This window comes from Balaenoptera physalus (assembly GCF_965194825.1).
Source record: "Balaenoptera physalus genome assembly, chromosome: 20".
Taxonomy (NCBI): domain Eukaryota; kingdom Metazoa; phylum Chordata; class Mammalia; order Artiodactyla; family Balaenopteridae; genus Balaenoptera; species Balaenoptera physalus.
The window spans coordinates 65,187,575-65,329,256 of NC_138901.1; the positions used below are offsets into that span (position 1 = coordinate 65,187,575).

Sequence of the window (141,682 nt, forward strand, 5' to 3'; positions counted from 1 at the left end):
CAGGTCTGCAGAGAAAGAGGGCAGGGGGAGGAGCAGAAAGAGAAAGCAAGAGAGGAAAAAGCCAAGCAGAGCACAAGATGAGGAGAGAGATGCTATTAAAGAGGGGGAAACGCTTGTGTCCGAGTGTGCATGCCTGGGGCGCAACGGGAAAGGAGTCCATGGGAATGTACAAGCTGGGACCTGTGTGCACATGTGCCCTCCTGCAGCTATCCCCCTTGCACGTGCATGTATGAGTGTGTATTGCACCTGCAACCATCATGCACGTCACGGCATGCATTTTGCATGTGTGGATCCAGACGCCTGAGCTTGTGTACGCGGCTGTGTGCACACGTGTGTGTGCAAGATTTCCTTTCCTGTGTGTGCGCTCGCCATGCACCTGTGTGGGTCTCTGGGAGGACATGCCTTCCTGTGTGTGTGTGTGTGTGTGTGTGTGTGTGTGTGTGTAGTGTGTGCACGCGCGCGCGCGCTCCAGTGCGCAAGTGGCTGGCCGTGTGTCTGTGTGTGGAGGGGGGCCGGGGCCGGGGACGCCGGGCCAGGCCTGGGCTGGGTGGGCGGGGGCAGCGGCGGCGCGGTGCGGGGCGGGCGTTCTCTCGGCGGAGAGTTAGAGTTGTTGCCGAGCTGGGTTCTGGTGACAGCCGGGCGCGGAGCTGGGTGCGCGCCGAGCCTCAGCTTCCCGCCGCCTCCTCGCCCTCCATTCCGCTCTCCCCGCCTTCTCCGGGCCTTGCCGCTGCCACCGCCTTCCCGGGAACGGCAGCCGAGGGCGAGGGCGACGGGCCGGAGGGGCCGGAGCGGGCGTGGAGACGCGGGGCGCCTGGGCGTGGGGGAGCGCGCCCGGCCCAGCCCGGGATCAGATAACAGCCGGCGGGGGAGGGGGTGGGTCGGCCGCACGCGCCGCGGGACGGAGGGACGGACGCCAGCCGCGCCGACCGGAGCGTGCGCCCCGCGACCGGGGGCGCCGTCCAGGCGCGCGCCCCCGACCCGCGACCGGACCGGGGCGATTGGCGCCCCGCACCGACGCGCCCCTCAGCATGGAGCGCCCCCGGGGGCTGCCCTGAGGCGGCGGCGGCGATGCAGGCAGCGCGGCGGCTGCCGGGGCCAGGAACGGCCGCCCGGAGCTCGGAGGACGCGGAGCGCGCCGCGCCCGGGGCACTGACCGAGGTAAGCGCCGGGGGGCCCGGCTCCAGCTCCTCGCGGGCCCCCTTCCCGGCCGAGCGGGCACGAGGAGGTGCAGCAATTGGGAAGGTGGGGCGGCTGGGTCTGTTCGTCCTCTCGTTTTCTGCTTTTTTTTTTTTTTCCCCCTCCCTGGTGAGCGTTAGGAGGAAATGCTGACTGCGAGCTTTTCTCCTCTGCCATGTCTCCAACCACCGCCGCCAGGGAACTTTGCTCCTTGCTAACCTTCGTCCTGGGGGCGCTCCGGGAAACTTTGAGGCGCCCTCGGCCCCCCTCTGGACGCCTCGCACGAGGGGGCTCGGGAGGGAGCGTGGGGAGGCGCTTCCGCAGGCGGCGTCAGTCTTACGAGTGACCTTCCCCGGAGACCCCCCGACCGGGGCGGGGGTGCCGAGCGGGGCGCGGACTGCGGGCGTCCCGGAGAATGCCCCCAGGCCCAAGGGCTGCGGGTCCTTGGAGTCGTCGGTCTTTCCCACCTCCTGCGCTCTATCGGAGTAAAGATATTCTGGAAACGGTGTGGTCCTCTGGCGAGTGAGCCAGCCGAGGAGTCCAGCCGCACCTTTTTTCGCTTGTAGAAGTCGGCCTTGATCGCTCAGGGGTGGTCGCTTGGCTGAGAGGCCCCGCGGGTTTCAGGGCCGGGGTCCCCTCACAGTGCTGACGTCTGCTCTGGATGTCCTGGGGCGCGGGGAGGGGCGCGGGGCGGGGGAACCAGCGGCAACTGGGTGGGGAGTTCCTGCGGGGCTTCAGATGGGATTTGAGGCCCCAGTGGGTGTCTGTGCTGCCTGTTCCGATGGAGTGTGCACATGTCACGTGAACATTTTAAAACCTGTGTTCAGAACCGGAGGTCACAGGCAAGTGTCTCTTTGGAGGTGGTCTTTGGTTCTGGGAGGTTCTGCTGCCTCCGCGCGGCCTGGATCTGCTGGGACCGGGGCCACCCTGCTCCCCGTTTCCCCAGCAGCTCTTCATCCGGGAGCCCTGCACCTCCTGGGACCTTTGCTCCTTTCTCCTGTGCTCCCCGTGCCCAGGACGGACCCTGGAATAAAGTGCTGGGGACCTCCAGCCCCCCATACCCGCGTCGCGGAGCCCGGGTCCGCAGGCTCCGTCTCCGGGGAGCGCAGAGGCGCCCACACGCCGCTGAAATCAGCAGCCGCCTCCTCGAAGGTGCGAACCCAGAAGGCGGTAGCCTCCAGCCTCCCCCTCGCCCGCTCCCGAGGTGCAGAGGACGGCCAGGCCCCGGCTGCCGCCCCATTCGGACCTCAGCCTCTGCTTGTGCTTCTCTGCAGCCCCTCATCGCAGGTCTCCGCCCTGGACCGCCACCACGTGGCTGGAGAGCGCCAGGGAGGGGAGAACCCGAGGAGCGGTGGGGGCGTGTGGTCTTTTTGCGGCCAGCCCCTCCCCCCGTTGTGAGAAGAGCACTCTCCCCGCTCGCTGGGACCCCCAAAGAAACGCCTCGGCATGATCCGCCCCTCAGCTTTCTGGCGGCCCCTCCCCTCCAGCTAGGGGGCCGGGTGTCAGCAGCTCCAGGAGGGGGCCTCGGAAGGGCTCCAGTCATGTGGGCCCCAGACCCCTGAGGGAGAGCAGGGTGCAAGGGGGCAGGGGCTTGCTTGGGCACCCTTGGGGACAAGAAGGGGGCTCCAGTGTGCTGGACAACAGGGGAGGTCCCTCCTCTCTACGGGTGTACTGCTGAGCGCATATATTGGGCAGTCTATAGATGTTGGGTGTTGGCACACACCTGGCAGACCTGAATTTCCAGTCCCGGACTCTCTTCTTGTGCCCCCCTCTCCAGGTGAGGGCACAGCAGAGCCCCCTCCCAGCCCTGAAGGGGATGGACCTTCCCTCGGGCAAAGGGGCAGAGCCTAAGTTTGTTGGTCTATCCCTGGACCCCCTCCCATGCCCAACTGCCATGTCAGACCCCCATCAGGCTTCAGGTTGCTTAGGAGGAGACCCCTCCTCAAGGTATGTGCCTGGTGGACGGATGTTCAGTGAACTGTGCTGTGCTGTGAGGAAAAGGTGCCCAGAGAGGGGCAGGATCTTGCCCAAAGCCACACAGCAAGTCAGGGGTTTGAGAAGAAACCTCCACCTAGCTCTCGCCAGGCCAGAGGGCTGCCCTGACAGGTTTCCTGCTACAGGGCCATGGTGTCCCTCCTCTCAAGTCTGCCCAGAGCAGGACAAGGTAACCCTGGTGGCCCTGAGGCAGTGCAATAATAGTGACAGCAGTGGTAACAGTAACAACGCTAACAGTGACAGCAGCGCCCTGCAGTTATGCCGCACTGGGACCAGCTCTGCCTGTGGGCAGTTTCCTCTGGCCTGGCGAGGCCTCTGGTGCCCTGGGCCACGGCTGGCAGCACCAAGCCCGGCACCAGGAGGCCCTGGCACAGCGTCTAGGGTGGAAGCAACTGCACTGTCACTCCCAGCAACCTCAGTGGCCCTTGTCTGGCTCCAGGCCGGAGGCTGCTGGAGCCCCCTCGGGGCCCACCTGATGTCTCAGGCTCGCTGCTCCCAGCTCGGGCCGGGCCGTCCCTCCGACAGGTGCAACTGGCGCCTGTTGCTGGGTCCCTGCCGGGGCTTTTGCTGTGAGTGACGCCTGGGCACACCTGCCCCTGCCCTGGGGCTGCAGCTGGAGCCCTGTCTCGGGCTGGCATGGAGGAGAGGCTGGGAGAGAGGCAGCTCGTGGGCAGCAAGAGGGGTGGAGGCTGGCTGGCCACTGGGAAGGTGTGTGGGGTGTGGGCTCGGTCCACGGGATGGCTGCTCCAGGGGAGTTGGCAGTGTGGCAGGGAGACAGCCAGGGGAAGGCCAGAGATGAAAGAAGGCCAGCCTGAAACTGGGCCGCAGGCAGGGCAGGAGGCCCGGAGGCTTCAGAGGAGCCGTGGGGCTGGGGCTGGGGGTGGGGCTGGGCAGGCAGGAGGGTTTTCCAGAGGATCTGGGGCCGAGGGCAGAACTGGAGCCCTCGCTGGGCACTGGCTGAGGGCCCAGCACTCTGCCAGCTGATTTAATTTCCTAATGGTCTGCTAGTGCAGAGGATGGCAGTAGCTCCGCGAGGCCCAGGGAGGCTCTGGGAGAGACGGGAATGCGGCTCGGACCCAGAGCCCACCTTCCTGCATCCCCCAGACAGCCTGCGCAGAGTGCATCCGTCTGCCAGGCTGTCTGTGGGGGCTGCCGCCCCACCAGGGCTGGTCCCCTACAGGCCCTGGTGCCTGCCTGCCATCCCAGCTTCCAGGTTGCTGTGTCCTCGGGACCTGGTTAAGGCCTGGCATGTAGTAGGTGCTCAGTAAATAACTGGTGGGTCTGTGTCTGGGCTGTTTTCTCTGCTGCTGAGGCCTCGCTGGGGGCTGTGGTGGGCTGTGAGCTCCTGGGGTGGAGGCCCTGGTGCCCCGCTGCTCAGCTGTGGCCCCAGTGCCGTGTCTGGCATACAGAAGGTGCTTAATAAGTGGGTGTTGAGTAAATGGAGACCTGGCCCTTGACCTAGCCCCTTCTCGCATTCTTTCGGGGGAGACTTTAGGGCAGACAGCTAGGGTGAGCGAGGCCGGGGGTCTGACTGTGGCCCAGTCACTTCTTCTCTTGGGTCTCAGTTTATCATCTGTGAGGTGGGATCAGAGCGCCAGGTGGGGAGGCTTCTGAGAGCACCTGGGATGGGAGAGTGGAGATGCGAGCCTCTGCGTGTGCCTCTGGGGGAGTCTCAACAGAAATGGGGTGCGGAAAGGAGGGGCTCCATGAAGGAGGGCATGTGAGCCTCTGCGATGCCAGAGCCTTGATATCTGCCATTCAGTCCAGCCTTCCCTTGGACAGGGGGGAAACTGAGGCCCAGAGAGGGTAGGCGAGGGTTCTATGGGAGGAGAGGGCCTCCCCCTCCTAGTGTGTCAGCTCTACCCCCTCCCCAACCCACTTCCTCCTCTCACCCCACCGATGTTCTGCATCTCGAGGCTTCCTGCCCAGCTGCTGAAGTGGCAGCTGCAAAGGCTGCGTGAGGCTGTGGGCGCCCTGGGGACCCTGGTCCAGCCCCTGCTTAGCCTTCAGCCCTGCAGCGCCGGCCATGTTTCCCTTGGCGTGGCCTCTAGGGTCTTGGGGTCTGGACCCTCCTCACCCTGGTCCGCCGAGCCCGCAGTTTGGCCCTGTTGCCGCCTTCACTCCCCACTTCCGCCCAGGCCACCGGCCTCCCTCCCGCGGTGCCTCCGATGCGCCAGGCCTCCTCTGCCTGGGCCTCTGCCCCGTCTGCCCCCAGCTGCCCTCTCCAGAGCTCCGCAGGGCCCTCCCCCATCGCTCTCAGCTCTTGCCCGAACGCCGCCTACTCCCCACGCCTCTCCTGGCTCCCTGGGCAACACGGCAGGCTCCCTTTCCCCACTTCCTTCTCCTGCTTTTCTCTCCGTGGAACTTAACGCCGTCTGCCACGTTATGTTTTCTCTTGTTTGTTGTCGGTCTCCCTTGGGTGCAGGGCAGGCTGTGTCTCCTGAGCTCCCCTCTGGGGCGGAGCCGGGCCCCCTCCAGCTCGCCTGAGGCTGTGGCCCCCACGTTGTGAGGGACGCCCCCGCTGTGGGAGGGGGCAGCCTGCGGCCCAAGAGGGACAGCCCCAGCCAGAGGTGGCAGCAAGGCGGGGGACAGCGGTGGGGACCCTCTGCCCCCGAAGCCTCCTCACAGCTGTTTGCTGGCTTCCCCAGGAGAGCTGGGCCGGTGCGGGGGGTGGGGGTTGGCATGTGGAGACAGCGAGGTACCGAGCTCTGTGTGTGTGTGCACGCACGCGTGTGTGTGTGTGTGCGCGTGTGCGTGAACGGCCGAGGTCACGGAGGGGCTGTGTGCCCCCCACCCTGCCCACCTCCCTCTCCTTCCAGCTGCAGCCCAAGCCCCCTGAGCTGGCGGCTCCAGCCCTGCAATTCTCCGGCACTTAAGGCAAAAATAAATCGCTGCCAGCAGCTGGCGTTCTGGGAGGTAGCAGCCGCGCCACCCCCCTGCCCCCGACCCTGTGCCTGTGGGCTCTTGGTTCCAGGCCAAGCCGGGCCAGGGGGGGCAGAGGAGGACTGGGGGCCCCGCGGGGAGCTGGCTCCATCCGGCCCCTTCGCAGGGCGAGAGGTTGGCCAGGCCCAGAGAGCGCGGGGCCTGGCTGGGTCGCGTGGAGAGCAGAGGTAGATAGACGCCTGCGACTCCCGAGGGGGCCGGGATCCGGGGCAGGTGAGGGGGCTCAAAGGTGGGGCTTCTCAGGGGCCTGGCCCGTGGCCTTGTGGAAGCAGGGTGTGGGCAGGGCCCTGGACCCCCTTGCACAGCGCCCTCGGGACCAGCCCCTGGACATGTCTTTTCTTGCTGGCCTCTCCCTTCCCTTCTCAGAGAGCCCTAGAGGTCTCTGCCTGGTGAATCTTAGTGACACTGGCCCTGAGGAGGTCAGAATTCAGCATTATTCATGCTTTTGACTATTGAGTCTGGAGCAGGTACCTTTGCTTTACCCTGTGCCTGGGGCTGGGGGCTGGGAACTGATGTCTGGATTGGGGGAGGGTAAAGAAACCAGTGAACAGACACTTAAGGAAGCATAGACTTTGTCATATTCTCTTGCTAATTATCACAGTTTTTAATGACAAGAGTGTTACAGGCTCACGGTAAAGCGTCACACGATTGTCAGGACAGAAAATGAATTTCTTTTTCTCAAACCTTGTCTCCCGCTCACCCCCGCCCCAAAGCTTTATGCTTTTGAGGGGACTGTCATTAGAGAACCTTTTAGCTTGTCTGAGTGCTTAACAAACATGTGGATGCGGTTGTGCACACCTGCTAGCAGCTGCAGTGCCCTCTCTGTCTCTCTCCCCCTCCCTGTTTCCGTGTCTTCTCATCTTCCCGTCCCTGCCGTCCCTGCTGGTGCCCCAGGCCCCATACTCAGGGGCTTTGTCCTCTCTCCTTGGATTGACTTGAGGGCTGAGTCAGAGTCTTGGGACCATAGCATCTTAGCTGTGGAGTCTAGGAAAGCACTCAGCCGCCCAAGTTCCTGGGCGATGGGCTCTGAGTCATGGAGTTGTGGCCTCTTTGGGACAGAGAACCTGGATTGCAGAATTGGCGTGTCTTAGTCCCGGGAGAGGTGCTGGATCTTTGCTGGGGCACCTCCTTCCTCAGACCCCTCGGGAAGCAGTTGGAGAATCCAGATCTCCTGGCTCTGTCCCCAGAAATTCTGGTTCCGAGGGCCTGGGGTGGGGCCCGGGGTGGAGCCTGGGAACCTGCACTTTTCAGTCTCCCCGGCAGTGTAGCCACCATGGGGAGCTCACCCTGCTGCAGCCCAGCCCTTGACCCTGGGCTGGCCCCGTCCCCTCTGGCCTCAGGGACCGCCCGGCCCGGCGTGGACACATATGAGGCTGAAGCCAGCGCCGTGCTTGAGCCCCGCAGGGAAGGCACTGGCCAGGCTGCTCGTCCGAGGTCCTCGGCAGGGGCAGGCCTCTGCTGGGGACTCGGTCCCCCCCGACCCACCTCTGAGCTTCCTGTCGGGTGCCAGCACCGCCAGTCCTGTCACCTGGTTTGAGAGGAATCGGAAGGACCGTCCCCTCAGGCTCCACTGAGGGCCCCTGTGGAAAGGGTCTGAGAGGCTAAGTTTGAGAGGGTGTTAGTCACCCCTGTGCTGGTCCCCAGCCTCAGTCTCCGCATGTGTGAATTGGACGTGAACATCATGCCCCGCCAGGGCATCTGTTTTCTCATCCCTTTTCCACTTCAGCTCTGCGGTCAGGGCGGCCAGGGCAGCCTCCGCTCTCCCTGCCCCCGGCCCCTCTGCCACACAGGCCGGAGGCTCACCCGCGCCCGTCACCTCGGCCTGCTGTGCCTCAAGCTGTCGGGAGCACCTGCCCGGCTGGGGCAGCCAAGTTCCCCCCACCCCCACCCCGGGCCCCGGGAACCTTCAGGACCACTGGAGGGGCTGCCTCCAAAAGTCCCCGGACAGCCACAGAACGGCCCAGCCCCTCCCTCGGGGCTTCACAGCAGAGGAGACCCGAGCCACCCTCTTCCTTTCCTCTGCCGACCCTGCCAGCTAGAGCCTTGCGGCACCTGTGGGGTCTGGCCCCAATCCTACAGCAGATGCCCCAGCCCTGAGGCTCCAGAGCCAGGTGACCAGGCTCTGGGTCCTGTCCTGACCCAGCTGCCCTCCTGGTGGGCCTCAGGGGTTCCCCACTCACCCTGCCACGGATCAAGCACTGGTGGGTGGGGGGTAGAGGGGGAGCAGCCCCCCTGGGAGCTGTGACCCGAGCCTCTGGTCTCAGTCTCCTCCTCTGGGAACTGGGAACCCGAGGGGAGGTGGTTGAACAAACCCACACCCCCGACACGTCTGCACTGCCCTGCCAGGGGCAGCCGTCCTATGGGATGGTCCATCAGCCAGGTCCAGAGGAGGAAACAGAAGCGGGGTGACGGGGAGCCGGTGGGGTCTGTACTACTTTCTTTCATACCAAGTCACCACAAACTGGGGGGCTTAAAACAAAACAGATTGTTGTCTCTCAGTTCTGGGGGCCAGAGTCCGAAATCAAGGTGTCGGCAGGGTTGCTTCCTCCGAGAATCCGCCCCGGGCCTCTCTCCCGGCCCCCGTGGCTGCTGTGACCCTTGCGGTTCCTTGGCGTCCGTCCAGTCTGCACCTCTGTCTTCACGTGGCCTTCTCTCCCTGTGTCTTCTCTCCTCTCATGAGGACACTTGTCATTGGATTCAGGGCATCCTTATCCAGGATGGTCTCATCTCCGCATCCTTAGTTATACCTGCAAAGACCCTTTATCTAAATAAACTCACATTCAGAGGTACTGGGTGGACATATATTTTGGGGGAGCCATCACTCAACCCATTACACATGGTCAACCTGGATATGCTGCCCTGTGTCTTGACTTTCTTAAGAAAAAAAAATTTTGTAGCAACATATCTTGGAGACACAAGCATATACGGTATGCTTGGTCTGTGCTACTTACCAGCTGTGTGTCCTTGGGCAGATTGCTTGACTGTTCTGTGTCTCAGTTTGCTCATCTGCAAAATGGAGGCATTAACGGTTCTTCCCCCCATGAGGCTGCTGGGAGCGATCAAAGGAAATGCACAGGAGAGGTGTAGTAGATGACCCCTTTGATTAGTACATCAATCAGCAGAACGGTTTTAAGGTCTGCCCAGTATTCCCTTCACTGGGCTGGATTTCTGTTTCGTGAGCCTGCTTCGTTCCGGGGCACCTCCAGCCCTTGGCTGTTATCGCATGTAACGCTGCTATGATCACCTGGGTACTGAGGTCCTCGTGCCAGCTCTGTCCAAGCAAAGAGTCCAGAAGCGGCCCTGCTGGGTCGGAGGACTTGTGCCTTTGTAGCTTTTTTTTTTTTTTTTTTAAATGGTACCTCCTTATTACTTTAAATTTTATTTATTTATTTATTTATTTTTGGCTGTGTTGGGTCTTCGTTTCTGTGCGAGGGCTTTCTCCAGTTGTGGCAAGCGGGGGCCACTCTTCATCACGGTGCGCGGGCCTCTCATTATCGCGGCCTCTCTTGTTGCGGAGCACAGGCTCCAGACGCGCAGGCTCAGTAGTTGTGGCTCACGGGCCTAGTTGCTCCGCGGCATGTGGGATCTTCCCAGACCACGGCTCGAACCCGTGTCCCCTTCATTGGCAGGCAGATTCTCAACCACTGCGCCACCAGGGAAGCCCGCCTTTGTAGCTTTTAGAGCTGCCACCGCTGTGCCCTCCGGGGGTGGTCCCCGCCCCTTGGATAGTTGAGCGTGCCTGGGTCCCACCGTGGCCTCCACTGCCTCTGTTTTAGAGCCAGTGGAGTTTCTTCCTGCTGAAATACCTTTCTGTCATTCCCTTCCTGGCAGCTGCCAGCTCCTGCAGAGCGGTTATTTCCCTGACCTTTGCCCTCCCCCCGGTTGAGGTCTTTGGGAGTTGGGTGGTGCTCCTGCCATATGCGGGGCCCTTTCTCATCCTGTTGGGCCCTCATGGCTAGCCCCAGGGATGGGGAGCAGCTGCCCTGTTTCCAGATGCCAACACTGAACCTCAGAGAGATCGCATGGCCCCAGCCCATCGCCAGCAGTCCGTCTGCGCCTGGAGCCCGAGGGGCCTCCTCGGGTGTTGTGGTTTCCCTGCAAGCTTCCCTAGTGGCGCAGTGGTTAAGAATCTTCCTGTCAAGGTAGGGGACACGGGTTCGAGCCCTGGTCCGGGAAGATCCCACATGCTGTGGAGCAACTAAGCCCGTGTGCCACAACTACTCAGCCTGCGCTCTAGAGGCTGCGAGCCACAGCAACTGAGCCCGCGTGCCACAACTACTGAAGCCCGCGCGCCTAGAGCCGGTGCTCTGCAACAGGAGAAGCCACTGCAATGAGAAGCCCACGCACCGCAACGAAGAGTAGCCCCTGCTCGCCACAACTAGAGAAAACCTGTGCGCAGGAACGAAGACCCAGTGCAGCCAAAAATAAATAAATAAATAAATTTATTAAAAAAACAAAAAGAAACCCAGCCTTCTCCTCACTGGAGGGAGAGGGCTGGGTTTCACTCCTGCTGGCCCCCCTGCCCTGGCCCCATCCCTGGGCCGCCAGGCAGAGTCCCTCTGGAGATGGCTGGTGTGCTGACAAACCACTGTGATACCCTGGCCTGAGGCCACGTGCCCCGGGGGCGTGGGTGTCCTCGGCCCCCTCCCTTGGCTCCTGGCAACCGTCAGGATATTTTGGGGGCTTCAGCAAAATGCCCGCCTTGGTGGTGAATTCAGCAGCACCGTGGTGTCACTGGGTGCCTTTATTTCTCAGGAAGTGCCACGATGTTTCACTGAGACTTGGCACCCAAAACAATAATGAAAACGACTGTTTACTCGGTGTCTTCTGGTGCCAGGCGCCGCGCTCAGCGCTTTCCCGAACATCATCTCATTTAATTCTCAAAGCGTACTGGCCGGGAGCGGAGCAGGGATTGAGAGATGGGGTCCTGAGGGAGGCAGGCGGCCAGACTGAGGAGCCCCACGGCTGGGCCCCCGGTGCCTCCAAAGGCACGGAGGCCTTTAAGAAGGGCTCTCCCTTGAGGGCAGGCCGAGACCTGGGCTGAGGATCTGGGAGGTGCGGTGTTGGGCATGAGCCAGGTTAGCGTGCATTTAAATGGGGCGCACCCTGTGCCCCCCTGCTGTGTGACTCCAGGCAACCAGCTTCACCTCTCTGAGCCTCACTTCCCTACTCTGAGAAATGGGGCCAAGTCTGTCCCGTTCAAACTGTGATTGTGCGTGCCCGGTGTTAGAACGGTTTCAGAAGAGTCTAGATGATGGAGGAGGGTTCTCAGAGTCCCGTCCACGTTACAGGTGGACAGACTGAGGCCCCAAGGGGGGAGGGACTGAATGACCTGCCACCCTCCATCCCCTGTGACCTCAGCCACAGGACGCGGGGCTGGTCCAGTCTCCCTCGTTTTTACCCTCACAGGACTAGGATAGAAAGACCATTATCTGCGTGCCCACTCTGTACTGGGAGGCTCATGCAAGGGAAAGGTTTAGGCCAAGGCCCTGCTAAAGTTCTCAGCGTGTGGGTCATGCCCCCTCTGTCCATTTCTTAGGCAGTGGTGGGGCTCACATCTGTCCGGGAGCCACCCCTCCCCCCCGTAGCTGCGTAGTGGGCACGCTGGGCTTTCCACAGACCTGCACGCGAACCTTTGCTGCTTGGGGAGACAGCAGGGCGGCCGATTCACTCACCACTCGACTTTGGACGCGGGGGAAGTGCATCCACGTGGCCTGAGCGAAGTCTCTGCAGAAGTGGGGATGCTGGGGCTTGTGGAGCAGAGAAGGTGCCCCAGGGGAGGGGCTCTGGCCTGGCCCCGCAGGAGGCCTCCCAGGGTGAGTGTCCAGCCAGTGGACCTTAGAGAGCCCTTCAGAACCACCCCTGGTGCCCTGGTCCCCCACCACCTGCCTGCTGAGCCCACCCTATCCCTCCTGGACATGCAGGAAACCAGACTTAAAGGACGTGATCTCCTGAGTCCAGTTGCAGCCTGCACTGCCCTGGGGCTTCATGGACCCCTCTCTTGCTTCCAAGCTTGGGGCTCTGGCCCCAGACCTCCCCCCTTTCCACCCAGAACCTGCCCTCTTGGTCCCGGGGCCCTGCCTCCTGAGACTCTCCAGGGTCCTGGAGTCTCAGCCGGCAGTGTGGCCTCCTCATTACTGAGAACGTCAAAGGAGAACCTTGCCGCTCCCACCTCCCGCCACCTGCATCCCCTCACCACGCCTCCATCCCTTTCCTGTGGATGGGTTGCTGACCCCCACGGCCACTTGGCCCCCCTGCCTTCACCTACCCAAGGCCATTGCTGTGGTGTCTCCCTCTCCCTGCTAGCCCCTTCCCTGCACCCTGCACCTGTTCCTTCCAAAGGAGATCACGGAGGGCCTGCCATGGGCTGGCACTTCCTCCAAGCACCAGGACACACCAGGGGACAAAACAAAGCCCTGCCGGCATCCATTTGCAGTAAAAACTCTCAGTAAACTAGGAATAGAGGGAAACTTTCTCAACTTGATAAAGGCACCTACAAAAATCCTGGAGCTGACATCATACTTAATGATGAGAAACTTGGCTTTCCCACTAGGATCAGGAACAAGGCAAAGAAGTCCTCTCTCACCAGTGCTTTTCAACATCGTACTGGAAATCCTGGCTAATGAGATAAGACAAGAAAAGGAAATAAAAGGTATACATATTGGGGAGGAAGACACAAAACTGTCTCTATTCACGAATGACATGATCATCTATGTAGAAAATATGAAAAAATCGACAAGAAAACTCCAGGAACTAATAAGCAGTTATAGCAAGGTTGCAGGATACAAGATTAATGTACAAAAGTCAATCACTTTCCTATATACCAGCAGTAAACAAGTGAAAAGTGAAATCTAAAATTAAAATCACAATACCATTTCTATTAGCACCCTCCCCCAAATAAACCACCGATGTATAAATCCAAGAAAACCCTGATGAATGAAATCAAACAAAAACTAAATAAATGGAGAGATAGTCCATGTACATGGATAGGAGGACTCAATATTGTTAGACATCAGTTATTCCCAACTTGATCTATAGATTCAATGCATTCCCAATCAAAATCCCAGAAAGTTATTTTATGGATATTGACAAACTAATTCTAAAGTTTATATGGAGAGGCAAAGGACCTGAAACAGCCAACACAGTACTGAAGGAGAAGAACAAAGACACTAACTGACTTAAAGACTTACTATAGGGACTTCCCCGGTGGTGCAGTGGTTAAGAATCCGCCTGCCAATACAAGGGACACGGGTTTGAGCCCTGGTCCGGGAAGATCCCACATGCTGCAGAGCAAATAAGCCCATGCGCCACAACTACTGAGCCTGCATGCCACAACTACTGAGCCCGCATGCCACAACTGCTGAAGCTCATGCGCCTAGAGCCTGTGCTCCGCAACAAGAGAAGCCACCACAATGAGAAGCCCGCGCACCGCAACGAAGAGTAGCCCCCACTCACTGCAACTAGAGAAAGCCCGCGCACAGCAACGAAGACCCAGCACAGCCAAAAATAAATAAATTTTAAAAATAATAAATAAATTTATTTTTAAAAAAAGACTTACGATAAAGCTACAGTAATCAAGATGGTGTGGGGTTGGCAACAGAACAGACAGATCAATGGAGCAAAGTAGAGAGCCCAGAAATAGACACGCACAAATATAGTCAACAGATTGCTGACAAAGGAGCAAAGGCAACACAGTGGAGCAAGGATAGTCTTTCAACAAATGGTGCTGGAAGAACTGGACGTCCACACGCAAAGAAGTTAATCTAGGCACAGACCACACACCCTTCACAGGAATTAACTCAAAATGGATCATAAATGTAAATGTAAAACACAAAGCTATGAAATTCCTAGAAGATAGAGTAGGAGAAAACCTCGATGACCTTGGGTATGGTTATGCCTTTTTAGATACAATATCAAAGGCATGATCCATGAGAGAAATAAGTGACAAGCTGGACTTCATTAAAATTAAAAACTTCTGCTCTGGGAAAGACAATGTTGAGAGAATTAGAAGACAAGCTACAGACAGGGAGAAAATATTTGCAAAAGACACATCTGATCAAGGGCTGTTATCCAAAACAAAGAACTCTTGAAACTCAACAATAGAGAACAAATGACAAACAGACAATAGGAAAAAACGGGCCAAAGATGTGAACAGACACCTCAGCAAAGAAGATATACAGATGGCAAGTAAACATATGAAAAGATGTTCTAGGGACTTCCCTGGTGGGCCAGTGGTAAAGAATCCGCCTTCCAGTGCAGGGAACGTGGGTTTGATCCCTGGTCAGGGAACTAAGATCCCACATGCCACAACTACTGAGCTGCTTGTGCCCATCAACGAGAGAGCCCGCGTGCTGCAAACTACAGAGCCTACGTGCTCTGGAGCCCGCGTGCCACAACTAGAGAGAGAAAAACCTGCACGCCACAACTAGAGAGAAGCCCAGGTGCCACAAAGAGAGATCCCGCGTGCCCCAACGAAGATCCCGTGTGCCTCAACTAAGACCCAGTGTGGCCAAATAAATAAATATTAAAAAAAAAAGAAAAGATGCTCCACATCATTTGTCAGCAGGGAAATGTAAGTTAAAACAACAGTAAGATACCACTACATCCCTTTAGAATGGCTCGTGAGGACGTGGAGCCGCAGGAACTCTCATCACAGCTCATGGGAATGCAAAATGGTGCAGTCGCTTTGGAAGACCGTTTGGCAGTTTCTTACAAGGCTAAACATACTTTACTCTATGACCCAGCAACCCTAACTCTAACCCTTGGTATTTACCCAAGGAAGCTGAACACTTATATCCACACCAAACGCTGCACGCAGATGTTTATAGCAGCTTTATTAGTTATTGCCAAAACTTGGAAGCAACCAAGATGTCCTTCAGTAGGTGATGGATAAATAAACCGTGGTCCGTCCTGACAATGCAGTGTCTTTCAGCACTAAAAAGAAATGAGCTGTCAAGCCATGGAAACACATGGAAGAACCCTAAATGCATATGACTAAGTGAAAGAAGCCAGTCCTAAAGGGCTACCTGCTGTGTGATTCCAGCTATATGATATTCTGGAAAAGGCAGAACTATGGAAACAGCAGGCAGATCAGTGGTTGCCAGGGGTGGAGAACGGGAGATGGACAGGCGGAGGGATATTTAGGGCAGTGAGCTGTTCTGTGTGGCACCGCCGTGGTGGATACAAGTCTTTGTACATTTGTCCAAACCCACAGAAAGTGCAGCACCACGAGTGAGCCCTGAGATAAACTGTGGGCTTTGGGTGGTGTTGACCTGTCGACGCAGGTTCACTGATGGCAGCAAAGGTCCCGCTGTATTGACGGATGTTGCCAATGCGGAGGCTGTGCACGTGCGGGGTCGGGGTACGTGGGAACTCTGTGCCCTCCCCTCAGTTTTGTTGTAAACCTAAAACTGCTCTAAAAACCACTCTTGAGAAAAAAAGAGAATCCCTGCCCTCACATGTCCATGGGCAACTGAGCATAGACTCCTGAATTAGTGAGCAGGGAACATGTGAGAGGGTAGGGCCGTCTGAGCAGAGACCCTCACGGGATTGGGGAGGAGCTGGGAGGGGGCCTGGGGGAGAGGCCGGGGTGGACGCGGCTCACTGGGCTCGAGGAACAGCAGCACGAGGGCAGCAGCGTGAGCCCGGAGGAGCTGGCCGGGGTCTGGCAGGCTGCACTTGGGCTCATGTCTCTTTCATGTGTCTCTTCATAAAAGTGGATCGCAGTGAACCAAGGTGATCTGTGTCGAGGGGCTGAGCCCCCCGGGCCCCGGGTCTCTGGGCGTGCCGTGGGAGTCACGCCACCCACTCGGGGTCCCGCAGGCCTGGCACACAGTAGGTGCTCAGTGTGTGCTCAGTGGAGGGGCACAGATGTGGACGTGTGTGTGCCCAGCAGGCATGGGCTCCCCGGGGAAGGGTGGGTCTGCCTGCTGCTGGGAGGACAGAAAGGCCAGCAGGGGACAGGAGCCCCTCCCTCTGCACCCCACAAAGGCTGCAGCTGCTCCGGGTGGGAGGCGGGGGCCCAGCTGATCCCCCACCCCATAATCAGCCTGTCAGCGCCGAGGAGCCTGCAGGAGCTCCCATCAGGGCTGTGCCGGTGGCTGGATTCGGAGGGAGCCCCAGCCACCTGGCTCCCCTTGGTCTGGGGGCTGGTGCTGCAGGAGTGGAGGGTCTCGTGGACCCCCACCCTCCTTTCTGTGCCCCTCCTTACAGCACAGCATGCTCAGGGGGTGGAGCCCAAGCACGTGGGTTCAGAGGGTGGGCCTGGGGCCAGCCGGGTAGGCGGGGTCAGGCCGTCTGAACGGCAGACTGTGTGGAGCGGTGTGGACGGTGCGGGGTGCTGGGCTGTGTGCGCTGCGGCCGTGCAGGACCCTGTCTGTGTGGTGGGCGCGTGTCTGAGTGTGTAAGCGGGCATGAGGAGCGCGTGTGCTGTGACCAGTGAGGCGGGTATGACCGATGGCACAGGTGGGCAGGGCCGTGCCGCCGTGCGTGGGCAGCGCAGGTGGGTTTGGCCCCCACCGCCCCGTGCTCTGTGTTTTGACCCTCGGTAACTTTTAGGTCCCCGTGTCTTTCGTTGTCTCCTGTCCCATCACTCTGCTCCCAGCGTCTCCCCGGCTCGTGGGTTCTATGGCTCCCCTGTCGCACCGCCCTGGCTGGAGGGAGAGTGTGGGCTCCGGGGTCTCAGGAAAGGACGTTCCTGGAAGCTCGTGCTGCTTCGGGCTTTGGTGGGTGTTGACACATTGCTTTCCTGTGGTGACCCCGGAAGGCGCCAGTACTCTCTTTACCCCCGTTTACAGAGGAAGGCATGAGGCTCAGAAAGGTTAAGGGATTTTCTGGGGCCCAAGGTGCTCCTCTGAGCCCCAGTCTAGGAGTCTGGCTGTGGCTGATGGGGCAGCCGTCAGAAGCCCAGCTTCAGGGCCCCATGCGGTCTGCCCCCGCGTCGCTGGCTACTCTCAGGGCTGGCCCTGCTCAGCCCCGCCCCTGTGCCGCCCTTCCTTGTGGGCACAGAGTCTCTGCAACTCCCTGCCTTTGTGCAACGCCTGGGGTGCCTTTTCTTCCTTGCTTATGGGGCCATCACTGTCTGATGGCCATCAATCTGGTGCTGGGACCTTGAATGCCCCTCTGGGGGCCTCAGACCCCTGTCTGGGTTGACCTGCCAGTAGGAGGTGGAGGCCTGAGTGGCGGGAGACTGGTGGACCCTGGGCCATTAGGGCCCCTTCAGCCCTCCCTTCCATAGCTGATGGCTGAGTGCCCACTTGGCCAGGTGCCAGGCTTGTCCCTACCACCCATTATACAGATGAGGCTGCAGAGGCCGGGAGTGCAGCCCCCATGCACCTACTACTCCACCTTCCAGCTGCCACGCCGAGCACTGAGCGCCCTGCGTTTGGGCCAGGACGTGGCTTCCCAAAGCTCGGGGCCGGGGGTGCCACCGAGGGTCAAGGGGACCATCCCCACAGAGTCAAGGGAGCCGTCCCCACTGCAGCATTGCCGGTCACTAGTGCTGGCCTCTCCTGCCACCCCACAGGCGGAACAGAGAAGGGGGTGGGGTCTGGGCTGCAGCCCACATGGTCTCCAGTGTTCAGAGGCCGTCTTCCTGTGCCTTGGTTTCCTCCAATGTCAAAGCAGGATTCTCATGAGGCTTAAATGAGAGCATCTAGGTAAAGTCCCCGGGTTCCAGGTAGGCGTGTGGCAGGTGCCCAGAGAGCATGCGCACTCCTTGCCGACATCTGCCCTTGCTCGTGCCCGGCCCTGTGCCGGGTGACAGTCAGATCTAGGAGCTCAGGACTCCAGGCTGGGGGTGAGGGGATACGTCGTGTGGTCGCTCTTTGGGCCCCCGAGGCCAGGCCCGGGCCGAGGTGTCGCTCAGAGGTGCCAGCTGCCCTGGCCTTGGAGTCGGGTGGGGTGAGGGGCTATTTGGCTCTCAAGTGCTCGCTGAGGCCGGAGCACACCTGGACAGGCCCGTGGGGAAGGCAGGGACACCAGGGCTCAGAGGGGGGCTGCCAGGTGCGTGAGACACACAGCCAAGGAATCAGAGTTGGAATTTGAACTCAGAACTGGCACCCCGCAAAGCCCGTGCAGCTCTGTGGTTCAGCGGGTAGGCTGCTTCGTGCTTTGCCAACGACGTGAAATCCAACGGCCTGACCACTTGCTGAGGGGTTCTTGTGTGAAGGCCTTGTGCTGGGTACCACGTCTCGAATGCCCCCGCCCCAGAGGGCCTGTTAGTGCCTGTCTCACAGATGAGGGCGCTGGGGAGCCGAGAGGTGGCCGCACTGCCCTCCGGAGCTCTAGCTGGCTCGGTTCCCAGGGTCTCAGGAGGAGCCAGGGTCGCGGGATGCCCAGGGGGTGGAGGTCGGCAGCGCGTTTCCAGAGTCCCCTGCTCGAATGCTGATGTGGCCGGGCGAGGGGGCCCCTGCTCTGTGACGGTGATGACCAGAGGTCAGCACTAGGATTCGAGGGCCCTTCACCCTCGTCCCTGTGCTGGTAGCTGGGTCCTTGGAGGTACCAGGACCAGGCAAGCTGCCCTCCACTGGTGTCTGGAAGGAGGGCTGGGCGTTGAGGCAGGGCCACCTCACAACGTGAAGGGGCCCCACGTGGCTTCTGCTTCTGGTAGCCGCGTGGACAGACTGCCCTGAGCCATTCTCATCCCCCTGGGGCTGTTCCCTGCACGCGTCCGGGGGGTCACGCAGGGCGTGGATTGGGGCACGTTATCAGTCAGGGTCTGGCTTCCGTTCCCGGCTGTGTGACCCTGGGCAAGTCACTTCACCTCTCTGAGCCTCAGTTTCCTCTTCTGTAAAACAGGAATCATAATGATGCCCCCCTCATAGGGCTGCTCTGGGACTCAGTTAGGGAGGTCAAATGCTGTGCAGTACAGGCCCAGGCTTTGGGGCGGCTTGGCTGGGTGTAGTCCCCAGCTCTGCATCCTACAGGCTGTGTGGTCTTTGGTAAGTCACTTCAGCTCTCCAAGCCTCAGTTTCCTCATCTGTCAGATGGGGACAACAGCAGACTCTTCCTTACAGGGCTTTCTCAGGACACAGGGAGGCAGGTAGGGCAAAGCCCCTGTAGGTGTGAGCGCAGGTCCGGCCCAGGCTCTTGAGCAAGGGTGTGAGCACCTCGCATTTCTGCCTGATGCAGCCCGTGTCGGGGTTTCAGCTCCTGGCTGCTTGCGGGGTGCGGAGCACCGGCGGTTTCATCCCCGTGCACGCTGTCTGATGAGATATAAATAGCGTGCAATGTTTGCGAGCGAGATAGGGAAGCGTCTGGCCGGGCCCTCCCTCCCCACCCAGCAGAGGCAGCGAGGCTGGTGAGCTGGCCTCGGGGATGGGAAGGGGATAAGAGCTCGTGAATCAATCATCACATGATCTGGGCTAATGCACTGGCCACGAGGCAGCGCATGCAGTTAGTGCGTTCATTGTCCAGAGAGGGTGACTGTGGGCGGCTCGGCCCAGCGTCCCCTGGTTTGCAAAGCGCCTGGTGTCTAGGGTGCCCTCTTCCGGGGCTCGGTGAGTCTGCAGAGTGGGGCCCGCCCAGTCCCTGACTGCTGCCATCCCGGTGGGCTCCCCGGGACTCTGAAGGGACCCCCCACACCAGGGACTGTCCGCCCGCTGCTTCCTGGGACCTGTGTCCTGGCTGTGGCGGCCCTCGCTGGGTCGGGACAGGTGGGTGGGTTGCGGTGGGAGCTGTGAGCGGAGCCTGGGGCTGAGCCTCACCCTCACAACCCTCCAGCTCCTTCTCCTCTTTGTGTTCAGTGGTTTGATTTTTTTTTTTCTTCTGAAGCAAGGCTGCCCCAGCTTAGCCAGTTACCAAGGTGACCAGACCATCTCCACCACCCCATGGCCACGGCCAGGGTTGGGTGAGGGACTTCGGTGCGTGCACACGCACGTAGCCTGAACATGTGTGCATGCCTGTGCCATACCTTGTGCACACGTCTGCGCACACACAGCTCCCACATATGCATACACATGTGCAAGAGCAGGCGCACGGAGACTCACCCCATGTGTCCAGCCTCGGCGTGACGTAGGCACAGATGCATTCCCGTGAGGACACAGCCCACGTGCCTTTGCGTGTGTTCCCGCGGGGGAGCAGGGACGCACAGACGTGCGCTGCCCGGTGTGAGCAGCGGGCCGCCGGCTTCGTACCTCGTGCCCTGGTCCCTGTGTGAGTGCCGCCTGCGGCTGCACAGCTGTGGAATGAAACACAGCATCCAGACTCCAGGCCGCTGCAGCCCCGCCTCCCATGGCGCTCCTTTCCCGCTGCTGCCCTTCCCTGGTCACCTCTCTGGGTCCACCTCCCAAGTAAACTACCTGCCCCCAAATACTAGACTCAGAACCTGTTTTTGGGGAAACAAAGTGAGGCCAGGTGTGTACGTACCACGACGCTCCTGGAATAACACGTACCCACACCCCAGGCCGTGTGTCCATGCAGGATGTGTGCACCCACGAGCATGTTGTGTGGTGGACCTGACCCTGCGCCCTGTGTGTAGACTAACAGCTGTACTAGGCAGGCAGTAGAATTGGGCCCCTTTTACAGATGTGGAAACTGAGGCAGGCATTAGTCATGTAAACACGTGCCTTAGAGGTAGAGGAGGGCAAGCTGGAGCTGGCGGAGGTCGGGACCAGGTGTGGGGGGGTCCCACAGGCCCACAGCCGAGGGTGGTGCTGGCGTGAAGGTGAAGGCGGGAGCAGCCTCACCATTCCCCCGGCTTCTGGCCACGCACCCCGGCCACTGGGTGCACACAACCTCTCCAGGACTCCCTGCCTGAGGACGGCGCAGCCCCAGGCACTGACTGGCCTGTGGCCTTGGGGCACTGCATTCTCTCTCTGACCCTGTTGCTTCCTCTTCGGGCAGTGTCTCATAGGATTGTTGAGAGGCGCACACAGTTGGTGCTAAATAAAAGCTCCAGGTGTGAGGAAGCTTTTCCTGGGGCTCTCAGTGGCCACCCTTCCTGCTCTTGGGGCAGAGACCTGCTGCTCACACCCCTTTCACCAGGAACCGCGCCCGTCCGCCCCCGCCCCGCCGCAAATCTACCTCCTCTTCCTGGGCGCAGGCTCAGAGAGGGCTGGTGGCTCAAGCCAAGGTCACACAGCACAGCAGGGCCTAATAGGATCCAGACACCAGGCCCCTGCCCCACCAGTCTTGGGCTCTCAGCAGCCCCTGCCTTCCCACAGCACCAGTTGGCCATGAGGGGGAGGCAGCCAGGTAGAAGGCTTCCTGTAGGAGGCGGTCTTGAGCCCCTTGGAGAGACTGTGGTTTCTCCTGGAGACACCAGGGCCAGACATGTGTGGTCAGTTCCCGGGTCTCTGTTCCCATGGCCCTGAATCTGGGTTCAGATGATTCCCACCCAGCTCTGGGTGGACCAGCTGTGTGGCCCTGGGCATGGCGCTCACCCTCTCTGAGCCCCGGTCTGTTGCGACTGTCCGAAGGAACCGCAGTGTGAGCTGAGGTAGCACGTGTCACAGTGTTCACGTGTACAGTTCAAGTTGTGGGGTTGGAAAAGCGTGTGTGGCATTGAGGCCACAAGCGTGGGAGGCCGCGGTGGGTCAGAAGGTCGGGCGCCCTCCAGCTAGGTGCTTTCCCACGCTGAGCCTCGGTCTCGTGCAAGGCAGGAGGCGGAAGCGTTTCCTCTGAAAGCCATTTCTGGGATGTGGATTGTAATTGCCGCTGGCAGATGAGAAAGAGGCGGCTCGGCTGCCCCCATCGGCCTGATGGCTGTGTGTCCCAGGCAGGACGGCGCTCCCTCTGAGCGCTCCCTCCCCCGTCACCTTCTCTCCCTTCTGGCACCCTCGGCTCCAGCCCCACTGCCCCCCCTTGAGTCCCTTGAACACGTGGAGCAGCGTTCCAGCCTCAGGGCCTTTGTCCTTGCTGTTCCCACTTCTGGGAACACTGTTCCCACATTCTGTCCTCCTGAGGCCTCGAGTCAAATGTCACCTCCTCGGAAAGGTCTTCCTATGCCCACGCTGCCTCTGGAGTGACGCGGGTTCTTTTCTCCCCAGCGTGTTTTTTGTCTGCCTTGTCCCACTTGGATCTCGGCCCTGAGCACCGTGTGTGCACATAGCGGAGGCTCAGCAGGTGTCTGCTGAGCGAGTGAGTGCCGAGTGCGGGTCTGGTAAGCAGGTGGAGGCCCAGGCCTTGGCAGTGCCCCCGGGGCTGAGCTGTCAAGGGGACCCTGGGTGGAGTGGTGGGTCGTGCTGAAGCCCACCCTGTTTTCCCGGACTTCTGATCTCCGAGCACAGCCTCCAGCCCATGCCAGGGTGAACCCCAGCGCTCAGAGGTCTGTCAGGCCCTCCCAGCGAATCTTCTGTTCCCAAAATAAAGCCAGACTTACACAGTGAGGAGGGGAAGAGGAGGGAAGCTGAGAAAACAGCTGTCCCTGTGCTCCCCCAGCAAGCGGCCGGGGGTCAGGCCGTGTTCTGCCTGCCTTTGCCTGGAAGGCCTCATGCTGGGCCCAGCCTGCTGTGAAGCTAGGCAGCCCCTGGCTGGGAGGGCCCCTTAGGAAGGAGGTGGCTGGACGCAGAGGGACAGAGGCAGGACCCCTGGATGCTGGGCTTGGAGCCGTGGCTCATAGCCTGGTGACTGTGGACACAGTGCTCTTTTCCGTGACTTACTTCCTCCTTGGTCAGAGACGCTTGGGCCATCTCACCTGGAACATTCTCAGATGCAATGCCAGGCACTCGGCAGAAGCTAGGCATTTGGTGCCAGGGGTCCAAGAAAGATGTTGTGGGGACCTGGCAAGGAGCGGGAGGAGCTCCAGGGAAATCTTGGAAGGCTTCGTAGAGGAGGCATGCTTTGAGCTTGAAAGATGGAAGGCAGAGCGGGGCCTTCCATGGTGAGGGGCCAGCTCACGCCGAGGCTCTAGGTGTGGACATTCCTGAGACGTCACCCACTGAGGATCGCGGGATCACACGATCATTCCTACCGTGTCCTTTTTTCTTGTTGATTTATAAGAACCCTTTATATATTAAGTACATCAATCCTTTTTATAACAAACATCTATCATTTACCTTTTATTTTGCTTATAATGGGTTTTGATAAGCAATGTCATAAATATTTTTATGTTGGCAAATTTTCCAGCCTTTTCTTTCATGGTCTTTCTTGTCCCAGGCTGTTTCTTGCCACTATCTCAGGTCCATGCTCTCCTCTGCACACTTAGAAAATGTCTGAGGCTTGAATTAAGTTGAAGCTTGAAAAATTACAGCTGTAAGAAAAATAGACACCATGGTGCCTTTGCTCACTGGGTCCCTCCCATCCTCTCCATCTGGTCTCTCCTTCCTGCTTGGAGGTAAGGTCCAGTCCAGGCCCTCCAGCGACCTGTGGCCCCTCTTCAGAGTGAGTCAGGGGCTCAGAGATGTGATGAGGGGAGGGCGTGGGGGACCAGGACATTTCCAGCTCCTTGTACTAACTTGATGAAACCCCATCATGAACCCATAGACAGATAACATTATTAATCCCATCTCACAGGTGAGAAAACTGGACTCAGAGGGGTTATATGACTTGCCCAGGGTCACCCAGGAAGGGACAGAGACAAGATTTGAACGCAAGCCGTATTACCCCAGAATTTATACTTTCTCTGGCACCCCAGTGCCCTTGGGGTCAAGTCCAAGCTCATTAAAATGACTCACAGGGCCTCTCCGAGCCTCCGTTTCTGCAGGCGTCAGTGCAATGCCTGTGCCCACAGGCACTCAGCACACCTCCGCCCTCACTGGTATTAGGGTGACAAGGGGTGCCCCTGCCTGTCTCTCTATACCCGCCTCAGCCCCAAATCCTTAGGATCCTGAGTGCTGGGACCGGAAGGGCCAGCCCCCTCGTTTGCAGGTAGGAACAGGGAGGCTCGGAGTTGGGTGGGGCTTGCCCGGGGCCCAGTGTGGGAAGAGCAGAGCCGATGTGCACCCTGACCTGTGGGACCCTGAGTGCCCTGCGCCGCGCTGTGGTCGGTCTCAGCCGGGCTCTCTCCAGGGAGGCCCTGCCCCCGACTGGGTCACACACCTCCCCTGGGCTCCAAGGGCTCTGACCGCGGCCCTGATCCTGCCTGTTGTGTCTGCTGCGTAACTCGCTGTCTTCCTGCTCGGTGGGGGCGCCCCTTGCAGGCGGGCACTACTGGTCCATCGCCAAGTCCCTGGTGCCCTCAGGAAAGTTTGCCTGCCAGAGGGAGGCCCAGAGAGGGACAGGGGCCTACCCTAGGTCACACAGTGAGTTTCAGCAGAGCTGGGAGCCCCAAGAAAACCCCAAGACCCTCCAGGTCCCACTTGCTCCTGGGACCCAAGGAAGCCCAGGGATGGGGCAGTGTCTGTAATGGCCACTCTAGCAAAGGGCACCAGGGGTCTATGTCCTCTGCTGCTTCCAGGGGCCTGGGGCCAAGGACACCCTGTCTCTCTCCTGCCCCTACCCCCCAGGGAAGGATGTTCTCAAGATAAAAATACCCTCGGAAACATTCCCTGGTGCCTGGCATGACCTGTCATCCGCCGTGGGGGCCAGAACTTCCTGCCCTGGCTTCACCTCGGGGCTCAGAGAGTGGACACCTGTCCCTCCCGGCTGCTTGGTTCAGCCTATCCTTGTGGTCAGTGCGTGCAGCCTGTCTCCAGGCCATGGAATCTGAGGGGCCTGAGGGGCCGTGGCCACCGTGGTTGCTGTGGCCAGCGTTTACTGGGCACCCCTGCCGGCGATGACACCCGTGGCACAGAGGAGCGGGGCAGCCAGGCCCCTGCACCTGCAGAGCTCAGGCTCTCCTGCTTCGTTGCCCGTTGGACGCGTCCTGAGAGCATCACACCAGGCCGCACGGGGGCGGGGGGGGGGGTCCGGGATGCCCCAGCTTCCCGTCGTGCCGGGCATCCCGATGGTTGTCAGAGCAGGAAGACCCCTCAGAGAACACTGGGAGGGCTGGTGCTTACCGTGTGTCTGCTGCGCACCGGACGCTGGGGCAGGGCCTCGGTCTACCTTCTTCACGGCCTCCCCAAGCAGGTGGGATCTACCCATTTTGCAGATGAGAAGCCTGAGGCCCAGGGAAGTTCCCACTGGGAGCTGTGGAGCGATCAGGCCTCGAATGTAGGGCTGGGAGCTCACTGGACCCTGGGCCCCGCCGCTCCAGAGGAGGCTGTGATGGTGGTGACGGAGCCACGTGGTGCCGGGCCTGTGCTCAGCGCACACCTCCCCCTCCAGTTGAATTTCACAGGCACATCCGTGGGGAGGCCAGGCAGGAAAGGGAAGTGCCTCGCCCCTGGCTGACAGGACGGCCCTGTCGTGAGGCTTACCTGACTTGACGTCCGTGAAGCAACTACCAAGTGTCTGGCATGCAGTGGGCACTCAGTAGCTACCAGCAGTCGTTTTCTCTGGGGTCCCGCCTTGTTCCGCCCTTCTCTGGTTCCGAGGGGTTGTTATGAACAGGCTCACGGGCTGTGAAGCTTTGGGGCATTGGGATGGGCTGGAGGCCCCCTCTACCTCCCCTGGGGTCCTGGGCAAAGCAAGCAGAAATGGGGGTTTGTGTGGAGGTTTGTGACCGATGAGCTCCCCCAAGGAAAGTGGTAATTGTGCTCTGTTAACTTCAGGGTCTTCCAGCCGCTGAGTCCTCTCCAGCTGGTGCCTGGGAAATGGCAGCCGCTGCTCGTGCAGCCTTGAAGACAGTCACTTGCCTGGTGAGCACCGTCACTTAGGAGACAGGATTCCAGAGGTAAGATTAAGGTCGTGGATATGCACCTGTCCACGCAGTCATCCGTCCAGCCGGACGCTCATCTGTGCCCCTCCCACCCACTCATCTCTGTGTCCACCTACCCACCCACCCACCCACCCGCCTGCTTGACCTCTCACTCACCCATTATCCATCCATTAGTTCCACACATCCCCCCATCCATCTAACTATACACCCACCCACCCACCCACCCAACCCAGCCAGCCATCTTTCCATCCATTCATCCCCCCAGCCATGCAGCCACCCACCTACCCATCCATCTATTCATCTGTCCGTCCACCCACCCATCCATCCGTCCACTCAGTCTATCCATCCATCCATCCGTCCACTCATCCGTCCATTCACTCACCCGTCCGTCCGTCTATCCATCCATCCGTCCATCCATCCATCCATCCATCCACTCAATCTATCCATCCATCCATCCATCCGCTCATCCGTCCATTCACTCACCCGTCTGTCTGTCCATCCATCCATCCATCCATCCATCCACTCATCCATCCATCTATTCATCCATTCACTAATCCACTCGCCCAACTCATCTAACCATTTTTCACCCACCTAAACGAACCATGCCTCTAGTCACCCTCTATCCATCCATCCCCGTCCGTCAGCCCTGTTTATCCATCCACACGCTTGACCACCCACCTGTACATGTAACTGTCTCCCCATTCATTGATTCTTCCACCTCCTCATCCATCCCTCTGTTCAGCAGCTTAATCCCTCGTCTTTGTCTGAACAGTGAGCATTTCCTGGGCACCCCCACTGTGCCAGGCCTGCACCAGCCTCTCTGGACCTCTGAGATTGGCCAGAGATGAGGCCCAGGCAAGGCCAACTCTCACACAAGGTGGAAAGTAGCTTCTGGTCCTAACAGGAGAAGCCCAGGGCCAGAGAATGTAAAAGGACTTCATGAAAGCGGTGGGCTTCTGCTGATTCCTGACTGATCGGAGGATTTCCAGCATTCCCATTAGCTGTGACTTGGAGGTTGGCCCGCACGGGGCAAGGCTCACCATGGGAAAACCCTCAGGAGCCTGTTGCTGTGTAGATAGGAGTGGCCTGCACAGGACGTGTCTGTGGGCGAGGAGTGGGCGGGCAGCTTTGATCATTCCGGAGACAAAATACACAGGACCTGGGAAGGGAGTGGACTTGCTTGTGGCTGGGGTAACTGGGGAAGTGGTTGGACTGCCCAGTGACCCCCTAGGGGTGGAGGAGGAGGGGGAGGGGGAGAAGGTGGAGGAAGAAAGAAGGAGACTCGGGGTGGGGGGGGGGAGGAGTGGAGGGAAGGGGGAGGAAGCTTTGGAGAAGAGGAGAAGCGTGCCGGCCACGTGGTGCTGTGGGACACGGCCGGGGAGCTCGGGTTCAGGAGTCTGCGCTGTGGAGGTGCCCCCGAGGCCTGTGAGGAGGGCCCAGGAGCTGAGGGGCCTTGGGAGGCCGAGTAGAGCAGGTGCCCCGAATATGCCCGTCGTGGTAGGGAGCTGCTCCTGGGGCATTAACTCCCTGGCATGCCGGTGCATGGGCAGAGCAAGCTTTCGGGTGGAAAGACTGGTGTTGGTGGTTGGAAACCTGGCAGGTGCGCCTCGAAGTGGTGAGGGCCCGGGGCCAGCCAAGCACCGGCCATTCCCATCCCCAGCACAACGCGACACGTCTCTCCTCAGGCCTCCCAGGGGCCTCGCAGGGGCCTGGCCCAGAAGGCCTGCACAGTGTTGACCCCAAACGTTTGCAGGCCGTGGGTGGCTGAGGCCAGCTGAATGTTTGGGGGAGGGGGAGGGAATGTGTCTGGGAAAGGTGGGCGGGCACAGGAGATGGCCGTTGTCTCCCCAGAGTGAGGGGAACGGACGTGTCGGCCCCCTAACCCTCCACCTCGTGTCCAGGCCAGCTCTTGGCTCTCCCCAGCCGGCCTCAGCCTCCTCACTGGACCCTGAGAGGCCAGCCTGTTCTCCCGTCCCCACCGGGAGTGCCCCCCCGCCTCGGTGCCGCAGTCCTTGGAGCCTGCCGCCCCGGAGCTGCCCTGCCTCACTGCAGAGCACCTCCAGGCCTGGCCCGTGCCCCTCACTTCCTGTGTGACTGAGCAAGGGCGGCCTTCTCGGAGCCTCCGTCTTCCCGCCTGCAGATGAAGGATTGGATTTTGCAAGCTCTCGTGCTAAGTCTGCTGGGTAGTAGCTGGATAAGATGCCGAGGCCACCACAGGGTGCAGCGAGGAAACGCCCTGTGAGGGATCAGTACGTCTGCCTTGGGCATGGGCTGGGGAGGAGGTGTAGGCGGCTGCACGCTGTCTTTCCCTGAAACAAGTGATTTTTAAGGATTCTTCCGAGAGACCATGGACTTGGAAGGACTTGACCATGAGGTAGTGAGTGCCCTGTCCCTGGATGTTCCAAGCAGGGCCTGAATGGCCACAGATCAGGGGTGCTGGTGAGGGTCTTACCTCTGCTTTCATGTGCTCAGATTGGGGTTATTTGTGTCTTATCACCACGTGGCATTGCAGGGACCCTGAGGACTGAGGCTTGGAATACAGTGTCATGTCCACAGTCTGGCCTTGGGGCCTAGGGGAGTGGGGGGTTGAGTTCTCTCCTACACCCCCAGACTAGGAGCTCACTCCTGAAAGGCTGTGTGACCCTGGGTAAGTGACTCAAGCTTTCTGTGCTTCAGTTTCCTCATCCAGAAAGTCATAATAAGGGATTGCGTGAGCTACTTGAGCTCTCAGTGCCTGGCAGGTGCTAAGCACTTGATAAACACTGGTTACTCTGCTCATTCATCCCTATGAAGGGGTCCTGCCACCTGGGAGGCCCTCCGAGGGAGGGGGACATTGAGCTCCTCCTCGGTGCCCCCTCCATTGATCCGACTAGCCAGTGCTTTCTTGGCCTTGCCCTGGTCTCCTCCGGACGTTGCTGAAACCTGAGGCCCAGAGCCTCGGGGGACCTGGCATGGGGTGTCCCGCTCCATCCGGGGGCACTTCGCGATGACTCTTGGCCCGCAGGTTATGTGTTAGCTGCCTCCCTAAAAGCTCCCAGCCCAGACCCTGCTGGTGCGCCAAGCCTGCCGGGTGCCGGGAGGCTGTGTGCACAAGCGCTGTGGTCGGCGGGGCAGGGACGGGGGCCCTGGAGACGCCGGGCTCGGGACAGCTCCCCCTCCCCTCGGAGTCTCTGGGTCCAGCCTGCTGGGCCTGCCTCACTCCCAGTCTCCAGTGCTGAAGTCGCCTAGGCTGGCTCAGGTAGGGGACCTTAGTGCCTCTCTCCCCTTTCCCTCCCAGCAACGCCTGGGACCCCCACTGGCCAACCTGGGCGTCCGACCAACGTAGTCTTAATTATTGTCTTTACCATCTATCTCATCCTGGCCCACAAGGTGTTTTGTGACCTGGGACAAGTCTCAGCCTCAGTTTTCCCATCTATAAAATGGGGAGCCAGCCTCCTTGCTTGCCAGCCTCCTTGCTTGCTAAAGCCTCTTCCAGCAAAGCAGATCTAGTTTCCTTTCTATCTGATCTAACTGTATGTACCCGTTGAGCAGGAGCCACATGGGACCGCACGTCGCTGGTTGAGAATCTTGTCCGTCATTTCTTTTTCTTTCTTTCTTTTTTTTGGTCACGCTACACGGCTTGCGGGATCTTAGTTCCCCGACAAGGGATCACACCCGGGCCCCCTGCAGTGGAAGCGCAGAGCCCTAACCACTGGACCGCCAGGGAAGTCCCTCACATTTCTTAAACCGAGCCCTTAAAGACCACAGAGCCCTGTAGCCTTCTTGCCTTGGGTGTGTGGAGGGTCCCTGGACGTTTGGCGGGTTTGTGGTGCCGGGGCTGCTACTGTGGCTCCTCTTCTCGGCCTTCCTCTGTGGTGGTGTGTTCACCAAGCGCCCGCGAGGTACCCCCCCACCCTTGGCATCTCATGCACGCATACGTATGCACACACGCGTGCACACGGAGCCGCCCGCTGTGTCTCTGCTCCTTGGCTTCAGGGGACTTTGCACAGGTGACTTTGCTCCGAGTACCAGTTTCCAGCTCTGAGAAGTGGGGCAGTGGCTGCGAATGTGACCTGTTGATTTCCTCTGTGGCTTTAGGAGGAAGACCAGTACAAGAGGGGTTCCCAGGAACGTGCAGCACAGGCTGGGTGTGGCCCCGGTGCCCAGCCCAGGCAGAGGTGCCAGTGGTCACTGTGGCACGCCCACCTGTCTGCGAGCTGCCCAGCTGCTGGGAGCAGTGTGCCAGGCTGGGCTCCTCTGGCCTTTGAGTCTTGCGATTCTGTCCCCCGCAGGCCTTGAGCTGCTCAGAGCCCCACCTGGAGCAGCCATGACCCGCTGGACGTCCCTCAAGGCCTCCCGGCCACACAGACCTGCCCCGGCGATCCGGTGGCCTGCTGCTGGCATCTGCGTGCCCCAGGCCTGGCCACCTCCCCCTGGAAGGCCCAGGAGTCTAGGGCTGGGCTGTCCTCCTGGCACAGTCTACGGGGTTCCCACCCCCACCGGCTCCTGGAGCAGGCAGGGGCCGTGTCCACCACTACGGCCTGAGGCCTCAGCGCCTCAGACCCAGGGGGAGGCTGTCGGCTGGAGCAGCCGTGGGGGAAGGATGGCAGCCTGAGCGGAGGCCGCCGCAGAGCCTGGGGTCCCCGCGGTGGGAGACCTTGTGTTAGACAGCAGTGGCCCTGAGCCAAGCTCTCCTGCCTCGTGGTTGTGTGGCTTTGCGGAAGCCGCTTGACCTCTCCGAGCCGCCATCCAGAGGGTCGAAGTAGCCACGGTAGCTGCCTCCTGGGCTTCTGAGAGGGTGACACAGGAGCGTTTGCTGCCACGTCTGGCCTGCCGTCCCTGTGGGTGGGTAAGCTGGTCCAGGCAGCAGGGAGCGCCCTGTGCCTGCCAGACCCGGGGACCCAGTGACACACCCTGGGAGGGGTCTGCAGCCTGGCTGGCCGTGAGTGTTTGGAACGGAGGTCAGAGGTCACCCCGTCCCACAGACCAGGGCGGGTCCCGGTGCGGCCGCCTCCTCTCTCCTGGCCGGGCCGCCCTGGACCTTCTCTGGGGCCTCGGCGTCCCATCACACGTGAGCACTCTGACCTCGTCGTGCGACTGGTGGGGGTCGGGGGGCGTGGGGTCCATCCGTAGGGGGCACAGGCCCACCTCTTCAGCGCCCTGCCACGCCATTCCCGCGGGGCACCCGACGCGCACGGCCAGACGGCCTCAGTGCCCGCGGGGCCAAGTGGTGTCGGGGTCTCCGGTCTGCAGATGCCTCAGCCGGGCACTGACAGGCCAGCCCAGAGCCAGCGGGGCACCGGGGGAGGGGTGGCCACCGGCCTGCGCGTCTGGGGCCTGGGTGCCTGCCCCCAGCCGTGAGACCAGGCAGCGGTGCCGTGGAGCGTGCCCTGGGACCGCCCTGTGTGTGAGTGTGTGTGCCAGCCCGGTGCTCTGCCGAGTGGGCTGAGGACAGGGGTCTTCTGAGAGCTCCCCACCTGCTCTTGTTTAGCGCGGAGGAAGGCGGGGTGGCGGAGGCCCCCGGGCTGAGGTCCGTAGTCAGTGAGCCCCCTGGGTGCTGGCTCGTGGGCCGCCTCCTAGCCACGTCTGGTGATGGGGTGGCCATGAGCATAGCACATGGGCAGCGAGAGTGGGCACCTGCGGGGAGAGCGTGAGCCTCAGGAGGATGGGTGGGGCCCGGCTTGAGGTGTCTGTCATGCCCAGGTCTAGGCCCTGGGGGTGAGACAGCAGCGAACAAACAGCAAGCCCCGTGCGCTCAGGGACTCACGGTCTCGTGCTGGGACGGTGGGTGCAGCCCCAGCGAGCCATTGCTGTTGTTATTACTACCGTTACGAGGTCAGAGGTCGGTGCAGTGGGATTACCGTGGGGTCCTGGGTGGGGTGCACAGTTTTCCCAGGTGCAGGGAGGCCCGGAGACACCCTTGTGGCATAGAAGCCAGGGCCTGGGGGGAGGGTGTCCAGGTGGGCCTGAGAGCGAGCAAGGGCGAGGCTGGAGGGATCTGAGGGGCCCCAGCGGAGGATGGACTGACTCCTGGTGGCCGCCGTGGGCACTGGCACCGGGGTGGGAATGGGGAGGCTGGCGAGGTGGCCATCATGCTGCTCTCGGCGGGTGATGCCAGGGGCCCAGGCCGGGAGGTAGAAGAAGGGCCTGGATCCTGAATATCTTTGCAAGCAGAGCCCTTGGTGGGAGAAAGGGAAACTGAGGAAGAACCCAGGCTTCTCGTCTGGAGCAGCCGGGAGAGTGGAGGTGGCCGAGGAGCTGGATGGGGTGGAAGGGAGGGCCAGGAGCTGCTTGTGGGTGAGGCCGGGTCGGGGTGGAGGCGCAGGCGGGGTGGCCGCTGCCGGCCTCACTGCCAGCCCGCTGTCCCCTCTGTTGCAGGAGCTGCCCCGCCTGGAGCCGGCCCGGGGGCGAGCTGGGGTCCCACCGCCCCCGCCCCCGGGATGACCGCATCTGGCCGTGCCAACCCCTACAGCATCGTGTCGTCCGAGGAGGACGGGCTGCACCTGGTCACCATGTCGGGCGCCAACGGCTTCGGCAATGGCAAGGTGCACACTCGGCGCAGGTGCCGGAACCGCTTCGTCAAGAAGAACGGCCAGTGCAACATCGAGTTCGCCAACATGGATGAGAAGTCACAGCGCTACCTGGCCGACATGTTCACCACCTGCGTGGACATCCGCTGGCGCTACATGCTGCTCATCTTCTCGCTGGCCTTCCTTGCCTCCTGGCTGCTGTTCGGCGTCATCTTCTGGGTCATCGCCGTGGCCCACGGGGACCTGGAGCCGGCTGAGGGCCGCGGCCGCACGCCCTGCGTGCTGCAGGTGCACGGCTTCATGGCGGCCTTCCTCTTCTCCATTGAGACGCAGACCACCATTGGCTACGGGCTGCGCTGCGTGACCGAGGAGTGCCCGGTGGCCGTGTTCATGGTGGTGGCACAGTCCATCGTGGGCTGCATCATCGACTCCTTCATGATAGGCGCCATCATGGCCAAGATGGCGCGGCCCAAGAAGCGCGCGCAGACGTTGCTGTTCAGCCACAACGCGGTAGTGGCGCTGCGCGACGGCAAGCTCTGCCTCATGTGGCGCGTGGGCAACCTGCGCAAGAGCCACATCGTGGAGGCCCACGTGCGGGCCCAGCTCATCAAGCCCCGGGTCACGGAGGAGGGTGAGTACATCCCGCTGGACCAGATCGACATCGACGTCGGCTTCGACAAGGGCCTGGACCGCATCTTCCTCGTGTCGCCCATCACCATCCTGCACGAGATCGACGAGGCCAGCCCGCTGTTTGGCATCAGCCGGCAGGACCTGGAGACGGACGACTTTGAGATTGTGGTCATCCTGGAGGGCATGGTGGAGGCTACGGCCATGACCACACAGGCCCGCAGCTCCTACCTGGCCAACGAGATCCTGTGGGGCCACCGCTTCGAGCCTGTCCTCTTCGAGGAGAAGAACCAGTACAAGATCGACTACTCGCACTTCCACAAGACATATGAGGTGCCGTCCACGCCCCGCTGCAGCGCCAAGGACCTGGTGGAGAACAAGTTCCTGCTGCCCAGCGCCAACTCCTTCTGCTACGAGAACGAGCTGGCCTTCCTGAGCCGTGACGAGGAGGACGAGGCGGATGGAGAGCAGGACGGCCACGGCCCCCAGGCCAGGCGCGACTTTGACAGACCCCAGGCCGGCACCGCCCTCGATCAGCGGCCCTACAGACGGGAGTCCGAGATCTGAGCCGCCAGCGGCCAAGGTGCAGCATCTGCCCCGCCGGGGAAAGGCCCCGAGTCCCGCGAGGGCCCCGGGCCAGAGCGGAATGGGCTTGGGCCCTGATTGCAGACTCAGTAGCGTTTTAGATGTTTTACATTTCTTCACAGCGGCCTGGGAATGTTGGTGGGAGAGCGGGTGGCCTGAGTGGCCTCTGAGGCCAGAGCAGGCCTGGGGGCGGGGAGGTGGCCTCCAGGGGAGCGGGGGGGAGGTGGCCGGGTCACAGGAGCTGGGGGCTTCTGCCTCAGGGGGGAGCCACAGCCTCTCCAGAAACGGCTCACCAGCTGCCCGGCCTCTGTGGGCGAAGGCCGGCAGGCTGCAGTGCACCTCGCTGGTTTTTAACTTGGGGAGAAACACCGGGTTTTGGCTTTCTCAACCTTAGTTTAAGACTGTTTACAAAAAAAAATTAACATGTGATTGAAAAAAAGTTTTATAATTTGAGGGGGGTGGGAAAGGACAATTAGAATTCCATTAGTCTGCCAGGATGCAAGTAGCTGGGTGGGGTTTCCAGAAGGTTCCCGAGGCTGGGCTGGCCTCTCTTCCATGAAGGCCGGGCACGTGGCCTGAGGGCAAGCACGGAGGTCAACCCCGCCTCCCCACCACGTTGTGCTCTGTGCTCACGGGGTGAAGTGGATTTCCTTTGTGATGGCAAAACCAAGACCTTGTTAATGATCATAACAAAAGCTTTTCAGTGTCACTGGGGTGGGAGTCAGGGCCGGGAAGAATCCAGTCTGAGCTTTTTAAGTTTGACTCTGTACCTCCTTTGAGGTGCATCTCAGGGCCAGGATGGGACCTGCCTGCGGTGGAAGGTCTGCTCCCCCCCCACCCAGCCCCACCCACCCTCCACGACCCCAGCCCGCCGGATTCTCCCTCCTTTTCTGCCCCGTGGCCTCCACCCCCTTCCCCAGAGAGGGCCAGCTGGGGAACGTAGGGGTGGATGGCTCCGTGGGAAGGGGGGCCAGCTTCCCCGACTCCAAGGAAGTGTTTCAGCCCGTCCCCGCGGGGCCCCAGCATGAGTCGTGCCTTAGAGACCCTGGGGGGTCTGGCTCCAGTTGTCACTGTTTTTATTGGACTCACCCATCCTCCGTGCTGCCCCCGGCTCCACCATGGCCCTCTGTCTGCGGAGGCCAGGCCGAGCCGGCACCCATCCCGCCAAGGTGGGCAGCAGAGGTGAGCCTGGGTGGGGCCCAGCCAGGCTGTGCCCTGGTGCCGAACGCACAGGAACGTCCTAGGAGAGCCGTGGGCTGGTCAGCACCCACATCTGGGCACCTCGGTCAGGGAGCGGCTCGGGCCCCCTGATTTGTCACTGGCTCTTGCCTCTGCCAGCCCAAGAGCTGCCCAACGCAGGCTCGTTCCTGGCGAAGGAAACAGCTGTCAGGGCGGAGCCTGGGCCCCTCCCAGGACTGCTGAGAGCGCTGTCCTCACAAATGACCAAGCCGGTCAGTCATTAGAGAGCCCCAGCCTGCCTATCCAGGCTGCCGCGGGCCAGCTCACCACCAGGAGATGCCAGGGCTCCGGCCCAAGTTGGGAGACAGAGGCCGAGTGCAGATGGGCGAGGGGCAAGGAGGGGCCAGGGGCTGCAGTGGGGGCTTCTGCCTCTCCCCTCCTCCAGCCCCTGCAACAGCGGGAGGCCTGGCCCTGAAGTCAGGGGCCGTGCAGGGTCCGGGCACCGGCTGTGTATTCCCACCCAGAAAGCCCTGCCCGGGCCTCGGACGCCACCCTAACTTCCGGTCAGGAAGAGTCAGAAGGGTCAGCCCGAGGCAGGCAGAGGCCTCGTTCCTCTCAGGATCTGCTGGACAGGCCTCTGCCCCTTCCAGGCCTGAGCCCCTGCTTCCTCAGCCTTAGTCCTGGGCGGTGATGTGGAGTCCCTGTGGTTGCCAGGTGGGTGGCAGGTGGCCCTGGTCGCTCGGGGCTGGCACATGGTCCTGTTGGGCCAGCCCTCCACTCACCCCACCAGGGCAGAGCCCCGGGGGCCCTGGGTCCCCCAAGGCCCTAGCTGTCTCGGGTGGCCTGGGGCGCCTCCTCTCGGGCCTGTCCCCCTCCCAGGCCCACGCTGGACGGCTCAGGCCGCAGACCCTGCAGGAGGGCCTCCCCGAGCTGCCTTTCATCTCTCACCAAAGGCAGATGCTGCGTTTTCAAACTCCGCTGCCCTCTTTTTGCCTCCTCTGGGTTTATTTATTTATTTATTTATTTATTTATTTATTGCTTGTGCTGAAGACCAAAATAGCCTCCCTCTTCAGTGCCCTTGAAGCGGGAGGGCGGATGGGGGGAGCCGTGTGTGCAGAGGCAGGATCACGTGGTCCCTGGGGTGCGTGTGCCCGTGTGTGGGGCGTGGAACGTGCGAACCCAGTGAGTGTGCGCTGTGCCGTGTGTTGTGTGTGCGCCGAGCACGCGTGTATGTTACGTGTGGCCTGTGTGCTGAGCGGGTGGGTGTACAAACCTGCTCCCGAGCCCGCCGCCCCCGGCAGTGGTGTTTCCGGGAGGTTTCTCGACAGCCTGGACCCAGTGGTGCAGAGGCTGGAGCTGGCTGAGGCGCCCTCCGCCCTGAGACGCTGAGCTGCTTACGTGGGGCGGGGCCTGGGGACAAAATACGCGTGTGAGCAACGAGGCGTGAATTCCCGTGTGGAATCATCTCATCCGTGTGCCGGTAAAACGTGTGCAATTATGGCTTTTCCTGTAAGTGCCCGAGTGTACATGGGAGTGCTGTGCAGATGTGTGCCCACGACGAGCTCCGTACACGTGTGTGAGCCTGGGCTGATGGTGTCTATACATGATGTATACATGTGTGTAAACGCACACAGGCTCACATAGTTATGTGTGTACCTACCCAGAGGTCTGTTTGTGTGCTCGTTGTATACGCAGGCGTTGGTTTAAATGTTTACCAGGCTGTGGGGCTGGGCACACAGTACTCAGGGCGGACACCGGCCGTGGTCCCACCAGCCCTCTGCCCCGATTCTGTCCACGTGGGCAGGCGTGGAGCACGTGTGACAGGGTGAGGCTTCTGTGTACCCGGGCACAAGGTGACAGCTACACGTGTATGTGAGGACTTGGCCTCCAAAGGTGAGCGTTTGCACGCAGTTGCATGTAGGAGGCCTGTGTGCATTTGTCCACGAACGCACGTCCGTGTGTGTGCCGGGCTCCGTCAGCAGGGCTGTGCCTGCCTGCTGGGGGTGGCGTGTGTGCGTTCGCAGACCCGCCCGGGTCCCGGAGGTAGTGTGTCGAGATGGGCGAGTGTCTCAGAGCATGGCGCCCCCTGCCCCCCCGTACCTGCTGGTGCTGTGCCACCCTAGGGTCCTGGCGGGGGCAGGGGGCCTGGCGGGAAGGAGGCCCCTGCACAGGTCAAATCGATGTCAAATCTATTTTAAATGGTGAAACTGGAGAATTTTCATGTTATTTTCAATACACAGCAGTATCTAAAGACGTAGGCCACAAGACTAGACCGCATTAAACCATTTTGATCTCTCAGAGTGCCACTGCGTGCAGACGTGTGTTTGAAAGGCCCCGCCTGGCGCGGCGGGTGCTGGTGCTCGTGCTGCCTTCACCCCCCCGGCCGTGTCCTGGGCTGGGGGGGGCTCCCCAGAGGCCGGCGGGGGAGGGGAGAGAGGACAGAACTGGCCTCCTCGAGGACCCCCGCGTTCTTTTCAGGCCGTCGCACACGCCCTCACCCTCCCGCCCCCCGCCACCACCGTCCTCTCCACGCGGCCCGAGTGTGCCAGACCGCCCGCCTTGCCTGGACTCGCGCCCCTGCCTTGCCCTCCCCGGGCCCGTGCTCCCCTTTCCTTTCTTCTGCAAGGGTTTGATGAAGGCAGGGCAGGCGCGGTCTGGGCCCCCAGCTCGAGGCAGCCCTGCTTCTCACCGGCGGACAGGAAGCCGGGTGGCCTGCGGGCGCTGGGGTGGTTGAGGCTGGGGCGATGGGGCCGGAGGGCAGGCAGGTGCCGCCATCGCGGAGAGCAGCGTGCACGTGCACAGCCCGTTCCGGGCAAAGGAGAGTGTTGTCGCCCCGAGGGCTCCGGTGGCTTCTGGAAGTAGCCCCCAGGGAGAGAGTCCTTCCCTTTGCCCAAACATTCCCTGAGTGGAGACCTCCTCTGTGTCAGTGAAGGACCGGGGCCCTCATGCCGTGGGGTCCAGATGACATTCCAGACCACAGGATAAGAAGCCGGGTGATGGGAGGGGCTGGGGTGGTTGCGAGGACTTCCTGGCAGATGTCCCGTGAGTCGGACCTGGAGATGGTTGGCTTTATGTGGGGTGGGGGCTTTCCTCCCCTGGCCCTGAAGCTTTCCCTGCGACCCCAATACCGGAGTCTAAGCCAGTTGTGGCCTCCCCCGCTCCCCTGAGAGCTATTTCCACAGCACTGACAGGTCCGGCCTCTGGGCAGGAGGACCTGGCCCCAGCCGGAGCTCAGGAGTCCCTCGGGGCCTGTCCTGGCTGGGACCCCGGGTCAGACGCCAGGCCACGCGCTTGCTCAGTGATCTGGAGTAGTGGCTTCCTTTCCCCTCCGGCCTCAGTCTCTCCATCGGTGGAAAAGGGTGTTCCTAACAACGGCCAGCTCGCAGACTTGTTGAAAAGAATGAAGGAGAGAAGCCCTTCGTGCAGCGAGTGCTTTGGACCCGTGCCTTCCTGTTTGAACACAGGTCTTCGGGTAGGGGCGACGCAGCCAGGACCCCCTCTGTGTGTGGCCGTCACCACTGGCTGCCTCTGCTCTTTCCTGCCTCCCTGAGGATGAGAGAATCCGCCTGAAAACCGGTACACGTGGGGTGGGCGGGGAATCAGGATCAGGGCCCGGGCTTCCTGTTCTGGAGGAAGTCGGTTCAGGGTCAGTGAGGGACTTGCCCAAGGGCAATGGGAGGGTAGTTATCTGAGCTGGGGTCAGAGCTAGGCCTCAAGCCCCCAGCCCCCGCTGCGGACTTCACGGACTTCACGTCTGCTCCTTTGACCCAGATGCCTCCGCCCTCCCGGGCTGGAGGGATAGCCTGGCCAGAGGGTCTGCCCCGGTTTATCCCCAGGTCCACCTCCTGCGACTTGGGAGGACGTCGGAAGCGGGCTTCTCTTCAGTGTCAAGGGGCCAAGGTCAGAGCGGTGGGGCCTCGAAGGACACCCCCATCCCCCCACAGCCCACCCTCCACCCAGGACCAGAGGGGTCTCAAAACCAGAATTAGGCCTTTTGACCCCGCTGCCTGAAACCCTCCCTGTCTTCCTTCCACACTGGAACTAGAGTCCCCGCTGTTTCTCCAGCCTTGGAATCTGCCCATCCTGCCCCCTCCCCTGCTCCAGGCACCCTGCCTCGCTTTAGCTCCTTGAGAGCACGTTTTGCCCCTACCCCAGGACCTTTGCAAGGGCTGGTCCCTCTGCCTGGATCCCTCTTCCCCCAGATCCGCCTCCCACCCTTCCCGGCCCCCGTGCAGAGGCTCCCCAAGGGCAGGGATGGCCGTGTCTCTCGTCCACTCCTGGGTGCCCAGTGCCAAGAGCCGGGCTAGGATGTGCTCCCTGTGTATTCGTCTAACGGATGGTGGGTGGATGGAGGGCAGGCCCTGTGGGCTTCACCACCCAGAGAAGTGTCTTCAGGCCTCACCAACCTGCAGCCCCCCTTCACCTTCCCACTGACCCAGCTGGGCCAGAGCCCGGCCACCAGCCACGCTGAGGAGAGAGCAGCTCGGCCTGGGGCAGGAAGGGTGGAGAGCTTGGTGCTACAGGGGATTTGAGCCCACCGAGGGCTCTGGGCCCTACTTTCTTCCCTCTCAGTGCTGCCGAGAAAGCACAGAAGCGGGCCGTCCTTACCCAAGCCTGGACTGGGGTCTCGAAGGCCTTCTGCCTCCTAAATGCTCATGACCGGCCATCTCTGGGCCTCAGTTTCCCTACGTGAGAAATGGGAGCTCCACCCATTCCTTCAACAAGTGTTTACGAATTGCCACTGTGTGCCAGGCAGGCATTGGCACCCTGGGAGGAAGCAGGGCAGGCCCAGCCCCTGACGTCAGTCTAGGGGCTCAGGGGACAGGCGTTCAACATGTGAGTCCCCAGAAGTAGAGCCTGCAACAGGGATTCGTGTGCGCGTGATTCACTGGGGGGTTGGGGGCAGGGAAGCAGCAGAAGCAGGAGAGGAGCTGAAGGGCCCAGGTGGGTCCAGCTGACGGCCAGCTGGCCTGACCCTGGGCTCGGGAATGTGAGCTGTCCCACTTGCCGGTGGGGGCTGGGCTTTTGTACCCTCAGCAGCCAGCCTCTGGCTACTGCCACCCTGCCGAGCGGGGAGGTCCAGCCTCTCAGCCATTTCGGGCCAAGGTGGCTCCTGTTGGCCCAGAATGGTTCTCCAGGGAGGGGGCAGCTGAGAGCCATTAGCAAATGACACAGCACCTGGGCGCCCGGCTCTTCCCGGTAAAGGGGTTCAGGTGGCGCACAAGCCAGGCCTGCTGCAGCAGTAGCGATGCAGCGCGGTCCCTGAGTGAGGGACACGAAAGGGTGCCATGGGTAAAGCAAGGGGAGGCCTTGTTGCAGGGACCAAGGTGGGGGGGGTCCTCCAAGGAAGTGACATTTCCTCTGAGATCTGAAGGGTGGGTAGAGGTTTGCCAGGTCTGTGAGGAGGAGCTTCCCAGAGAGAGAGAGAGAGACCAGCACTAGCAAAGGCCCTGGAGTAGGAGAGCTCAGGAAGAAGAAAAGGAGCCGCTTGGCTGGGGCAGCGAAGACCACCCAGGGCCCGTGGACCCCACGCAGGGCCCGGCCTCCTTCCCCAGCACCCAGCTTCCCTCAGGCCTCCCTGGCAGCCTTGCTGCATTGCCCTCCTCCTCCTGGAAAGTCAGCCTCTCCGGAGCGGGAGCTTTGGTTCTATCTTGTTCACGATGGAGCCCCAGCACCCAGAACAGCCGGTGCCTGGCACCCTGTAGGGGCTCAGCTTTGGCTGCTCCCGCAAGATGTGAAAGAACCGCGGGAAGTAAGATGTCAGTATTTGTTCTTGGCCTGTCCTGCGAGGGGCCTGGGGCCTTGCCGCAGGGCTGGCCGGGGTGGGAGGGTCCAGGAGGCCTCCTCCGTGTCAGCCCAGGCTGTGAGGTGCCAGGGAGCCACTGCCTGCAGACTTTAAAATTTTTCTATGTTGTGGTCTTCTTCTCAGAATAACATTTTGAAATGCGCAAAATGAAATACCTATGGTTGCAGAGGAAACCCATCCTCGTGCAAAGCAGTTACCAAAATACAAACGAAAAAATTTGTGGGATATTAATAACCACATTTCCTCACTAACCGCTGATGCCAGCTTCCTGGTGATGAGCACAGCCTCACTGTCGGGGGTCCCAGAAAGTCACTGACGAAGAAACACCCCCATTCTGCAGGCAGCAGAATCGCATCCATCCATAAACGAAGAGGACGGCAAATTTCCATTTGAGGTGAGCAACACGGGCATGGACATGTTTCTCGTCCCAGTACATATGCCCTCGGGTTTTCCCCTGAGCCCTGGTGGGCGTGCGGGCCCGGGTTCAGGCCCTGCAGGCCCAGTGGTTTGGAGACAGGCTTGCTGCTGTCAGGCAGGACAGGGGAACTTTGCCGGCAGAGGCCCGAGAATAAATACCGTAGGCTTTGTGGCCGTGAGGTCTCTGGAAGCGGCGTGGCTCTGTTGTAGCATGAAAGCAAACCCGTTAGTTATTAGTTACTGTGTTCAAATAAAACCTCATTTATGGACACTGACGTCCGAATTTCATATATTTTTCACATGGCGCAAACTATGACTCTTCCTTTGATTCTGCCCCCACCCCACAATCATTAAAAAAATGCAAAAACCATTCTTAGCTAAAGGGCCATACAGAAACAGGCTGTGGGCTACATCAGAACCTCCCAGAGGGCTTCTTTAAACTCACAGCACCATGAGTTCTGATTCATCTGGCCGGTGGCAGTCCCCAAATGTGCATTTCTAACAAGTTCCCAGGTGATGTTAAGCAGTTATGGGGGCCTCACCTTGAGAACTGCTGTTTTTCTGCCTGGGGGAAGGAGCCCCAGAGGTTTGTGTGTTGACCCCCTGCTCTGGCTCTCTCACACGGTTATAACCCATTCCGGGCGTGAGTTTAGGTGGCCGGCGTTCCCTACAGAGGTGTCGAGCCGAGGTAGCCCCTCTCTGATGTAGGAGAGGAAAAAGATTGTTTTCCCGTCTATCCTCCTAGGTCCTTCAGCTGGTACCCTGCAAAGTGGACTGACAAAAGACAGATGAACAAGGGAAAAACAAGCAGAAGTTTATCAAAATATCCATAGCACATACACATGGGAGAACTCAGTGATGAGTGGCTGACAAGGATGGTTAGAACTTAGAATGTCAACAACGCTTTACAGATGAGGAAACTGAGGCTCACGGAGAGGAAGGAGCGGGCCGGCCTCTCAGTGCTCAAGCCAGACCTCTGCACCTCGTTTCTGATGCACCCTTTCTCTCCCTCACCTCCCACTCTAGTGCAATACCCTGACCTTTAAATTTTTAAAATTTGTTTTCAGCCCCAATACGTTTCTCCATCCCGCTGCCACCACCCGGTCCAGGCCACTGTCCTCACTGACTTGCATGATTGCAGTTATCTCCTCTCTGGTCCCCTGGGCCCCCTCGCCCTTCTCTACCTGCACAAAACTTTAGAGTCCCCTGGGCTTTGGGTCTGGGTGACCTGGGCTCCCTGACCCTGACGGGTCCACTGGGGTGCTGCATGAAGGCTCCTCCAGCAGGCAGAGAGTTTGGCTGCACCAAAAGGAGCACACCAGTTGCCTGGGTCCTGGCACCATCCTCTCTGAGTGACCTGCCGGCCCCAGACCCTCCCTGAAACCTCAGTTTCCGACACATGAGGAATGAGGCTCTCTGAGGCCCTGGGTCAGGCCCGCACGCTGAAGGGCTCTTCCTTTCCCTTCCCGGATCGATGCTGCTTCAGTGCTGAGGCCTGGGGCTGTTCTTATTCCCTAGTGAGGCCCAGTGCAGAAAGTGAGCTGGAGCTCGGCGACCACAGCTCTGGGCCAGGGCAGGGCCCGAGGCTGTGTACTGTACAACCCCAGGGTGCCATTCACAACCTACTCAGCCGTGCACAGCAATGGCAACTGCTGAGGCCTCTCGCCTCTCCTTGCTGCCTGCGGGCTCCGTGGGGAGGGACCCACAGCATGTATGGAAAGTATGGTTTGGGATGCCCGGGGCCCAGATGGGAGCTGCTCCTGCAGACACCAGCAACGTTTTTTTGTGAACCTACTGGCCAGCTGGAAAGTGTTTGAAAGGGTGGTGCGGCCTCCTTCCATCACACACACATAACCACATACAGACCCACACATACACATGCACACACACCTAAAATGTACACAAACACATACACGCCCTAAACACACACACAACAGTGTACGTCGTATTACACAGTAGTGCAAAAGAGCAGCCCCTGATGCGTGCACCAACGTGAAGGGGCCTCACAGTCACAAATGGAGACGTGCTCGAGTTCTAGGATAGACATGACTCTGTGGGGATAGAAGTCAGGCTAGGGGTTGCCTGTGGGAGCAGGTGGGCCAGTAACTGAGTGTTGGGGGTAGAACGTGGCGGATTTGGGCTCAGAGAACAGGCAGCACCTGGATCTGGAGGGACGGCCCGACGAGGAGAGGTTTTGGGTCCACGTGTCCTGCCCAGCAAAGAACAGGTTTTTATCAATGTATGCATTGCACACACACACGGGACAGCTCAGTGAGGAAAAAAGATAGATAGATATGTACATAGATAGATAGACAGACAGACAGACAGAAAAAGCAGGCACAGAGGCAGATAGGTAAAGTGACAGAACAAAAAACATACAGCCTGATAGATGGACCAAGAGATAGCATCAGAAGGACGGACACATAAACAGATATATTAACAAAAGGACAGACAGAAAGACAGATGGACAACATAGAGAAAGACGGGCAGGAATATGGATCGAGAGATACAGGTGGACTAACAGACAAGTGAGGCAGACAGACAGTAAAACAGACGGACAGGTAGACACGTACACACACATCTGTACATAGAGTCATACACACACACATGTAGAGACAGAGAGAGACGCACAGCCAGTGGAACAGAGGGGCAGACAGCATTTTTTTCCTCTTTTTTTTTTTTCTGCCTTTGAATAGAGTTCCTCTACTGGGGCCTCTGGGGACGAGGCCCTGTGTGGGGCACGGGGCCCGAGAAAGCCACTCCCACAAGAGGCGCCATTATAAGCTGACTGTTAACTGGGAGCCTTGGATTCTGGGTGAAACGTTTTGATGACTTCGAATGATGTGAAGGGCAAAACAGGGTAGATCTGACATCTCGTATGGCATCAGAATGCTTTCTGCTCTTTGAATATTTGACTAAGGATATACATCAAGAATTGTCATATTTTTATTTTATTTGTGCTTGTTTTGTGTTTAAGAGGAAATATCCAGAAAAATTCTACCCTGAAGCCTTTTTCCTGGAATATATCTACTGGAACCAGCAGAGGGCAGGAAATCATTAGTCACTAGATGGTGTTGCTTGGTCTGTGGACAGTAAAGTCAAGGTTTTCTTGAGCACTTGGTTAATTAACTCCAGGAGCTGCGCACAGCCATCTACCCTTAATGAACGTGCCGAGTCGTCAGTATTTATAGCGCTCAGCGTTTGTGCTCTTTCTCAGCAAGAGGACACAGCTGTTCTTCAAAGCAGGGTGGAAAATCAACAAATATCCACTCAGTATTAACTTTATGGATGGTCCAATGGGGTTATATTGGATAGAATAAAGAACAACCCAGAATGAATATCCTACTGAGTTTACCAACTTTAAGCTTATTCTTTTTCCTTTATATTGCATTATTTACTAAATTCTGCATTCACAGAAATAAGTTGGCTGTTCAGAAAGAACGACTTTTGGAAGATAAGGAATCAAAGTGTATCTGAGCTCGTTACAATTGACGACCCCCCAGCAATGTGGTCTCTTCATCCAATTGCTGGCAACAATTAGACAGGTACTCATCAGTATTTACAGGTGACCCCTCACCCCTCCACCGCCAACCCCCCCCCCCCCCCCCGCCGTCATCTCTAATGTAATTTGCAATTATAAATGCATCCTTAAGTTTTTACGACTTTGGAGTAAGTAGGGATAGGCTGATCTTATCATACGAATAAGATCAAGCATGTTTCTCTTTGAACACGGAAATTACGAAACAGAAGTATTCCCGTTAAAATTAGCTTAGAGTCAATAAAGTCTGCTGGAATACTGATGAATGTGAAGAGTTAAGAAACAAACAGGAGGACTCAGGCTAGAACATTGAGCAGACAATACGGTGCTTCAGGTAAAGGAAGGCACTCCGTGCCCTCTTAATGAACCTCACCCTGTCCCAAAGCTAGCCACACTTGCATTCTCTATTGGGCTTTGCCGGTTTCTGGACCTCCAAGCAATGCAAACACACATTAGGTACTTTTTTATATCTAGCTTTTCCACTCAAGGTTATGTCTGTGAAACTCATCTATATTATTTCGTGCAGCAATCACTCATTTCATCATTGCTATGCACTATTGTTTGAATATATCAAAATATATATGTCTGTTCGATTACTGGCATAAAATTTTTAATTGTCTAATTTTTCTAGCTTTTGCGTACTTGTACGTCTTTTCTTGGACATAAGCCATAATCTCTGTCGGGCTGTGTCAGAGGGGGTACGTACGTATGCTCAGCTGTATAAATACTGCCAAGCAGTTTTCCAAAGTTGCTGTACTAATTTACACTCCCATCAGCGATGCTTATCTTGCCAGTTTTAAAATATTTTATTTAGTCTGTTTAATTTTAGTCATTCTGATGTGTGTGCTGTGTATGACATATTCATTTGAATTTCCTGAACAGTAATGTTGTAGGATTGGCTGTCCGAGGCTTCTAAGCCATTTGGATATCATCTTTTCTGAAGGGCTTGTTCAAACTTTTGATTATTTTTAATTGGGCTCTCTTTAAAAAGAAAACTGATTTGTAGCAGTTCTTTAGACGTTCTGGGTATGAATCCTCTATGGGATAAATGCATTGCAAATGCATCGTTCCCGTTTGTGTCTATTGTTTTTACCTAAAGTTCTTAATCTTAACAAAGTCCAATTTAGCAATCTTTTACTTTATGGTTATTGCATTTTTTGGGTCCCATTGGAGAACGCTTTTCTGACACCAAATTCACAGATGCTGTAACAGAAAGAAGACGCACTCCTATGTTTTCTTCGAGAACCTCTGTAATCCCACCTTTCGCCTGGGCAGGACCTTCTCCAAGGTCTGCGTCCCGGCTCTGCCAGGTGACGGCCCTTCCCCAAGGGCATGGGCTCTGCGAGCCCGAGCCCTGTCCTTTGTTCCTGCGGCCTCGCGGGCGGCGCCAGCTCTCCGAGTGTGGTCTTTCTTGTCTCGGGTCCCCGCTGCGTGCTTCTCCAGCTCCCTACGTGCCCTGGTCTCTGTTAGACTAACTGGTACGGTTTCTGTTTTCCCAACTGGACAATGACGAAACGATTACTAACCTGGAAAATGTAAACTAAAGCTACTTGCACTTCTCGTTACCTGTCTGATGGGTAACAACTGAGAAGGTCAGCAATATCCAGGGGTGGTCAAACCATAGGTAAATATATATACTTCTACGCTATTTTGAGTACATACGAGTGCTATTTTTTGAGGAGCCATTTGGCGGTACATAGTAATATTGCAATGTGTATGGATTTGACCCGTAAATTTTCCTTCATGCCACCCCTGCCTCTAGAGAAAGACGCTCACCTGAGTAGGAAGACTCTTACTGGCATGATCACCTACGCGTGGTTCGGATGTAAATCGTCATAACAGGACAGTTGTCAAACTGGCACCTCCGATGTACAACATGAGGTCGATCTATACGGCCCGAACAGGGCAGATAGGGTATGAAAGTGTTGATCTGTACAGAGAAGCATCTGGTATAGTTGTATAAAATTATGGCCCACAAATGATCTTGTCCTGCTGAGAGTTCCAGGCACTAACCTCTCAGTTCAGTAGAGGAGTGGTGCCCTAGGTCATCTGATGTTTGTAGGGGACCGGGGCTCTCGTGGGGGGGCTGCTGGACCAGGGGACCACCCAGCTGTGTGGCCCCTGCAGCACGGCCACTGGCCAAGCCCGTAAATTCAACACTGCTCAGAATCTTTACTTGGTTGTTCTGGTCGTCCTAATCATGCCGTGAGCAAGTAGTAGTACTCCCCGGGTAGTCTGAGGGCTGGGGCACAGGATAAGGAGGCTGCTGAAGGCCCAGCAGGCCGTGCACAGCGGCCTCCGTGGATAGCTGGCAACACGGAGAGGTTTGCCTCCCAGCGTGGTTGCCCCGCTGCCGCTTCTGTGATTATGTCATTTTACAGAGCGAAGGGATTTTGCGGATGTCACTAAAGTTCCTGATCAATGACCTTTGGAGGGATAAGACCCCAGTGGGCCTAATCTCATCACACGAGCCCTTGCGAACTGACTGCTGTCGCTGGCTACAGGCACAAGGGCAAGTCCGGAGCGTCCGGAGCTCAGCTGAGAGGGAGCTGAGCTGTTAGGTGTAAGTGATTAAAGCCACAAGCCACAAATGGAAGCGCTAAAGCTTTAATCACTTACTGTGATGAACGACGCAAGCATCTACAGCTGTTCCATTTTCCCCCAGGAAGTGGTGCGCCTGTTGAGGGCTAGGTAGAGCAGAGCCGCGTGGGGGTCGTCTTACTGCAGGGGGGAGCTCAGCAAAAGGTTCTGTCGGTTCTACGGACCCAAGGCTGAGGGTGGGTGTGAGGGGGTGGGCTCGGAGTGGAAACGTCCTGGGTACCAAGTCAGAGTGGGGAAAGTGCCTTCAAGGTTTCCCCTCCTCCCCGAAGGAGGCCTCATAGAGGCGCCTGGAGAAGACCCCTGTCCGAGGCTTCAGATAAAGGGACCTGGGAATGGAGGTGCTGGGGCTAGAAATGTACATTTGTGAGGAGCACTGCCAGCCAGGGGGCCTGAGCTCCTTGACTGTGGAGGGGAGCAAAATCTGTCATCCCAGAATGTGTCTCTCTGGCATGAGGATTCATTTAGGCTGATTATTTTAAGAAAGAGAAGACTCAGGAAGTGTTTTTTTTTTTTTTTTTTTTTTTTTTTTTTACCTCCCTCTTAGCTGCCTGTAGAATTTAGATAAAGGGTCTGTTCCTGGAACAGAGCTGTCACCAGAGAAATCTGCAAAGAACGTGGGATACGTGTGGTGGGGAAACTCAGCAGAGCCTGGAGACCAGAGTCCAGTTTGCGTCCCACTTTCTCTGCAGGGCCCAGGAAACGGCGATTTACCAAACATCTGCATGTCTGTCACCGGGTGAACTGCGTTCCCTTTGAAGCCCCAAATCCCTACCCAACATCCTCTATGGTCTTAAGCTGAAGATGGTATTTAAGGTGAAGGTTTGGCCATTGGCGAGTTACTCAGTTTCCCTGGGTCTCTCCCATGTATACATGTTATTAAACTTTGTTTGATTTTCTCTTGTTAGTCTGCCTCATGTCAATTTAATTCTTATACCAACCAGAAGAATCTAGAAGCGTAAAGGAAAATCTTCCTCTCGGACGGCTGAGTATTTCATTATATTTCTATATATATGTATATATACATATCTCACGTTTTCTTTATCCACTCATCCATCGATGGACACAGGTTGTTTCCATATCTTGGCTTTTGCGAGTAACGCGGCCACGAACGTGGGGCACAGATATCTCTTTGAGATACTGATTTCATTTCCTTTGGATACATACCCAGAAGTGGGATTGCTGGGTCATGTGGTAGGTCTATTTCTAATTTTTTAAGGTAACTTCCTACTGTTTTCCACAGTGGCTTCACCAATTTACACTTCCACCAACAGTGCACAGGAGTTCCCTTTTCTCCCAAGTGAGCGTTTTCAATCTGGGGAGATCATCAGTGATGCCTCCACAGAACCTCCCTGCTGGTTCCTTCTGGGTCTGAGTACCAGACTTCCCAGCATCGCTGCCTTGGAAGAGACCCATGGGCGAGAGGGAGCTTGTTCTGCAGAGAGAAGCAAAGGCTGTGGGGATGGGGTGCAGGACCTGTGTGGGGAGGGGCAGGGAGGCAGCATCAGCTCCTTCAGCTGCAGCTCCTCGAAGGGCCCTGGAGGGTGCAGACACGACCTGGTGCTGTCTTGAGAGCCGCATCTGAAGAGTCTGCCTTGAGGGGTTTACTCCATGCGGGTGGCTGGGGTCTCAGTGAAGTCTTGGGGACACTGGCGTCCATTGCAGGCCACTGGGAGAGCAGCCCTATGTCCCCCCTGCCCTGGGCCTATCTCCTCCATGCTGGTGGACACCCACCCTGGTCCCAGATGCACACCTACTCTGAAAACACCTGCTTCACATGCTTTCAAACTGGAAAACATCTGATTTGGACTTTCCTGGGTAAGTCAAAGTTCCTCTTTCATTTTTACCTACATTAGCCATTATTTCAACGAAGCATGTCCCTGTGGCTGGGGGACTGAGGTCTCTAAGAATAAAGGACCATAGTTTAAGGTTTTTTCCTCTTCTTCCCGTGCCCCCACCATGTGATCATGAACTTCTAGAAATAAGTTGGCAACTCATGTTGTGTGTCTTTTGCTGCATCCAGAGAGATGGTTGTATCCATGCTCTAGCACGTGAGTAGATATGCATGTGTAGAACATTGCTTCCGGCTGTCACCTGCTAATAATTAACATCTAGTAAATGCTAGCTTTTTATTAAGTGGCTACAATGCACATGAGTCGATCTTTAGGATAATGAATGTGACAGGTGTTGTATGTTCTTTATCAAGACACTCTTTGCAACGCCTTTTAAAATAAATGTGTTAAATTCTATAATTAATCTACCTAGACCTCGTTAGTGGGCTGACATTTTCAGTCAATAAAGGGCAGTGAGATGTGTCAGATCCCTTACTCGGACCCCACTTAGGAGCAGCTCCATTAATTCAACGGTTCTTTATTGAGCACCTACTGTGTGGCAGCTTCTGTGTTTGGCTCTGGCCCTGGTTAGCTCCTGTTTAATAGATGCTTAGATCTGTGGCTGGAGGACAAAGGCCAAGTGGTCTTGGGGATGTTGAGCCCATGAATGAGTTCTTTTGTCTCCTACACTACCTTCCTGTGTTCACTGCTCTCAGGAAGCACATCTAGGTTTGGGGGGAGATGGGCGTTCCCCATGGAAACCTGGCCCCTACTTGAGGTCACCGTTGCCTGACATCAGAACCCCTGGCCCGTCCCCAGACTTGGTCCGCAATTGTCACGTAACTTGTCCTGCCCGTGCAGAACCAGGCACCTCTTCACATCTATTCTGCAGTCTTTGTGTTCTTCTCATCTCAGTAGCACCGTTACGTGAGCATCTTCTCTTTGTGTGCAAAGGTTCCAGAGCGTTCCTTTATTCGTGCCATGCTGCTGGCTATTCCATTTTTTAAAGCTATGATAAATAACATTAACCTTCTAAAAAATACATTCGGGTAGTATTTGGGATGAAGATATCATCTTAATAGGTATCAAATTGCTTCACCTGATTTTGCTTATCTTTTCCAAATAAAGGGTCCGTCGTGTGGGCTCCTCTCCTTGTGGAAGAGCACATGCCCGGTCCAGGCAGGGAGGCGGGAGGCCCTGCCCTCAGGGAGCCTGCAGTATTGGAGGCATTGGCTCCCTCTCTGACTCAGACACAAGGCCCCAGTGGCATCTGTCCCTCTCGGTTGTGAACCTCAGGAGATGGTCACCTGGCGTACAGGTGTGCAGCCTCTCTGAGATGAGACGCTTTGTCTGATGAGACAAATGAGGGCAAGGAACAGCAGGCCCTCGCGTATGTGCACGTGACCAGGTGACGCCCGTGTGCAGCCGGCCCAGACATCCAGGAAGCCCTAAGGAGCCACACCACATCCCGAGGGTCACAGTAAGGCCGCCGCTTTGCTCACAATGCGCTCACCAGGCACTTGTTCGCTGTGCTCTGTTACAAAAAGTTCAGCTGTAGCACGGCTGGAGCACAGAGAATGGAAGGCAGGAGGCATCTGCTGTTGTAGAAGAGGCATGCTGGCAGCGGTGACCAGAGGAAGAGACCGGGAAACTGTGAGCAGAGGATCTGAGAAATCAAAAAGCCCAGCAGACAGGGCAGGTGGTGTCAGGGCTGCTTCCTTGGGTCCGAGAGCTGTTCTGGCACTGTTGTTCAGTGAGCTGTGGCCTGATCTTGCAGACATGCGTGCCATGGCCCCGGTGGGCAAGGGATTTCCCAGGCTCCGTGCCAGGTGCTTGGCAGCCGTGACTCAAGCTGGTGTCCTCACTGTCCGAGGAACAAGGGCATCGGTGGTCTCTGCAAACTGCACCCCGGGTCTCCAGGTCTCCGGGGGCTTCAGCAGAGACGAGGCCTCCAATGCAGCGCTTTCACGGGGCCCCCTCCTCGGCAACCTTTGTGCACTTTGGAAATGGGCCTGACGTTAGCTAATTCAGCCTCATCAACGTTAATAAGATCAAATTGGGTTCTATCATATTACGTTAGTTGGCAGCAAATCAAAGTAGATATTTTTGAAAATCTGAGTTGACAGAGAAGGCTGCCCCCACAAGTAAGTTTTCCAGAAAATAAAGCCACGACTTACGGAGCAGCAAATCACAGCCCAGTGACTTGGCCTGTAGCCGAGAACCTCCTATAAACTCCCCTCCACGGCTCGGGTCACACTTCCTGCTGCCAGGTGGCGATCAACCCCAGGGCTGGCCTCCGTCCATGGCACGTACGCGGCCTGAGCGCAACCAGATGGGTCGCTGGCATGGAAGCTGGAATGGAGAACTAACAATCTCTGAGCCCAGATGTAATTTCTAAGGGGATCCAGCCCGCAGAGCAGAGCTACCTGGGTGTGTGGCTCTGACACAAAGAGACATCCGTGGTGCTGAAATGACCCCCTTGGCCTCCCGCTACCCCACCTCCTCCTGTCATAAACGGATGACTAGAAATTCCAGTTCTAGGTGAGCGAGGGGGTATTAACCCCGGGAGGTGGAGGGCAGCAAACTGCCCCAGGTCCGACTTCTCCCCGCTCTGGCCCATCCCTGGCAACATCAAGTCATCTTTGGCCCCAACCTTCTGCTTCAGGACCAGAGGGAAGGAAACCACTTGAAAAAGCCAATCTCACAGAATCAGCATTTCTTTCCGAGACTCCAAGTCATGTCTGAGAAAGGAAAGATCACCTACAAGGCAAAGAGGAGCTCTCAGCTAGTGCTTCTCACCAGCCCTGGCTGGTGCTCCAGGGCTCCAGGTCCAGGCGGGAGGACTCATGGGGTCGGGGAGTGTAACTGAGCAGGATCCTATGGGGCCTTCCTGGGACGGACCCCTCCCCATGTCCTCTGCTGTAGCTCCTCCCTGAAGTACCTAGATGATAGCATCTGAGGCACATTCCTGAGTTGTTTTACAGATGCTGAAACCCCCACCAAATGGAAGAAGTTAACTACTGATGACCATGAGCATGTAGCCCCCAGACCTACTGGAGTCTGAGAATCGATAATGTTCACCCCTGTGAGCCCGCCCTGTGACCTCATCATCAGCCAATCAGAACTGTGCACAAGCTGATCCCACACCCTGTGACTCCCCTCCCTCACCTGGCCTTTAAAAATGCCTCCCTGGGACTTCTCTGCTGGCGCAGTGGTTAAGAATCCGCCTGCCAATGCAGGGGACACGGGTTCGAGTCCTGAGCCGGGAAGATCGCACATGACGCGGAGCAACTAAGCCCGTGCGCCACAACTGCTGAGCTTGCGCTTTAGAGCCCACGAGCCACAACTACTGAAGCCCATGCACCTAGAGCCGGTGCTCCGCAATGAGAGAAGCCACCGCAATGAGAAGCTCACGCAACAAAACGAAGAGTAGCCCCCGCTCACGGTAACTAGAGAAAGCCCGTGCGCAGCAATGAAGACCCAACACAGCCAATAAATAAATAAATAAATAAATAAATTTATAAAAACATAAAAATAAAAATAAAAAAAATTTTAAAAAGTAAAAATGCCTCCCTGAAACCCACTGGGGAGTTCCGGCATTTTGAGCATTGGCTGCCTTGGCCTCCTTATCTGCTGCCTTACAATAAACACTGCAGGTTCCTTCACCACAACCTGGTGTCACTAGATTGGCTTTATTCTTGCACGGGTGAGCAGACACAAGTTTGGTTCGGTAACAGGAGGACAGCTGCTCCCAAAGGTCTAGGGCGTCTTCTGGTCGTTTCCGCCACTGGCTGATATTTTCTCAGCCCGTCACCCATCCAGGGTGCCAACCTGTTCACTAGAACGTGTGGGGTCGCTGGGCACTTTGGGACTGCGAGGGGGTGGTGTGGGAAGGGCACTCCCAGGCCTGTGTTCCTTAGAAAAGGTGTCCCCATGGTTATGGACCCCAGTCCTGGGTGCTCTGGGGCTGGGCTGGCTCTGGGTGTGGTCAGAGGTCTGGGTCAGTGCTCAGCGCTCTGGTCAGTGCTGGGTCTGGGGTCAGTGGTCCCCTTCAATCCCCCTCCCAGGCACTCCTCTGTCCGATCACAGAGACTGGGGGTTTTCTGTCTCCCCAGTGACTGGCCCAGGGCTTGATCCATGATGCCTGCTCAGCTCCACACACCTGGAGGACCAGGGCCTGGGCAGAACCTGTGCCCCTGGGTGGTCAACGAGAATTCCTTGATCCACTGATGCATTAAGGAACTTCCCTTATCCTGGTGTGGAGGCTGAGGAGACACTTGCTGGGGGAGAAGGTCAGGCAAGCAGGGGAGGGATGGGGTCCAGCAGCTGGGAACGTCTGAGTCCTTGACACTTGGAGGGGCCCAGAGATGGCATCCCTCCCGGTAAGACCTGCACCCTCTCCTTCCAGCCCACTTTACCCCGCTTGGACCCACCTCTCAGAGGTCTTCATGGGAGGGTCCCCTTGGAGGTGGCCTTTGATGTATCACATGACCAGAGTGTCCCCTGGAGACACACGTGCTGGGTGAGGGGTCCCCCACCCCAACCCCAAACCAGGAGATGCGTGTGGTTCTTGGGACCGCCCTCCTCCAGGAGGGTATACTCAGTCAGGAACGAGGTCCTCTGTGGTCCAAAATGGCCCACGTGCGAGGGAGGTGCTTGGTGGGGGCTGCCGTCCACCAGTTCCCTGCTTTTCCATCCCTGCCTCTCCCAACAGGGGCCCTCATAGGAAAAGCGCCTCAGATTCTTCTCTTTCAATTTCACTCTTCTCTCCCTCATTTTGGAAGGTTCCGAAGCACATTCTCTTATTTCCTTGTAAAGCCGTTGTGTCAGAGTTTGAGACACCACCAGGAGACTTCTGGGCCCAGTGTTGCTGTGGCTTCATCAAAAGGGGCTGGGTGGAAAATAGAACCACTGCAGGCCCTGCAGATGTCCCCACTGGGAATGAATCCCATCAGGGCACCAGGGCTCACAGGCTTCAGGGAACCCCTGCCCTCAGGACTGGCCTCCTTTCTTCCAACCAGCTGCTGGTCAGAGGCCCAGGCACCCTCATCCTGGCTCCACCCCCCAGGGCCTGGATTCTTGGACAGCCTAGGGGTAATTCAAGACCCTCACGCTCCTTTATCTGGGGGCGAGAATGTCTTAAAAGCTGCATTTGGCTGATTTCGGAGGTCTGATTGTTTCTAGCCCATGGGGGTGGAAAGATGGGGTGTGATGTTCCTACCTCTGCAGGACCTTCCCAGCATGAAGATCTGTGCATTTCCCCAGACAGTAAACTCCCAACAGCATCCTCCCAGGAAGCCCAGATCCAGGATTACGAGGGCAGAGGCTCTCCCCTTGCTTACCTGTAACTTCCCACTCCCACAGCGAGGAGCCTGGCTCCCACCATCTGCCGTTTATGTATGCATTGCTCCTTTCTAGGTTACATGTGCAGAGGTTTCAGAATTGTTAGCTACTACACCCTGGAAAGAACTTCGTAAAATAAAGCCCACTGCTTATGTCCGGTCCATTTTGCCTTTAGTCTACAGATTCCATTCATTTCCACAGGTAACTTAGGTCAGCACCTTTGCCCCCACCCTTGACAGTTTTTTCCATACATTTCTAATACAGTTAGATTCTGTCACATCGTGTATTCCATCCTGCAACACTCCTACACCCCAAATAACTAAATTTGAATAGATTATGATTGACCCCTTGAGCTATACAAATCTATGGATTTGGACAAATGCTTAGCAACAAGTATCCGTCCTAAAGTGTCACATGGAATACTTCAAACCCCCCAACACATGGTCTGCTTATCATCTATGTAGCTTTGCCTTTCCTAGAGTGTCTTAAATGGGGTCATACTCCGTGCAGCTTCTTCAGACTGGATTCTTTCACTTAGCAATATGCACTTAATTAAGATTCATCCATGTCTTTCCGTGGGTTGATGGTTCATTTCTTTCTATTGCTGCGTCGTGTTCCATTGCATGTGCATGGGAGGAAAAACAATTTTCCCTCTACCTTTCTAGGTTCTTGGTTGAGATCCTCCATGTAATAAAAGATTAATAGGAGAAAAACAAACAGAATTTTAATAACACTCATACCTCTTGTATATATAGGAGATACCCAGGAAAACTGAGTAACTCCTTGAAATGGACCAAGCCATCATCTTAAATACCATCTTCAGCTAAAAACAAACAAAACAAGACTTTGGGGGAAGGGGAGAAGCCGGTTATGACAGGTTATCATGCAATGCACAGTAAACAAGGGTATGGTTACTATGCAGATTTAACTCAGGACTTCTCCATTGATGAGGGTTTCTTGAGATTTAATCATCCTTCTATTCTATTCTATTTAATCATCCTTCTATATAATCATCTTTCTACAGAGAGGGACACACCCTTGAAATGGAGATTTCCCTTATAAATGTAAATGTCCCTCAAAAAGGGCAAACTCTACTCAGTTTTCTGAAATTCTTCAGGGTCATTTTATTATAAAAAACCAATCAGATCAAAATAATACCTATGCCTAAGAGCATTCTGGGGTGGCATATTCTGTTCCCCATGACATGGATGTACCCCCAGTTTGCTTATGCATTTATCTATTGAAGGACATCCTGATTTCTTCCAGTTTTTAGCCATTATGAGTAGAGCTGTTATGCATAATTCCATCCTTGTTTGGGTTTAGATATAGTTTTTCAAAGCAGTTGCCTAAATACTGGAAGCACGATTGTTGGATCCCAAGGTAAGACTTGTTTAGTTTTGGAAAAAACTGCCAAACAGTCTTACAAATTAGCTGAACATGCATTCCACCAGTAAGCAGGGAGAGTTCCTGTTGTTCCTCACCCTGCAGTAACTGGTATTGTCATTTTCTTGGGGTTCAGCAGTTCTAATAGATGTACAGTGATATCTCATTGTATTAATTCGTAATTCCCTAATGGTGTATGATATTGAGCATTTTAAAAATACTATCTGTATATCTTCTTTGTCCAGGTGTCTGTTCATATCTTTACCTATTTTTAGTGGGGTTGTTTGTGTTAGAGGTCTTTGTATATTTGAGACAAATCCTTTATTAGATATGTGTTTTCAAATATTTTTCTCCCAGCTTCTGGCTTGTCTTTTGATTTTCTGAATAAGGTCTTTCACAGAGTAGAAATCTTTAAGTTTATAAAGTCCATGCTATTACTTGCTCTTTTTTTGTGGATTTCCTTTTCGTGTTGTGTGTTAAAACTCAAAGCTCATGATCTACCTAAACAAACACAAGTTCATGTAGATTTCCTCCTATGTTCTCTTTTATAATTTTGAAGTTGTGCCTTTTAAATGTGTCTAAGAATAATTTTGAATGAGTTGGCATAAGTTGTAAAGCTCGTGTCTACCTCCATTTCATGTCATACGGTTTCCAGTTAACGGTTCCTTAACTATTTTTGGAGAAGTTATGGGACACAGTCTCCATTTCAGTGAACGCCCGAAGTTGAATGGGTTCCGCGGTTCTGCCTACAGGGAGCGCTGTGTCCCGTGAACTGTGAGGGACGCGCGGCCTGCAGTTCCTGCACTGACCACACGGTGGCACTGAGCTGGCCTCTCTGACCCAGGGCGCATGCGTGTTCCCCCTCCCTGCCTGCAGCTGAGAGCAGTTGTGTCTCCTCAGGCACAGCCGAGGCTTCGGCTGGGACGCCCGGCTCAGCGTCTCTGCTGACAGGAACTCAGTCTCCTTAGGACTCGCTGGGCTTTCGGTTTCAGGACGACGCAGGGCTGTGTCCACGCTGACGGAAGCTGGGTTTCCTGAGGACCCAGGCGACGCCGGGAGGAAAGGGTGAGAAGAAGTGGGGAGAAGCTTCCTGTGGGCGGCGGACGGCTGAGGGGGTCCGTCTTCCTGCGACCCAGGAAGGGCTTGGTGTGGAAAGCTGGGTTTTTAGTCACTTCGGTGTGCTGTGTAGCCAGCATGTGGTATGGGGTGTCCAGTTTTCCCAGCACCATTTATTGTGGGGCCTGTCCTTCCCCTCGGTGTGTCCGTGGCCCCCTTGTCGTAACTTAACGGACCCCCCCCCCCACCCCGTGTGGGTTGGATTCTGGGCTCTCTGTCCCGTCCCTCTGGACCGTGTGCCTGTTTTTGTGCCAGTTCTGCCCTGTTTGGGGACTGTAGCTTCTCAGCAGAGTGTGAAGTCAGGGAGCGAGATGCCTCCAGCCCGGTCTCCTTCCTCAGGGTCGCTTTGGCCCTTCGGGGTCCTCTGTGGTTCCACACAAATGTTAGGAGGATTTGCTCTGTTTCTGTGAAAAATACCCTTGGCATTTCGGTAGGAGTTACGCTCACTGTGTACATTGCTTTGGGAAGCATGGACTTTTTAACAATATGAATTCTTGCGTTCCATGAGCGCGGGATATTTTCCCGTTGATTTGTGTCTTCAGTTTCTTCACCAATGCCTTAAAGTTTTCAGTGTGCGGGTCTTTCACGTCCTTCGTTAAATTTATTCTAGATATTTTGTTCTTTTTGATGGAATTGTAAATAGCTTTTGTTTGTTTTCTCCCTCTTTCTGATGGTTCATGATTAGTGTTTAGAAATGCAGTTGATTTTCTGTGTATTGATTTTGTAACTTTACTGAGTTCATTTATTATTTCTAATAGTTTTTTGGTAGAATGAGGTAGAAAACTGGAACTCGAAAATCCCACTGTTTCTATCATATTTAGGTCATCCGCAACACCAAAGACGCAGTGTCTCCTACTAGAATCTTCCCACAGTGCCTGCCAATCCCGTGTGGACTCCTATAAGGGCAGTTAGGTTCCTGACTTTGTGGGAAGTGGATCTGGGTTAAGGCTTGGCCTCTATAAGAAAGTGTGATATTTTCTCTGCCTTCCTGGTGTGGTCTTGACGTGGTGTTTTGGAAAGTTATTGACTTTGCAGTAACTCCAAACCTACAGAAACTTGTAATAGCAGAACAAGGTACTGTGTATCTGCACACTCAGATTACCCAGCCTTCCTTGCTTTACTGCTTTAGCCACTGAACACAGAATACTCCAGTGCATTTTACCCAAAACGGGGGCGCTCTTCCAGGGAACCAACACGTAACCTCCAAATGAGGAAATTATGATGGTTTCCGCATTGCAGTCCAGTCCATAGGCCCACTTCAACTTTCACCAGCTGCTCCAGCTCTAGGGCAATGTCTTTTCCCATTCTGATCCAGGTTTCTTTTTCTGGAACAATTACTGGTACTTTCCCTCATTTTCACAACCTTGGTGGATTTAAAGCACACAAGATGAGTATGATCTGGGTGGCTTTTCTGTATTGTAACATGTATCAGTACTTCATTTATTTTGTGTGTGTGTGATTAAATGTACCAGTCATTTACCATTTAAACTATTTTAAGTACACCATTCTGTGGCATTAACCACACTCACATTGTTGTACAAATATCCTCACCATCCACATTCAGATCTTTTCGGTTTTCACTGGTGAAGCTCTGTAGCCATTAAACACGAATTCCCCTCAGCCCCTGGCAACCACATTCTACTTTCTCTCTCTGAATTTGACTTTTCTGGGTACCTCATATAAGTGGAATCATATCATTTTTGTCCTTTTGTGACGGAGTTATTTCACTTATCTTAATGACCTCAAGGTTCATATATGTTGTAGCACGTGGCAGAAGTTCCTTAATTTTTAAGGCCGAATGACATTCTTTTGTGTGTATACCATATTTAGTTTATCCACTCATCCATCAATGGACACTTGGATTGCTTCCACCTTTTGCTATTGTGATTAATGCTGCTGTGAGTATGGGTGTACCCGTATCTCTTCCAATCCCCGCTTTTAGTTTTTTGGGTATATACCCTGATGTGGAATTGATGGATTATATGTTAATTCTGTGTTTACCTTTTTGAGGAGCTGCCATACTATCTTCCACAGGGGCTGCACCATTTCACTTTATTTCTTTCACGGCAGAATAACATGGCGGTTTATGGATCAACCCCATTATGTTTATCCATTTACCCACTGGTGGACGTTTGCATTGTTCCTTCCTTTTGGCTCTTGTGAACAGTGCGGCTATCAATATATATGTACACCTGTTTTCAGTTCTTTGGGGTCTCTATCTAGAAGTGGAGGTGTTGAACTATATGGTAATTGTACATTCATATTGTAAACATAGGTTGCACCCTTTTCCATTGCCACAAGTCATGTTTAAAGGTTCCAGTTTCTCTGCATTGTTGGCAACATTTGTTATTTTTAATTCTCTTGATTATAACCATTTTAGAGTGTGCGAAGGAGTTATTGCGTTGCGGTTTTAATTTGCATTTCCCTCCTGTCTTGTCATCGGCTTGTTGACCATTTTCATGTCTTGTGCAAAGAAGGGTCTATTTAAGTCCTTTGTCCATATTTAAAATTGGGTTGTTTGTTTTCGTTGATGAGTTATGAGAGTTCTTGATATACACTGGATAAATAAAGACTCATCAGATATATAATGTGGAAATATTTTCTTCCATTATGTGGGCTGTCTTTTTACTTTCTGCATTGCATCTGGTCATTGTCAAGCCACGGAGAGAGGCTTGACAGACAGGGCTGTGAGGGACAATTATGTTTGACTTGGCCAACACGTCAGATCGACTTGGCCGACACGTCACATTTCCTTCAAGCCTCCAGATCTGTGAGATAATAAATTTCTATTGCATATAGCTGCTCAGTGTGTGGTATTTCATATGGCAGCCCTAGAAAATAATAAAGATTTTGGTATCAGGAAGAGGAAGGCTGCTTAACACTTACCTACACATGTGGAAATATTTTTAGATTTGGGTAATGAAAAGAGGCTGGTGTTGGTGTGCTTAATAGGAAAAGCTCAGATAGACTGGAAGACCTGTTGGTAGAAAATGTACATTGATGGAGATTATGGTGAGGGATCAGAAATGAAAGAGGAAAGCTGAGAGAAAGCTTCTGTAATCTTAGAAATATATATATAAGCATAAACAAATGAATGTTGGTGATATCTCAGATGGAAATGGAGAACATGCCACTGAAAACATGTGGAAAGGTGAATCTTGTAATGAAGTGGCAGAAAACTTGTCTGAATAGTATTAGGTTGCGTGTACAAATTAGAACTTGAGGGTGATGATTTTGGATGTTTAGCTCTAGAGATTTCTAAGCAAAGTATTGAAGGAGGTATGGCCTGATTTCTTCTTGATGCTTGCGGTTATGAGAAGAGAAAGTAAACTGAAGAGAAAATTGTTAAGAAAAGCAGAAAGAAATCCTGAAGTTTTGGAAACATCTCAGTCTATCCAGATAACCTGCTTTTGAAATAGAGCCAAGGGTGTGCCTGGAAAAACTTTTGCTAAAGGGTTGATGCATGTGATTCATACAGTCAACCATCTCAGCAGAACCAGGAATAGCTATGTGGTCATACAGGAAAGGCCTGTGGAGGATCCTCTTGTCTGAAGACCTGAATCTCATGAATTGCATAGAAGGCCGAGAAGGGTTTTGAGAGTCTGACAGTAGCAGACACAATGCTGCTCTGGACTGAAATAACCAAATCGGATGAAGTAGAGAAAGATTGATTTGAGGACAGGGACAGACGGAGTGGCTCGCTTGGTTGCTACTGCCACCAGGTGTTCAGAGGGCACAGGCTGAGGTACCAGGGTCACAGACAGGTGGGCCCAGAGGACAGAGCATGCAGATGAAAGGGAGCAAAATTTGCCACCCCAGTGTGTCTCATTATCTTGAGGATTAAATTAAGGTCATTCTTTTTAAGAACAGAAGAGTCAGGAAGAAATTTTGACCTCCCCCTTAGCTACCTATAGAATTTAGATAGAGGACCTGTTACCAAAATAGAGCTGTCAGCAGAAATATGTGCAGAAAACATGGGCTAGGTGTGGTGGTGTGGGGGCCAGGAGACTCAGCAGGGCCTAGAGATCAGAGTCCACTCTGTGTCCCATTGTCTCCACTGGCCCAGCAAATATTTATTTATCAAACATCTGCTTTTCCATTTTCATGTGAATTGCCTTCTTCCCCTTTGAAGTCCCAAACCACTAACCCCAACCTCCTCTTTCGTCTTTAGCTTAAGATGATATTTAAGGTGAGTTACTCAGGTTTCCCGGGTCTCTCCCATGTATACATATTATTAAGTGTTTATTGGAATTTTTCCTTTTAATCTGTCTCATGTCAATTTAATTTTTAGACCAGCCAGAAGGACCTGGAAACGTAGAGGGAAATTTCTTCCTCCTTGATAGAGCCAGTACATTTTTTTTCTTATCTTAAAATCCAATAGAATTTGCTCTGTTTCTTTCTGACTTGCTTGACACCTTGTTTACATCATTTTGCTTTTTTACTTTGGGAATGGGAAACTCTGTCCTATGCCTGCCCCACCAGTGTAATTTGAAAGCAAAGAACTTGGGTTAAAGAACAACAAATTGTAAAACTTATAAAAATAGCAAGTGAGACTTTATTCAATACTACTGCAACACGAGGCAGACTGGACTAAACTCCAAATACAACAGGGACAAGTGGGGATTTATACCAACTGGCAGAGTGATGAGATGGAAACTCACTTACAGGAGGTAACAGAGGTCAGAGGATCTTCTTAAACTGGCCTAAGAGGTTCTTGCTAAATGCAGTCAAGGTCTTGTATCTCAAAGGTGGAAGATCAGGAGTTTGATCACATATCAAGGGTGGAGAAATTCTCAGTAAATTGACTTAGCAGGAGTCTCACTAAAGGCAGGCCAAGGTTGAGGTCTCCTCAAGAAGAGAGCTCAGAGGAGCCTCACTAAAGTTCGATCAAGGACGGAGTCTTTGTCCATCCACCTTTCTGGCTCAAGATAAGAAGAGGCATTCTTCTTTCCTCTGTACAATAGAAGTCCATTTCTTGTTCAGTGGTCTTTTGATTGTTAAGGGCCTCCTGCACTGTGTGTTGAGAGTTTATAGTAGAGGATATTGTTTGTATGGTGTGAGCCTTTAAACCTGCAATAAGGGGGATTATCAAGAGAGTAAAATAAAAGCAAAGATTAATGGTTGAGGCAGACTGAAATGACAATTTCTGAGTCCAGAGTGCAGCTAATCAAGAAAATTTCTAGACATTTGGCACAAAATATCTTTAGATGGTGGAGTGACAACATCAGTGCCAGTCTGATGGATTTCTTGGATGGATTTACTGAATGTTCCAGGTGGTGGCATAGGCATCAGAGAGATTTTGATAAGATTGTCCACAGTCATGGTATTTCCTGGAGCAGAGACTAAAAGGTGCAGAAATTAGGTGAACTTCCTGAGGGGCCTACACAGCAGCAGCTCCAGGCACCAAGATTATTTGCATACCATCTTCTGAAGTTTCTTTGAAGTTTTTGTCAAGTTGTCCTGCATCAGCTCACACGGCTTCATTAGGTACCGGGTGCGGGGGGCAGTGGGAAGATCAGCTATAGACAACTTAGAGTCACAGTGAGGATCTGGGTAGTCACGTTTTGATTCTTCATGATGTGAATTCTGGAGGGTGGGATAAGATTCGGAACATCACTTTGGAGAGACGTAGCCAGATAGTGAAGGAAGCTACAGGAGGTGAGAATTTGTTAAGGACCAACTAAATATGAGAAATGGCAGGATCAAGACAAATTTACAGGTAGATAAATACCTTCTAAGAAAATTATCTGGGCTAGAATCTGATAACCCAAAAGGATTGGCTGTAGTTTTCTACTGAAACATAAAATTTCTCCATATAGTCACCCTACTTGTGATCAAACCTTAACAAAGTAAGGTTATCCTTTTTTACAAAATTCATCTGTTCCAATTAGATTTGCCTGATATTCACACATGTTCAGCAAGAATGATTACTGACCACATGAACATTTTAGTTTGTTTTGTTTGAATTTTTCATAAGGAATCTCAGGTTGTAGTCTTAAAAGCCTCTTGAGGTTTGGAAGACATGCCAAGAACTTACCACCAGACCTCATATGCAGTAGCTATAGATTTGGGTGAATTCCTCTCTTCTCTCATTATTATCTCTTCTGTAAAATATTCTAAGGTTCCTGGTCCTATCAAGAAGTGCCTTTCCTTACTTTCCTGTAAGGCTGGGTACCACATGAGCCAGGATGGAGGCCAGTTATCCTGAGATGTCTTTGTAACCATTGGCAATAAAAATCAACCTTAGTGTCTTGAACTCTCAGGACACATCTGGTTTTATACACATCACTGTAAAATATGACAGTCCAGTCAAAGCCTTGGTTACATGGCCAATATTTCCAAGTATGTTCTGTTATAGGGAGGGTAGATTCTGAATAAACCCATGCAAAAAATCAAATTCTGGCAAAAGTGGAGCATTATGAACTTGGAAGACATTTTAACAGTTTCTTATGGAGTTAAACATACACCTACCATGTGATTGAGGAGTGGGCTACAAAGTACTTACCCAACTGATTTAAAATTTTATGTTTGGACTTTTCTGGTGGCACAGTGGTTAAGAATCTGCCTGCCAATGCAGGGGACACGGGTTTGAGTCCTGGGCCGGGAGGATCCCACATGCCACGGAGCAACTAAGCCTGTGCGCCACAGCTACTGAGCCTGCGCTCTAGAGCCCGTGTGCCGCAACTGCTGAGCCTGCGCGTCACAACTACTGAAGCCTGCGTGCCTAGAGCCCGTGCTCCGCAACAAGAGAAGCCACTGCAATGAGAAGCCCACGCACTGCAACGAAGAGTAGCCCTCACTCGCCGCGACTAGAGAAAGCCTGTGCATAGCAACGAAGACCCATCGTAGCCAATAAATAAATAAATGAAATTTTATGTTCACACAAATGCCTTCATGGGAATGCTTATATCAGCTTTATTTATTTGAACCATTTTCCAGTCTCTGAATTTTGCTCCTATGGTGATTGGTTTATGGAAAATTTCCAAAATAATTAGTGAATACTCATATCTATTGTGTAATTTCAATTACATAAACCCATTTTCTGAGGCACCTTCAACCTAAACATCTCTGTCACCTCCTCAGCCCCAGCACAGCCAACCTCTCCCTCGGGGTCTCTGACATACTCAGGAGGAGGTTTATCGTACTATGTGTCTTGCACAGTAATAGTACATGACTGTGACCTCAGATCTCAGACTGCTCAGCTCCATGTAGGCTGTGGATGTGTCCACACTCATGGTGATTGCCCTGGAACTTCTGGCCATATCTTGTTTCACCACCTTTGGGGTCAATTTGTGCCATTCACTAAAGCCCTTGTCCAGAGGCCTTTTGAACCAAGTGCATAAAGCAACTGGTGAAGGTGTGTCTGAAAGCCTTGCAGGAGACATTCACTGATGCCTTGGGCTTCTTTGCCTTAGTGCCAGACTGCAGCAGCTGGATGTGGGAGTGGACACCTGTGGAGAGGGGTCAGGAGTGGATGAAATCCACTTGACTTGTCCTGATTCCCTCCCCAGCCCAGGGACTGGGAAGTTCCTTACATGTAGCCACTGCCACCAGGAAGAGGATCCTCCCGGTCCAGTCTGTGGCGAGGACTATGAGACTTCCGTAGAGGACGCTGTACGGTTGTTGGATGATGCTCTTAGGGCAAGACATACCCATATTTAACCTAGGATACCTCAACTTATTTGCCCATTGACGAGGCAGAATATTTCATATTCAGTGCCCGTCTAGCCAGGAAAAGATGGACATCCCATGGACCATGCTCAGTGGGATGCCAAAGGCCCAAGTCCTAATCCTTGTCTGAGAATATGTGTCCCCCATCACATCCTTGACCTCTGTGCAGACAGAGTTCTTCAAACCGAGAAAGAAGCCCCACACGACTTGCCCCTCTTTTTGAGCCCACCTTTGAATGACAGGGAAGCAACCTGAACATGTTCTGAGCTTTGATAACTAAATGTTACTCCTAGGGTCAGACTGTCTCCCCAAACTCTGCAACCATTGGATTAAAAAAATCCTGTTTTCCACTTCTAAGAATTAGGATATCTAGAAGGCCTACAAATTTACCTGTTAAACACAGTTCTCATTGCCTCATTGAGTTGGGTATGTGATCCCAATAGAATCCAATATTAATCACACAGGAGTAAGCAGTCCTTAACAACTCTTAATTTAGATTTGTTTTAGCTGAAAAGAGAAGACTCAGTGCCTGAGAGGAAACCACTGCCCAGTTCCTTCTGCATCTTCTCCTGGGGCTGCAGTCCTGTGCTGGGTGGGTCCTGAGCACCGGCAGTACCACCCTGCAGGGAAGGGTCCTGCCTGGTCTCACATTGTAGCTACCTCAGTATCTCTAGTCCAGTATTCAATGGCTGTGCCCTGCCTTCAGAATCCTTTTACAGTGACACCATATTCTTTCTACATCATCTCTTGAAATAGTGAATCGGCCTTACTAAACCCACATACTTTACAGGGAGACCCCAAGCAAGGATTTTATGAAACCACAAGGGAGCCCTTTCCCTGGAGGTGCCAGACGCACTGATACAGTTGACAGTCATGTGAGTCCAGAGTCTATCAGGGGCTTTGTGGGTTCCTCTCATTTCCTTTGGGCTCCTCTGGTTTAATATTCTGTCGGAGAACACCTGCACATAGAAGCCATGGACCTCAGTGCACACATAACATCTAATATTCCAATAATACAGACACACACACACACACACACACAGTGGCTAATTATCGTAGTAACGTACTTGAAATTTCTTCTTTTCTATACCTAGCACATGGGCAGTGCCCTCCGTGCCCTGACACACACTGACCCTAGGCTTGAGTGTGTGACTTGCTTTGACAAACAAAAGCAAACACAGTAAAGTGGAGACTGGCGTGTGCAAGCACGTTGGGTTTGCCTGTTCTTGAAGAATCTGGACACTGCAGTTGCCCCATGGGAAGGGTACAGGCTTGCCCCACATTGTCAGAAGTGGGGCACAGTCACAACATTTCTCACTCATAGTGCCTGCACCTGAGGGACCCCAGAGACCCCACCTGCAGGAAGGAAGACCTGAGAAGTCTGAGGAGGAAGAGGAGGATGAGGCAGCGTCATTGTCAACTGACTCAGGTGATGCTGTCCTACTGGGTCACCAGGTGGGTGGGGCAGTAGCGGGAAGATGAGCTGGGTCAGCTCCATGAGGGATGCCCTGGCCTTTGCAGGGCACCTCGTCACCGGAAGTTTCTCCGTCCTCAGGCTCAATCCTGCTGGTCATCTTTCCTCTTGACCGCCTGCCCTGTGGACCTAGGACCCCAGCATCTGACAGGTAGATAGACCCACTGCTTAATCACCCACAACCGCGCCAACTGTGGGAAACCTGCGTCGTCTTCTACGTCTGGTGGAACCCGGATTGTGATTACACCTGGATCCACCAAAAACTCCTGGAGGAGGAGGGAAACTTTGTCATAGAACACTAAGGAAAGAGAGAAAAACAGCCTGAGGCTGATGAGCGAGGATCCTGAGTTTGGTCTGTAAGCTGCAGGTGTCAGAGGCTTCGACCTGATCTCCTTTTCTGGACTTTGTCTCACTGTGGTCTCTGGGCATCCCTCAGTTCTCCTTGGAGAGTCTGCGTCTTGTAGCACTTACAGCTTTCATCCACTAGTGTTATCCTGGAGCCTCATTACTGTGGTAGCCGTCTGGGGGAGAGGGGTCTTATATATTCTTATGATTAAATCTCAGTGAGGCAGTTATCCCGTGTCTCTAATCTGTGATTCTCACAGGGTTTCCGCAGTGGTGTCAGGGTGGGACTTGTTCCCTTCTGATTACCCACCTGATTCACAAAAAATTATGACCAGGGAGCTTGACATTATTAGTTGCACAAAAATGTTTCCTAATTTTAGGGAGAAAGAAAATAGAGATATGTGACTCATGAATACTTAAAAAACTTTAAAAAAAGGCATTTCATAAATATAAACAGTATCAGAAATTCTCTTTCAAAAAGAAAATGAAACATTATGCATCTGTTATTTTTTTAACTTGTCAAGGTATGTTTTCTGCTAAAATATACGTAAAAACCTGTGTGTGTATGTGTGTGTGTGTTAAAATGTAGCCAGATTTGTTTTCATCAGGTATGGTGAGACACACGGACGTGGAAGTGATTGTCAGTTTACACTCACAGACCCCTAGAAACAGGGGGCACACACCACACAGGGGCCACTCAGGGAGGCACTGGGGTTGGTCAGGAGACAGAAGAGGGGACGGGACATGCACCAGAGACCTGATTGGGGTTTTGGAATGGATGAGGCAGGGTAGGTATGCTGAGTAAAATTAGCACTGGATAACTTGAATAATTTTGTCAGGCTCTTGGGCATGTGTGGTCCCTGGTTGTCAGAGACCTGGCCCTGGGGTGACCCAGGTCAGGAGGAATATGGAAAGGTGTGTGAGAGCTTGTAAGAGAGATAGAAAATAGAGATGTGCTCTGGATTGGTGGCTTGTACATCAGAGGTACACCTACAGGAAGGTGTCTGATATCTGCAGGAATTTGCAGCCCAGGAAGGGGCAGTCTGTGCAAGATCAAGGCCCCCCATATCAGAACATTGAGAATACAGAAATAGGAAAATATAGTTGCTACAATTGTCCCTGTGGTGCTCTGGCTTCAAATTAAGGGAACTTTGGGTGAGTGACTTTCAGAGAATATGGCAGAAGTCACTCTAAATGGAATAAAACATTTTACTGTGAGAATAGGAAGAATAAACACAAGTAAAAGTATGAAGATTCCTTGTAAACTGGCTCGTCACCAAGTCCCCACTTGTATGGCATTAGCCGGGAAAACAGATTTGAAGTTTTGGGGCTCTCTAAAAATACCTGGGCGGAGTTGTGAAGAGTATTAGAATATGCTCAGGTCAAGGAGACGGGTCCAGAAGTTACGCCCTTTGAGAGTATGAACTGTAAGTAAGTTTATGCAAAGACAGTAGTATTTGTGTATAGCCAAGGCTGTAGTAGGAGCGGGTGGTCCTACTCCATAGGGGTCAAGGTGTTGACTGAAAGGAGGCCGGTGCTTCCTGGAGACAACATTTATGTACATTATTTTCTTTCTTTTTTAAACTTCTGCTCCCTGCATTCATTCATTCATTCATTCATTTATTTATATTTTTGGCTGCATTGGGTCTTCGTTGCAGCGAGCGGGGGCTACTCTTTGCTGCGGTGCACAGGCTTCTCATTGCGGTGGCTTCTCTTGTTGCAGAGCACGGGCTCTAGGTGCGCGGGCTTCAGTAGTTGTGGCTCGTGGGCTCTAGAGTGCAGCCTCATCCGTTATTTTCTTTAAATTAAGACTTGACTTTTTTGAGAGCAGTTGTAGGTTTACAGCATAATGGGGGGGGCAGTACAGAGCTATCCCATATACGTACTGACCCCCCACATGCACAGCCTCCGCCATCATCAGTACCCTCAGATGGCACATTTGTTACAGCTGATAAACTGTCATGACACATGGCAATTACCCGAAGTCCGTAGCTTACCTTAGGGTTCACCCTTGTACATTTCACGGGACTTTACAAATGTATGACGTGTGTCCAGTATTAAGGAATCATGAGGAGTATTTCTCTGCCCTAAAAGTCCTCTGACTTCACCTGTTCATCCATCTTCCTCTTCCCGAACTCCACACAATCACTGATCTTTTTACTGTCTCCATAGTTTTGTGTTTTCCAGAATATCACAAAGTTAAAAGCATACAATATGAAGCCTTTTCGGATTGGCTTCTTTTACTTAGTAATATGCATGCCTCTTCCATGTCTTTTCATTCTTTTATTGCCAGATAATATTCTATTGTTTGGATGCACCACAGTTTATTTATCTGTTCACTTACTGTAGGACATCTTGGTTGCTTCCAAGTTTTGTCAACCATGAATAAAGCTGATATAAACATTTGTGTGCAGGTTGTCACGTGGACCTATGTTTTCTATGTCTTTGGGTAAATACCAAGGTGTATGATTGCTGGGTCATATGGTAAGAGCATGTTTCCTTTCATAGAAACTGCTGAAATGTCTCCCAAAGTGGATGCACCGTCTTGCGTTACAACAAGCGGTGAATGAGTTCCTTTCCTTCTACAGCCTTGCCGGCATGTGGCGGGTAATTGCGATGTGTCATGACAGTTTATCAGCCTTGCCGGCACGTAGCGTGGTCCATGTTCCAGATTTTGGCTGTTTGAATAATTGTGTACAGTCATCACATCATGGTTTTACTTTGCATTTCCCTGATCACATGTGAAGCAGAGCTTCTTCTCATATGCTCATTTGCTACCTGTTTATCTCTGTTGGTGAAGTTTCTATTCAGGTCTTTGGCCCCCCTTTTTTAAAAAAAATAAATTTATTTTTAATTTTTTTTATTTTTGACTGTGTTGGGTCTTTGTTGCTGTGCGCGGGCTTTCTCTGGTTGCGGTGAGTGGGGCTACTCTTCGATGCAGTGTGCAGGCTTCTCATTGCAGTGGCTTCTCTTGTTGCAGAGCACAGGCTCTGGGGGTATGGGCTTCAGTAGTTGTGGCACACAGGCTCAGTAGTTGTGGCACGCGAGCTCTAGAGCGCAGGCTTAGTAGTTGTGGCACAGGGGCTTAGTTGCTCCGTGGCACCAGGGCTCGAACCCGTGTCCCCTGCATTGGCAGGTGGATTCTTAACCACTGCGCCACCAGGGAAGTCCCTTTGGCCCATTTTTTAATCAGGTTTTCTGTTTTCATATTGTTGAGTTTCAAGTGTTCTTTGTGTAATTGAGTAACAGTATTTTACCAGATGAATCTGTTACAAATAATTTATCCTAGGCTGTGGCTTCTATTCTCATTGTCTTGACATTGTCTTCCACAGAGCAGAAGTTTTAAAATTTAATAGAATCTAGTTTATCAAAGATTTATTTTATGGATCCTAAAAAGTCATCATTCGTTCTACCCCAAATCGTCTAGTTTTTCTCCTGTGTTATCTCTTGGAGGTTTTAGAGTTTTGAATTTTACATTCAGCTCTGTGAACCATTTTCAGTAAAGTTCTGTGAAGACTATAAGGTCTTTGCCAAGACCTATCCACTTTTTTGCATGTGGATATCCAGTTGTTCCATTTGCTAAAAAGCCCCATTAATTTTCAGAATGGCACAGATAGGAGTAATCTCTTCCAGACTTCGCTTTAATCTTGGGAAAATGGGGGTGTACATTTTGGTAGAGAGCAAGGATTATACCAGGATTGTGGTCTAAGCAGAGGGTGAGCCCAGACACATAATAGAAATACCAATATCAAAAGAAGAAAAGCAGTAAAAGTTATGTGTTCATCATTTGTGTTTTAAGAGGGACCATCCACAGGCTTTACTGGGGCTCAGGATTTAGCATCCAGGATGAAGTCATCACCAATGGGAAGGTCTTGAGTTGGACGGGTATCATCTGGGAGGTGGACTGGAGAACCTCCAAGTGAGTTCCTGCTGCAGTGGATGTGGGTCTCAGCATTTGCCATGGTTGTCTGAAGTAATGTCTCTGTGGCAGAGTGGGCTTCCAATTATAATTTAATGAAAACAACTAGACCGTTACTAATTAGATCAGCAATCATCCGGGTGATGTGAGCTGTGCCTGACCAGTCTCTGTTATTGTTATTGTTTGCGGGCATATAGGGTCCTGTATCAAATGAGCCACCTGCCCTGTAGGACAGGTTATGGTTAGTGCTTCCAGGAGAGTATGTGCCCTAGATCTGGTGTCCAACCCTTTTGGTATGGGGGAAAGATAGTAAAATATATTAAAAAATAAATCAAGCCATGGGGAAAGGGAGAGAAACATTCAGGGGATTATGTGCCAGACTGGAATTTGGAAAGGAATTATTTGAGAAGAGCATTATGTTTCTAATAGCAAACATCTGTCTAGGACCTATCTGGGACATGATGGTTCTACTGAATGATATTCCAAGACCCTACATTGTGTGTATTGAAAATGAAATGTGTAGTTTAGTTACTATTAGTAAAGTCTATAACTCCAAAGGAAATAAGTAGTGCCCTAGTAAGGCATTGTAGGTCTTAGCATACATGGAAATATGTGTCATTTTGATTTACGTTTTAGGTATCTTTGAGGCAAGAGATTCCCAGATACTTTTACACCAAAGGGGACAATTTTTGGACAGTGGCCCAGTAGTTTATTATAAATGAGAAGATGGGGTTATTTGTTGTCCAGGGTATCCACTGCTAAGTCCACTGCACCTGCCCTGTCCCTGGGACTTGACCTCGTGCTCCTGAGTCCAGAGCACTCCTTGGTGTCCTGATTACACCCTGCAGCCCAGCCCCTCCCGTCTCCCTGCAGGGAGGTTTGTGTCTGGGCTCACACTGATCTCCGTTTATTGTGTCTCTTACACAGTAATGCATGGTCCTGTCCACGGCTCTCAGGCTGTCCATTTGCAGATACAGCATGTTCCTGGCATTGTCTCTGGAGATCACAAGTCAGTCCTTCACAGAGTCTGCGTAGTTAGTGCTACCAGTACCAGTATTCATGGATGAGACCCACTCCGGCCCCTTCCCTGGAGCCTGGCACACCCAGCTCATCCAGTAGCTACTGAAGGTGACTCCAGAGGCTGCACGGGAGAGTGTCAGAGACCCCCCAGGCTACACCAAGCCTCCCCCAGACTCCACCAGCTGGACCTCTGCAAACACAGAGACATCCTGGTCAGGAGACTGTCACACGTCCACTGATTCCCTCACTCATATCCCCTCACATCCTCAGTATCTCTTGTTCTCCATCAGTTACCTTGTAAAATAGCAACAAAGGCAAAGCAGCTCAGCCCAGACTCCATGGTGAGTTGTCTGTATTCAGTCCTTGCACAGCTGATGCCGAGGCAGGACCATAACAGTGAGGTGTGGGGGTCCTCCGAAGGACGACTTGGGCTCGAAGATGCCCCAGCTGGCCCTTCCTTGGACTGAAGGACACTTGATGTCCCATCCGATCTTACTTCTCTCTCTATCACTCAGGGTCAGAGCTGCATCAGGACCGACATCACTCAGCATCACAAACATACTTTCCTAAAAACAAATTCCATGCAAATGGAATCCATTTTCGATGACTTCTTTTTAGGTGACCTGAAATAACTGAAAAAATACCTTAGCATAGTTATTGATAATATGAACCTGCTTCTTTAGGCAAATACAAAATATAAAATAACAACGGCAATGGTCAGTTTTATGTGTCAGCTAGCCTGGGCTCCCTCTCCAGTTATTCTGGAGATCAATCCCTAATCCAGGTGTTACCCCGAAGCTATTTTGTAGATGTTGTTAAATTCTATCATCATTTTACTCTAATCTAGGAATATTATCCTAGATAACCTGGTTGGGCTTGATTCAATCACAACAGACCTGAAGAAGATGCAGTTCCACAGTGGACAGCAGCTTCATCTACTACTCGAGATTTCCAGCCTGGCCTTCCTGACGTCTGGCCCCATGAAGGTTGTATGTCTCCAACCGGCCACACAGCCTCCATCCTCCAGAGCTCGCAGCACAGCAGGGTGTCCATCAGGCTCTGCTGGAAGCCACAGGTCAGGGTGGTGACCCCACAATAGTTTGATCAGGACAAGTTCAAACTCCACATCCCGTTGTGTCTAAACAAACATCACTCCCTTGAGTACTTATGTCCACTTACCTTCCCCAGTGAGTGCACGTGCAGAGGACAGCAGGCACATCCTGGTCCACAGCAAGTCTGAAAGTCCCATCACACCTTCCCAGGTGCCTGCAGGAGCCACAGCCTGGGCCACACCTGAGCTCCAGGTAAAGGGTCTGCCCCTGGGGTTTAGACCACAGAAGGGGCATGACCCCTTTTCAGATAGTGGAAGGAGAAAGGGTTTGGGGACAAAAAGATGAAGGAGAAAGAAAGCTGATTCACAGAAGAGACAGCCTGATCAGTGTTCACTGTTCAGCATTGAGTCTGGTGAGAGGAGGGTTAGATTTAAAATCCATCAGCTTCTCTCAGGGACTGGCCCGGCCTTAGGCTCCGTCTGGCTGGGACCAGGACAGCAAAGCCTGTCCTTGTGTAGGATTTCTGTTGAGGTCTGCTCTTCCAGTCTGATGGGAAACCAGCAACCAGCTCCCTCAGGCTCCCTCACATCCCTGCTCCTGGTGACCATCAGCAGTCATTACTGGCTCTGTAAGTGGGACTCTGCATTGGTGCACGTGAGACTGTATGCTCGTGTTAGAGCAGAAGTTTCTAATCAGAAATCTGTAGTTGACAAACAATTACAAACGTAGAGAGGGTCTACGAGAAATGGTGAGACGCAGAGGGAACCACAGGCTCTGGCAGAAAACCTCTACCTTCATCCGCACCTGCTCGTGTGGCTGGTCTCTGTGCTCAGTGGGTCCTGAGCATCCCCTGGTGGCCTCAGCCCTGCCTCATGGTCCTCAGTGAAACCTGCAGCCCAGCCCCTCCTGTCTCCCTGCAGGGAAGTTTCTGTCTGGGCTCACCCTGACCTCCCCTCCCTGTGTCCCTCGAACAGTCTGCAGCCATGCCCTCGGTGGTTACAGAGCTCAGCTGCAGGGAGAACTGGTTCCTGGATGTGTCTCTGGAGATGGGGAGTTAACTCCTAGGGGCTGGGGCTGGGGCTGAGTCGTCATTCTAGCATATTCCTGATGACCAGTGCAGCCCCTACCCCAAGGGCTGATGGATCCCAGCTCCAGCAATAACCACTGGTTGGGATGAGGAATCCAGAGACAGCACAGGTGAGGGAGAGGGTCTGCAAGGTGTAGTCCTGGGCCCAACTCCTGTACCTGCACCTGGGACAGGACACCTGGGCACAAGGAGAATCAGTCGCCGTCAGTCACCTGTGGCCACAACCATCCCCGCAGACCCGTGTCTGACACCTGCGACCCTCACTTTGGGGAGGTGTCACCAGGCGGAGGAGAAGAACCCACAGCCTCCTCTTCTTCCGGACCACAGCTCTGCCTTCCCCAGAGACCTCAGCCCTGTCTGCGGAGGGAGCTGTGAGCTCCCGCAGCCCAGGGGTGGACTTTACCCTCGAGCTTGAAGAGGAATTTTCATATTGGAAGCCTTGTCCTTAGAAGTGGGGAGGGACTGAAGAACTCCTTTTCTGTTATTTCTTATTATTGCTAACCAACATATAATCATTCTCCCCACTTTCTAAGGACTCAGATTGTTTTCTATCCATAATGGCCCTTTTCTCCTTTCTTTTCAGTTAGTTTTTGCAGGTGTTAAGTGGAAGAAATAGTCCTACTCTATTTTCTGATGTTTGAGAGCTGGCACCTTAAAGTTCACTCCTCTCTTCTTCCTCTGCCCACTGCTGGGAAATTTGGTAAGAAGCACAGCTTCTCCCTCCTTCGATGCAGGTGGGAGATCAAAACCACATGAGCCCCGCCCGTGAGCACAACACTTACCCTCCCACACCCAGGAACCACATTAAAAACCCTAATCCGTCTCCATTGCTGGTGCTATCAAACCATTTCTGATGTGCTTGAGAGGTCTGCCCTGCTCTCAACAGACACCTCAATAATGGAGGTGATACATTTTCCAAATTCCTTTCATGTGTGCCTGTGGCATCATCAGACTGAGCTTCTATATCGAGCTTTGGTCGGGGATGGGTGTCACTGTGCATTGCCTTGATGTCCACTATTAATACTGCTGGTGCTGTGAGTGTGGTGTCGGGTCAGTAAGCACCACCACCAGGGCCTTCCTCCTCTCGCTTTGGGTGTGTGATGCCGGTGTTGCCTGATACCCATCATGCGCTTTGAGGCGCTGCTTGCTGGCTCGTTGTGCTCTGAGCTGTGCCGTGCACTGCCGCGTTGCTGACTGCAGCAGAGCCTCTTGTATGGACTCAGCCAACTTCCTTCAGAAGTTTTGATAATTAATTGGTATTTATGGACAGGAGTAAACAGTCGTAAGGGACTCTGCCTTCTGTGCATGGGAGTGTTTTCCTCCTATGGCAGCACATCTTCCTAATTCAGAGGTTTCAGGGTTAAGCATAGAATCATGAGGCAGAGATGGGCTGGGGGAGACTGCTCTAAGGAGAGGAAGCCCCAGACCCCGGCAGGGAGCAGCCCTGAACCTCCATCTGCGCCTGCTCCCACGATCAGCCTTGTGTTGGCAGCGCTGACCTCCCTCTGAGGCCCTGAGATCTCCTGGGAGATCCTGGCTGTTACCCGCAGCCCCCACACCTGCCCCTGCGAGACTTGTGTCTGGCTCACCACGCACTCGGACTGCAGTGTCTCGGGCACAGCCGTACCTGCCTGCACTCCTGGCCTTGGAACTGCGTAGCTGTGAGAACACTTGCTTCTCGGTTGTGTCCCTGGAGATGCTGACTCAGGACTGGAGGTCATGCTGCCCTGAGTGTGCCCCTGAGCCCAGGCCACAGCAGCCACTCCAGCCCCTTCCCTGGGTGAATGTGGATCCACCACAGGGAATATTCTGAACCTGGGAACATGTAGATGACACAGGTGAGGCTGAGCCTCTCCATGGAGACCACCTCTCCCTCATGCCTTTGTACGATGTGGTTCTCAGCCTGGGTACCTGAGAAGAGAGAAAACTCCTGAGTCACACAGGCACATGGCCTCATCCCATCATCCCATTTCTGAAGGAAAAGTCTGATTCTCTTCAAGTGGTTTAAGATACGCAGTTGAGTCAGACTTCTCATCATGATGTGTAGGCAGGCAGAAGGGCTTGTGGCCTCCGGATTCTGAGGGGGGAATTAGTGCAAGTCTGTAGTACTGTACCTATGAAACTGGGCCTTAAGAAGGCATTTCATGCTGAAGAAAGCACCTTAATGGAAGACATAGGATGAAAAAACAAGTTAGAGTGCATTGTCAGCTAACAGGCACCGAAGGAGATTGTGAGATGTAATTTTACAGTAGAATGAAAACAGGCCCAGATAGAAGATGGGAGAAGAAGAAAGAAATGAGAAGCAAAAACGTAAAAGCCATATGTATAAGCATAATTAAATGGTGAGTAGAGGGAAAAGAGTACATCATCTTGTACAGGGTATAAATAAAAAGTGTAGGATTAGCATTCGGAAGGTCAGTGGGAACTCGTTTGAGAGAGCAGAACTGTGGGCACTCAGAACGAAGCCCTGGGGCTGCACGGGGGGTAAGGGGAGCATCATTAGATTTTATGGGTCAGGTATCCTCTTCCTATGCTCTGCGAAAGCCCTACTGTGGGAGTGAAAGAGCGTCTAACTCTCGCCCTATCAGGGGGGGAAGATTGGCCGATGTGTTAGGTCCATCAGGGAGGAGCAGGCCCAGTTGGGATGGGGAGGAATACAGAACAGCAGGCAGACGGCAAGGAGTAAATGTCCTACCTTGGAAGTTCATCCCCGATCACATTCGGTTTAAATGGCAGGACTGTGTTTGTAAATTAAGAGGGAAATATTCATAGTCTGGAGGACAATGAAATTTTTCTTCTGATCATGACCTGGTACTAGATTTTTTTCCTCCTCTCAAAACAAGTACAAACTTTCACAAGAGTGAAATATTTGTTCTCTCACATTGGACACCAACAGAGAGAAGGGATCAGCACATGCATAGGAGGAACCTACCACATCCAGGACAGAACCACGGAAAAGGGCAGAGGGAACGCCCCTGGGGCTCTCACGTGGTCAGGAGTGGTGTCTCTTCTCACCCGCTGGGGCAAGGAAAATAAAATCTGATGGTTAAGGGAGCATTAGATGGTGCACTCTGAAGGGTTTCACAGAGCACTGAGGAACGATGACTCCTACTCTAGATGCTGACCCAGTAAGCCCTCAATTCCATGGTAGCACTCATGGACATAGCCCTCCGCTCTCCCACCTCAGCCCTGGCTGAGTTCATATCCAGACCCATCCACTGCCACGCCCTGGGACTGTTACCTAATCCCATTAGGAGACCCACCCAGCAACCTCTTTTTCTCTGTCACTGTCTCCTTTGTAGGAGGTGGCCACAGCAGATGGTGTAGACCTGGCTCCTCTGGGATCCTGCTTTTAACTCATTGGTAGATGTCCCTGAGCAAGGCCCCAAGGCTGGCAGAGGGCCAGGTCACCCTGGGGGCAGCCGTCTTGCTGCTTGGACTCTGGGCAGTACTGGCTCCAGTCCAGTGCTCTCAAGGCCGTCCCTCATGGCGCTACATCTCTTCGGAGTTGGTGATACCCAGGAAGGAGTTGCACCGAGGCAAGGGTGTTCAGACGCCGGGCTGGCTCTCCTACAGCCTGCGTTTTGGGGGCCAGAGGCACGTTATCCACATGCGGCGCAAGAATTTATTTTGGCCTGGACACCTGCTGCTGATGACTCAGGATGACCAAGGAGCCTTGCAGATGGACTACCCCTTCGTCCCTTCAGATTGTTACTACCTCGGCTACCTGGAGGAGATTCCTTTTTCCATGGTCACCGTGGACACGTGCTATGGGGGTCTTGAAGGTATTATGAAGTTGGATGACCTTGCATATGAAATCAAACCCCTCAAGGATTCAGAAAGGTTTGAACATGTGGTTTCTCAGATAGTGGCAGATGCCAATGCAACAGGACCTGCATATGGACCGGGACACAAGGAGGATAGACACCCACTGTTCCCTGAAGCAGATGTCAGTGTAGCCCCCAGGAGTGGTGCTAGGGTGTTTGCAGCACATAAGGGAATTATGAAAGGATTTGTTCAATATTCTAATTCAATGTATCATGTATACAACAATGTGTCTAAGTGTGTAGAAACCCTGGTACATATGTGTAGTATAGTGGACTCCTTTCAACAAGGTCTTGCTGTAAGATTCTATCTAGTTGCAGTGGTACTATTTAATGAAAGAGATCCAACTGTCATGAATGACTATAGAGTACCAGGTGGTGCATATGCTCGTTATCATGCAAACAATTTCAGACTAGTTACAGAAACCACTTCATCCTTGATAGTAATTCGTGATGGACCACGACCAGGTCAATTTGAGCCAGAGACCTATACTATGTGTACAACTGATCGTAGTCTACTCTTCGTTGGTTATCTAGGCAGACATTATTTAATATTAGCTATTGTATCAACCCAACTCATTGGGAGAAGTTTTGGTCTGTGGTATGATGGTGATAACTGCTATTGCATGAGAAGGAGCACCTGCCTTATGGCAAAATACCCAGCCTTGACAGATGCCTTCAGTGACTGTTCCATTGGGCATTGGTGGAACATAGTAGGACTACGGGGCAGTTGTATATTTAACACAACGGTGAGCTATTTTAATGAAAGCCTGATAAAGATGCGTTGTGGAAACTATATAGTGGAGGATTGGGAGCAATGTGACTGTGGCTCCTTCAAGCAGTGTTACAGCAACAAATGCTGTGAGTATGACTGCATGTTGGAGGAAGGGGCTACTTGTAATGAAGGACTATGCTGTACAAACTGTACCTACTCTGAACCTGGGACACTCTGCAGACCAATCCAGAATACATGTGATCTTCCAGAGTACTGTTTTGGAACAACCAGTCAATGCCCAGAAGATTTTTATATGCAGGATGGAACGCCCTGTACTGAAGAAGGCTACTGCTATCATGGAAACTGCACTGACCGCACAATGCACTGCAGAGAAATCTTTGGAAGACACGCTATTAATGCTCATGACGTCTGCTATACAATAAATAGAAAAGCCAATCGATTTGGACACTGTACAAGAAATGATAGGGTGTTGAACTATGCTGCTTGTGGAGAAGAAGACATAAAATGTGGAAGGCTGCAGTGTAGCAATGTCACTCATGTTCCCCGGTTGCAGGAACATGTTTCATTCCATCAGTCAAAGATCTCAGGGGTCTGGTGTTGGGGAGTAGGCAGTCACTATTCCCCAGAAACAACTGATGTTGGTCATGTGAGAAGTGGTACCCCCTGCGCTCCTGAGAGGTTCTGTCTCAATAGCGCCTGCAATGCTCGTATAGATGCAATAACTTATGACTGTCCCCCTAAGAAATGCAATCATAGAGGAATTTGCAACAATAGAAGGAATTGCCATTGCCATGTAGGCTGGGAGCCTCCACTGTGCTTAAAGAGAGGTCCTGGAGGGAGCATGGACAGCGGACCCAGCTCAAGAAGAATTCGCTCAGTAAAAACAAGCCAAGCATCGATCCTATATTTGAAACTGGTCTTTGGTCGCATTTATACCTTCATAGCTGCACTCCTCTTTGGTGTGGCCACCAATGTTAAAAATGTCAAGACCTCCAGAGTTAAGGAAGTGATAGTAGGTGATAAATAAATTATAAACCAGCCTCCCGACCCCTGTACAACCATTGGTAATATAGAAGTAATATCAATATATATGATGAAATCAGTAATAAGATGGCAAAGCTGAATATCATGTTCTAGAAGTCTGCAGGAGATGACAGGGGATTTCCGTACATCAGGGGCGGTCAGGAGGCATCGATGTTCTCACATCAGGTCTCTTTGATAGGTCACTGATCAGGGCTGTGAAATAAATCTTGAAAAACCACTTGTTGGTGCCCTCTAATATTTTGTAAACTCTAAGAGAGCAAATTGAGCTTGAGACTTTGGCCCGGAGAGAGACCTGAGTCAGCAGCTGGGTCTTGACCTGAGTTCACTGGTCCCAGTAATAACAAAAATTTTCATGGGCTTCTTTAGGGGCAGATTCATAACATTTCTCCAAATTAGTGCTCTTGAACACTGGGGTTTTCTGCTTCCTCTATTTAATCTCTTCTTCTCTAAACCCAGAGTGGGTTCAGGGTAATAGAGGGCCCCTCCCAACCAGCACTGTCTGTCTCCTTCTGGGGTGGCTGTGGTCTGTGGGGTGAGAGTGATGTGGGCTCAGTTCCCATCTAGCATAAACTAGGACACTCTGGAGAGCATATTTCCCAAGGTGGGACACGGAGATCAGGAGGCTGAATGTAGCATTCACTGAAATTCCATCAGAAAGTTAGGTAGAAATGCCTATCAGTGACTCTGGCATTCAGAGGGAGTCCTGTGAATGTTAATCCCTCCCTTTCTTCTTGCATCTACATTTCAGTGCACTTTCAGTGAATGTAAGCTGAGTAATTCCTGATGAATAACAGACACTAGTCTTTATTTTATTTTATTTTTTATTTAACATCTTTGTTGGGGTATAATTGCTTCACAATGTTGTGTTAGTTTCTGCTGTATAACAAAGTGAATCAGCTGTACGTATACATATATCCCCATATCCCCTCCCTCTTGTGTCTCCCTCCCACCCTCCCTATCCCACCTCTCTAAGTGGTCACAAAGCACCGAGCTGATCTCCCTGTGCTATGCGGCTGCTTCCCACTAGCTAGCTATTTTACATTTGGTAGTGTATATATGTCCATGCCACTCTCTCACTTCATCCCAGCTTACCCTTCCCCCTCCCCGTGTCCTCAAGTCCATTCTCTACGTCTGCATCTTTATTCCTGTCCTGCCCCTAGGTTCTTCAGAACCTTTTTTTTTTTAGATTCCATATATATGTGTTAGCATATGGTATTTGTTTTTCTCTTTCTGACTTACTTCACTCTGTATAACAGACTCTAGGTCCATCCACCTCACTACAAATAACTCCGTGGCCTTGCTGTCCTCTCTTAGGGACTGTGGCATCGTCTCTGTAGAAAGAGGTGGGTCAGCTTGAAGCCCGGTTCCCTCTTCTGCACGTTTCTTCTTTCTCTCCCAGTGATGGTCCCGGCCGAGCTGTGCCAGAGCAACCAAGGCAAAAGGGTCATGCACAGAATGACTGAGAACTTTGACCAGGTGCCGTGGGCTCCTCAGAGACAGTGACCCAGGACTGAGGTCCCAGAGCCTCCTTCTGAGTGTTGTGGCCCCTGTTCCCCTCTCATGGGAATTGTTGTCAGGCTTGATGGTTGAAGCAGCCATGGTATCGAGATTTCACTGGTAGAAACTATTCCTTTTCTTCCCTGGGAGAAGCAGGTCTCCTTCTACTTTGTTGGGGGACCCCCTTTTTAATAAACAAAAATGATGAGCTGTAAGTACATATTAAGGATTAGGTTATATACATGTAAAGAATAATCATAAAGATCAAGAAACAGAACATGATGAGTGGACACCCAGGAGTGCCCTTCCCTGGTCCCACCCTCCTCCCCACCATGAGGTAGCTGTTCTCCTGATTTTGTGTCAGTGACTTGTCCTCATAGTTTACGCCCGGGCACGCATCCCTAAATAAGGCAGCCCAGCTTTGCCTAGTTCCAAAGTCGGTAAGTGTGTGTATCATGCTTGCTGCTTTATTGCTCTTGATGGCTCAGCACTGTGTCCATGAGATTCTTTCATCTTGTGAATATAGTCTTTTTTAAAAAATAATTTTTATAGTTTTACTAACTTTAAACAAAATGTACTCCATTGCTGTGGAATATTCCTTCATAGGAGCGTGCATGGTTCATTTCTGCATCCGCCTGTGTTGGCTTTCAGGTTCTTTCAGGTTTGGCTCCTGTGGCTGCGGAGTCCATGTCCGTGTGTCCCGGTGCAGGGCTGGTGGGTTTGTGTTCAACTGGGAGGAGCACTGTGGGTCTGTGTGCACGGACTTCGCTATCTGAGGCCCGATTGTTTCAGAAGTGGTTGCACCCCCCGCTGCGTACCAGGCTTTCCATTGCTCCACATCCTGCTGATATTTGATACTATGTCTTTCATGTCTGCCATTCTGGTAGGTGTATGCACAGTATTTTTCTTATGGCTTTAATCCCTCGGTTGTTAGTGAAGTTGTTCATCTTGTGGTATTCATGGACTATTTCCTGTTGTTTTTAAAAAAGTTTTAAAAATTGTGGTCAAATACACATAACATAAACTTTACTATCTTAACCATTTTTAAGTGCACATTTCAGGGTCAAGAAGTAATTCCCACTGTTGTGCAAACTTGACCGCCATCGTCCTCCAGAACTTTTTCATCTTGCAAAATTGAAACAGTCCCCATTAAACGCTCACTCCCCATTGTCCCTCCCTCAGCCCCTGGCACTCAACATCCTACTTTCTGTCTCTATGCTTCTGACTGCTCTAGGGGCCTTGTATGAGTGGATCAAGCACTGTTTGTTTTTTTGTGTCTAGCTTACATCACTGAGCATAATGCCCTCAAGGTTCATCCCTGCTGCAGCCTGTGTCAGAATTGCCTTCCTTTTTAGGCTGAATAACATTCCCTTGTATTGATGGACCGTGTTTTTCTTCTCCTTTCATCCATTAGTGGACACATGTAATATCTACATTCATTTCTCCTGTCATAATATTTGTGGAATAATGTCAGAAAGTCCTATGAATCAAAAGTCATTTGCCATTAACTTTTTTCTTAAACTTTTTATTGTAAAAAACATCAAAGCTAAGAAAAAGGGAAGAATACATGTCAGCTTCACTTGTGTTCAGGAATTAATGCTTTACGGTATTCACTTTATTCCCTGTGTGTGTGCTATGCGTGTGCATGTGCCTGTTTGCATACATGTGCATAGGTATGTGCACTTGCACACGTTAGTGTGTGCATGGGCATATGCATGCATGTGTGTTCACATGCTAGTGTGTGAATATATTTGTGCTGTGCACGTGCATGTGTTTGTGTGTGTGCTGTGCCTGCCTGTGCGCACACCTGTGTGTTTGCTGGAACCACTTGCAAGTTGGTTGCAGACTGAATTGTGCCCCAGATATATCCACATGCAGCTGCTCCAACAATCCTGCGTAGCCACGTAAAGGTCACAGATCTCAGGGATTTAAATGGATGGAGCAGGATGTCCTGACACAGAGTCTGTCCTCCAATGACTGTCACTGTCTCAGTAACATCCTTCACACCTTCTTTAAGCCCCATTCAGGGTCCAGCTTAGGCCCCAATTACATTCAGTCACCTGCCCCAGGTCCCCTGTAAGCTACAGTGTCACAATGGGAGAGCCCGGCCAGGGCCTGGGGTGTCCCTCCTGTTGGCCCAGCCTCCAGGCCCTGCACTTGGCTCCTGTGTTCCCATCTCTCAGCCAGGCCCTGACTTGGATGGGGCCGCCACCTCTTTCCTCACAGGGGCCCATCGCCCAGTCAAAGGGGTGCATTCTCCCAAACTCAGCATCAGGAGCGGGGGGGTGACTGCCCCCACTGGGTCTCCTTCATGTGAGACCCTGTGCTTTTGAAAGAGCAGGCACCCTGCCCTCGGGGGTGGGGGGCTGGGAGGTGGCATGGGGCCCACGATGGGCAGGCAGGTCCCCGGGTGGGGCGAGCCAGCGTGCAGGGAGTTCCGCGGTGGGTTCTCCTCTCCAACGGCTTGCGTGCCCCAACCTCTCCCCGTGCCTCTCCTGGAAGACAGCGCGGTGCCCGGGACGGGAGCCATGGGAACCGTCAGCCACCGCCCCCTCTACACACACACACACACGCACACGCACACGCACACGCACACGCTGCAGGGAAGCAGGACCTGAGTGCAGGGCTCTCAGCGGCCCTGAGCGCCCCGCCCGGAATCGGCCAGCCGAATGGACAGACCGGATCTCCCGGCCCGGACCATGCAGGACTGTCCTGCCTGGGCTTCCAGTGTGGCCGCCTCCTTCTGGAAGCCTGGGAGGCTGGAATCAGGCCACTTCTTGTCTGTCCTGGCAGCAGACTGGGCTGCACTCTAAGAAGTCTGTGCTCGCCCGTGGATCCTGACCATCAGGTGGCCAGAGAAATTGGGAACATTTCTGTTTTGCCTGTTGAAATGTTTAATGACAAAGATTTTGTTCAGTTTCCTGATGTGGGTGTCCAAAGATGAGAGACCCATGTGTGTGACCTGTACCTCCTATGAGATCAGCCCTAAGCTAGTTTAAACATGATCAAGTTCTGTCTACATGGTAGATTTAGACCTCTCCATGTCCTGTCTACTGATTATATTTAGAGCTGACCATGTGCTGTCTATAATAAGAAGATTGAGACCTGACCATGTTCTGTGTACGCTAGGACTATGGGGACCTGGGTAGAGACCCGGCCTGGCCTCAGTACTGGGAAGCTCCGTGCCTGCATCTGAAGGTCAGTGCTTAGATGTCTGGGGTCTGGAGCTGAGGTGGGCTTGTCTTGGTAACAGCCTCTCTTCTGAGTGTGGTGACCTGGTCCTCCCAAGGGTCAGTGCTATGGTCGGGGCCTTAGTCTTAATCCCTGCAAGGTTCACCTTCCCTGGGGCTCGTGGAGAATCCTCAGGAGGGCTACCTGGCAATAATTCCAATTTACCAGCACGTGCATGGTGCGTAGGGAGGCAGGGTTAGCTGGTGAATTGATTTCAGGGCAAGCAGATCGGGCAAAAGGCCGATGGGTAACAGCTGAGGCTGCTGCTGAGCTCTCCTTCCAGTCTACCATCCCTACTCAGCAGAGTCCAGAGCTGCCCCTCGGCTTTCAGCCCTGCTGTCCTGTGAGTTTTCTCAACATGTAAGTGAGACAAGAAAGGACTGAGCCTGCCAGCACCAAGGTTTTGGGTTCAACTCTAGCATGAAAGCTTTAAAAACAGTTAAAATCACACAGAACCAAAGTGAGAAGAGGAGGACTCCTCTGGGACAAGTGTGGGGAGAGGAGACCCACCTTACACTTCTTTTGCCATCCCAGGAGGTCCCAGTAACCCAGCTTGTTTCCACATTAGGGGAGCAACCAGCAGAGCCATGGTGTCCTGACCAAGGAGACGTGTGACCCCAGGTGCAGGGTCTGGGGAGGTGGAGTCACCTGGTGAGTGTGGACCTGTGACCCCAGGTGGGGGGGGTCTGGGGAGGTGGGGTCACCTGTTGAGTGAGAACGTGTGACTTTAGGTGCAGGGTCTGGGGAGGTGGGTCACCCTGGTAAGTGTGGATGTGTGACCCCAGGTATAGGGTGCGGGGACTGTGTGGGTCTCACCACACCTGCATGGGTCAGGATCACATGTATGGGGAGACCGCATATGCGCTCTTTGCCTGCAGTGTGTCCTGTCCCCTTTGAGATTTCCAACCTCTGCATTAAGGGTGTTGCCCTGATTAACCTGTGGTTCCTTTTCTTCTCTTAATCTTGTCACAATCATATGAGGTCAGACATGTTTGAGTGGGTTGCTGCTCTGTGTTCTGGTGAGTGACAACACTTGGTGGTATCATATTAATATCATACCATATCATATGTCTAATATATGGGGGTTACCACTGCCTGGGTCCCCCTGGACAGAGGTCAGGTGAGCACAGACTAGCCCCCCCTAAGAATGGTCTGCCACGTGCTCCGTGAGGGTACCATGATGGCCCCTCAGGTGGGGGACTGTGTTTGGGCCTCCGACAATTGTGATGAAAGGGAGTCGAAATGGAATCTCAATTAACAAGACATCATTTTAAGAATTTAAGTGAAATAAAACACTCGTCACATACCCTTTACCGTCATCACCATTTTAAGTGCACGTTTCTGAGGCATCAGATATACTCACCTTCTCGTGGAGCCATCACCACCATCCGTAGAACTTTTCATCTTGTAAAACCAAACTTCCACAACCATGAAAGTCTCATTCCCCATTCCCTCCCACTGCCCCTGGCACCGATATCCACTTCAGTCCCTGAGTTGTCGACTCCAGGGCACCCACTGGAGTGGAATCCTGCAGTGTTTGCTGATGGGTCATTTTGGAAGAGCTGACTTTCAGTCTGAAGCTCTGCCTGTTTGCATCTGAAGAATCTGCATTTAAGGAGAGGGTGTATGAGGAAGGGGGTGTATGCGGGACAAAGGTGTCCGGGGTGCAGGTGAGCCAGGACCTGACCAGCTGCCTTTTGGGTCCTCTGGTCCCATCTCTTGGTCTGTGCCTCATCTGCATCATCACTGTCCCCGCTGGCACCCCTGGGGTGTTGTTGTCTGAGTGGGATTCCCCTGGTGACCCTGCTCTCCTCCCCTCCTCCTGCTGGTTGGGGAGGGAACTGCTTGCTGTGTGGTCTCTACTCCTGAGGCAGGAAGGACCCTGTAGCATGGACCTGCAGAGTGTGGGGTGTGGTCCCAAGAGCATGGGGCCCACATAGGACCCAACATCGGGGCGTGACAAGCGCTAGGGCTGCCTCATCACTGACAATGAATGTTGCCCAGATCCTGCTCGGGAGGGTGTGGTGGGTGGTCTGGGACCCTAGAGGCCCCATTCCTATCCTGGAGCTTGGAGAGTGCATCCCCATGGGCTCCAGATTCACCCCATATCTCAGCCATATCCCTCTGTCCTGTCTTTGAACTCAGGAAAACGAGCTCTCTTGTCCACAACATAGGCCTGGTCCTGTTGGTATTAGGATTCTTTAAGTTAGGTGTCCTGGGATAGCAGCTCTTTTTAGGCCTAAGAAGGAACAGCTCAGGAGTGTACAACAATTTCAGATGAAACTAATATTCAATGACTATCTCTAACTACTCGGTTGTTGACTTCTATTAGTCATTATTCTCCTGGTTTTAGCTCTGATGTGGGGATTACAGAGGAGTCAACATTTAAATCTTCATAATCTGTGTATTTGTAGCTTCAGTATCATTACTGACCCATAGTTTTTATGGTTTGGGAAGAGTTATTGATTTCATGTATCATGTAAAGGATTCACAATGATGATAGGGCAATTAAGATTACAATAGTGGCTGGTAAATTGTTCAAATTTTCTCTACCTGTGCATCTATTGTATGTATATGAGGTAGTTTAGTTGTCAATATTAGTGAAATAATATAGAGGACTAGAGAACTTATTTTAAAAATAACTATTAATGTGTGATGATGAAAATGTAAAAGTTCTTCCATAATCGGTGATGTTGCATCTTGAGAGCCTAGAAGAAATTGATACGCCTTTTGATAGACAGGAATTTAGCCTATGATTTAACTTTGACAAAGTTACATCACTTTTAAATTTTATCTCATTTATTGAGAAAGACATAATTGTTATGGTGTTGGCTTGAAACTGGTTGAAAAGGACTTGAGTCCTTCCTTATTTTACATTTACATAGGTAGGATCTTGAAACATAGGATATGGTGAAGGACATTCGTGTAACCATTCTAGGTTAGGAGTAGCAGTTTCCACTGTTAAGACTTCTTGTTTAGACGCAAATGCTTTTCAGAGTATGAAGATTATTAGCATTACTGCTGCTACTGAGTTGAATGAGCCTGAAGACAAAATATTTCATGTTGTGTGTGCCTCAGGGTACTCAGACTAACGTAGTGACATCCCTGAGAGGCCAAGAAAGTGCTGCAGGAAGTCATATTTACTACTACAGATATACTTGTGAAGTGAATTTTTGCTCATGCTGAGTTAACTGTATAACCTGAGAATAGTGGGAATCAGTGTAGGAAGCCTCCTATAATAGTGAAGACTGCTCCCATGGACATTAGGTCATGGAAGTGAGCTACTACATAGTATGTATCCTGGAGGACAATGTCCGGGGGTGAGTTGGCTAAGATGATTCCTGTCAAACCACCTACTGTAAAAAGAAAAACTAAAGCCTAAAACTCATAATATAGTGGGAGGTCACATAATATTACCTCCGTGAACAGATGTTAACTAGGGACTTCCCTGGTGACGCAGTGGTTAAGAATTCGCCTGCCGGCCCAAGGCTGAGGCAGCTGCTGGGGTTGCTCATGGAGCCAGAGAAGGAAAGGACCGGGAGGACCCCCAAGAAGGGCAGGAAGAGGAGGCGAGTCCCGAATAAGCTGGTCGGGGCGTCTGAGGTGATGAGAGACCGTTGGGATCTTGAGGAGAGGCAGCAGCCCGAGGCCAAGAAAGCCCGCTTATCTACCATTTTATTTGCTGGAAACCGTGAAATAATTCATGGTCAGCTATGTGAATTGCTGAAGCGTGCAGTTCTGGGCAAATTCAGTGTTCCTAAACCTAGCGGGTGCCAGCTTTTTCACCAAAACCACCTGAACAAGGTGGTGGTTTTTATACTGCAGGGAATGAGTCAGCTACACTTTTACAGGTTCTATTTGGAGTTTGGGTTTCTCTGAAAGGCATTCAGACACAAGTTCTGCTTGCCTCCCCCATCATCTTATTTCCTAGCTGATATCATTGGGCTGCAAAAGAAACAAATAATTGGGGATCTGCCTAAAGAAATGGAAAGGTCTTTACCTTCTTCCAGCTCAAAAGTCAGCATCAACCTGCAGAATGACCCCATCGTTCAAAAGTATGGCTCTAAGAAAGTAAGCATGACCAGATGCCTTCTCACAAAGGAAGAAATGAAAACATATCACTTTCCATTGCAAGGTTTTCCTGACTGTGAAAACTTTGTGCCTACAAAATGTTGTGGTTCTATAACCGACAACAGTCCTCTCTTTGGGCTTGACTGTGAAGTGTGCCTGACATCCAAGGGGCGAGAACTAACACGCATCTCATTGGTTGCTGAAGGAGGCTGCTGTGTTATGGATGAACTTGTTAAACCTGACAACAAGATTGTGGACTACCTCACCAGTTTCTCAGGAATCACAAAGAAGATTCTTAACCCAGTGACAACCACACTCAAAGATGTACAGAGACAGTTAAAAGCACTGCTTCCTCCCGACGCTGTGTTAGTGGGCCACTCCTTAGACTTAGATCTCAGAGCACTGAAAATGATACATCCGTATGTTATTGATACATCATTGCTTTATGTCAGAGAGCAGGGCAGAAGATTTAAGCTCAAGTTCTTAGCAGAAGTTATTTTGGGGAAGGGTATACAGTGTCCAGATAGGTTTGGTCATGATGCCACAGAAGATGCTAGAACAGCCCTTGAATTGGCTCGGTATTTCCTCAAATATGGCCCAAAGAAGATTGCAGAACTAAATCTGGAGGCACTAGCTAGTCACCAAGAACTAGAAGCAGCAGGCCTAGAGACGAAAAATACAGCAGAAGTAGTTCAGCAGCTAAACACAAGTGTTTTAGAATGCTGGGACTCAATGGGCCAGAAGCTCCTTGACTCGGGAGGCAGATGCTACTGAACTTTCTTCTTCCAAAAACTGTCAAACTATTAAGTGCCTTTCAAATAAAGAGGTTCTTGAGCAGGCTAGAGTGGAAATCCCCCTGTTTACCTTCAGCATCGTGCAGTTCTCTTTTGAACCCTTTCCACCCAACCTCACTGAGGAGATGAGCAAAAGAATGAGGATCAAGTGGATGGAGATGTCAACTGTCTATGCTGGGCCATTTAGCAAAAATTGTAACCTTAGAGCTCTGAAGAGGCTGTTTAAGAGTTTTGGTCCAGTCCGGTCAGTGACTCTTATTCTTGAAACCCATCAGCCACATCTCTGTATACAATACGAAATCCTGGAAGGTGTCCAGCTGGCCATAGAGTCTTTGGATGGCATCCTGGTAGAAGGTACCTGCATCAAGGTGCAGAGGCCTGTGACAGAGCTCACCCTTGATTGTGACATCCTTGTGAATGAGCTGGAACAAGATTCTGAGAACCAAGCTACTATATACCTGTCTGGAGTGAGTGAAACCTTCAAGGAACACCTGTGGCAACAGTCCAGCCTCTTCCTGGGCCTGGAAGCTGTGATCTTGCCTAAAGATCTTAAAAATGGAAAGCAGAAAAAATACTGTTTCTTGAGATTCAAAACTTTTGGCAGTGCCCAGAGGGCCCTTGGCATTCTCACAGGCAAGAACTGGAAGCTGAAAGGCAGGCATGCCCTAACCCCCAGGCACCTCCATTCATGGCTCAGGGGCTTACCTCCTGAATCAAGGCCCCCAGGGCTTCGTGTCATACCTCCCCCCTCGGAGCAGGAGACCTTGCAGATGGTGAAGGTGGACCACCCAAAGATAGCAGCCTGGCGCTGGGGCAGGAAGATAGGAAAGCTCTACCACAGCCTGTGCCCAGGCACCCTCTGCCTCTTCCTGCTGCCAGGAACTGAGTGCACTCATGGATCGCTCTCTGGCCTAGGACTGATGGGAATAAAAGATGAAGAGGAAAGCAACAGCCCAAACAAGTGTTTGTGAGTCTGCCCACCATTTTCCATGTGCCATTTCTTAATCCCTCGTGGGCAATAGCAGAGAATTTGGTCAGGCTGCAGGCACTCCAGAGGCTGCCAGACCTCTATATAGTAGACAGTCTGTGGAAACATTGTACCAGCTTAAGGAGTCTAGTCCATTTATATGAAATGTACAAATTTTCAATAAATGTCTAAAATTCAGACATTCCTCATCTTAAGACAAGGTGAGGGGAGGAAAAAAAAAAAAGAATTCGCCTGCCAATGCAGGGGATACGGGTTCGAGCCCTCGTCTGGGAAGATCCCACATGCCACGGAGCAAAAAGCCCGTGTGCCACAACTACTGAGCCTGCCCTCTAGAGCCCGTGTGCCACAACTACTGAGCCTGCCCTCTAGAGCCCGCGAGCCACAACTACTGAAGCCCACGCGCCTAGAGGCTGTGCTCTGCAGCAAGAGAAGCCACCGCAATGAGCAGCCCGCGCACCACGACGAAGGTAGCTCCTGCTCACCACAACCAGAGAAAGCTGGCATGCAGCAACGAAGACCCAACACAGCCAAAAAAAAAAAAATTAAAAAAGAGTCGCTAATCAGCTAGATACTTTTACTCCTGTAGGGATAGAAGTAATTACGGTAGCTGAAGCAAAGTATGCTCCTGAGTTGACAGCTATCCCTATGGTAAACCTATGATGGGCCCACAAGAGAACTCCTAAAAAGCCAGTGGACATGACTCATACTATTCCCAAATAGCTGAAAGGCAGTTTTTGTCCTAAATAGTATGTAATGATATGTGAGATTATAACAAACCCTGGTAGGCCATGAATACAGACTTCAGGGTGACCAAAGAATCAAAACAGGTGTTGGTATAGGATTCGGTCTCCTCCTGCAGGGTCAAAGAAAGTAGTGTTTAGATTTCTATCTCTTAACAGTATGGCAATTCTGGCTGCTCGGACTGAGATTGGTAATTATAGTAATATGGCTATAGTTGGGGAAGATTAAACAAATAATGGTGTTTGGTATTGGGATATGACTGCTGGTTTTGGATTAAAGACTATAGTAATACAAGAAATAGCACGAAGAACTGAAGAGACACCTGCTAAATGTAAGGAGAAAACGGTTAGGTCGACAGAGGCTCCTGCATGGGCCAGATTGCAGGCTAGAGCTGAATATACGGTTCCACTTGTACCAGAACCAGCTTCTACTATTGGTGATATGAGTAGGAGTAAGAATGATGGGGGAAGTAGTCAAAAGTTTATATGATTTATTTAGGGAAATGTTACCTCAGGTGCCCCAGTTATTAGTGGCCCAAGTCAGTTTTCAAACCCTGCAATCATAGTGGGTACAACTATAAAGAAAATTATTACAAGTGCAGGGACTGTTATGACTACCTTACAGATTTGGGCATCTCCAAGTAGCGCTCCAGGTCAGCATAGCTCAGCCAGGATTAATATACTCAAGGTGCTGCCTGCTACTCCAGCTCAAGCACCGAACAGTAAATATAAAATGCCGATATCTTTGTGATTTGTTGAAAATAATCAGCAGTGTATGAACAGAGGTAAAGTGACTGAGCTAGCATTTGACTGTAAACCTCAAGACAGAGATTGAGACCTCTGCTCTTGTCCCGTCCAGCTGCGGATCTAGATGGGGCCAATGCAGGTTTCATCACAGCCCCTGAACGCATTTTGTAACAGTTTCTCCCTGTGTGTTGTTTTTGTAGTTTATGTTTATAATGGGGTGCAGCTGCTTTTCAATGCTGTCTTTCTTGCTGCTGCACATCCACTTGATTCACTTACAGAGAGACATCCATAAATTCTTTTTCAGATTCTTACTGGTCGTATATATTCTTTGCCGGTGACTAGAGTGTGCTGAGTCCAGTTCTTTGAGCTACAGAGTAGGTCTTGTCGATTACTTATTTGGTCTTTGGAACAGTATCTGTGTTAATTTCAACCCTCTGGTTTATGCCTCACCCCACCCCACCTTTCCCCTTTAGCAGCCATAAGTTTGTTTTCTAAATGTGTGACTCTGTTTGTTTTGTAACTTAGTTCATGTGTAGCCATTTTTAGATTCCACCTATAAGTGATATCTTATGCTAAGTGTCTTTTTGTGTCTGACTTATGTCACTTAGAATGATCGTACCTGAGTCCACCTGAGTTGCTGCAACTGGCCTTATTTCATTGATTTCATGGCTGAGTAATATTCCATTGTACATAAGTACCATATCTTCTTTATCCATTTTTTCCTTCCAAGGACTTTTATATTGTTTCCAAGTCGAGGCTCCTGCAAAAGGGCTGCATTAATAGTTGAAGTGCCTGTGTCCTATGGATTTATGGTTATCCCGAGATATACACCCAGGAGTGGAAGTGCCGTATGCTCTGTAGCTCTGTTTTTTTTAATTAATTTTTTTTGCCTGCGTTGGGTCTTTGTTATTGCTCGTGGGCTTTCTCTAGTTGCAGCAAGTTGGGGCTACTCTTTGTTGAAGTGCATGGGCTTCTCATTGCAGTGGCTTCTCTTCTTGCAGAGCACGGGCTCTAGGTGTCAGGCTTCAGTAGTTGTGGCGCATGGGCTTAGCTGCTCCACGGCATGTGTTATCTTTCCGGACCAGGGCTCGAACCCGTGTCCTCTGCATTGGCAGTTGGATTCTTAACCACTGCGCCACCAGGGAAGTCACTATAGCTCTATTTTTTAGAATTGTTAGGAAACATCATACCCTTCTCCAGTGTGGCTGTTAGCAATTGACATTCCCACCATCAGTGTAGCAGCGTTCCATTTTCTCCACGTCACCTCCTCCATTTCTTGTTTTTACACTTTGTGAGGATGGCCATTCTGACTGGGGCAAAGTGATACATCTTTGTAGTGTTGATTTGTATTTCCCGCATGTTTGGTTGGCACAAGGGCGTATGGATTTCACCTGTACGCCCTTTTTGGCAAACTGAATTGTAGGCAGCGTTGAGCAGCTTTCATGTGCTTTAATGGCGAGTCCAATCTACCTCTTGCAATCCGGTTCCTGCAATTTTGCCTTGTTTGCAAGTCCTTTTCAATTACTTACCCCAAGACATTTTCCCACCATAGTTGTCATTCACAACCCTGCAGGCGTTGTGGATTGCAGTCCCCCTGAACACCTGTCTTCAACTTGTTTCTGGAACTGGCCACAAAGTGGCAGGATTGCTTTAAGCCCCATTCTGGTTACAGGGGCAGCCTGAGCCTTCGGGAAATTCCTCTTCCTGATTGGAAATTAGAGTGGCATGTGCTGTCCAAGCACGTAGAGCTTGTTTCTCATTCTTTCCCCGCTTCCCCTTCATCCTCTGGACAAATTCCAAGCCGTGCACGACCGGCTGTTGAGTGTGCTGACTTCCCCAGGTGGGGAGACTCTAAGGAGCGAGGCTGGAGCGGGGACCCCTCCCCCAGGACATGTGGAGATAAGGTGACTTTTCCAAACTCTTCCCGCCCATCCGGGCCCCCATCCTCTGGGGTTCTGTCTGGACACCGCGAGGTTTCCAGCGGTGCGGGGCTCTGGCGCCGCCCTGCAGGGAGCAGCCCTGCTACCTGCGCCTACAGCGCCGCCTGCTGGTCTCTCCGTCCTCCCATCAGGCACAGTCTTCACCTTCCCCGCTGCCTCGGATGGTCCCTCTCCACAGTCCTGTGATCAGCCCCTCCTCCCCACCACCATCACCCCCATCTCCACACCCTTCCTCCAGCCTCAGGGATGACCCAGGACTGGGCTCCCCGCCTGCCCACCCTTGGTCTGTGGCCTCAGTCCACCTGTGCAGACAGGTGAGGATCCCCTCTAGAGGCTCCCAGCGCTTCACCCCTACATCCTCCGCGGGGTCGGCCCATGTCCTGTCGGGATGTTCCACCCTCAGCAAGCCCCCAAGTACATGCCAAGGGCAGGCATCAGGCCTGCTGCATGCACTGCTGTGCGTCCTGCTGTATACACAGGCATGACCCTGCCCCAGGGGGCAGGAAAGGCAGCTCTACCTCGGGACGTGGGGAGACGACTGACCACAGGATGGACGTCAGCTCTCGGCTCACCAGGCAAGGGCAGCCGGGTTCTCACTCCTTGGACCCTTTCTCACCTAGCCGGACCATGACCCGGCTTTGTTCCCACCCGCATTGTCCCTCCATTGGCCTCGCTCTTGGGAGCAGAGCAGGACAGTGTGGTCAGCGGTCACAGGCTGGGACACACACACACTGGCTGACCCGCGTGCACCCATGCTGACCACACGGAATGGGCACTGCACCAGAGCCTGTGCGGTGTGGGTTCACCTGCCCACAGAGAGGCCGGGCCTCTGCTCCTGGCTCCAGAGGTCACCTTGAGTCTGATGGGAGTGTCCACGCTCCGTGGGCCTCACTCCAGGCTGGCCTGTGCTCACGGCATCATACACGGTGGGGCTTCCTGAGTCTCCCCTGGGGGCTGGAGGCCAAGGTCAGGCACATGGCGGTGCCCACATTGACGTGACAGACCCCAATAAACCCTGCACTTCAGGACTCAGGTGGGCTTCCCTGGGCTGCCACAGCGGAGGAGGCTGGACCCTGCTCATCCCCTCTTTCCTCGCTGATTTTAACTTGCATCCTTCACCATAATAAACTCTGGGTATAACAGCTTCAGGGAATTCTGGGAGCCTCCAAGAAAAAAGAAGCTGGGGAGGGGGTCTCTGTGTCCCCGACTCTGCAGGTGGGGTCAGAAGTCGGTGGGGAGGATCTTGGGGCCCTGGAATCTGAAGGGCCCCTCTACCAGGGGAGGGAAGGAGACCCCAGGTGGTAGTTAAGCTGAGTCCAAGGCCCTCCTGCGTAGGAGGCATCCTAGCCCCGGGGATCCCGAAGAGGCCGGCTCCCTCCTCCCCTCCGCCTCCAGGCCTGGTCCCTGCTCTTGAGAAATTCCCTAGGGTGGAGTCCTGGTGCTGGAGGTGCCCCGATGCTGTGGCCTCCTGAGCCTCCAGGGAGGATAACGGGAGTGGGGGAAGACTTGTTCACAGAAAGGGAGCTTCTGCCAGAACAGAGCCTGGGTCTGCTGCCCCCGACCCCAGGTGCACTGGGGCAGGAATGTGAGAGGGAGGCTCCTTCCCCTCCCAAGACACCCAGGACACATGGGCGCTGGTCACTGGACTCCCACACAATATTAAAATCTCCCACGCAGGCCTGTTGGGTGAGAGACACTATTTAAAGACTATTAATGGGGCCAGGGGGGCCCAGGGGGTGAAGCTGGGTGTGGGAAGAGTTGGAAAATCACCCAAGGACACGCTCTCCCTGCAACAACCCCCCAGGTGAGCTGAGGTGGAGGTGGACCCATCAAGTGAGAGCCCACATTCGGGGTCTTTGGGGGACAAATAGCCAAGCACCCCCAGTCCTTGCCTTCACCTGCTGCAGTTAGGGCCTGCCCTGTCTGCTTCATGGCCAAATTCTCACCCCTCCCAGAAGCCCTCTTGGGGGTTAATGCGATGGGGGTGTCCATGGCAGGACCGGAGGGTCTGTGGTGGGCTGGAGGCCACGTGGCAGGCAGGAGGGCTCCCACCCATCCTGCCGGTCCCAACCTCCTGGTCACAGGCCCACACAGAGTCCACCAGGCTGTTGATGTGGTAGAAGGTGCAGAGGTCCGGGGACCGGTCCAGCCCATGCAGGTGTCTGACCACCGAGCGGTCAGTGTGGAGTGTTCACAGGGAGCCCTGGCCGTGCTCGCACTCTCCCGGGAAGGACACGTCAGTGTGGTCCCTGGAATGACCGGGCGGTCAGCCAGAAGCGCTCCCCACCCAACCTCACTGTTACCACAAGAAACAAGAGGCAACTCTGCAGAAAGACAGAACATCACCAGCCTGATGCTGTCCTGAGGAAGGTCGGCTGGCATCTGGGAACTGGGTACTACAGTGGGTTGAATGGGTGGGGGTCCCCCCAAGAGTTATGTCCATGTCATGCCCCCCAGAATCTGAGAATGGAACCTTATTTGGAAGTAGGGTCTTTGCAGGTATAATTAGTTACGGATCTGAAGATGAGATCATCCTGGATCAGGGTGGCCCTAAATCAGTGACAGTGTCCTTCTAAGAGACGAGGAGAGACACAGACACACAGGAGACACCATGTGAAGACGGAGGTAGAGATGGGAGGGATGCGGCCACAAGCCCAGGGATGCCTGGAGCCCCCAGAAGCTGGAAGAGGCAGGCAGGACCCTCCCCTGGAGCCTCCGGAGGGAGCGCGGCCCTGGGACACCTTGACCTCAGACGTCTGGTCTCCAGGACTGAGAGAGGACAGGTTTCTGTTGCTCTGAGCCTCGGTTTGTGGTCGTTTGTCACAGCTGCCCCGGGAAGCTAATGCAGCTGGTGAGCAGCTCCCTGCTCTGATCTAAACCCTCCCGCCTCCCGTTAGGGGCAGCCCCCTGCGCCTGTGCTGTTTGCACAAACCATGTGGTTCATGCTGAGCCCCGGCTCCCCTTCTGGGCACTGGCATTTTGGAGGGTGAGGGCAGACAACACCACGTGACCAGCCCCCAACCGGGTGCCAAGTCTCTAATGAGCTTCCCTGGGGGGACGGGGGTGGGGGTAACCGTCATGGTTCTGCCCTTCGTCGCTGGGGGAGGAGACACCCTAGAGACCCTCGAGGGAAGGAGTGGGCATGAAGGGTCATGAGGTGACCAGAGCAGGGGCCCTCCCTCCCGTGTATCCCTACTGCGTGCTGTGACCCATCTCAGCTGTGAGCACACAAGCCACAAGCATGTGCTGGGTCCTGTGAGCCTCCCAGCCAGTCCCTGAAGGTGAGGGCGGCCCTGCAGACCCCAGCCCTTTCCTCCACGTCTAGTAGGTGGAAGAGCCACTTCTCCTTGCCATTCCAGAAGCGGTTCTGGGGCTGTCCTGGGAGGGCTTCTGGGGTTATGCGGGCTGAGCCCCTGTTGCTAAGTCCCCACTTCCCCACAAGAACGTCCAGAGCAAGCTGTTTGCCCTGTTGCCTGAATGCCCCCCCGCCAGTTTTCGCAGGAAAGAATCAGGGGGTTCTGTAGCAGCGTCTGCAGGCAGCTCTGCATCTGGGCCCACGTTCACATCTTCTGTGTAAACACCGAGAACATTCCCTGACACGTGCCCCAGCTGACCACCTCCGCATGCCGACCACAGGCCCCAGTGCGGGCGTCAGAATGACTGCCCATCTCAGCCTCCTCCTCTTGTTGTCAGAGCTGCTCCAGGCCCTGCTCAGAACCCGTGGACCCACCTTTCACAGGGCTGTCCTCCACTCCCCAACTTCAGCAGGAGTTCACCTAAGTATTTAAGTTAAGGGGTCCAGAGATAAGAAAGGAAGCTACAAACAAGCAAACAGATGGAACCAGCTGGGACCAAGATGGCAACGATTGTGACCTCCAACAGACCCTGAGTCTCATCACAGGTTGAATTTACTATATCAGCATATTAAGTGGCACACCTACCAGTGGCCATGGCTGGACATGAAGGACCAAAGACGGGTGAAAGGAGGTGGTACCTCACTCGCTTGGGAAAAGCCCTGCCCCTTCCCCGGAAGGCCTCTTCATCCCCATCATTAGCTGCACTCCTCCTCCCTTTGTCTTTACTCTTTAAAATTAAACCACACTCTCCAGGTGGGCGAGAAGTTGATCTGTGAACTTCGTTCCCGCTTCTCCATTCTTTGGCCACTGAACAGAGCCTGTGCTGTGGTGGTCTCAGCTTTGGTTTTGTTATTTGCCTACTTGAACCCACATGGAAAAAGGAAACCTTCCCCGCTGAGGCAGAGCGCCTCGCCAGGCTCGGGCCCGAGCAGGGTCCATGTGACTTAAGTTGGTAACAGTCTGTAAGGGGACCGTGGTCTCTGCCCGGGGGTGGGGGGAGGGAACACCTAGAGCCACAGCACTGGCTCTGTGGACGGCACGGCCCCTCGTGGGCCTGGACCGTGTGCTCTCGTCCCCCCACGCCTGACACCCCCTGACAGTCATGACGCGGTGACACTGGCTGCTGGGCGTCCAGTCAGGAGGGACCAGAGGCAGCACCTGGGGCCAGATCAGACATGCCTTTTCACGGGCAGGGGACATAGGAGATATTAGGACTTTGTGTGTAGAAAACAAACCAAGCGGCTAGAAGGTGATCTGAGCTGTGGACGTGAAACCCACATGCGAGGTGAGAGCTCCCACTGGACACTGGCTCGGAAGCTTCCGCACAGGGGAAGACCACACCAGTGCTTCCTGCCCGACCCCTCCAGGCCTCCCTGGCGGGCACGGCTGGACCTGCGCTCCTCAGGCTCCCCGACCCCGAGCCTGAAGGTCTGATGCTGGCAGGGCCTGGGGACGCGAGTGGTCACCCCACAAACGCTGCTCGGCTCCTCCTCCCCAGTGACCAGGGGAGGGAAGCCCCGTGGAGGCTGAGGCCCGGCACAGGCAAAGCTCGCACACCCCCTCCTCGGGACCCCCGGCCCCGCCCTGCTTCCTCAGCCCACCGTCTGCCCCTCCCGGTGCCCGCATCCCACCGACCCACATTCCTGGTGTGGACGTCCATGTACACAAGCTGCTCTGTGTTCTCTTCCCACATGGGACACCCCCATCCCTGCTTCTCCCTAATGACGGTCTGGACCTCGAATGTTCTGGGCAGGAAGAGGGCCGAGGAGGAGGCCGGCGTATCCGTCTGCCTCCTGGGGGCCCAGACACAGGGCTCGGGGGCTGCTGGTCCTTGAGGTTTGGATGTTTCCAGGTGTGGGATGAAACTGCCACTGCCCACTAGAGCTGCTCCTTCCGAGATTCAGGAAACCGGGGGACCCACCAAACGGAGCCCACCCCCAGGCTCTGCTGCAAGTCTACTCGGATTTGCTCTCCTGATCCTGAAAACAGACCTGTGGGAAACAGGGCCTGCGATTCCCATACTGATGGTGTTCCGTAGAATTTCCACTAGACCCCTTTCTACCCTGTTCTGAGCAAATTACTAGTCAGTCCACGCTACCATCACCCCACGAGCAGACCAGGAAGCTGAGGCTCCGAGAGGCCAAGTAATCCAGCCGGAAGCAAGCTGTGGGACCATGGAGTGGGGTCTGCACCCGCCGCCCGCCCAGGGGGACTTCCCACTCCCCACAGCTTCCACACCTGTTCTCTTCGCCCCCCTCCCGGGACCAGCTCACAAAGCCTCCTCTTGGGGGGATTCACTTACCTTCTTCTAACAGGATCTGTCTCACTATCCTGTTCTGGGATCACCCAGAAAGCTTGTCACTCTGAAGCAGGTTCAGCCTCATGTCACCACGGCAGCTTTCCTGGATCACACTCACCACCTGCATGTCCCCCCAGCTCAGACCCAGAAAAGCCCCCTTGGCCCCGAGCCCCATGGCTCTGCCTGGGCTCCCACCCACTCCTGCCTGGTCCGTCCCTCTCATGTCCCCTGCAGCATCACCAGGAGCTCCCACCTGCCCCAGGCAGGCTGTCTGCTCTGTCCTGGGGAGACCTCCATGGTGTCAGGCGGAAGACACAGGAGGTACCGTGGGGCCTCCCTCATGCAGCACAGTGGCCAGCACCCACCTACTGACCTCATCACTCTGGATGGACAGAGGTTCATGGGGCCTGCAGCATCTCCTGGTTCTTATTTCATCCCAAAACCACCCACAGGGAAGTTGCTAAGCAACTCTGTGCCAGCTGCACAGAGAGGACGCTCATACACACGCCCCCCTCCCAGCACCCGGGGCTCTCGTAGTCAGGCCCCTCCAGGATATGGAGCTCACCTGAGCAGGTACCCAGCAGCCCACGGGACTCTCGTAGTCAGGCCCCTCCCAGGATATGGAGCTCACCTGAGCAGGTACCCAGCAGCCCACGGGGCTATCATAGTCAGGCCCCTCCCAGGATATGGAGCGCACCTGAGCAGGTACCCAGCAGCCCACGGGACTCTCGTGGTCAGGCCCCTCCCAGAATATGGAGTTCACCTGAGCAGGTACCCGGCAGCCCACGGGACTCTCGTGGTCAGGCCCCTCCCAGGATATGGAGCTCACCTGAGCAGGTACCCAGCAGCCCACGGGGCTCTCGTGGGCAGGCCCCTCCCAGGATATGGAGCTCACCTGAGCAGGTACCCAGCAGCCCACGGGACTCTCGTAGTCAGGCCCCTCCCAGGATATGGAGCTCACCTGAGCAGGTACCCAGCAGCCCACGGGACTCTCGTAGTCAGGCCCCTCCCAGGATATGGAGCTCACCTGAGCAGGTACCCAGCAGCCCACGGGACTCTCGTAGTCAGGCCCCTCCCAGGATATAGAGCTCACCTGACTATGTTCCCAGCAGCCCACGGGGCTCTCGTAGTCAGGCCCCTCCCAGGATATAGAGCTCACCTGAGCAGGTACCCAGCAGCCCACGGGGCTCTCGTGGTCAGGCCCCTCCCAGGATATGGAGCTCACCTGAGTAGGTACCCAGCAGCCCATGGGGCTCTCGTAGTCAGGCCCCTCCCAGGATATGGAGCTCACCTGATTATGTTCCCAGCAGCCCACGGGGCTCTTGTAGTCAGGCCCCTCCTAGGATATAGAGCTCACCTGAGCAGGTACCCAGCAGCCCACGGGGCTCTCGTGGGCAGGCCCCTCCCAGGATATGGAGCTCACCTCGGCAGGTACCCAGCAGCCCACGGGACTCCCGTAGTCAGGCCCCTCCCAGGATATGGAGCTCACCTCGGCAGGTACCCAGCAGCCCACGGGACTCCCGTAGTCAGGCCCCTCCCAGGATATGGAGTTCACCTGAGCAGGTACCCAGCAGCCCATGGGGCTCTCGTAGTCAGGCCCCTCCCAGGATATGGAGCTCACCTGAGCAGGTACCCAGCAGCCCACGGGGCTCTCGTAGTCAGGCCCCTCCCAGGATATGGAGCTCACCTGGGCAGGTACCCGGCAGCCCACGGGGCTCTTGTAGTCAGGTCCCTCCCAGGATATGGAGCTCACCTGAGCAGGTACCCAGCAGCCCACGGGGCTCTCGTGGGCAGGCCCCTCCCAGGATATGGAGCTCACCCCTTCAGGTACCCAGCAGCCCACGGGACTCCCGTAGTCAGGCCCCTCCCAGGATATGGAGCTCACCTGAGCAGGTACCCAGCAGCCCACGGGGCTCTTGTGGGCAGGCCCCTCCCAGGATATGGAGCTCACCTGGGCAGGTACCTTGCAGCCCCCTGGGCTCTCATAGTCAGGCCCCTCCCAGGATATGGAGCTCTCCTGGGCAGGTACCCTGGCAGGGCTGGGCACACAGGAACCGTGCACATAGCCCTCATTGCAGAGCACCCCAGCCCACCTGTTGGTCAGAGCTGACACAGAGCACCTCAGAGCAGGGCTTGAACTAACAAACAGCAGCTCCAACAGGTCTGTGACCGTAGGCTTCACTCTGTGCGGCCTCCCTCTGCCTGGTCTTCCAGGGGCTTCCACTGCAGCCGGGGCACCAGGCCTCTGTCTCCACCCACCACCCCTCCTCTCCCTGACTCCTGGGTTCCTCTCATTAGGAGAGGGTCTTCTTGAAGTTGTCTCCCACTCATGGACCAGATAAAATGATTAGAAAACAAGCCAGGCACTATATATTGAAAATGGAAATTCTGTACAGTATACTAGAAAGAGGACAGGACAGGAGTAAGAGGACCTGATTAGTGAGACTGGACAACTGATCGCTTCCAACTTTAACTTATAAATTCTAGTCACTGTATGATGATCAATATCTTTTGTCACTTTAATATTTCAGTTTATTTTAAAATCTTTATTCTGGTAGGGTGAATAGAAATAATTTGCAGACTAGACTAGCCTAGCACTTCTAATGAAAGAACTGAACTGCCTGTATTTTTCCTAATTGCATTCCTTGTTCTACCTTACTTTGCCATTTCAAAATAAATTCTTTTTGTCAAATTAGGGAGATAATTTCCTCATCACATTAAAATAACTTTATCTAAATCTAATGGTTTTTAATGCTCATTTAAAAAAATATTCACTTTGTTACATTTTATAAATTTTACAAATTTCCCATTACTACCTAACTGTGCAAAATGCTCTTGCCTTTTTTTATTAAAGTCAGGGTTTTAAATGAATTCAAGATGTTAGCACTTAAAAATAATTATTAATTTCTTGCCTACTTGTCTTCGATGTGTTTTACTCCTAAGATATTTATATAGCTCCTTCCTATACTTTTAATCCTTCGGATAGCATTAACTGTTCATTCTCACTGGTCTCATGTTTATTTACGTATCTAAAAAATTGTCTTGCACCCTAGCTCTTTCACCCCAAACCACAGTAATCCCCATTTTCATCGTTAGGTTTTCAGAAGGTTATTTTTTTGGAATATCAAAAAGATATCTTGTTTTTCTAAATTTTACCTTTGAGGGATGTGCATGTTATGACATAAATATGTGAAGATGATATTTTCTCTGCCTTTATCCACAAAAATGTTGGCTAATATCTCTAGCAAGTATATAATTGTCCCTTGATTTTCTAATTTCTTTAGTTGTTTTTCTGATGTTTTAAACCATTTAACAGTGGAAGGGAACTTGAAAATTACTGATTAAAATAAAATCATTTTTTCCATCAGTAAAAAAAAAAAAAAAAAAAAAAAAGAAAACAAGCCAGGGCTGCCGCCCCTTGTCTATCCTGACTCTTGGGACCCTACACCTGTTCCTTGGATCTGGCCGGTGCAGCAAGACCCATTTTCTGCAACTCTGAGCCTCTGAGGGGCGAGGATTGGCTGACCTGGGCAGCCTGACCCGGCCGGCCAGCCCTTCCCAGGTGTGCCTGGGTTGAGGTCAATATAACCACCCCTCCAGGCAGCAAAAGCCCCTGCAGCTGTGCCTGACGCCATATTCTCTGCCCCGTCAGCAGTCTCGGGGCTGGGCTGGTGGGAGGGAGTAGGGCCCACGGCTCTATGGGTGGCCCAGTGTGAGTGGGGCTCTGCTGGACTTTCTGCAGGAGTTGCCGGGCTGCCACCTGCTAAAGAAGAGGATGTGTCACCCATACCTGCTGCTGGAATTTCTCCCCTGGCAGAGGTGAGGAAGGAAAAAAGCAGTGGGGGCCGGGACAGGAGGGGTACCTCAGGCAGGGAAATGGAACGCTTCCAGACGAGTGCCCGGGGCCAGGACCATCCTGGCTGGCCTGCAGGCACCAAGTCGGCCTGCGTGCTGTCGCTGGTGTGACTCCAAGCCCCTTCCTCTAGGTTTTAAAGTCTTTGCACACATTCAGGTGTTTTACCTGGGAAGGGTGGGAAAAGTTCAGCAGCAGCTGGCCTGGGGCTTAGCTCACGTTTACTCAGAAACGCCTCCTCACGGTCCCCCAGCTTTGCAATGAGGACGCTCCTGGCGGGGGGTCTGCTGGCTGCATGGGAGACGATTCCCCAGCTGTGACCAACTTCAGAATTGTTTACCACTGGAGCAAGTGTCCTGATAGGGTTTTCATCGGTGTAACTAGTGGGTTCTTAATTAGCAACGTGAACGGTGATATCAGAGGTCCTGAATCAGGATGGAAATACTTATTTTACGCATGTACAGGCGTAAAAACCTGGGGAGGCCGTGTGCAGCCGGCACCCTTAGGGATGGGCTTCCGACTGACCCCTCAAAGTTCTGGTGTCCAGCCACTGCTTTAGGATTTCTGGGGCCCAATGCTGACTCTCAGGGCTCTGCGATCCAGCCTTTGTTGGCCTTTAATGAGATCCGCACTTCCAGGATCCTACAGAGCAGGGTCTGTGTGACTGTTCTGTGGCTTCTGTAACAAATGACCACAAGCTGGGTGGTTTAAAACAACAGGAATTCATCCTCCCCCAGTCCTGGAGACCAGGCATCTGAGATCAGGGTGTTGGAGGACGGAAGTCTCTCCAAAGGCTCCAGGATAGGGTTCTTCCTGCCTTTTCCAGCTTCTGGGGGCTCCAGGCATCCCCAGGCTCGTGGCTGCATCCCTCCCATCTCTGCCTCTGTCTTCACGTGGCTTCTCCTCTATGTCTGTGTTTCTCCTCTGTTGTCTCTCATAAGGACTCTCTCAATCGGATTGAGGGCCACCCTAACCCAAGATGACCTCACCTTGAGATCCTTAACTACATATACAAAGACCCTTTTCCCAGATATGGTCCTGTTCACGTGTTCTCGGGGGCACATCTTTTGGGGCCAGCATTCAACCCATTACCTGTGTATAAAATAACCCTCATTTTAGGAGATTACCAAGGTCTCGTATAGACTGGCACAGACAGCAGCCCTGTGGGTGAGGGTCTGGGGAGAATGAGGGCCCTGGAATCACCTGGAAGGGATGAAGTCCTGGCTTCATTAGGTGAGCTCTTCCACCACAGGGTCCGTGGAAACGGCCACTCCGCTCTGTCCGTGGAAAGGGACCCAGTGCCGAGTCCAGGAGTGGTTACCTTGCAAAGCTGGCTCTTCTGGGATTTCGTCATCAATAGCATCATGTAACCAGTAACTACGGGCTTGGAGGAGTCACTCTCTGGCACATGATGACAGCACTAGTCACTTTAGGCTCATCAAGCCTAGAATAGGAATGTTTGAAGGAGAAGAGTTTGGGAGATTGTGAAGCTTGGTTGTCAAGGAAACTGAGCAGGTTTGTCAAGGTTGTCAAGGAAACGTCTCCCTTAAACTGAAGGCAGGGCTGGGAGAGCTGAACTCCAGGGATCTTGTAAAGGGGCTGCTCTGAAGCACCATCACCTGAGAGGTGGTCTCAGCGTGAGCTGGAGTTTGAGAAAAGTGTGATGAGATTAAGCCTGACTTTCTGTGACAGCTGGGGAAGGGTTTGTAAATCACCTTGGCTTTTAAGGAAGAAGTTTGTTGCTGGACAAAGTGTCTCCCAAAACTGGGCTGAAGCTCAAGCTGTCTCTTTCCCCTTCTTGTGACAGTCCAGGGCAGGTGGGTGTCAGGTCCCAGGCTCTGTCCCCCTTGTTTCTCCTCCCTGCTTCCAGGTGAGGGCTCCAACCAGCAGGGTGGGGTGACCAGGTGGGCATCATGCCCTCCATCCTAGGATGCAGGCTGCCCTCTGTCCTAGGATGCGTCGTAGGATGCAGGCTGGCCAAGCCTTCACCACCTCCACCCCTTCCCCTTGGTAACACGAGACACTACACCCTAGCTGTAAGGAGTGGGAAGGCTGGGAGGTGCAGGGTAGCTGTGAACAGGAAAAAGGGAAATGGGATCTGGTGGGCAGCTGCGCGGCTCTGCTGTGAGGGTCACCCGGACGGTAGCGCACAGACTCTGGGTCCTGTGAAGGTTCGATGCTTTGTGGTTCTGGAAATCCTATAGGAGACGGTCCATAGCAGGTGAAGCTAATGCTCTCAGTGGAGGTGGTGAAGCCAAAGATCTCAGTTCAGACCGAAGGTGCCGATGTACATACAGGACAAGACCATCTCGTGTGAATGGATTTCAGGCACGTTTAACACGAATGCAGTCGTGTTAATGCCTGGCATCTTCTATCTTGTGCCTCTCCTCAGGAACCCCCTCCTCAGTTCCTGAGGATCCTGTAACTCCCGTACAGGGGGCTGGAGAGTGGGCTCTGTCCAGTCTGAGCCCTGAGTTACCCTGCGTGTGAGTCTGCTCAGGACCGCCGTAACAAATACCACAGACTGGGCAGCTTGAATAACAGACCAATCTCCCAGTCCTGGATGCTGTCTGAGATCAAGGTGTGTGCAGGCTGGCTTCTCCTGAGGCCTCTCTACTTGGTACTTAGACAGCCATCTTCTCCCCAGGTCCTCATGTGGTCTCCCCCTGTGCCTATCTGTGTCCTAATCTCTTCTTGTAGGACACCAATCCTATTGGATTAAGATCCACCCTAGTGACCTCATTTTTACCTTGATCGCCTCTTTAAAAATCCCATCTCCAAATACAGCCACATCCTGGGGTCCTGGGGGTTAGGGATTCAGCATGTGAATTTGGGGGGACGTGGCTGAGCCTATCCCATCCTCCTTAGGAGCCAAGTGTGCCTCGGTCCTTCCTTCCCTCAAGTCACACGAGGTGATGTAGTGGCTCAGGGAGAGGCCACTCGTGCAGAGTCTGTGTCCCAGCTGGGGAGCCCTTCTCTGCTCTCTCTGATCAGGCCGTGGCCGTGCCAGTCCCCTCCTGAGGTGAGCGGTTCTGGGGTTTCCTGCCGTGTCGCCTGGCCTGCTGAGGTGCTCATTGTCAGGGAACCCAGGAGCCAGCAGCCTCGTGGGGATGCCGGGGACTCTCAGGGCCTTGGCAGATGTCTCTCCCAGCAGATACCCTAGCGAAAGTGGGGAAACATTTGGGGGATTACAGTGGGGGGAGAGTCACAGTCTCGTTTATGCTTCAGAAAGACCACGTTGGGGTGGGATGTGAGGTGCACCATGCGGGCAGGGAGTTCTGTCAGGGCCTGATGGAGGAACCAGGCACAAGATCGGGCTTGGGCCAGGACTGTGGGCGTAGAGGTGAATTAGTGTGGGAACTGGCCACAGACTTGTCGAAATCTCGGCTTCCCTGTGCACCGAAGCCAAACAGAAATATGGAGACAGCGATTTTGGAGGAAGAGAGAGATGGCTTTATTTTTCTGCCAGGCAGCAGGGAAAACACAGCCGGCTGGCGCCTCAAGAACTGGGCACCCCCTCCTTGGGAATCAGGGAAGGTTTTATACGTGGGGCTCTCGCAGTCCAGGGTATAGGATGAGGATCAAAGTAGTGAAGGTCTTGCATTCCTCCTTTTCTTTGCATTATTTCAAAACAGTCATAGTTGGCATCAGGCTGCCCGGTAATCGGGGTCCGGCAGTCTGGTAATTGTGTCCGTTTGCTTCTGGTTTATCGACTGGTGACCTTGTTTCTGAAATGCAAATACTATAGGGGGTGACTTGTTATGAAGGGCGTATAGAATGTAAGTGCTGGACATAATAAGGTTAGGGAGTGAGAGGCAGGGGATGTAACTCACGCAGAGTTAGGGGTGATGGGTGCCAGAGGTAAATTACATAGTGTCAGGGAGTGAGGTTCGCTGTGTAAAGTACAAATCTAGTTACTACAAATTAGTGACAAAGTAAAACAAGGAGTGATGAACTCTTTCAGGCCAGGTTATGTTTCTTCTCTAGCCTATTCACCGTTCCCTTTGTTTTCCTTGTTCTCAGGGGAGGGAAAACTTCATTTCTATTTTTGCTGCAACAAGACTCTGGAGGAGCAGATGACAGTCAGTGGGGCACAAGGAGAGTGGGAGCCTGGGAGACCCCAGTGTTACCGAACGAAACTTGGGGCCGTTTGCCCGAGTGCAGTAAAGCCAGTCTACTGACACCGGCTGTGGTGAAGGGAAGTGCAGCTTTAATTGTAAGAGTGCCAATACAAGGAGGCCAGGTGGCCTGTGCTCTAAAACCCCAAACTCTCTGAAAGATTTCAGCAAAGGAATTTTAAAGGCCAAGTGAAGGAAGGGGGTCGCAGGGTATGTGATCAGCTGGTGCACAATTCTCTGGTTGATGGTGAGGTAACAGGCGGTTAACATTATAAATTCTTAGGCACCAGAAGTTCCGGGGCTACCTGTTCAAGATCATCAGGTAGTTAATTTCTTCCGTTTGGTGGTGGTTTCAGCATCTGTAAAACAACTCAGGAAGCGTGCATCAGATACTGTTATCCAGGTACTTCAGAGAGGAGCTACAGCAGAGGATGTCGGGGAGGGGTCTGTACTGGGAAGGCCCCGTAGGGTCCTGCTCAGTTACACCCGGTGCCTGGGCTCAGCAACCTGGGAAGGTGGGGCTGCTCCTGGGTGTGGGGAGCTGCAGGATCCCAGTCCTCTGAGGGGCCTGTTAGCCCCCAAGGTGAGGTGGGGGTGCAGTGACTGGACAGAGGCGTCTGGCCTGCGAGAGGGGTCGAGGCTGGAAATGTCATGGGAATCATCGCAGGGAGGGAGAGGAAAGGCCAATGGGGGCAGGTAGGTCACAGCAGACTATGTGCAGGTGACTGCGGTCCTGTTGGAAGCAACTCAGAGCCAGAAAGGAGTGGCCGTCAGGGGCTCAGCTCCATTCTCTTGTTCCTTTGTAAAACCACTGTGTCAGAGTTTGAGACACTGCCAGGAGATGTCTGGGCCCAGTGCTGCCATGGTTTCATCAAAGGGGCCCAGGGGGAACACAGAACCACTGCAGACCCCGCCCATGTCCTCAGTGGGAATGAATCCCATCGGGGCTCCTGGGCTCACAGACTTGAGGGAACCTCTGTCCTCAGGACTGGTCTTCCTCCTTCCTCTCACCTGTTGGTCAGAGGCCCAGGAAGCCCCAACCTGGCTCCACCCCCAGGGCCTGGATTCTGGGACAGCTTAGGGGTAAGCAAGACCCTCATTCTCCTTTATCTGCCTGGGGGCGAGAATGTCTTAAACGCTGCAATTGACTGATGATGGAGGGCTGAGTGTTTCCAGCAGGTATGGGTGGAAAGATGGGGCGTGGAGTTCCTATGTCTGCAGGGTCTTCCCAGCGTGAAGATCTGTGTGTTTCCCCCGGCCAGTCAACATCCTCCCAGGAAGCCCAGATCCAGGATTACGAGGGCAGAGGCTCTCCCCTTGCTTATCTGTAACTTCCCACTCCCACAGCGAGGAGCCTGGCTCCCACCATCTGCCAGTTATGTATGCATTGCTCCTTTCTAGGTTACATGTGCAGAGGTTTCAGAGTTGTTAGCTACTATACCCTGGAAAGAACTTCGTAAAATGAAGCCCACTGTATATGTACGGTCCAGTTTGCCTTTAGTCTACAGATTCCATTCATTTCCAAAGGTAACTTAGGTCAGCACCTTTTACCCCATCCCCTACAGTGAGTTGTTTCCATATATTTCTTATACAGTTAGATTCTGTCACATTATGTATTCCATCCTGCCACACTCCTACATCCTAAATAACTAAATTTGAATAGATTATGATTGGCCCCTTTGGCTATACACATCTGTGGGCTTAGACAAATGCATAGTGACAGGTATCCATCCTAGAATGTCCATGGAACACTTCAAACCCCCCACCGCATGATCTGCTTATCATCTGTGTAGCTTTGCCTTTCCCAGAGTGTCACCAATGGGGTCATACTGCGTGCAGCCTCCTCAGCCTGGATGCTTTCACGTAGCAGTATATACTGAGGATTTATCCATGTCTTTCCATAGGCTGATGGTGCATTCCTTCCTGCTGAGTAGTATTCCACTGCACGTGTATGGGCGGAAAAACAATTTCCCCTCTACTTTTCTAGGTTCTTGGTTGAGGCCCCCCTGCCCCTGAAATAAAAGACAGATTACCAGGAGAAAAGCAGAAGTTTAATTACATGTATACCTTCTGAATACAGGGGGGATAGCAAGGAAAACTGAGTCACTCCCTGAAATGACCAAAACCATCCCCTTAAATACCTCTTCAGCTAAAAACAGAAGAAATATGCTGGGGAAGGGGGGAAGACCACTTATGGCAGGTTATCATGCAAAGCACAGTAAACAAGGGTATGATTGTTTGCACATTTAAGTCAGGACTTCTCCATTGAAAAGAGTTACTTAAGATTTAATTATCCTTCCATTTTTGGTGCAAAGAGGGACATACCCTTATAAATGGAGACTTCTGTATTGTAAATGTCTTTCATAAAACAGCAATCTCAGTTTTCTGAGATATTTTTATTGGATATATTATTTTATTTTTGGCTGCATTGGGTCTTCGTTGCTGTGTGCAGGCTTTTCTCTGGTTGTGGCGAGCAGGGGCTACTTTTCTTTGCAGTGCATGGGCTTCTCATTGTGGCTTTTCTTGTCGCAGAGCACAGGCTCTAGGTGTGCAGGCTTCAGTTGTTGTGGCACACGGGGTCAATAGTTGTGGCTCGTGGGCTCTAGAACGCAGGCTCAGTAGTTGTGGAGCAAGGGCTTAGTTGCTCTGCGGCATGTGGGATCCTCCCGGACCAGGGCTCGAACCCGTGTCCCCTGCATTGGCAGGCAGACTCTTAACCACTGAGGCTCCAGGGAAGCCCCCCCCCCCTTTTTAAAAGCAGACCAATAATCCTTATGCCAGAGAGACATATTTTGGAGTGACATATTCTACTCACCTTGACATGGATGTACCCCAATTTGCTTATACATTCATCTTTTGAAGGATATCCTGATTTCTTCAAGTTTTTAGCCATTATGAAAGTGCTGCTGTGCATAATTGCATCCTTGTTTGCATTTGGACATAGATTTTCAAAGCAGTTGCCTGAATACTGGAAGCATGATTGTTGGATCCCAACGTGAGACTTGTTGCGTTTTGGAAAAAACTGCCAAATTGTCTTCCAAAGTGGCTGCACATGCATCCCCCCAGCTATGAAGGAGAGCTCCTTTTGTTCCTCACCCTCTAGCAATTGGTATTTTCATATTTTTGGAGTTTAGCAGTGCTAAATAGGTATGCTGTGACATCTCATGATTTTAATTTGTAATTCCCTAATGGTATATGATGTTGAGCTTGTTTCTGTATGATTTTTACCATCTGTATATCTTTTTATGGCGGGATGTCTGTTCAGATCATGCTGTTCATGTTCATGCTTAGAGGAGCCCTGTCTCCTCAGGACCCACTGGGGCTTTGGCTTCTGGGACACGCGGGTTGCGTCCACGCTGACGGCCAGGCTTCAGGACAAGCTGGGGTCGAGTCCACACTAACAGAAGCCGAGTCTCCTCAGGACCCCCTGAGGCTTCAGCTTTGGGACACTGTGGGGTCCAGTTCATGCTGAGAGGAGCCTGGTCTCCTCAGGACCTGCCGGGAGGTGACACCACTGAGGGAAAAGGTGAAGAAAAGTGGGCAGAAGCTTCCTGTGCGTGACTGACCGCTGAGGGTGTCTGTCTTCAGAGGAGGGGCTTGATGTGGAAAACTGGGTTTTTGGCCTCTTTTGTGTGTGGTGTAGACAGAGTGCAGTGTTGTTCTTTGGCGGGTGGCGTCCGGTTTTCCCAGCACCGTTCATTGAGGGGACTGTCCTTTCCCTGGTGCATGTTCTTGGCTCCTTGCTTGTGAATTAACTGATCACATACCTGTAGGTTGGTTCCTGGGCTCTCTGCTCTGTTTCTCTGGTCTGTGCGCCTGATTTTGTGCCAATTCCACACTTTTTGGGGAATGTAGCTTCGTAATGAAGTGTGAAGTCAGGGAGCGAGATGCCTCCAGCCCATTCTCCTTCCTCAGGGTCGCTTTGGCTCTTCTGGGTCCTTTGTGGTTCCACACACATCTTAAGATTGTTTGCTCTGTTTCTATGGAAAATGTCTTTGGACTTTTGGTAGGGATTGTGTTGAATGTGTACATTAATTTGGCTAGAATGCATATTTTTTAAAATTAAAAAAAAATTTTTGGGCCACACCATGTGGCATGCAGGATGCGGGATCTTAGTTCCCCAACCAGGGATCGAACCTGCGCCCCCTGCAGTGGGAGCACAGAGTCCCAACCCCTGGATGGCCAGGGAAGTCCCACCTTAGAATGCATATTTTCACACTATTCTTTTTACCCATGAGCACGGGGTATCTTTCCATTTATTTTTGTCTGTTCAGTTTCCTTTATCAGTGTCTTCCAGTTTTCATTGTGCAGGTCCTTCACGTCCTTGGTTAAATTTACTCCTAGTTATCTTTTTGGATGCAATTGTAAGTGGGATTTTTTAAAAATTCTTTTTCTGATGGTTCATTATCAGTGTATAGAATCACAAATGATTTTTGTGCATTGATTTTTCTTTCTTTTGTATCCTGCAGCTTTACTGAATTCATTTTTTAGTTGTAACAGTTTTTTGTTGGTTGAATGTGGAAAACTAGAATTCAGAAATCCCACTGTTTCAACTACATCTAGGTCATCCACAGCACCCAAGACATAGTGGCTCCCAATATAATCTTCCTGCGGTGCCTCTTGTAGTATGTGGCCTCCTACAAGGGTGATTGGCATCACCACTGTGGGTGAGCTGGATCTGGGTAGAGCTTGGCCTCTATAACAAAGTTTGATGTCTGTATTTCTGGCGTGGTACGACATGGTTGTTTGATAAGCACTTTATTTTCTAGTAAATTTCAAGTGTATACAAAACTTCAAATAGCAGTATCAAGTTTTCCACATTCACAAAATACACCAGTTTGTTTTACCCTGTGAGAGTGGGAGGGCCACTTTCCCAGGGAACCAGCACATAACCCCCAAATGGGGAATAATTATGGTTTCCACATTATAATCCTATCCCCAGACCTGCTTCAACTTTCACCAGCTGCCCCAGCTTTGTGGAAACGTATTTTTCCATTCAAATCCAGTTTTCTTTTCTTGGAACCATCACTGGGGCTTTTCCTCACTTTAAAAACCTTGCTGGATTTAAAGTGTACAAGATGAGCATGATCTGGGTGGTTTTTCTGTATGGCTTCTTTCACTTAGGATGTTTTCAATGTTTATCCACATTGTAACATTGATCATTATTTCATTCATTTTTCCATTGTGATTAAAAACACATAACATTTACCACTTAAACCATTTTTTAAAGCTTTTTAAAAAAATTTATTTTATTTTATTTTTTGGCTGTGTCGGGTGTTTGTTGCTGTGTGCAGGCTTTCTCTAGTTGCGGCGAGCGGGGGCTACTCTTAGTTGCTGTGTGCAGGCTTCTCATTGCAGTGGCTTCTCTTGCGGAGCACGGGCTGTAGAGGGCAGGGTCAATATTTGTGGTGCATGGGCTTAGTTGCTCCACGGCATGCGGGATCTTCCAGGACCAGCGGTTGAACCCGTGTCCCCTGCATTGGCAGGTGGATTCTTAACCACTGTGCCACGAGGGAAGACCCATTTAAACCATTTTTAAGTGTACAGTGCTATGGCGTTAACTACATTCACATTGTTGTAAAAATATCTTCACCATCTATCTCCAGAACTTTATTTTCCCCATGTGAAACCATAACCATTAAACACTAACTCACCTCAACCTCTGGCAACCTTATTCTACTTTGTCTTTGAATTTGACTTATCTGGATACCTCATACTAGTGGAATCATAGAACGTTTGTCCTTTCTGTGTCTGGCTTGTTTCACTTAGCATAATAACTTCAAGGTTCATCACATTGTAGCATGTGTGAGAATTACCTTAGTTTTAAAGGTTGAGTCATATTCCATTGTGTATATACTACACTGTACTTATCCATTCATCTGTTGAAGGATGTGTTGTGTTGCTTCCACCTTTTGGCTATTGTGAATAATGTTGCTATGAATATGGGGTACAGATATCTGTTCCAGTCCTTGCTTTCTAATATTTTGGGTGTACACCCTGGAGTGGAATCAAGGGATCATACATTTTCCATGTTTTTGAGGAGCCACCATACAGTTTTCCACAGTGGCTGTATAATTTTACTTTATTCCTTTATATGACAGAATAATGCAGCTTATGTGTCTACCTTATTTTGCTTATCTGTTTACCTGCTGATGGACATTTAAATCTTTTCTACCTTGGGCTACTGTGAACAGTGCTGCTATGAATAATTGGTGAACAAGTTTTTGTTTGAACACCTGTTTTCAATTTTTTGGGAATATGTCTAGGAGTGGAGTTGTTGAACCACATGGTAATTATATTTTATATTTTTGAGTAAATGCTAAAGTTTTGTACATATAGACTGCACCATTGTACATCTCCACAAGTAACTTTTAAGGGTTCTAATTTCTCTACATTGTTGCCAACATTTGTTATTTTTATTTATATATTTAAAAATTTATTTTCATTCTAGTGTGTGTGAAGGGGCATCACATTGTGGCTTTAATTTGCATTTTCATCATGACTACTGATGTTTGACATCTTTTCATGTCCTTGTTGACCATTTGTATGTCTTGCCTGAAGAGCAGTCCATGCAAGCCATTTGTCTGTTTCAAAAATTTTATTTTGTCTTTTTGTTGATGAGTTGTAAAAGTCCTGGGTATATTCTAGGTAAAGAGTCTTATCAGATATACAACGTGCCAATATTGTCTTCCATTCTGTGGGCCGTCTTTTTACTTTCTGGATAGCGTCTTTTGATGCACAAAGGTTTGTAATTTTGAGGAAATCCAATTTGTCTATTTTTTCCTTTCATTTCTTATGCTTTACTGTCAAATCTAAGAAACCATTGCTAAATTCATGGTCAAGAAGATTTAATTCCTTGGTTTATTTGAGAGTTCATACAGTCATCCCTCGGCACCCACTAGGCCAGGCTTTAGGTCTTGGGTTGAGTCAGTGTGAGGGTTCAGGGGCCATGGTTTAGGGTTATGGGTCATTGCTGGAGAGTCATGGTAGAGGGTTGTGGTTAAATGGTCAGGGTTGGGGATTAGAGTTAGGGGTCAGGGGCGAGGGTCTAGGGGTCTGGGGCTAGGGTTGTTAGGGGGTTAAGGTTAGAAGTTAGGGTTCTTAGGGTAAAGGTTAGAGTTATGTTTAAGCACAATTGGCCCTCATTGCCCTCCCCTCTCCTTCTCTCTGAAGCCTCCAGAATGGATAGGACTTGTCCAGGGTCAGACAGGAGTCAGGGAGCTGAGGTCAATAACTGTTTTTCTGGCCTCCCTTCCCTCAGTCCTGGGCTCTGAGAGAAGAATGAAATGTCTGTTCTTGTCTCGGACTGTTTCTTACCCAACTCAACCTCTGTCAAGGATTGGGGAGGGTGTCAGAAGTCATGCATGGTTTCCTTCTGCCCTCCCACCTGGGAAGGGTGACGCTGGCCCTACTCTGCCTGGGCAGCCCCAGGTTCCAGCACAGCCCAGACAGGAGGGCACTCAGTGGGCATGTGTGGATTTATACAGGACTGGGTGCAGTGACCTGCCAGCCCCCAGATGCCGCCTTCTTAAGGGCTGGTGGGGCCCTCCTGGCTCTGGAGGCATTCTTTGTCCCATCTGAGTGGGCATGAATAGATGATCAGGTCTCAGGCAGGACAGCCCTTGACCTCTGACTAGCCAGGCAGGCATCTGTGGTCCTCTAGCTCAGTCCAGCCTGGGCATTGCCAGGCCCTCATGTATAGTTACAGAGCTGACCGTGATGCCGGGCAATTCAACAGCTACCTGGTCAGTGTAGACATTCCTTTGAGAAGTTTCAACTACCAACATGCATGTGGTTGAGAAAAAGGCCTCCCCCTCACAGCCTCATAGACTGCCAAGAGAAGTAATAATCCACTAAACATCGGAGTGTGTCCCTGACACAACAACCATACAGCAGACCACGGCCCTGCAATCCTTTGTCCTGTCAGTCGTTAGAAACTTTTGACATTCATAGTCATTAAGAATCAAAGATATGGGGGCAACTGGACCTCCCAGTGGAAGATTCACAGTGACACTGCATTGTCTTGGAGAGCCATATGCATCCACGTGGCCTCTGGAAAGCCTGCCAATTATGGGTTCCATGGCTTGGAATAATTCTTGAGCCTCCCATTACTTCATTGCACAAGAGTTTCCTTACCACCCTAGCATTTGGTTTCTTCACTTAGTAAATGAGAGAGAAGAAACTGGAAAATGAGCAGTATTGTTTTTCAGGGATGGGCAATTAATATGGCCAGGGAGATGGCATAACTCAAGGGCTCCCACCTCTCAGGGGCAGGAATGAGGTCTGTGTGTCTTCTGAGGGCACATGGGCTGTTTTGGGCCCACCTCTGAGATGTGAGGACCTGATGCCCAAGGAAAGAGACTTGAGTTTACCATCACCAACGATTCTGACTTGTCAGCAAGTGAAAGAACTTCTTGCAGTCTTGGGAGGACAGTAAGAGCACTGGATGAGTAGCTGCAGCCCCTGACCCTGAGTTGAACCCCTTTCTTCCTTTTGTGTCAGATTCTGTGCTGTGCAGTGAGCTGTCATTGACTTAGAATCTGTTGCTTTCTGCCAGCCAGCATCTGTTCTCAGGCCCAAGTGCCTCAGTTTTCCTTTGGGAATTACATCTCACCTGCTTCCAGTCCAAACAGTTGCAGAAGGATGACCCCATGTTCCACCCAGCTTGAAGATGGGTTTACAACCCACATCTAGTCAGTCCCATTTTCCATCTCCTGGTGATGGGTCAAGGATGAGAATGCAACCCAAGCCAGATCAAAGGCATTTAAAACCATGACTTTCTTGGAACCCAAGAAAAGGAGAAACTCTTTCTTGGAAAATGGATGGTGAGTGGTTGTCAGCCTAGAATTGCTGTTGGCCCAAGGGCAGTGAGAGAGCCTGTGCCTGTGAATGGGGTCCCCCAAAGGCACTGAGCAGGACAAAGTTTTGGAGAGAAGCAAGGTCACACTGAGATAGTGTGAGCCACTGGACCTACCAGGTCCAAACCCATTCTTTAACTTGCCACTTGCAAGTATTAATTTATTTCTACCCTTACAATAAATACTAACTTATTTTACTTCAGTAAGTGTGTCCAGTCGTTGGGAAAAGAAAAATTCGTAGTTGATACATCTGAATCAATAATCCCTGCTCCTTCCTCAGGTGTCCTCACTGGGTAGGCATGGCTGGGGGAGATGAAGATTCTGGGTGGGACCAGATATTAGTGGAGCTGCCAAACAGCTCTGCCTCTGTTCCTTCCCTGTCCCGGGAGAGGGAAACCCTGGGACAGTGATAGGATAACCAGTATGGGGAAGAGGTTCCTCAGTGATTAATTGGTCTTTTTGTATTTTCCTTAATTTAGTGTTCATTTTGGTAATGTGTTTTTACAAAGAAATCACCCGTTTCTTCTAGATTTCCAGTTTGTTACAGTAGGTTTCTCTTATTTGATGTTTAATTTTTCCTGTCTAATTTTCTACAGAATCATGACAAATAATGAACAAATATTGATACTCTATTATTAACCGAAGTCCCTATTCATGTTCCCTTTGTTATACCTTTCCTTGTTCCAGGATCTCAAAGGACATGGGGTCATCATATCTATTTAGTCTCTTCTGGGCTTTGACAGTTGCTCAGACTCTCCTTGTTTCCATGACCTTGACAGTGTGGAGGAGGACTGGTCAGGTATTTTATAGACTGCCGGGCACTGGGATTTGCTTGGTGTTTTTGTTGTGGTTAGACTTGGCTTTGAAAAAGCAGATCACAGAGGTGAAGTGCTTCCTCTTCACTGTATGTCAAGAGGACAGTCTCTCAAGGGAACTTCTCACTTATATTCTCAACTTTGGTCACCTAGCTGAGGTAGTGTTTGTCAAGTGTTCCCACAGTGAAGTTAATTTTTTCCCATGTCCATCCTGTGTGTCTTATTTAGGAGGAAGTCATAATGCAGAACCCACACTTGAGGAGAGAGGGGTTAGCTTCACATCCTTGATGGACAGCTGAGTGGCTATATAAATTGCTTAGAAGCTTTCTGCATAGGAGATTTCTTTTTAACACCGTTCATCAAAAACTATGTAATTTATTTTTACCAGTTTGGGCACGTGAATAATTATTGTAAACTTTTGGTTATAATCCAGTGTTACATTTTAAGACTGCTTAGTTAATTCTTGCTTTGGCTGTTGAGAGCTTTTTCCATTTGCTCCTGTTTTCACTTTACATAATTTCTCTTTTGTGGGTTTTTAAAATTTTTGGTACTTCTTTACTTTCTGATATTTTAAGATTATCCTGCTTCATATATTTACTGTCTCAGTCCTAGTATCAGCCCTTTCTTCAAAGAGCCCTTGTTCCTTTTATTAGAGAATGGTATTAAAAACGTACATGTGGGAGCTAAATATGCTCAGCTGACAGTGCATGGAAATATATGCAAGTATCCCAGCCTATGCATACACACATAATTATAAAGATTTCCATGTGGAACTATGTGCAGGCTAAAGAGAGTTTATACTGATATCTCCAACCGGATCTGTTATGACATGGATATTGTAACCTTCTCCCTTTGTTTGACTGTAACTTCACACTCCAGTGGTAAGAAACCTGGCTTCCACCATTTGTCATTTATTAAATTCAGTGCTTGTTCCATTCAATTACTGATATAGTAGTTTCAGTAGTATTAGCTACTACCCCTCATGGAAAGAACATAGAGTCCACTGTGTATGTATGACACATTTTGTCTTTGGCCTACAGATTCTGTACATTTCCAAAGTTAACTTAGGTCAACCCATTTGTCCCACTACCAACAGTGAGTTTTTTCATACATTTCTGAATCAGATTCTTTGTTACATTCTGTATTCCAGTCTTTGACACTCCCATATCCTAAGCAGCTAAGTTTGAATAGATTGTAATTTACTTGTTGGGTTGTAAAAATCTGTGGGTATAGACAAATGCATAGTGACAGGTATTCACCACTAAAGTATCATATGGACTATTTCAACCACGTATTCTCTACATTGTTTACCATGTCAGTTTTGCCTTTTCTAGAATGTCATATAAATGAGGCCATACAGTGTGTAGCACTTCAGACTGGATTCTTTCACTTAGCAATGTAAGTTAGATGTATCTATTTTTTTTTTTTGCACGGGTTGATGGTCCATTCCTTTATATCTCTGAATACTATTGCATTGCATGTATATTAGAGGAAAAATAATTTTCCCTCTACCCTTCTATGTTCTTTATTGAGATCTCCCTTGTAATGAAAAAGAGAGGAACTAGAGAAAACAATCAGAAGTTTAATATATACCATGCATACCTCCTGTATACTTGAAAGATACCTAGGAAAACTGAGTCACTCCCTGAATTGGCCCAAGCCGTTAGCTTAAATGCTATCTTCTGCTGAGAACAAAAGAAAGATGTTAGGGAATGGAAGAAGCCATTTAAAGGAGGTTATTAGGCAAAGCACAGTAAACAAGGGTATGGTTGTTACACAGATTTACATCCAGGCCTATTTCATTGACAAGGTTTTTTTATAAAAAACATTTATTTATTTGGCTGTGCCAGGTCTTAGTTGCGGCCTGTGGAATCTTTAGTTGCGGCATGTGGGCTCTTAGTTGCAGCATGCGGGATCTAGTTCCATGACCAGGAGTTGAACCCTGGCCCCCTGCATTGGGAGCATGGAGCCTTAGCCACTGGACCAGCAGGGAAGTCCCAACAAGCTTTTCTTGATATTTAGTCATCATTCAATTCCTGGTCCAGAGAGGGACAAACCCTTACAAATGGAGATATCCTTAATAAATGTAAATTTACCTCATAAAAGGGCATTTTCTACTGGGCTTTGAAAGATTCTCCTGGGTCTGCTCTTTCTTATTAATCAGTCCAAAATAATCCTTTTGTCAAATGGGCATATTTTGGGGTGGTGTATTCTGCTCTCCTTGACATGTATGTGCCCTAATTTGTTTATGAATTCACCTACAGAAGGACATCCTGATATCTTTAAGATTTTAGCCATTATGGATAGAGCTGCTGTACATTACTTGATGCTAGTTTGGGTTTGAACACAGTTTTTTAAAACAGTTGTCTAAATACAAGAGGTACACTTCTTGGATCCTAAGGTGAGACTTTTTAGATTTGGAAAAAATTGCCAAACTGTCTTCCAAAGTTGGTTGTACATGCATTCCACCAGCATCTTGAGTATATTCTTGTATGCTTATTTACTGCCTGTTTATCTTCTTGGGCCAGGTGTGTGTTTCAATCTTTACCAAATTTTAATGGCGTTGGCATAATTTGAGTACAAATCCTTTATCAGATATGTGCTTTGGAAATAGTTTCTTGCAGTTTGTGGTTTGTCTTCCGGTTTTCTGAATAAGGTCACCAGACCCAAAGTCATGTAGATTATTTTTTTTCTAGGATTTTTTATAGTTTGGTAATTTAAATTCGTCTATGGGCAATTTTGAGTGAATTTTGGTTTAAGTTGTAAAGTTTGTGTCTACATTCATTTCATTACATATGGTTTGTAATTAATTGCTCCTTAACCATCTTTTGAGAAGATACAGTGAGATACTTGGCTCCATTTCAGTTTGGATTTCCAAACTTAGTATATACAGCAGAACTGCCTTCCGGATGAGGCCTCTGGGTTTGTGAGTGCGGCGCTCCCGGCTCTTCTCTGACGTCCCATAGGGGGCGCTGAACCCACCTGTCTGACACTGGGGGCACAGGTGCACCCTGCCCACAGACTTTGCTCTGTGACAAGCAGACAGGAGCTTTGTCTCCTGTCAGGGCTTAGGCTTCTGGACCATGAGGCATTGTCCACACTGACAGCAGCTGGGTTTTCTCAGGAACCACTGGTGAGGAGACTCCACAAGAGGAAAAAACGAGCAAGTGTGGAGAATCTTCCTGTGCAGCTGACTGCTGGGTGGGTGGGGTGCTTCTTCAGGGGACTCAGGAGAGAAAGGGTTTAATGTGGAATACTGTGCACTTTTAGTTAGTTTTATGTGCAGTGTAGATGGTGACCAGTGTCGTTCTTTGGGGTCTGGTGTCTAGTTTTCCTGGCACTGTTTGTTGATGGCTTTGGATAGAATAAACATTTTAATAATTGTAATTTTTCTGATGCATGAGCATGGAATATTGTTTTCTATTGTGTCTTCAATTTCTTTATCAGTGCTTTATAGTTTTCTGAGTATAGGTCTTTCATGCCCTTGGCTAAATTTATTCCTAAATAGTTTGTTCTTTTTGATGGAATTGTAAATGGGATTGTTTTTTTAATTTTTCTTGTTGGTGTTCATTATTAGTGTATAGAAACAAAACTGATTTGTGTATATTGATTCTATATTTTGCAACTTTACTGAATTCATTTTTTAACATATTTTTTGAAGTAATGTGAAAAATTGCAATACTAAAATCTCACAGTTTCTACTGCACCCCAGGTAATCCACAGGACCCAAGACATGGTAGCTACTAATATACTCTTCCCACGGTGCCTCTTAATACCATGTGGACTCCTACAAGGGAAATAAGTATCACAACTTTGGTTGAACTTGGTCTGGGTAAGTCTTGGCCTCTATAACAAAATTTGATGTCTGTCTTGTCTGATTTTCTGGCATGATACTGACACGGTTGTCTAGAAAAGTAATTTACTTACCAGTAATTTAAAATGTACAGAAAAGTTTCAGTAATGGCCAAAAGTACTCACATTTGCCACCTCACACAAAATGCTCAGTGTGTTTTGCCCAAGGAACCAGCACATAACCCCTAAATGAGGAAATCCTGATGTCTACATTATAATTTAATACTCAGCCCCACTTCAACTTTCACCTGCTGTCCCAACTGTATGAAAATGTCTTTTTCCATCCTGATCCAGTTTTCTTTTTCTGGAACCATTACTGAGTTTCCCCCTCATTTGGACAGCCTTGATGGATTTGAAGCAGACAAGATGAGCATGGGATCTAGGTTGCCTTTTCTGTATGGCTTTTTTTCACTAAGAATGTTTTTAATGTTCATTTTTGTAACAAATATCAGCACTACACTTTTTTTCATTGTCATTAAAAATACAAAACATGACTTTAACATTTAATTCTTTTTATGTATACAGTTTTGTGGTATTAACTACCTTCATATAGGTGCACAAACAAGTTAACTAACATGTGTACCTCCTGTGTGCATGGGAGATACCCAGGAAATTGAGTAACATCCTGGAACAGCCCAAGACATCACCTTAAATACCGTCTTCATCTAAAAGGAAAAAAAGGAAGACTATAGTTGTTTCTGTCTACATTCATTTGATTGTATATGGTTTCCAATTGATGTTGTATAACTAGTTGTGGAGAAGTCATGGGATAGTTGCCTTCATTGCAGTTTGAATTTCCAAATTTAGTGCATTCTGCAGGCTTGATACAAGGTTTACAAACTTCATATTGGATCAGGACATCCCATGGTGTAACTGGTATTAATGGTTTGTTCAACAATTAAAGTTCTGTGTGATATGAATTCATCCTGGAGTAATCCAGGTTAGTTTCTGTTATACATTTGTCCCAGGATGAAAGGACAAGAGAAATAAGGCCTAATTTATAAAAGTGCCTTCAAACTAATTGATACTGAAGTATAGTTGACTTAGAATGTTGTGTTAATTTCTGCTGTACAGCAAAGTGATTCATATATATATATATACATATATACATATGTTTCATATTTTTTTCCATTATGGTTTATTACAGTGTATGGAATATAGTTCCCTGTGCTGTACAGTAAGACCTTGTTTATCCATCCTATATATAATAGTTTGCATCTACTAATCCCAAACACCCAATCCATCCCTCTCCCCTGTCTTCCCCTTGACAACCACAAGTCTGTTTTCTATATTTGTGAGTCGGTTTTTGTTCTGTAGATAGGTTCATTTGGGTCTCATTTTATAATCCACATATAAGTGATATCATATGGTATTTGTCGTTCTCTGTCTGCCTTACTTCACTTTGTATGATAATCTCTAGGCCCTTCCATGTAGCTGCAGATGGCATTATTTCATTCTGTTTTATGGCTAAGTAATATTCCATTGTATATATGTATCACATCTTCTATATCCATTCATCTGTTGAGGGACATTCAGGTTGCTTCCATGTCTTGGCTGTTGTGAATAGTGCTGCTGTGAATACTGGGGTGCATGTATCTTTTCGAATTATAGTTTTGTCTGGATATGTGTCCAGGAGTGGGATTGCTGGTTCATATGGTAATTCTATTTTTAGTTTTTGAGGAACCTCCATACTGTTTTCCATAGTGGCTGCATCAATTTACATTCCCACCAGTAGTGTAGGAGGGTTCCCTTTTCTCCACACCCCCTCCAGCATTTATTTATAGACATTTTAATGATGGCCATTCTGACCACTATGAGGTGATAACTCACTGTAGTTTTGATTTGCATTCTCTAATAACTAGCGATGTGGAGCATCTTTTCATGTGCCTATTGGCCATCTGTATGTCTTTGGAGAAATGTCTATTTAGACCTTCTGCTTATTTTTTGATTTTTTTTCTTTTTTGAGTTGTATGAGCTGTTTGTATATTTTAGAATTAGGCCCTTGTTGGTCGCATCATTTGCATGTATTTTCTCCCAAACAGGTTCTGGAACGACTGGATATCCACATGCAGAAGAATAAACTTGGATCCTTACCTCCCCTCACCCCGTATACAAAAATCAATGCAAAATGGACCAAAGGCCTAGATGCAAGAACCAAAATTATAAAACTCGTAGAAGAAAACATGAGAGTAAATCTTCATGACCTTGGATTTAGTCATGATTTCTTAGATCTACCAAAAGCACAAACAACAAAAGACAAAATAGATGAATTGGACTTCCTCAAAATGAAAAACAGTTGTGTATAAAAGGAGCAAGGAATAAGATAATCCACCATGCAAAATGGCACAAGATGTTTGTAAACCATGTATCTGATAAAGGACTGTAGCCCACCAGCCAAGCCCCCGGTGGTCCAGTGGAGTGTCTGTGCGGCCCCGCCCGTCCTCGGTGATCAGGGGATCTCAGGCCCCACAGCACCCGAGGGGTGGACACTGGTCATCCTCTGCACCCTCAAAGAGTGAGCGCTGGATGGTCTTGAGCCCAGATGCACTCCCATTACTGCCCTCAAAGGCTGAAGCCTTCAGCATGCCTCTAGAAGGACACAGAGTATTTGCAAGTCTTTGAGAACCAAGAGAACCATCTTCACTTTTCTGAAAAGGGCATCTTATTATTTCACAGCATGACCATTTTCAATCTGGCTCTCGGGGTGCCCTCCCACCTTCTTTATTTCTTTGAAAGTGGCCATGGTTGTTTGGCTGTCCCCAATCCCCATACCAGGTGACAAGGCCAGTGGGGCCAGATCCTGGTGGTCCTTAGCTTCGTTGGAGACTAACCCAGACTCTCAGCCTGAGATTGAACGTGGATGCCCCTGCTTCTCCCCACCACCGATCCTCATCTCCTCCCCTCTCTCTTTTCCTCTTGCTTTTCAGTCTCAGATTTACCTGATGGTCACCACTCACAGTTCCCGCAGATCCCAGAGATTTCTCCTTGAAGGAAAGGTTCTGGAAAACCAGAGGGATAAATAAAGAATGCAGCTGATTCCCGCCTTGTGCTGACACCCAAGAAGATGAGGAGAGTGAGTGTTTTCTCATTAGAATTTTAAATCCTCCAAGTAATAGATCATTGGGGGGGCATCCTGTGTCTTCCTGCTCATTCTAATAATGTCATTCCTGAATTTTAATGTGGTAAATAATTTAAATCATAAATATGCTGAGGGGGAGATCCATTTAAAAAATGTTAGAGGTAACTCCAAGGGATTTACAACAAACAAGGACACAGAACCCTGTGTCCAGACGCTGGCTGAGAGATTCCTACCCTGAGCCGCAGTCCCCTGGAGGGCGGAGTGGCCATGACTCCCCTCCCACAGGTGAGCCTACACAGGCACATCCCACGTGGGACCACTGCATCGCAGAACCTTAGAGTGGCCAATGGCAGGCAGCTGGCTAGAGATGCGGACAAGAGAAAACTGCCCAGCAGCCTGGGACAACCCCGGGGTGAGGCCTTAGTAAGGGCCAGTGTCAGAGCCTCAGAGATAACTTGAAGAGAGTTCAGGCTGTTAGGGACATCATCAGAGATGTACTTAGGGACATACTCAGGGCCTTAGTTATGGACAGGATCGGGGCATTATTTAATGACAGCTTAGACTCTAAGGGACAGCGTCAGGGCCTAAGTTAGAGATAACGTGAGAGCCTTAGTTAGACACAATTCAGGCTGTTACTTAGGGATATCTTCAGGGCCTTAGAGCCAGCATCATGGCCATAATTAGAACAAGTGTCAGGGTGTTAGTTAGGGCCAAATCTAGGGTGTTAGTTAGGGAAAGAGTCCGGTCATTAGTTACAGACAGTGTCAGGGTTTTAGGTAGGGACAGTGGCAAGTCCTTAGTTAAGAAGAGTGTCAGGGCCTCACTTAGGGGCAGCGTCAGGATGTTAGTTAGGGAGAGTCAGGACATTAGAATGTCAGGTTCTGAGGTAGAGACAGCATCAGGGCCTTAGTTAGGGATGGCGTCAGAGACTTACCTAGGGACATATTCAGGGCCTTAGTTATGGACAGGATCAGGGTGATACTGAGGAACACCTAAAGGTACTAGGGACATCTTCAGGGCCTCAATTAGGGATAGCATCAGGGTGTTAGTTAGGGAAAGAGTCAGGTCATTAGTCACAGACAGTTTTAGCGCCTCAGGTAGAATCGGCATCAAGGCCTTAGTTAGGAAGAGCATCAGGGCCTCAGTTAGGTTCAGCATCAGGACGTTAGTTAGGGCCAGCAACAGGGCCTTAGTTAGGGACAGTGTTGTCAGGCCCTCAGAGATAACTTGAGGGCCTTAGTAAGAGACAGGTTAGGCCGTTAGTTAGGGACACTTCAGAGACATTCTTAGGGATATATTCAGGGCCTTAGTAATAGAATCAGGGTGTTATTTTGTCACCGCTTAGGCACTAAGGGGCAGCATCAAAGCCTAAGTTAGGGAGGGTGTCAGCGTCTTGGGGATAGTGTTAGGGACTTTGTAAGTTATAACTTAGGCCATTAGCTAGGGACAGTGTCAGGGACTTATTAAGGGCAGTGTCAGAGACTTAATGAGGGACATCTTCAGGGGCTTAGCTATGGACAGGATCAGGTCCATACTTGGAACCAGTGTCAGGCCGTTATTTAGGGGCAGTGTCAGGGCCTTGTGTAGAGACAGCATCAAGGCCCTTAGTTAGGAAGAGGGTCAGGGCCTTAGGACAGGGTCAGAGACGTACTTAGGCACATATTCAGGACCTTAGTAATGGACAGGATCAGGACCACAGTGAGGGACATCTAAGTCTATTAGGGACATCATCAGGGCCTTAGATAGGGTCAGCATCAGGGCCGTAGTTAGGACCAGTGTCAGGGTGTTATTTAGGGACAAAATTAGGATGTTAGTTAAGGAAAAAGTCAGGAAATTAGTTACAGACAGTGTCAGCTTCTCAGGTAGAGACTTCAGGGTCTTAGTGAGAGCATCAGCATCTCAGGTAGGAACTGCATCAGGCCATTACTTAAAGACAGTGTCAAGGCCTTAATTAGGGAGAGTGTCAGGGCCTCAGAGAAAACTTGAGGACCTTAGTAAGAGACACTTCAGGCTGTTCGTTAGGGACATCATCAGGGCATAAGTTATGGACAGGGTCAGGGTATTAGTGAAAGAGAGCTCAGGCAATTAGGCCTACTGTCAGGGCCTTAGTTAGGGGCAGCGTCAAGTTCTTTGTTAGGGACACTGTCATGGCCTCAGTTAAAGATAACTTGAGGGTCTTAGAGATAGTGTCAGGGACTTAGTTATGGACATCTTTAGGGCTTCAGTTAGAGGTAACTTGAGGGCCTTAGTAAGAGACATTTTAGGTCATTAGTGACATCATCAGGACCTTAGTGCCATCTTCGGTACATCATTTATGGGCCTCATCAGGGCATTAATGAGGGACAGCTCATGTTATTAGGGACCGTGTCAGGGCTTTAGTTAGGGACTGTGTCAGGGCCTTTGTTAGGGAAAGAGTGAGGCCATTAGTTAAAGACAGAATCAGGGCCTTAGTTAGAGACAGCCTCAGTCCTTAGTTAGGGAGAGTGTCAGGGCCTCAGTTAAAGATAAGCTGAGGGCCTTTGCTAAGGACATCCTCAGGGCCTCAGGAACAGCATAAGGACCTTAATTAAGGTCAGTGTCAAGGCTTTAGTTAGAGGCAGTTCAGGCCAATAGTTAGGGACATAATCAGGGCCTTTGTTAGGGACAGCCTCAGTCCTTAGAGACAGCATCAGGACCTTAGTTAGGGGGAGAGAGAAATTCATATTTAGGGAAAGCTCATACCATTCTAGACAGCTCAGGGCCATAGTTAGTGTCAGGGTCAGGGCCTCGTAGTGAAATCGAGCAGGGCCCTGTGGGGCTCCTGGGCACGAAAGCCTTTCCCGTGTCTCCTGTTTCCTGTTTGTTGGGAATAGACTCCAGGTTCCATAACCTTTCCTGAGTTCCAAAGGGCAGATTCGAACAGTTGCTAATCAGGGAAGGGAGGGGATGCAGATACAAGGGAGGAACCATCAAGAAACAGTAGTGCAGCCTTGGGGCAGGATCCTGGTTCTGTCTCAAGGGATGTACGTAAGAGTATCTTTGGGCTCTTTACCAAACTACAACCCCCACAAAATAGAAGATTTTAGTGTTCTTCATTCCAGAGAAGCTCATCAAGAGACCATCTGAGGCCAGATTAAAGGGAGTTAAGGCCCTGTACACACACTAATCCTTAGGAGAAACTGTGTCCTTAAACCATTGCTGTAAAACTCCTCACCAGATCCTCGTGCATTGGGACGCATGGTTTTTGAGGGCACGAGTTTTCTGTGTCCCCCTTTGGCTGCCAAAGCAGTAAAGCTATTCTTTTCTACTTCCTCCAATCCTCTCTCTCTGAGATTCGATTCGGCACTGGTGCACAGAGGTCGAGTTTCTGACATCAAATTTAGTACCCAGTGTGGGGCTGACTTGGGGATGGCCCCTGTGGGTCCCCTGACTTGATTGGACACTGAGATTTTCTCCATGCCAGCCTCTTTCGAGAGAGTGTAGGGTTGGAGAATTCCTTTAGAGGCCAGACCACGTGGGACCCTTGCCTGGAAAGGCCGAGCCCCAGTCATCCCAGCAGTTGGAACTCTGGGGCAGGAGTAGATGGTGGAAGAGGGACCACCCTAGCAGCTGCTGAGGCCATCCTTGCCTTGAGGACATTCCTCTCTTCCTCCGTCCTGGACTGCCCCGAATGTCCTACTCCAAGAGATTATTTTGGGGAACCAGAAAAATAGCATTTGGGATGTTGCAACACCTCAGTCAGCGTGTGGTAACTCCCCTGGTATGCACTCTGAGGTCCTTTTAGCCCTGTACATTTCGGGGAACCTTGGTTCCCATTTAGGTGACTTTTCATTCCAGGAAATCTCATTTGGAAGGTGCATCACTTGAACAGAGGTCACAAGCTAAGTTGAGACTTGGAAGCTGATTTGAGTCTTGTGTTGTTTGGTTTTTGGTTTCTGTTTAGTTTTTGGTTCCTTTGGTTTGAGGCTTCCATTGGTGGTGCGGATTTTGTTTTATTCTTAGTCTGCGTGTGAGTGTTCTATGGTTCAAACATAAGAAGTGCTGCTGCTTCAGTTCCATCTGATAGCCAGTGGGCAAAATCCTGGCAGACTGGTCAACCTATAGTTGTAAACCTAAGACTAAGAAAAGAATGAAATTCTATTGTAATTTTGTCTGGCCAATGTATGGATACATTCTTGAAAAATGAGGAAAGGTGGTCTTTGAAAGGTAGCCTAAATGACTATACTATCCTTCAGCTAGAGTTATTTTGTCACAGGAAGAGAAAGACAAAAGAAGTTCCATATGTTCAAGCATTTTTGAAGCTACATAATAAACAAAGTGAGCAGCTAGGTAACAGGCTGATGGTACAAAGAGAAAAGAAAGTCACTTTGTACTAGACCTGGCTGTGTCTGAATGCGGAAAAAAATAAGGGGCAAAGTAAGATGGGTACAGAAGGTGATGAACATTTGTGAAAAGAGAACACTGAGGAAAGAGTTGTGCATGACCAGGATTTTCTAAGCTGGATTTTGTTGGAAGTGGGTTAGGGCAAGCCTGGATTTGGTTTCTCCCTCCAAAGTTTTCTTGGAATGCTGCTTTTGATTGTGGACAGCTTGTGAGTTCCTTTGCCTGTGTCTGTGATCTGTATTTTTGTTTGAAATCTCTTTACTTTGGTTCAGTGAGTAAGTGTTGTTTGGCCAATTTTAACAGTACTTTTGATCTCCAGCTAACTTTGAGATGCTTTAGAAGGCCCTTGAGCCATCTCAGAGAGAACTGTTTGATTAGTATGTTAAATTACATGGAATTCCTAAAAATCTAGTATGTCCTGGTAAAATGTTATCAGTCATAATTCTAGTTATTTTTAAATGTTGCATGTAAGAGCAATAATTGTTTCTTTTGTCATTTACATTGTGATCAAATGTTTAACAGTGACCTTTTAAGTCTTTATGTGATTTATAGATAGTTATTGTTGTGCTCTAACACATTGCAAAAGTGCTCCATCTTCAAGAAGATCTATGTGAAGGACATTTTGGCAAACACAGGTCTCTGATAAATTTCATATCATAATGCCAAACTGGGTAAGAAATGAAATATCTTTTTTTTTTTTTAAGATTTTTAGAAATTTCATGTAATGTCTGAAACATTTATATTAACATATTTCCATACATATTTCCATACAAATACAAATATAAGATTTTTAGAAATTTCATATAATGTCTGAAACATTTATATTAACATATTTCCATACAAATACAAATATAAGATTTTTAGAAATTTCACGTAATGTCTGAAACATTTATATTAACATATTTCCATACAAATAACCCAATGAAAGTTTAGTATTAGTTGTTTTGTTTGTTTGTTTTTTTATACTGCAGGTTCTTATTAGGCATCAATTTGATACACATCAGTGTATACATGTCAATCCCAATCTCCCAATTCAGCACACCACCATCCCCACCCCACTGCAGTTTTTCCCCCTTGGTGTCCATATGTCCATTCTCTACATCTGTGTCTCAACTTCTGCCCTGCAAACCGGCTCATCTGTACCATTTTTCTAGGTTCCACATACATGCATTAATATACGATATTTGTTTTTCTCTTTCTGACTTACTTCACTCTGTATGACAGTCTCTAGATCCATCCACTTCTCCACAAATGACTCAATTTTGTTCCTTTTTATGGCTGAGTAATATTCCATTATATATATGTACCACATCTTCTTTATGCATTCGTCTGTTGATGGGCATTTAGGTTGCTTCCATGACCTGGCTATTGTAAATACTGTTGCAATGAACATTCGGGTGCATGTGTCTTTTTGAATTACGGTTTTCTCTGGGTATACGCCCAGTAGTGGGATTGCTGGGTCATATGGTAATTCTATTTTTAGTTTTTTAAGGAACCTCCATATTGTTCTCCATAGTGGCTGTATCAATTTACATTCCCACCAACAGTGCAAGAGGGTTCCCTTTTCTCCACACCCTCTCCAGCATTTGTTGTTTGTAGATTTTCTGATGATGCCCATTCTAACAGGAGTGAGGTGATACCTCATTGTAGTTTTGATTTGCATTTCTCTAATAATTAGTGATGTTGAACATCTTTTCATGTGCTTCGTGGCCGTCTGTATGTCTTCTTTGGAGAAATGTCTATTTAGGTCTTCTGCCCATTTTTGGATTGGGGTGTTTGTTTCTTTAATATTGAGCTGAATGAGCTGTTTATATATTTTGGAGATTAATCCTTTGTCCGTTGATTCGTTTGCAAATATTTTCTCCCATTCTGAGGGTTGTCTTTTCGTCTTGTTTATGGTTTCCTTTGCTGTGCAAAAGCTTTGAAGTTACATTAGGTCCCATTTGTTTATTTTTGTTTTTATTTCCATTACTCTAGGAGGTGGATCAAAAAAGATATTGCTGTGATTTATGTCAAAGAGTGTTCTTCCTATGTTTTCCTCTAAGAGTTTTATAGTGTCCAGTCTTATATTTAGGTCTCTAATCCATTTTGAGTTTATTTTTGTGTATGGTGTTAGGGAGTATTCTAATTCCATTCTTTTACATGTAGCTGTCCAGTTTTCCCAGCACCACTTATTGAAGAGACTGTCTTTTCTCCATTGTATATCTTTGCCTCCTTTGTCATAGATTAGTTGACCATAGGTGCGTGGGTTAATCTCTGGGCTTTCTATCTTGTTCCATTGATCTATGTTTCTGTTTTAGTGCTAGTACCATATTGTCTTGATTACTGTAGCTTTGTAGTATAGTCTGAAGTCAGGGAGTCTGATTCCTCCAGCTCCATTTTCTTTGCCTCCTTTTTCATAGATTAGTTGACCATAGGTGCGTGGGTTAATCTCTGGGCTTTCTATCTTGTTCCATTGATCTATGTTTCTGTTTTAGTGCTAGTACCATATTGTCTTGATTACTGTAGCTTTGTAGTATAGTCTGAAGTCAGGGAGTCTGATTCCTCCAGCTCCATTTTTTTTGCCTCAAGACTGCTTTGGCTATTTGGGGTCTTTTGTGTCTCCATACAAATTTTAAGATGATTTGTTCTAGCTCCATAAAAAATGCCATTGGTAATTTGATAGGGATTGCATTGAATCTGTAGATTGCTTTGGGTAGTATATTCATTTTCACAATGTTGATTCTTCCAATCCAAGAACATGGTATATCTCTCCATCTGTTGGTATCATCTTTAATTTCTTTCATCAGTGTCTTATAGTTTTCTGCATACAGGTCTTCTGTCTCCCTAGGTAGGTTTATTCCTAGGTATTTTATTCTTTTTGTTGCAATGGTAAATGGGAGTGTTTCCATAATTTCTCTTTCAGATTTTTCATCATTAGTGTATAGGAATGCAAGAGATTTCTGTGCATTAATTTTGTATCCTGCAACTTTACCATATTCATTAATTAGCTCTAGCAGTTTTCTGGTGGCAGTTTTAGGATTCTCTATGTATAGTATCATGTCATCCACAAACACTGACAGTTTTACTTCTTCTTTTCCAATTTGTATTCCTTTTATTTATTTTTCTTCTCTGATTGCCGTGGCTAGGACTTCCAGAACTATGTTGAATAATAGTGGTGAGAGTGGACATCCTTGTCTCGTTCCCAATCTTAGAGGAAATGCTTTCAGTTTTTCACCATTGAGAATGATGTTTGCTGTGGGTTTGTCATATATGGCCTTTATTATGTTGAGGTAGGTTCCCTCTATGCCCACTTTCTGGAGAGTTTTTATCATAAATGGGTGTTGAATTTTGTCAAAAGCTTTTTCTGCATCTATTGAGATGATCATATGGTTTTTATTCTTCAATTTGTTAATATGGTGTATCACATTGATTGATTTGCGTATATTGAAGAATCCTTGCATCCCTGGGATAAATCCCACTTGATCATGGTGTATGATCCTTTTAATGTGTTGTTGGATTCTGTTTGCTAGTATTTTGTTGAGGATTTTTGCATCTATATTCATCAGTGATATTGGTCTGTAATTTTCTTTTTTTGTAGTGTCTTTGTCTGGTTTTGGTATCAGGGTGATGGTGGCCTCATAGAATGAGTTTGGGAGTGTTCCTTCCTCTGCAATTTTTTGGAAGAGTTTGAGAAGGATGGGTGTTAGCTCTTCTCTAAATGTTTGATAGAATTCACCTGTGAAGCCATCTGGTCCTGGACTTTTGTTTGTTGGAAGATTTTTAATCACAGTTTCAATTTCATTACTTGTGATTGGTCTGTTCATATTTTCTGTTTCTTCCTGGTTCAGTCTTGGAAGGTTATACCTTTCTAAAAATTTGTCCATTTCTTCCAGGTTGTCCATTTTATTGGCATAAAGTTGCTTGTAGTAGTCTCTTAGGATGCGTTGTATTTCTGCGGTGTCTTTTGTAACTTCTTTTTCATTTCTGAAATTTTTGATTTGAGTCCTCTCCCTCTTTTTCTTGATGAGTCTGGCTAATGGCTTATCAATTTTGTTTATCTTTTCAAAGAACCAACTTTTAGTTTTATTGATCTTTGCTATTGTTTTCTTTGTTTCTATTTCATTTATTTCTGCTCTGATCTTTATGATTTCTTTCCTTCTGCTAACTTTGGGTTTTGTTTGTTCTTCTTTCTCTAGTTTCTTTAGGTGTAAGGTTAGATTGTTTACTTGAGATTTTTCTTGTTTCTTTAGGTAGGCTTGTATAGCTATAAACTTCCCTCTTAGAATTGCTTTCTCTGCATCCCATAGGTTTTGGGTCGTCGTGTTTTCATTGTCATTTGTCTCTAGGTATTTTTTTATTTCCTCTTTGATTTCTTCAGTGATCTCTTGGTTATTTAGTAACGTATTGTTTAGCCTCCATGTGTTTGTCTTTTTTACGTTTTTTGCCCTGTAATTCATTTCTAATCTCATAGCGTTGTGGTCAGAAAAGATGCTTGATATGATTTCAATTTTCTTAAATTTACTGAGGCTTGATTTGAGACCCAAGATGTGATCTATCCTGGAGAATGTTCCATGCGCACTTGAGAAGAACGTGTAATCTGCTGTTTTTGGATGGAATGTCCTATATATATCAATTAAATCTATCTGGTCTATTGTGTCATTTAAAGCTTCTGTTTCCTTATTTATTTTCATTTTGGATGATCTGTCCATTGGTGTAAGTGAGGTGTTAAAGTCCCCCACTATGATTGTGTTACTGTCAATTTCCTCTTTTATTGCTGTTAGCAGTTGCCTTATGTATTGAGGTGCTCCTATGTTGGGTGCATATATATTTATAATTGTTATATCTTCTTCTTGGATTGATCCCTTGATCATTATGTAGTGTCCTTCCTTGTCTCTTGAAACATTCTTTATTTTAAAGTCTATTTTATCTGATATGAGTATAGCTACTCCAGCTTTCTTTTGATTTCTATTTGCATGGAATATCTTTTTCCATCCCCTCCTTTCAGTCTGTATGTGTCCCTAGGTCTAAAGTGGGTCTCTTGTAGACAGCATATATATGGGTCTTGTTTTTGTATCCATTCAGCCAGTCTATGTCTTTTGGTTGGGGCATTTAATCCATTCACGTTTAAGGTAATTATCGATATGTATGTTCCTATGACCATTTTCTTAATTGTTTTGGGTTTGTTTTTGTAGGTCCTTTTCTTCTCTTGTGTTTCCCACTTAGAGAAGTTCCTTTAGCATTTGTTGTAGAGCTGGTTTGGTGGTGCTGAATTCTCTTAGCTTTTGCTTGTCTGTAAAGCTTTTGATTTCTCCATCAAATCTAAATGAGATCCTTGCCGGGTAGAGTAATCTTGGTTGTAGGTTCTTCCCTTTCATCACTTTAAGTATATCATGCCACTCCCTTCTGGCTTGCAGAGTTTCTGCTGAGAAATCAGCTGTTAACCTTATGGGTGTTCCCTTGTATGTTATTTGTCGTTTTTCCCTTGCTGCTTTCAATAATTTTTCTTTGTCTTTAATTTTTGCCACTTTGATTACTATGTGTCTCGGCGTGTTTCTCCTTGGGTTTATCCTGTATGGGACTCTCCGAGCTTCCTGGACTTGGGTGGCAATTTCCTTTCCCATGTTAGGGAAGTTTTCAACTATAATCTCTTCAAATATTTTCTCTGGTCCTTTCTCTCTCTCTTCACCTTCTGGGACCCGTATAATGCGAATGTTGTTGCGTTTAATGTTGTCCCAGAGGTCTCTTAGGCTGTCTTCATTTCTTTTCATTCTTTTTTCTTTAGTCTGTTCCGCAGCAGTGAATTCCACCATTCTGTCTTCCAGGTCACTTATCCGTTCTTCTGCCTCAGTTATTCTGCTATTGATTCCTTCTAGTGTAGTTTTCATTTCAGTTATTGTATTGGTCATCTCTGTTTGTTTGTTCTTTAATTCTTCTAGGTCTTTGTTAATCATTTCTTGCATCTTCTCAATCTTTGCCTCTATTCTTATTCCGAGGTCCTGGATCATCTTCACTATCATTATTCTGAATTCTTTTTCTGGAAGGTTCCCTATCTCCAATTCATTTAGTTGTTTTTCTGGGGTTTGTCCTTGTCCCTTCATCTGGTACATAGCCCTCTGCCTTTTGATCTTGTCTATCTTCCTGTAACTGTGGTTTTTAGTCCGCAGGCTAGAGAATTGTACTTTTTCTTGATTCTGCTGTCGGCCCTCTGGTGGTTGAGGCTATCTAAGAGGCTTGATGAAGCAGTCAAGGGTAGCTTAGGGTATGGGTTCGGGTACGGGTTTGGGTACGGCGTAGGGTATGGGTTAGGGTTAGGGTTAGTGTTAGGGTTAGGGCTCGGTTTAGGGTACGGGTTAGGATTAGGGTACGTGTTAGTGTTAGGGTAGGGGTTAGGGTTAGGGTACGCGTTAGGGTTAGGGTAGTTATTAAATCTATCCCACTCTCTAGATACCCCTTAGCACGTAAAGGAACATTATTTGGGGTACCAGCCAAGGATAAGAGTTTAGACACTAGGATAAGATAAGGAACGCACACATTATAAAGAAATCACATTAGGATTCACTTTTTAACCTGTTCCTTAAAACACTAGTGGTTAGGAAATCTATTGGAGGCAGAAGCAGTCAAGGGAAGCTAGGGTTAGGGTTAGGGTTAGGGTACGGCTTAGGGTACGGGTTGGGGGAGGGGTTCGGATAAGGCGTACTGTATGGGTTAGGGTTAGGGTTAGGATTAGTGTTTGGGTTAGGGGCTCAGTTTAGGGTACGGGTTAGGATTATGGTACATGTTAGGGTTAGGGTAGGGGTTAGGGTTAGGGTACGCGTTAGGTTTAGGGTACGCGTTAGGGTTAGGGTAGTTATTAAACCAATCCTACTCTCGAGATACCCCTTAGTACGTAAAGGAATATTATTTGGAGGTCCAGCCATGTAGAAGAGGTTAGACACTAGGATAAGTTAAGGAACACCCCCATTATAAAGATATCACATTAGGATTCTCTTTTTAACCTGTTCCTTAAAACACTACTGCTTAGGAAATCTATTGGAAGCAGAAACAGTCAAGGGTAGCTTAGGGTTAGGGTACGGCTTAGGATACGGGTTGGGGGAGAGGTTCGTGTACGGCGCAGGGTATGGGTTAGGGTTAGTGGTAGGGTTAGTGCTCGGTTTAGGGTACGGGTTAGGATTAGGGTACGTGTTAGGGTTAGGGTAGGGGTTAGGGTTAGGGTACGCGTTAGGGTTAGGGTAGTTATTAAACCTTTCCCACTCTCTAGATACCCCTTAGGACGTAAAGGAATGTAATTTGGTGGTCCAGCCATGGAGAAGAGTTTAGACACTAGCATAAGATAAGGAACACACCCATTATAAAGAAATCACATTAGGATTCTCTTTTTAAGCTGTTCCTTAAAACACTAGTGCTTAGGAAATCTATAGGAGGCAGAAGCAGTCAAGGGTAGCCTGGGTTAGGGTTAGGCTTAGGGTTAGGGTTAGTGTACGGCTTAGGATACGGGTTCGGGGAGAGATTCGTGTACGGAGTAGGGTATGGGTTAGGGTTAGGGTTACGGTTAGTGTTAGGGTTAGGGCTCGGTGTAGGGTACGGGTTAGGATTAGGTTACGTGTTAGGGTTAGGGTAGGAGTTAGGGTTAGGGGACGCGTAAGGGTTAGGGTAGTTATTAAACCTATCCCACTCTCTAGATACCCCTTAGCATGTAAAGGAATATTATTTGTGGTTCCAGCCATGGAGAAGAGTTTAGACAGTAGGATAAGATAAGGAACACACCCATTATAAAGAAATCACATTAGGATTCTCTTTTTAAGCTGTTCCTTAAAACACTAGTGCTTAGGAAATATATTGGAGGCAGAAGAAGTCAAGGGTAGCCTAGAGTTAGGGTTAGGGTGAGGGTTAGGGTTAGGGTACGGCTTAGAGTACGGGTTCAGGGAGGGTTTCGTGTACGGCGTAGGGTATGGGTTAGGGTACGTGGTAGGGTTAGTGTTAGGGTTAGGGCTCGGTTTAGGGTACGGGTTAGGATTAGGGTACGTGTTAGGGTTAGGGTAGGGGTTGGGGTTAGGGTACGCGTTAGGGTTAGGGTAGTTATTAAACCTATCCCACTCTCTAGATACCCCTTAGCACGTAAAGGAATATTATTTGGGGGTCGAACCATGGAGAAGAGTTTAGACACTAGGATAAGATAAAGAACACACCCATTATAAAGAAATCACATTAGGATTCTCTTTTTGAGCTGTTCCTTAAAACACTAGTGCTTAGGAAATATATTGGAGGCAGAAGAAGTCAAGGGTAGCCTAGAGTTAGGGTTAGGGTGAGGGTTAGGGTTAGGGTACGGCTTAGAGTACGGGTTCAGGGAGGGTTTCGTGTACGGCGTAGGGTATGGGTTAGGGTACGTGGTAGGGTTAGTGTTAGGGTTAGGGCTCGGTTTAGGGTACGGGTTAGGATTAGGGTACGTGTTAGGGTTAGGGTAGGGGTTGGGGTTAGGGTACGCGTTAGGGTTAGGGTAGTTATTAAACCTATCCCACTCTCTAGATACCCCTTAGCACGTAAAGGAATATTATTTGGGGGTCGAACCATGGAGAAGAGTTTAGACACTAGGATAAGATAAAGAACACACCCATTATAAAGAAATCACATTAGGATTCTCTTTTTGAGCTGTTCCTTAAAACACTAGTGATTAGGAAAACTATTGGAGGCAGAAGCAGTCAATGGTAGCTTAGGGTTAGGGTTCGGCTTTGGATACGGGTTCGGGGAGGGGTTCGTGTACGGCGTAGGGTATGGGTAAGGGTAAGTGGTAGGGTGAGGGCTCGGTTTAGGGTACGGGTTAGGATTAGGGTACGTGTTAGTGTTAGGTTAGGGGTTAGGGTGAGGGTACGCGTTAGGGTTAGGGTAGTTATTAAACGTATCCCACTCTCTAGATACCCCTTAGCACGTAAAGGAATATTATTTGGGGGTCCAGCCATGGAGAAGAGTTTAGACACTAGGATAGGATAAGGAACACACCCATTATAAAGAAATCACATTAGGATTCTCTTTTTAAGCTGTTCCTTAAAACACTAGTGCTTAGGAAATCTATTGGAGGCAGAAGCAGTCAAGGGTAGCCTAGGGTTAGGGTTAGGCTTAGGGTTAGGGTTAGGGTACAGCTTAGGGTACGGGTTCAGGGAGGGTTCAGGTATGGCGTAGGGCATGGGTTAGGGTTAGGCTTAGGCTTAGTGTTAGGGTTAGGGCTTGGTTTAGGGTACGGGTTAGGATTAGGGTACGTGTTAGGGTTAGGGTAGGGGTTAGGGTTGGGGTACGCGTCAGGGTTAGGGTAGTTATTAAACCTGTCCCACTCTCTAGATACCCCTTAGCACGTAAAGGAATATTATTTGGGGGTCCAGCCATGGAGAAGAATTTAGACACTAGGATAAGATAAGGAACACACCCATTATAAAGAAATCACATTAGGATTCTCTTTTTAAGCTGTTCCTTAAAACACTCGTGCTTAGGAAATCTATTGGAGGCAGAAGCAGTCAAGGGTAGCCTAGGGTTACGGTTAGGCTTAGGGTTAGGCTTGGGTACGGCTTAGGGTACGGGTTCGGGGAGGGCTTCGGGAATGGCGTAGGGTATGGGTTAGGGTTAGTGTTAGGGTGAGGGCTCGGTTTAGGGTACGGTTTAGGATTAGGGTACGTGTTAGGGTTAGGGTAGGGGTTAGGGTTAGGGTACGCATTAGGGTTAGGTTAGTTATTAAACCTATCCCACTCTCTAGATACCCCTTAGCACATAAAGGAATATCATTTGGGGGTCCAGCCATGGAGAAGAGTTTAGACACAAGGATAAGATAAGGAACACACCCATTATAAAGAAATCACATTAGGATTCTCTTTTTAAGCTGTTCCTTAAAACACTAGTGCTTAGGAAATCTATTGGAGGCAGAAGCAGTCAAGGGTAGCCTAGGGTTAGGGTTAGGCTTAGGGTTATGGTTAGGATACGGCTTAGGGTACGCGGTCAGGGAGGGGTTCGGGTATGGCGTAGGGTATGGGTTAGGGCTAGGGTTAGGGTTAGTGTTAGGGTTAGGGCTCGGTTTAGTGTACGGGTTAGGATTAGGGTACGTGTTAGGGTTAGGGTAGGAGTTAGGTTTGGGGTACGCGTTAGGGTTAGGGTAGTTATTAAACCTATCCCACTCTCTAGATACCCCTTAGCACGTAAAGGAATATTATTTGGGGGTCCAGCCATGGAGAAGAGTTTAGACACTAGGATAAGATAAGGAACACACCCATTATAAAGAAATCACATTAGGATTCCCTTTTTAAGCTGTTCCTTAAAACACTAGTGCTTAGGAAATCTATTGAAGGCAGAAGCAGTCAAGGGTAGCCTAGGGTTAGGGTTAGGCTTAGGGTTAGGCTTAGGGTACGGCTTAGGGTATGGTTTCGGCGAGGGCTTCGGGTACGGCGTAGGGTATGGGTTAGGGTTAGGGTTAGTGTTAGGGTTAGGGCTCTGTTTAGGGTACGGGTTAGGATTAGGGTACGTGTTAGGGCTAGGGTAGGGGTTAGGGTTAGGGTACGCGTTAGGGTTAGGGTAGTTATTAAACCTATCCCACTCTCTAGATACCCCTTAGCACGTCAAGGAATATTATTTGGGGGTCCAGCCATGGAGAAGAGTTTAGACACTAGGATAAGATAAGGAACACACCCATTATAAAGAAATCACATTAAGATTCTCTTTCTAAGCTGTTCCTTAAAACACTAGTGCTTAGGAAATCTATTGGAGGCAGAAGCTGTCAAGGGTAGCCTAGGGATAGGGTTAGTGTTAGGGTTAGGTTTAGGGTACGGCTTAGGGTATGGGCTCGGGGAGGGCTTCGGGTACGGTGTAGGGTATGGGTTAGGGTTAGGGTTAAGGTTAGTGTTAGGGTTAGGGCTCGGTTTAGGGCACGGGTTAGGATTAGGGTACGTGTTAGGGTTAGGGTAGGGGTTAGGGTTAGGGTATGCGTTAGGTTTAGGGTAGTTATTAAACCTATCCCACTCTCTAGATACCCCTTAGCACGTAAAGGAATATTATTTGGGGGTCCAGCCATGGAGAAGAGTTTAGACACGAGGATAAGATAAGGAACACACCCATTATAAAGAAATCACATTAGGATTCTCTTTTTAAGCTGTTCCTTAAAACACTAGTGCTTAGGAAATCTATTGGAGGCAGAAGCAGTCAAGGGGAGCCTAGGGTTAGGGTTAGGGTGAGGGTTAGGGTTAGGGTACGGGTTCGGGGAGGGGTTCGGGTACGGCGTAGGGTATGGGTTAGTGTTAGGGTTAGGGTTAGTGTTAGGGTTAGGGTTCGGTTTAGGGTACGAGTTAGGATTAGGGTACGTGTTAGGGTTAGGGAGGGGTTAGGGTTAGGTACGCGTTAGGGTTAGGGTACTTATTAAACCTATCCCACTCTCTAGATACCCCTTAGCATGTAAAGCAATATTATTTGGGGGTCCAGCCATGGAGAAGAGTTTAGACACTAGGATAAGATAAGGAACACACGCATTATAAAGAAATCACATTAGGATTCTCTTTTTAAGCTGTTCCTTAAAACACTAGTGCTTAGGAAATCTATTGGAGCCAGAAGCAGTCAAGGGTAGCCTAGCGTTAGGGTTAGGTTTAGGGTTAGGCTTAGGGTACGGCTTATGGTATGGGTTCGGCGAGGGATTCGGGTACGGCGTAGGGTATGGGTTAGGGTTAGGGATAGGGTTAGTGTTAGGGTTAGGGCTCAGTTTAGGGTACGGGTTAGGATTAGGCTACGTGTTAGGGTTAGGGTAGGGGTTAGGGTTAGGGTACGCGATAGGGTTAGGGTAGTTATTAAACCTATCCCACTCTCTAGATACCCCTTAGCACATAAAAGAATATTATTTGGGGGTCCAGCAATGGAGAAGAGTTTAGACACTAGGATAAGATAAGGAACACACCCATTATAAAGAAATCACATTATGATTCTCTTTTTAAGCTGTTCCTTAAAACACTAGTGCTTAGGAAATCTATAGGAGGCAGAAGCAGTTAAGGGTAGCCTGGGTTAGGGTTAGGTTAGGGTTAAGGTTAGTGTACGGCTTAGGATACGGGTTCGGGGAGAGATTCGTGTACGGAGTAGGGTATGGGTTAGGGTTAGGGTTACGGTTAGTGTTAGGGTTAGGGCTCGGTGTAGGGTACGGGTTAGGATTAGGTTACGTGTTAGGGTTAGGGTAGGAGTTAGGGTTAGGGGACGCGTGAGGGTTAGGGTAGTTATTAAACCTATCCCACTCTCTAGATACCCCTTAGCACGTAAAGGAATATTATTTGTGGTTCCAGCCATGGAGAAGAGTTTAGACACTAGGATAAGATAAGGAACACACCCATTATAAAGAAATCACATTAGGATTCTCTTTTTAAGCTGTTCCTTAAAACACTCGTGCTTAGGAAATCTATTGGAGGCAGAAGCAGTCAAGGGTAGCCTAGGGTTAGGGTTAGGCTTAGGGTTAGGCTTGGGTACGGCTTAGGGTACGGGTTCGGGGAGGGCTTCGGGAATGGCGTAGGGTATGGGTTAGGGTTAGTGTTAGGGTGAGGGCTCGGTTTATGGTACGGTTTAGGATTAGGGTACGTGTTAGGGTTAGGGTAGGGGTTAGGGTTAGGGTACGCGATAGGGTTAGGGTAGTTATTAAACCTATCCCACTCTCTAGATACCCCTTAGCACATAAAGGAATATTATTTGGGGGTCCAGCAATGGAGAAGAGTTTAGACACTAGGATAAGGTAAGGAACACACCCATTATAAAGAAATCACATTAGGATTCTCTTTTTAAGCTGTTCCTTAAAACACTAGTGCTTAGGAAATCTATAGGAGGCAGAAGCAGTCAAGGGTAGCCTGGGTTAGGGTTAGGTTAGGGTTAGGGTTAGTGTACGGCTTAGGATACGGGTTCTGGGAGAGATTCGTGTATGGAGTAGGGTATGGGTTAGGGTTAGGGTTACGGTTAGTGTTAGGGTTAGGGCTCGGTGTAGGGTACGGGTTAGGATTAGGTTACGTGTTAGGGTTAGGGTAGGAGTTAGGGTTAGGGGACGCGTAAGGGTTAGGGTAGTTATTAAACCTATCCCACTCTCTAGATACCCCTTAGCACGTAAAGGAATATTATTTGTGGTTCCAGCCATGGAGAAGAGTTTAGACACTAGGATAAGATAAGGAACACACCCATTATAAAGAAATCACATTAGGATTCTCGTTTTTAGCTGTTCCTTAAAACACTAGTGCTTAGGAAATATATTGGAGGCAGAAGAAGTCAAGGGTAGCCTAGGGTTAGGGTTAGGGTGAGGGTTAGGGTTAGGGTACGGCTTAGAGTACGGGTTCGGTGAGGGTTTCGTGTACGGCATAGGGTATGGGTTAGGGTACGTGGTAGGGTTAGTGTTAGGGTTAGGGCTCGGTTTAGGGTACGGGTTAGGATTAGGGTATGTGTTAGGGTTAGGGTAGGGGATGGGGTGAGGGTACGCGTTAGGGTTAGGGTAGTTATTAAACCTATCCCATTCTCTAGATACCCCTTAGCACGTAAAGGAATATTATTTGGGGGTCGAACCATGGAGTAGAGTTTAGACACTAGGATAAGATAAAGAACACACCCATTATAAAGAAATCACATTAGGATTCTCTTTTTGAGCTGTTCCTTAAAACACTAGTGCTTAGGAAATCTATTGGAGTCAGAAGCAGTCAAGGGTAGCCTAGGGTTAGGTTTAGGCTTAGGGTTATGGTTAGGATACGGCTTAGGGTACGGGGTCAGGGAGGGGTTCGGGTATGACGTAGGGTATGGGTTAGTGTTAGGGTTAGTGTTAGGGTTAGGGCTCGGTTTAGTGTACGGGTTAGGATTAGGGTACGTGTTAGGGTTAGGGTAGGGGTTAGGGTTGGGGTACGCGTTAGGTTTAGGGTAGTTATTAAACCTATCCCACTCTCTAGATACCCCTTAGCACGTAAAGGAATATTATTTGGGGGTCCAGCCATGGAGAAGAGTTTAGACACTAGGATAAGATAAGGAACACACCCATTATAAAGAAATCACATTAGGATTCTCTTTTTAAGCTGTTCCTTAAAACACTAGTGCTTAGGAAATCTATTGAAGGCAGAAGCAGTCAAGGGTAGCCTAGGGTTAGGGTTAGGCTTAGGGTTAGGCTTAGGGTACGGCTTAGGGTATGTTTTCGGCGAGGGCTTCGGGTACGGCGTAGGGTATGGGTTAGGGTTAGGGTTAGGTTTAGTGTTAGGGTTAGGGCTCGGTTTAGGTT

The 141,682-nt window shown here is 51.0% G+C and overlaps 2 protein-coding genes and 1 pseudogene across 9 annotated transcripts; all 3 read left to right on the plus strand.

The window, feature by feature from the left end:
* The first annotated feature begins 594 nt into the window (after nucleotides 1-594).
* KCNJ12 (potassium inwardly rectifying channel subfamily J member 12) lies at nucleotides 595-36,956 on the plus strand. 3 transcript variants are annotated; one of them, XM_082442682.1, is made up of 3 exons: nucleotides 595-1,158; nucleotides 25,650-25,771; nucleotides 32,114-36,956. In XM_082442682.1, exon 3 carries the CDS (start codon nucleotides 32,176-32,178, stop codon nucleotides 33,457-33,459), a length of 1,284 nt encoding a protein of 427 aa, XP_082298808.1. In that variant the 5' UTR covers nucleotides 595-1,158; nucleotides 25,650-25,771; nucleotides 32,114-32,175; the 3' UTR covers nucleotides 33,460-36,956. The 3 variants fall into 3 exon arrangements, with proteins under 3 accessions (XP_082298808.1, XP_082298810.1, XP_082298809.1); XM_082442684.1 differs by lacking the exon at nucleotides 25,650-25,771; XM_082442683.1 differs by lacking the exons at nucleotides 595-1,158; nucleotides 25,650-25,771 and adding an exon at nucleotides 28,800-28,994.
* Nucleotides 36,957-44,460: 7,504 nt separating this feature from the next.
* LOC309650837 (disintegrin and metalloproteinase domain-containing protein 21-like) lies at nucleotides 44,461-79,078 on the plus strand. Of its 5 annotated transcripts, XM_082442677.1 has the most exons (6): nucleotides 44,461-56,638; nucleotides 63,267-65,235; nucleotides 65,685-65,789; nucleotides 72,013-72,193; nucleotides 72,307-75,599; nucleotides 76,560-79,078. In XM_082442677.1, the coding sequence occupies exon 6, from the start codon at nucleotides 76,625-76,627 to the stop codon at nucleotides 78,842-78,844; it is 2,220 nt and encodes a 739-aa protein (XP_082298803.1). In that variant the 5' UTR covers nucleotides 44,461-56,638; nucleotides 63,267-65,235; nucleotides 65,685-65,789; nucleotides 72,013-72,193; nucleotides 72,307-75,599; nucleotides 76,560-76,624; the 3' UTR covers nucleotides 78,845-79,078. The 5 variants fall into 5 exon arrangements, with proteins under 5 accessions (XP_082298803.1, XP_082298805.1, XP_082298806.1 ...); XM_082442679.1 differs by lacking the exon at nucleotides 63,267-65,235 and having other exon boundaries at nucleotides 72,013-75,599; XM_082442680.1 differs by lacking the exons at nucleotides 63,267-65,235; nucleotides 65,685-65,789 and having other exon boundaries at nucleotides 71,980-75,599.
* A 7,998-nt stretch (nucleotides 79,079-87,076) lies between these two features.
* LOC309650838 (RNA exonuclease 5 pseudogene) lies at nucleotides 87,077-90,422 on the plus strand (annotated as a pseudogene). The gene has a single exon. The product of its transcript is annotated as an RNA exonuclease 5 pseudogene (transcript).
* Nucleotides 90,423-141,682: the final 51,260 nt, after the last annotated feature.

Excerpts from the sequence above, each read along its gene's own strand:
- LOC309650837 (XM_082442677.1), top strand. The coding sequence starts at position 76,625 with ATGTCCCTGAGCAAGGCCCCAAGGCTGGCAGAGGGCCAGGTCACCCTG.
- KCNJ12 (XM_082442682.1), top strand. The coding sequence starts at position 32,176 with ATGACCGCATCTGGCCGTGCCAACCCCTACAGCATCGTGTCGTCCGAG.